This window comes from Chroicocephalus ridibundus, chromosome 3, assembly GCF_963924245.1.
Source record: "Chroicocephalus ridibundus chromosome 3, bChrRid1.1, whole genome shotgun sequence".
In the NCBI taxonomy this organism is placed as follows: Eukaryota; Metazoa; Chordata; class Aves; order Charadriiformes; family Laridae; genus Chroicocephalus; species Chroicocephalus ridibundus.
The window spans coordinates 29,854,345-29,998,523 of NC_086286.1; the positions used below are offsets into that span (position 1 = coordinate 29,854,345).

At 40.3% G+C, this 144,179-nt stretch overlaps 1 long non-coding RNA gene across 1 annotated transcript; it reads right to left on the reverse strand.

Annotated features, from left to right (window-relative positions):
• Positions 1 to 94,510: 94,510 nt before the first annotated feature.
• On the reverse strand, positions 94,511 to 97,725 carry LOC134512814 (uncharacterized). The gene is made up of 3 exons (XR_010070251.1): positions 97,661 to 97,725; positions 95,400 to 95,536; positions 94,511 to 94,683 (listed from the first exon to the last, which is right to left on the reverse strand). It is a non-coding gene; the product is annotated as an uncharacterized LOC134512814 (long non-coding RNA).
• Between the last annotated feature and the right edge of the window lie 46,454 nt (positions 97,726 to 144,179).

The following is a 144,179-nucleotide window of genomic DNA, read 5'->3' on the forward strand; positions in this document are numbered from 1 at the left end:
CCTGGTCGCAAGTTTCTCGTTCGAAATTGTATCCACGGCTGTGTTTATGGGACTTTACAGAAGGATTTGCCTGGGTTAGCGAGGAGAGGGAATACTCCCATGTGCAGAAATACAGAACCCATTAAAGCACGTGAGGCTCTGGTGGTTCCCCTCCCCAGCTGCTGCCGAGTTTATTTGCAGGCTGCAGCCTGGAAAAGGGGCTGTGGCCCATCTGCACCCCGTATGTGGGAATTCATTTCCAACACAGCCGCGGGAGTGTGGGTCCAGCAGACCCTCCCCTAACCTCCTCTCACATCCCCCTCCAAGCTGACCTAATTGGCGCCAGAGCAGATGCCACCGAGCTCTGCAGCGTCATGGGGAGGGGAGGCGGGGGCTCGGCTGTGCTGCTGATTCCCCGCGATCCCCCGCCGTTCCCTCCTTCCCCGGCATAACCGTGGGGTTAAGCAGCAGAGCAAACCTTGTGTGGGCCCCTCCGCGTGGGGCGAGTTTCACCCTTGGAGCAAACCAAGCGTCACACTGGGTGGTGGGGCAGGAGCAGGAGATCAAAGAGGGCATTGCTGCGTTGCTGCACCACGTCCTCTGGGTCTCAACCTTTTCCCCCCTCAGCCGCAAAGCTCAGGCTCACTGCGCGATGGCGTGAGCACTGGGGGGGATGTCACAAGTAAGCATCTCGGGAGGAAAAATCAAAGGGCAATATTCAAACGGAGGCAGGGAAAGGAGATGGTATTGCTTAAATTAGACCTCAGTCCTATATTGTCTTTTGCACAGAAGGAAAAAGTTAGTTTCTTTTTATATTTTGGGCCTGCCTGGAAGATGTTGGGAAGGACAGTCTTAGAGTGGTGAGGGCAAAGGCATCTTCTATTTTAAACCTTTGTTAAAGGGGAAAGTACAAGCGTAGGAGGGTAGGAAAAGGGGGAGATGAACATTAGCAAACTTAACTGCATGCGAAAACATTTGTGAAGATTTATTGAGTCTGAGAAGACAGGCACTAAGGGTTCGGGGGCTCTTTACTGTTACATAGATATGAGAAAAAGCATTAGAAAAGGAAGTAATTCTGTGGCTTAAGTGAATAATTCAGCTAACAAAGGACAACACTTTAAAACAAATGATTGTATAGGAAGTACATGCAGAGCAAATGTCAGCAGGCAACCTAACTCTACCTTCAAAAGTTTTTGGACATTTTAGCAGTTTTATAAATACCCACTTCCATGTGTATCTATCTGTTGCTCATCTCACCTGGCCACCAAGGCCATCTCTGCCCAAAAGGTGAAGTCACATTTAAAGTAAGCAGTGACCTCTGGATCAAAAATAACGAAGTCACATGCTCAAGAAGAGGAGAGAGTGTTGGTCACGCTTCATGCCTTTAAGCCTCAGGTTTGTTTTATTAACATTAACTTCCTTAAGGTCTCTTTTTTTTTTAAAATTAGGTTTCTTTGTTCTTTTTCATAGCAATTAATTTTTCTCTCGAGAAAAAGTTTTTGTCCAGTTATTTTTTGGGGGTAAAATTTATAGTATGTAGAAGCATGTTAAATTTGGCAAAAGTGTTTTGCTTTCCTTAAATAAACACAGAGGTACTGAGTTCCAATTCACGGCTGTGGAAACTGCTGCCATGGCACCACATTCCACATGTTCCCCATGGCATTTTCCTGGGAGGGGTAAGTCCCTCTCCCACTGCTGTCTTGGTGTTTCGGTATTCTGAAGAGAGCTCCACAGACATCCATTTAAAACTCCCAAATCTTGATATTTGGGTCTGGTAGCTGCCGGGGATGTTGGCCACTGTTGCAGGCTGCTACAGAAAGGCCGGTGTCTTTGCAGACGGAGCGGGGCTTTCTGACGTGCCAGTGGTGCTTGCTGTGAACGCACCTCGTTCCTCCTCAACTACCCGCAGCTCGTTGGCTTCCTTACCACCCTCAGCTCCTCGGTCCTGCCTCGCCAGTTTTCCTCACCGCCTTAAAGGAAAAATACTGAGTGTTTATCGAGGACTTGGACTTGACATGGTTACATGACTTGTGTTTCTCAAGAGTAGATGAAAAGGGAATGGTTTACTTCAGAGTCCAGGAGTTTTGCCTGTAAATAACCATCCATAATACCTGTTCCCTTTGCTTTAACAAACCAAGGACTAGCCCTCCTCTAGTCTTCAGAGGGAAAGCCCTTATTCACTCCGGTATTAGCCACTACCTAATTTATTTCTTTTCCATGGTTATTAGTATTGAATCAAACTTTGTTTCTGAGGTTGACAGAGAGGAAGGATGGTTTTATTATTGGCTCTAATTATGTATTTTGCCTCCAGCCACTAACACAAACATGTATTTGCTCAAGGATCACCAGCGAAGTGGTTGAAAGCACCTAAAGATTTTAATAGGAATTTGGTTCACATTCATGTTCAAGAATTCAGATGAACGCTGTATCAGAACAAGTAAAGCCTTAAAATGTTGAATTGAAAATGTTGTAGGAAAAATCTTTCTTGTGGTATTTAAAAAAATTTTGGTCAGGGCAAAAATTCCAGGGAAGCTGACTTCCTCTTTTGTAATTTTACCACTTCTGTGTTAAATTTAGGAACTAAAAGGAAAAGAAACAACTTAAACCTTTTGGCTTTTAATTCAAAATGGTCCAAAACTAAATAATTTGGCTTTCTATTCACTATAGAAAAAAGTGCTACAGAGGTCTGGCATTAAACCTCAACCAGCTAATGTGTGACAGCTACAAATTTGTGTTTCTAGGATTCCACCTCAAGTAAATACTTGTTAAGCGTATGCATTTTTTGTAGTGATGATGGAGTCAAAATGACTGCTTTGCTTCTGCTGTATGTATCTTGGAGCTGGATTTTTCTGTGAAGTCTGTGGAAGCTTTTTACCACATTAAATGCCCAGCTTTCATTAAATCCATACCTGAAGGGTAAGTAAATGAATCCTGAATTTCGCAGTTGAAGGTATGTGTGCTTTTCATGGATTTATGCCAACTGGATTCTAGATTTAAAGAGACATTGTGATAACCTTAACCACGCTGTGGCTAGACTAAACCTCAGAGATCTTGTTCCTAGGGGCACTGCTCTTTGAAGTGGCACCACTGACAGTTTTAGCTACTGTAGGTATTTATGAGGTACAAAATGATAAAGTAAATAGGCATAAAATGTGATTTTAACAGCATATAAGCGTCACCAAACTGGATTATATTCTTGTGTTCCAAGAATTTGTTTGCTCAATTTGAGTTCTGTTTTCTCTCAGCTCTTTTCTTTTTTCCTTTTCTTTTTTCCTTTTCTTTTTTCCTTTTCTTTTTTCCTTTTCTTTTTTCCTTTTCTTTTTTCCTTTTCTTTTTTCCTTTTCTTTTTTCCTTTTCTTTTCTCCTTTTCTTTTCTCCTTTTCTTTTCTCCTTTTCTTTTCTCCTTTTCTTTTCTCCTTTTCTTTTCTCCTTTTCTTTTTCTCCTTTTCTTTTCTCCTTTTCTTTTTCTCTATGAACCTGCCCTGAAGAAACACAGAAGCAGTGTTTGCCAACTACAATAGAAAATCTCTAAGAGCTCAGATGTATATATTTACTATGAACTGAACTTGCACCTCTTAACTAATGCTGTGTGTTTGGGCTGTTTACTCACCAAAGTGGGTGGAGAAATATCTGTGCATTTTCTACATTGCCTCCAGTGTGCTGCTTTGTTTGTTGGTGATTTATTAATGATATTTGTGATTTATTACTGTCACTTTATTAGATTATGTGCAAATCGGTGACAAAGCACTATGTGGATCATGCCTTGTTAGTCATAAAAGCATTCAAGAAGCCATGAAAATCAGTTAAGCTTGAACCTATTGAACGAAAGAGCATAGTGCTGTCTATTGATCAGTAGCCCCTAGATATGTAATGAATAGTAGTACTTTGGACACTGTCAGATAGCGTTTTCCCTTGGATCTGATAAATTACACTCCTTTGTATTAGTGGTTTGAGATTTGACATAAAACACTCTTGTATTGGTATTTCTTTCAGCTCAAGTACTGCGGTGAACTTACATGGCCAAGGCAGATAAATGCTGTTAGAAAACCTAGTATTTTCTCTTCCGACACAGTTTTAGCCATTGGGTTAACACTGACCTAACTTTCTTATATGGTAGAAGATTGAGAAGTCTTATATGGCAGAAGTCTGCAAATAGTTTGCAGTAAATATTTATAGCCTGTACGTATGGTATACACAATCTTTCTCCCATATATGAATAACATCTACAGATTTTGAGTGTAGCTAATTCCTTTATTAATACAGAAGTTATTCTGAATTTGTTATGAAAAAGGCAAACAGTATGTAAGATTAAACCCTCATTTGTTGTTGGCTTGGCGGGTACTTTGTTTCTATTTACAATATCAGGGCTTGATTTCTTCCCACTTTGTAGTTTGTACAGCCATTTACAGAAAGGTAGAGCTGGCTTGTAGGTTTAATTGGATAAAGTTGAAGGCAGAGCTTGTGATGCAGCAGCCCCCAAGTCCTGCGCCTGTGTCATTCTCTGAAGGATATCCCCATTAATACTAATAGTCAAATGCTTTGGAGGAACACGTTTGCTGGGACGTTCCTCTGGGTTGGAGGGTCCCTCTCTCCTCCGCTCTGCTCCTCTCCCTTGTGAGAAAAAGTAAATATTCATTAGAATGAGCTCAGTAGCCTCCCTTATTAACAGGATTAGGGGCAATAAACTTCCAGCAGCTTCTTTTTCTGGATGTTAGCTTTCTAGTGCTCCTTTCAGTGTTTGCTCAGGTTATCTATGTTTGAACTAGTTCCTCTCAAATGAGCCTGATTTAGGCAATAGTAGCCATAACCTCTGGGGACTGGCTTGGCAGCACAAAAGAACAGCGACAGGAGTTTGAACATCAGCAGTGCCCTGGCACGTCAAATAAGTAAAAGGTTCTGTTTAGCTCAAGTTTAAGACTTTTTGGCTGTGTTTGCAGTTAGAGGCAAAATCCAGTCACGCATCTAACACTGAGAGCAAGAGCGGTGTTTGGTAAAATCTTTGACCCAGTGTTTTCTGCCTTCCAAGCACACAAATATTCGCTCCCTTACTCCTCCTAAGTACAGCACTGTAATGAAGGCTGAGAGCTGAATTTAAAAAAATATTAATATAAGTAGAAATGACATATTAAGCAGACAGTTTTCTCAGACTGAAAAGGCTTGGGAAGAAGGCAAATGAAGCATTTATGAGCCTTTACTTGAAGCTACTATTTTTTCAGGCTCTCTGGAACATCTGTTTTGAGACTGACTCTGGAGACCCCAGTGGTAGCAGTTCTTTTCTTCCAGCAAAAAATCTCAGTGGGTTAACCAGTAGTGACAATTTCAGCTCAAAAACACAAACTGTTTGCTAAGGTGGATGAACTGTGCCTTGTCTGTTGGTTTAGCTACTGGTTTCAGGCCAGAAGGCCTGAAATTAATTAATATTTTGACCTTTTCAGTTACTTCTGTATGAATTAATATAATTAATTCCCATTTTAAGATGATTCAGAAGCTCTCTTGGCAACACTGTAACACAGTGACCACCTAAATAGTAAAGGAAAACATAGCTAAAAAGAGTCAAAGCTTAACAACATCTGCAGTACGTTAAGAAAGGTTTTGGAGCTCTAACACATGACCCAGCATCCTTGCAGAATGTCTTTTACTGCAGCCTGGTTTTGTTCTGGTCTTTCTCAGAGTTGGCTTAAAGGGCAAGTAGTCTCCGATGACCGCATTAATTGACCCAAAAGAATGGATATAGAAGGGAGAAGTGATTGCCATCTCAAATCACTATTTTCTATGTAAATTTTTACGTAAAATGAGTCTAAGCCAATGTCTAACTCATTTAATAAATATTTCTTATTTTACAAAGGCAACTATAATTAAGTTATAGAATTACAGAAGTCTGTCTGAAAAGAAAATTTTTAGCTACAAAATATTTTGAGGTTAAAGCAAGTAATTTCTTGTGACTGTGTAGCAATCCTGATAAAAAGCTTCCTCTGCCTGCTCTCTGCAAAAAAGCAAGCCAAAACAGACCCTGCACTTTGAATTTCATTCCATGATTTGAATCTAGATAATTTCATTTTCTGGTGGACAATAGTGAAATATTGTCAACACCTAGATAAGTCAAATAATGGCCCTCCCAATAATGCCTTGATGAAAAATGGGAGATTCATAGTATAACTTGGCATAGAAACTAGGTGAACGGGGCTGAGATAGTTTAATCGGAAAAGTCTTCCATTAATTTGCTTACAGTCTTCAAAGTACTGCCCAATTTTGTTTCTGCCTATATCTGTAATCATGTAATCATCTGTAATCAATCCTTACCTACCTGAAAGAATCTAATCTCAGTGGCAATTTCAGAGAAACTGTGTGTATGTGGGTCCCTCTCATTTATATGTGGCATATTGTTCCATCTATTCACATCCCATTTAAAGACTCAGTTCATCCGTGCTGCCCAGAGACAGTGAGGGGCAATAACAAGGGTTGGATATTATGCTGGTCCCTATTGAGTAAAATCCTACTCTGTGGCCTGTCCTGCAGGAAATAATACCCAAAGAAACCAAAAGGAAAAAAAAAAAAAAGGAAAAAAAGAAAAGAAAGAAAGAAAAAGAAAGAAAGAAAGGAAGAAAGGGTTTCCTTTCTCTTTTTCCCCATTAAATTGTATCTTTTCATACCCTCACTTGGCTTCCACACCCCAAGTTTAAAGGTATTTAGCTAGTGCTGTGTCTGTCATTACCTGCTCTGTGTGATTTAGAAGTCTTAGTAAAACTGAAACTCAAAAGGCTTCATAAATGTCGGATAGGGCTGCCACTGCTAGCGGTATTAGAAGACCTAGCACATTGCTGGTACTTGACTAATAATAAATAAAAGCAATAATGACAAGAGATCTGAACACAACTCTATGCCCCGTATAGCATGGACAGTAAAAACTTGTAATGTAGCCATTCGTGTAGTTGTTAGGAGATCAGTGACAGTCCAGTAAATTTACTGTTTCTCTCAGTGAAAAAGGATACGGTACAGACACCTAGCTTAAAAAGAAGATTTATTAGTCAGCACAACCTGATGTGGCACGAAAGCAGTATTTCCTATTAATGCACTAACTTAATTATGGAGATAGCAAACAATTGTGTTTGGTGTGTACTGAATGACTATTATTAAAGTAAAATACAACAGAAATTAGAATAGTACTTCCTGAGAACCAGATGGATGCGCTTCATGTTTTGTAGTACGTATCTTTTCTTAGTTCTTGATCTGGGGACTGATTAAAGCACCTGACAGTCCTACCCTGGGGTTAGCCAAAGCAAGACTCTCCTAAACTGCTCTGTCCTCTTGTCCTTTCTATTCCTTGTGCCGCATGCATACTGCTTTTTATTCAGGGGTCTTGCTTGAAGACCAGCTATAGAGAAGGTCTGAAGATGAATTCTGGGGAGGATTTTGGTGTAGCCCTCAATGCATGAACATTTGTCTAAAGAGTAACAATAATGTTAATAATGGCTTTGTTATTATTGTTTGATTGCAATAATATTGCAAAGTGAAAGTAGAATCTTGATCCTAACCTCCACCTCCCCGGGACTAGACTAAAGAGAAAACTTTTACCATTGTTGCAGTGAAAATCTCTCAGCACCAACTCGATTTGGTTAAGAAAAGAGGGTAAAACCATGAATAGGCTTGATTTCCTTAAGCAGTTTAGCACACTGCTGATCACAGAAGTTTAAAAAAAAAAAAAGCCAACCAATATTCAAGTAGGTAACAAACCCGCCTTTGTGAAATGAGATTTTCTTTGTATAGCACTGAGAAATAATTCCATCCATAAAACATTTGCAGGAGATATGAGACTGTAGAGAATCTCCTGAATCTTTGAATCCAGACCTCGCTATTATGTGACTACGTGAGTAAAAAATATGTTAGTAATGTAATTTGTATATATTCTGCATGAAATCATGAAGTTTCATCTTAAATTTAGCATTACTCTTCTGGTGCTCTGTTGCGGGATCCTGCTTAACTGAAGGTTAGATACAAGCATAGCATTAAATGTTTGTCACACTGAACATTTAAAATGTATTTTTATGTTTTTGAACACAGAAAAAACCCCAAACACAACGTAACCATGACACAAAGTAACTATTATATCCATTAGAAAAGACATTTGTATTGTTGACATTGGAAAGGAGGGTGCAATCTTCAGACATCGATGCCAGTATTTTGGGTAAAAACATTTTTATTGAAAAGTAAAACTGGGATTGAGCTTTGTTTGGTTGATTATTTTTTATTTTTTTTCCAAATAGAAAGTTCCAAAAAGGAGTCCAAATGAATGCTATAAACTATTTTATAAGACAACTGAGGTTGTATATTACAAAACAACTAAAAGAAACTAACCAAAAAGCCCTGGGACTAAGCAGATGAAAAGCCCATTCCAGGTGGAAAAGAACTCAAGAGTCAGAGCTGCCCAGAGTCCAGAATGCTCTGTCAAAATTAGGTTATATTAGTGCAGCCTTGAAAAGGAGGTTTGGAAAAGAGGCAGAGTTAAGACAGCAGTTAAACTGTGTTTGACAGGCTAAATGGAATACATTTCCTAGCTCCAAATGGCGCACAGTGCTCCTGTAATGGGTGTTTTGCTCAAAACGTAATGAGAAGAGAAGAGGGAAAATTATATAATTTGTCCAGACTATAATCAATCACTCGCAGGCAAAGAAGTCTTTCATGATTTTCCAGCAGCAATAGGAGCTGTTAAATATAATAGTTAGTTATACAAATTGCTTTATGAAAGAAAAAATGAAAAGTTATTAGACAAACAAGTAAGATGCACAAAATTAATCTGTAAATGTATAACCATTCCTAGTCATTCTTCTGTCTTCGTGGCTCAATACATGCCTTTTTTCTTTATTGTCTCTAAACTGCCAATAGCAGTAAAAGCATGAAAGCAATAGAAAGGATGGAAAAGTCTCAAAAGAAAAGGGATTTTTCATCTGGCAACATGTCCAGCCCAAAAGCCATAAAGGCCTTTCCTGAAGCTTTAGGATTGCAAAAGTTTACTGAGTTTTGCCAGATTACTTGCTTCTGATGGAAATTCCCTAATGGTACTGGTGGTTTCTGGACAGTGATATAAACGATTACACAAGGTGATGGTAGGCAAATGATTAAAAAGTACTCTGCACAGCTATAATAGTCAAGAATTTCTGAGTACCTAAATCTGTATTGTCGAATCTAGTCATGAGAATATTATCACTCCCAACTGTAAATAGCAGGAAAGCTGAATCACAGGAAAGGCAATCTTGTTCCCATTGAAGTCAGCACTGTAGTGCCTGGAGAGGGTCTTTGGTGTATAGGATGCAAGACTGAACCAGGGATAGTCAGGATTTGATTTTGCATGCCTACGTGCACTTAAAAGAAAGGGTAGAGACATTATCATTTATTTATATATGTGTGCTGCATGCGCTGAAAGCCACTTTACTCAGGGAGCACAAGAACAGATTCAGTGCTTCTAGCTTTCCTACACTTGGGCTTCGGCTTGGACAGAGGAAAAAAATAATAATAATGAGCACAAACTAATCCCCCCAAGTTTAAAAAAAAAAAAAAAAACCAAACCAAAGGTCCATGAACCAAGCAAAGGGAGGAAGTTAATGGGTGCACTAATTATTAGCTTCCAGGAGCCATTTGATATCCAGGAATTTCCTACAGGCAATATAGTGTCTAAATGCAAAACCTTGATATTTCGCAAAGACTCCCTGGAAGGACCCCTGCACAGATTAATATCAGGTAAATTTTTTATTGAAGCAGCAATGGATGGAGCCTCAGCTGTGGTCCTGAACATGCCTGTTGCAGTGCTCTCCTGCTTTGCAGACGTCAGGAATGTCATCTCTTGTTATATCGCTCTCCTTTCAATGCCACCTGTACCAGTCTGTTATATTGGAAAAGACTGGGTTCATTAAAATAAGTAGTCAGTTCAGAAGCAGATAGCTCTCGTGCGTAGGTTTAGGTATTATGTAGCTGCGTGTTAGTTCTATGGACGTAACCCTTCAATTTTAACGGGGCTTTTTAATTTCACCTAAAAAAGAAGCCAACTGAATTCTTCCAACCCCATTTAATTCCCATCTCTGTATGCAGCTTCACTTTATGCTTCTTATAACAAAAAGGCTTTTAAAGTTGATAAATGGCCACAAAGATTTTGCTTTTACTTTGTTGCTTTTCTGTTTATTTAACCAAGAGCTGTTCTTTTAGTCCTGACCTCAGCCTTGTCAAATAGACTGTGTTTGTCGAACTGCTCATGCTCCCATTAACTCCTAGCTGTTTCAATTGTCACGTTTGATGAATGGCTCAAATACTGCTAGCATCATTAAAAGCAAGGATACTGAGGGAAGTATTATGTTATGCTGAGTCCAAATACACACCATAAATAGGAAAATTCCAAGCAAAGAAAATCTTTTATTGCATAAAGGAAATTGCAAGTGGTTTAAAACTAATCTCTTTTAATGCCATCTTTCATATGTGCAGGAGACAAGAAAAAGCCCCTCAGGTTTCATGGTTGGTATTATCTCTTTATGGTTAAAGAACATTAGTAGCTTTATAACCTTACTTATACAGAGTTCATGTAAGTGTTTGAGTCTGCTTGGGGGAATGGGCCCGCTTCGTGCGAATAAAAGCCGCAGCACCCGTTCCCACAGTGCTCTGTAGGTCCAGAGGGTCTGTCCATCCCCAAGGAGAGCCTGCCAATTTTGGAAGCCGGGGCTTCCTCAAAACGAAATCGCGCAGCCTGCTTATTGCGCCTTATTTCCCCCTCCCTCCCCAGCCTGCGGGAGGCACCGCGGCTGCGGGGTGCCCTGGCCCCCATCCAGCCGTGCCCTGGGCTCTGCCCGCCTGAGCAGTAGCCGCAGCACAGCTTTTCTCTGGTCACCCCCCCGGTTAAAAGCTGCCGCGGGTTCAGGCTCGCCAAGGGCTGGCAGAACTCGGTTCTCCGGTTACGCTCGGGCTAGCGTTTCAGTTTACATTGTCTGGTGCTCTCGTCTGCCCTTTGTCGTACTTACAGCACGGCGCTCGCAAGAAACGCGGAGTTCAGGATTAGTGCTGGGAAGTTGGGTAATGGCTTCAGCAGAAAGAAGAAATGTTGTTGTTGTTGATGATGATGATGATGTTGTTTTGGATTCTGGGCTTTTTTTAACTGTTAAAGTCTACCTAAAGGCCAAAGAACTTCTGTTCGCAGGTTTTTTTTATATTCTTGAGGCAGATAAAATTATTCAGATGAATATTTGTACAGATACATTTAAATATGCAAAATTATACACTTCTAGACTCATGGCATTGCTACGCTTATGGGGCTCAAAACAGAGTTACTGGGGTTTCATATATGATTTTGTTTAAAAAAAAATTGTAATTCTGACTATATGTGTGTATATGTATAGGGTGTGTATATGTATAGGGTGGTTCTAATATTCCTGCGTGTTACGCATGTGGAATTTTCATCATGAGTAAGTACGCTGCTGCAGTATATTTTTCCTGGATGGTAATACAAACCATTACAATGAGGACAGCAGGCAAACCATTAAAGCAATTCTGAAATGGCAGGAGAAGTAGGTCCTCAAAGTTTACAATTTCCCGAGCTGCTAGCAGCACATCATGGGTTTTTTCTTTACTAGAAGACAGAAATGATTTCTTGATCTCAGTCTTTTATGAAACATGGAGAAAACAAAGAAACTTCTAGTTGTATCAGAAACTAAATCAGCCAGGGTTTGCCGTCAGTGAGGGTAACTCTGCCTGGTTGCTTGAGTGCAAGCAATGGCAGAAATTGCCTTGCTGCTATCACAGCTAACTCAAATTTTAGTTTTGAGATGATCTTTCTGAAACTTTAGTTTTAGAGAGATGATGCAGGATGTCAGTTACTGAGCTTGCGCCACCATTACCCTAAATTAATGATCTGCATCACAGCCAAAGCATAAATCTAAAGGTGTCGTGAGAAGCACTAATAGTTGATGGATTTGCTTAAGTCCTTTTTGCCTTTTTTAGATGCCGTAAGTGGCAGAGCGCAGAGGTGGGCTGTGGACTCCCAGCAAGTTCTCCTCCCAGTGCAAGGGAGGCTGCAAGGGTGGGCAGCTGTCTCTGCAGAAGCCGTGCTCCCGACGGCCGACTGCACCCGGCATATTCAAACCACCCCTCTCACCCCAGGCACCCACTGGGTGAGCGATAGCGTAGGTTATTTGCTCCCAGGTGGAAAGGTGCTTCCCGCTGCCTGGACTAGATTATCCAGGCTCGTATGTATTTAGATTGCAGCGATCTGGACATCAACTATACAAACTTATTTAACAGTTTTCATCCAGATAAACCACAAAATGGTATCACTGTATTTAATCATGAATGTGCGTTTCTGTCCTGGGGCACCTGAGGTTACTGATGGTTGTTGCCTAGGATCCTAAATATATATTTAGTTTCCTAAATAGTTGGGGTTAGAGGGGTGGGGTGTTAATCAATGGAGTTCATCACAGTTCTTTCGCTATTCACTGGGTGATAATACTGTTAATGAGCAAAATACTTTCATTAGAACAAATGCTTTTTTCAGCCTCAACTGTATTCTTGTTTCTGTCTGTATTAAATATTAATCAAAACAAAGTAGGAAAGCGGCAATCATTCCCTGATGGGGCTTCCTGCATTTTTAATCATGTTTTGTTGGTGTGACTAGATTTCTGTTACTCTCAGGAGTACTGAAACCTACAGAATATGAATTCAGTTCATTAACCACATTCGAACTGGGTCTATAGGAGCAGGCCCTGTACTTAATATTGCTTTCTATGGGACAGGATTATAACCATCAGGTAGCTGCATCTCAGAATTAAATATAAGTATGTACTATACACAGGTAGATACCAAGCCCCCAACCCACACTTGCTCTCCCACTGAAATCCGTGAGGCCAGCGTTTGTGAGAAAATAGAGTCGGAGGTCTGCAGGCTCTGTTGGTCTCTAATGAAACATGATCTTGACCTGGAAAAGTAGGATTGGGAATGCCAGTATCTACACACTTGTTAAATCAGTGAAATGGAGAATTCGGCTCATAGTTCACTGAAAAGACATCAGCCAGGTTAAAGAAAAACATAAGAAAAAGCTTGTTTGCTCTGCCCCCTTGTTCAGCATATAAATGATACTGTCAGGACTTTTGAAGCGAGTGCTGCAGTCTTTTCCTGGAAAGCATCATTGGCAGAAACGTAGTTTTCAGCAGAACTCTAGAACTGAGGGGAAAAAAATGGTATAAATCAGTTAACAAGTTGACCCACGGGCAGCCAAACTAAAGAGGCCTCATTTCCTAGGGATTTCTGTCTCTTCAGCCTCGTCGTCTGTTTTCCAGCTCTCCAGCAGCACCAGCCCTCCCTGTCCTTCGTGCCTCCAGCGCCTGGCAGGAAGGGCCATACGCGTGGCCAGGGCAGCGCTGCTGCGTACGTGGTCGTGGGCTGTCCCCCTTTTGCACAGGACTTGTAAGAACTCGACAGCCGCTGAGACCTCTGCCCTTCTGTAAAACTGAGTTTAAAAACTGGGGGGAAAGAGCAAGCAGATGACAGACAAACGTTCGTACAACACAATTATGTCGTAACCTCATTTCCCTAAGGAACTGTATATTTTTGTGAGTAGTCGGTATTTTTAGAGATTGGGTATTTTCCTTATTTTTAAAAGCAAGTAAAAAGATGCATAGAAAGAATCACAGAGTGGCAGCACCACGCTTTCTCTGAGTAAACAGCCACAAGGCCATTCCCGGTTGCCATATTCCACAAAACGCATATCCTAACCCTAGTGCCTGTACCCCTTGGATTAGGCTGCAGCCAAAACATTGAGCACCCAAAGTAAGTACAGAAGCCCTGTTGCAAACAAGCCTGCCGCCCTTGCATAGTCGTCTCCAGGTTTGCCACAGGTCTGCCATCTAGACATGTTAACATTGGAAAGAGAATTCAAAATTGAAGGAGCAAATCCTACTTGACAAAACAAAAGATGACACTAGTTTCTCCCTGGGAATGGTGCTGGTGGTGTCAGTAGAATTGCCACATGTTAATTTATTCCACCATTTCTGAGCTGGGGGGGCTCTAATAATATATGTCAGATTTTCTCTATAATGACCTATTAAAATTCTAGGACTAACTCAACGCAGCTATCATATCCTCAGTATCCTGCAGCATAGTTGGCAGAGCAAGGACACACTTTTCCTTTTCTTTACTCGGTTTTTCTTGCTTGCTTGTCACTGCAGTTTGCCCATGAGTGTTTGCCTTGTGCTGTTCCCACCCAGAAAGAATGCTAGGGCTGGGTGGTAAATAGGGACAAAGATAGTATCAACATAGGTAACAATGAGGTTTTGTGTGTGTGTGGCTTTTAAGATGGACATTTTTTGAAGAAATTTTGTGTCATTTGAAATTTTCTAGCTTTTATTAAACAAAACAAAAATTATATGTTTGCATTTTTATTCCAATCAATTAAACTAGAAGAAGGGGTTTTTTTGCTAGTTTTAAAATTCATAAGGGCGTGAATGAAAAGAATGATTTTCCCTGGCATTAAAATATTAAATCATCATCAGACCTTGCCTCCGGGCTCACAGGCAATAACGCGTGTATCTCCTGTTCTCTATTTTACTTTTGTCTCATATGCATAACCTAAAAGCCCTGTTTTTTTCAAAGAATGTGCATCTCTAGTACTGTGTAGTGTGGACTAATTTAGCTAATAAGTTACACGTGCAACTAGTCCTTGCTGGTTAGAGAGTTCTTGGTATTTCTTCTTTAATTTTTCCCTTTCCAACATCCTAAAAAACTCAAAAGCTTTGGAAAGGACTAGATGTAACTTAATCACTTATTAATATTTTAGAAATATCAAGTTGGACCTAAATTTTGTTCTTTCCTTTCTCTTCCTCTCTGTCATTTCTGGACAAGAAAACTATTTCTAGCAGTGAGAAAAATATTGTCATTGTCCCACAGTGCCCAGAAAACATAAGAAAGAGTAGCCAGTGGAAACGGTAAATGAAATTTTTAGTCATATTGTGCAAACTCTGACTTTCACGAAAGTCAGTGAGGCTGGAATTCCCTCCTGTTACATCTCTGTGCTCTACAAGATGATTGTGTCTGGTTGCAAAGAAAATTCTGATTTTATTATCCAACGCTACTTTCCCTTGTCTTTCTCCTCATCGCCCCTCCAGCCGTGTGAATTCGCAGCCCACCCAGCTTGACCGAGCATTTCTGTCTGGAAACATCTTGGAAGCAGCTTTCTTCCGAGCTACCTGTTGCGTGCTGCTTTTGCTTGAGCATCCTAGAAATTCAGGGAACTTCTTGACTTCAAAGGTATGAGAGCTACAACACTCAGGCAAACTGTACTTTTAGAGATGAATAATCAGCTGCCTGTAAGGCTATTTCAGTTAACTTCCCTGTGATTCTGTGTTGCTGTTGTTCTGTTTTACTATTTCTAAATACTCTGTTATGGATCAGCTCCTATAAACTATTTTGAGACGTCCTCCAGACTAGACCTTTGTCCAGCTTTAAAGACAGTTCTCATGGGTTTCATTAGGTCATCAGATCACTGCTTATTGTGAGTCTAAGTTGCTAAGACTTAAGTGATGCAGAGAACCTAGCTAACTCTCAAAAACTGAGGGTGTCCAGGTTGTTATGGTCTGGCCCATAACAGTCCTAAGAAGGAGTTAAATATTACAAAGAGCTGGAAATCCCCATGGCTGAGTTCTGCACCAGATTAGATTCCAAATCGTCACAAATGCTTGTTTTTCCCAAAACACAAACACCCTTCTGACCTCTCTAATTTTCTCATGTAAACTAAGAATCTTTTCATGATAATCAGAGTCAAGTATCAGTTCCAGAAAGCCATCACTATGCATTATAGGCACTTATGCACATTAGAAAACAAAACAAAACAAGCCATCTACCACTTTCCAGGATTAATGCTATGCAACATTTTATGGGTGGTCCATAAGTGGACAGAATGTTGCACTAATGTGTGACTGCATGGCAATTAAGCTTAATTAGGGAAGGTTTTGAAAAAGACAGATGAAAGTAAATTATGGGAATGAAAGCAACTGTGCTTTTGGGGACCACACTCTGCTACGCTAGTTCAGTGAAGTGTTGCTAAAAATGTCCCCCGTCTGTCACATTCTGACGCACATCCAACAGCTTGTCAAACCAAGCGTTTTTCTCTCGAAGGAGGAATCTCTAAGGAGCACATTGTTCACCCGGTCTCTGCTGAACTCACCGGTTCCTTCAGGAGACAGCTGTGCTCCCATAGTAAGAGCAGGAGATGACCCTTAATACGCAGCCATCCAGTTTAGTTTAGCGTTGCCTCTTTTCTACGTGGAGTAGCAGAGGTAGTGGTGAATGTGGGTTTTCATTTTCATGTGTGTGCTGGGGGAATTTTTTCACAATTTCAGACTTTTAATGCTTTCTCAGATTTACAGCTGAGCATCCCATATGGAACATCTGATTCTGGTTCCAGTGATTTTCCCTGGTGAGAAGACCCTGGTAAGCAGACCTGGAGCAGTTCCCAGCCTTCCACACTGAATGGTTCAAGGGCATTTGATCAAACGGGCTCTTTCAGAGCAGAAGACTTCAAGGTTTCTGGGCTCGGAGACAGGCTAGGTGCCTATTCCCTCTCCTAGAGAATTTTAAATGAAACAAAATTTAACAGACTGAAATACTCAATGAAACAGAATTGCTTTTTTCAGCTCTGGACGAGATGGTTGTTACTGGAGGCACCACTATGTGCTATGTTATATTGGATTTTATTAAATTATGGAAAATAATTAAGTAGAAAAGCAGGGAAAAAAGGCTACGCATTCAGCAGGCAGATCTTTTTTTAGCTTGGATAGCGTCTGCTATTGCCTTCCAACAGGACACTGGGATGCTTTTTTTCCCTAATGAACTTTTTACATCCGAGATGAAATACGGATTCTGTGGACAGTTTATTAAGAAAAACACCGGTTTCATGTGAGCAGTTTTCAGACCAACAGGGAATTTATATGGGGAAATCATATATGAGCATAGGGAAACACCTCATAAAAAGAATGACTACGTGGTCAGCAGCTGTAATTTATGTGCATTCTTTTTCAATAAAAAAATGTGTGTTCAGACCAATCTTTTCTTTTTTTATTGCAGCTCAGCAAGGTAGCCTCAACTGTAGTTGTTTAACCTTCTGACTTTCTTTGTTTTGTTTTTGAAAAAAGAAAGCTAAACCCAGCACTTTTTGTTTTCGGTTACAAAGCTTATTCATACGTGAAAGGTGCAGTAAGGACACCTTTCTCCACTGAAGGAAGCTGAAGTAAGTGTTGATAAAAATATCACACATAAAAGCACGTATTAAAAATGAAAACAGAGGGACAAGGAGATGCTAAATATAAAAAAGAACCTGGTTCTGGGATTTGATGGCTCAGAGTGAACAGCTGTGCACAGGTAATCCAGATACAATTCCTTATGCCTAAACTCCGCGGGTCAGATACAGGTTTACCTGCACGTACAGAGATGCAAAATTTGCAAATGATGTGTGTATCCTTAAATGACAATTTCCTACAGGTCAAATTTTGCAGAAATCGGTGGAATTAAAAATTACATTCCTAGAAAGGATTCTGTAACCAAACCTCTGCATGGGATCTCCTATTTAGCACAAAGTGCTAGTTCTAGAGAGAGATGCCCTTAGCTGGGGAACCTTACTCAGATCCCCTACTTGCTTCCACATCTGTAACTGGGAAGTGAAGGCTCAGCTGAAGAGTTGCTGGTACATGAGGTAATGAGAAACTCCAGGGTATGCCTGGATCCGTGGTAACATAACACTTGCGAGGAGAGCTGGCACAATCTCCTTGATGGAGTTGTTACAAGCCCTCCATAGACTCATTCTTTCATGGAGATGATTAGATGTTGGGGGAAGCCTGATGCAGTTACGCAGCAGTAGGTGAACAAGCCATTTCCACACCAAAAGCCTAAAACCAGTGTTTATTACTTCCTGTTAGGTCACAGAAACATCACTTATCTGTCATTTTGACGATAGCCACTCTCTTTTCATCTTCTTCGTCTTCCTGAAACGCTCTGCCCTACACTTCTTTTACACATGCTGTAAATGCTCCCCTCCAGCAGGTTTCCCAAGATCTGCAGTATTAGTGCTGGCACCTTCCCCAGCAGCCAGACCTCTGGGAGTCCCTGGGACCGGCTCTGAAGGGAATTCTCCGAGTCAAATAAATTAGGGCAAAAGCTGGCATTCGGCTTTTTCTTAATTAATGACAGGGAAAATTCGCTTGGATTGGTACTGGCTACTTAACAGGAGCCTACAGAGCATCAGGATTTAGCCTTCTATGATTTGGATACTTTCTAAATTATATTTTATGCTAGAATACTGCAATGTTGATTGTTGGAAGAGCCAGGGTAAAAGTGAATTTTTACAGCTCCCGGAAACCTGTGACAGCAGCTGGAGGCATTGTCTCTACTCTCTCCCCACATCACAAGCCTTTACAAGGCTTTAAAGCCAGAGAAATGGAGGTGTATGAAAGGGACCTGCTGAAAAAAATACACTAACGGAGCAAACAAGTCCATTATTCCCAGTTTTCTAGGAGACACGTTTCAGTCTGTATGTACTGTATTTCTGCAAGAGATGTTAAATATTTACAGGTGAAGGAACTCAGGCTTGCTGGTTTCCTTGGATTCCTTTCTGACCAGCCATCCTTTCTTTTTCCCCCACGTCCTTCCCTCTTTTGTGGCTTTCCGGCACAAGTGCCCACAGCAACCTCTTGTTGGGGATCCAGGAGTAATCCTTCGCCACAGGAACAAGACGAACCTCGGCGACAGCCGCCGAAACGCCGTGATCACACGTTCCCAGCACCCTGCCCTGCCAGCAGTGGGAGGAAACTGCAGTTTATGTTAATAAGGTGTGGAGGGTGGCCAAAGTATTTTGTGAGTTTTCCGGCTCAAAAGGGTAATGAAGCTACCTCTGTCTCAGTAGGCTGGCACGGGAGCAAGCAAAACAACTGGGAAACGTGTTTCAAAGAAGAAACACAGAGCACAAACTCCCCGGGTTTCACACTTCCACTGGGGGCTGAGCTTTGCCTCTTTCCACCTTTTTTCCAGGCTGGCTGTTCCCCTTCGCACAAAAGCAGGGAGGGATGGGGGAGGGCAAGGAGGCTGTTTCTACGGATTAGCTTCAGGCAGCTCTCACCAGACTGAAAGTTACACTGGAAAGCGTTTCGTAGTTTATACCAAAATAATGAATTGTTTAATATGTAAAGTAAACCCCGAAAGTTATTCCCATAAATTTGGTTTAAAATCTACCTATTTATTAGCTGTGAGCAAAAGAGACTTCCACGCTGCTGCGAGCACGGTCAGATTCTTTGGGCTCGCTTCAAAAAGCTCGCTCTTTTTGTCATTCCTCTCTGACCTCCTCCCTGCTAGTCCCGGGATGAAAAGCAAGCCAAAGATCTGCTGAGAAATGGGCCGAGCCACTGCTGACCTTTGCAAATCCAATTTCTTCAAAGCGAGAGCTAATCGACGTGTTCCCACGCTGTGTATTGCTGAAACGTACGATGCAATTCAAGGAATGAATTCACCATGGTGCAATCTCATTTTGAATCCAGTTTTCTTGCTATGTGTCAGAGGGTGAAGGAGACAGAGTGTGGTAGGAGTTATAAACAGCAGTCACACACAAGTTTCACGAATCACGTAAGTCTGCCTGTGAAAGATTTTGTACTTTGAAGGGGTTATTTCCCTTAACATTTAAAATGCATCAGCCCTACTCCCCTTTCTACTTTCCTCCCCCTCAAAAACAGAGAGACGTTTTGTAGTGATTTAAAAGAAAAATAAGCCAATGAGAGTTTCTACCGAATAATCTTCAAATAGAAAAAAAAAAAATAGCTGTGTTGGGGGTATTACCTGACATGTAACCAAGGAGATTTGTGCGCGCAGGAGTTATAGGTGAACGGGATGGTGATACAGGGAGAGCTTTAAAATTCATATTTAAAATTCAGATTCTCTCTCTCACTTTGCCTATCAGGTTGGGTATAAGTGCTATTCCTGTTTCATAGCAGTGAGAGCAGGTCATATCTGTGCGAAGCTTTGCTATCTCTGCTAGGTACCGCAGGTGTGCCTGCAGGATCCATGCAGGAACAGCATATTGGCATTCCTAACCTAAATCTTATAATCTTATTTCAACAGGTGTGTGGAGACTGGCCCCTTCCCTCTTTTTTCCAGAAGGAGCTGTTGTTTGTTTCCCATGCAGCTGGCCAAGCCCTGCCTGAGCCCAGCCCCAGGTAGCCTGATGCACCCGATGTGAGCGAGCAGCGATGCTCTGCAGCCGCGTACGTGCCCCAAGCGGTGCCCGTTTGTGTAATGCTGCCACTTTTGTCTGGGGCAAAAGGAATGGAAGAGGGCTCTCATTCCCCGTTTAACTACTATAGGGCATGTGCCACAGGTAGCACATCTCAGGCCCTTTCGTCAGCGCCGAAGAGAGGAGTCACAGCGTTCCCAGCGTGGGATTGGGGTTGGTGTGTGCCCCTCTCTCCAGCTGGGAAGCCGTGGTGTGGTAGATAGCAGCCAAGCTGCTCCACCTCTGGTGCCTTACCACAGACCTCCCGGAGTCCGATGAATCGCGCTGGCTTGGTCGTATAATAGAACCAGAAATATTACGGCCTATTTATTTATTTCTTTATCGTCTTCATTGCACAAGTGTAATTCCATTAGAGCTGATGTAATGGAGAATCAGGCCCTTGGGCTAATGGGCTAAACTATGCCCTGGCTGTGTTAGCTGAAGACTTTCAGAGGAAGCCTCAATGCTCTCATTTTCTAGTTGTCCTTAGCAAAGCAAATGAAAATATATCATTGTTCTCAAGATTGCTGAATGAAGCAAGTCCTTTTTTTAATTGTATTTCCATAACCATGAATAGTAAATTTCATCCATTCATGACTGGTTTATAAAAGAGTTTGCTAACTAACCAGATCTGGAGAACTTTCTTTCTCAGCAAGTATTGCAATAAGAGAATTGTTTGTGGTTTTTATTACTTTCTCAATATTTTTTTAATTCTTTTTCCCAAGACACGATTAGATTTTCCAGTTTTCTGGACATCAAAGATTTTGGAGAAGAGGTTGTATAAACTGGATAGGTAACAGCTGTTACCGGATGGATTTACTGGTGGAAAGGGGAGAGGGCTAATTTGTTTTATGTTCTTCCTCCCACTGCTGGCACCTTTCACTGTGGCACACTGTTCCTGTCCTGTGACAGGGAATATCTTTGCACAGAGGGAGGCCTTGTCCACAGGATTACACCCACCTTTGGGTTTCACTGTTGTTTATAAGTAGCTTTTCCAAATGTCTTCATCATAGCTCTTTTACTTGGTCTTCCAGTAGTTCACTAGAGAGAAAAGAATGGGAGGGCAGCTCTAACTGTGTTAGTTAGTAGCACTGACTGACAGATTTTAATTTCTGACCTTTTCAAGTCAGGTTTGTTTGCTCCACTTCTGGATATCTCAGGGCACTTTAAACTGGATTTATTTCTGTAAAAGAAAAAAATCATACAGTGAACTCCCCAAGAATGGTCATACCGGGACTGAAGCAGAGTTTCAGCTTGAATAAAAAATGCAGTATCTCTGCTGCACCCTCCAATTTAACATGGGAATAAACACTTGCGCGAATCCTCTTTATTTCCTCATCTCGTGCAAAATTCCTTGTGCTTCTTTTTTAAATTTCTCACTGTTCAGAAAAGATCTTGGAGGGGAAGCAGTCATTTGTAGTATTGCAAAGTATTAGCTGGTAAAACAGATTGTGTGCATGTATAACAACATGATTTTTGCGTATTACTATGCCAACAATATCTGATCCCATTCAGATAACAGTAAAGGGACCTACAACTTTGACCGGATTCAAAGAAAGTCACACTACTTCTCATTCTTATTTTAAGTTTGATCTACTCAGTTTCATATTTGCATGTTGTGTTTTTAAGTACTTATCCTCACATTCTTCAAGCTTCAGCAAAAGACAGCACTTGCAATATATATATAGTCTGCAAAAAGTATCCTGTGGTCTATGACCGTTGTAAGACATCTAGTCTGACTTAAAAATTTAAGAAGGACTGTCATCTTCTCAACCTAGTCTCCTTCTTCCCAAGGTAGCCTACGTTAATACCTTTGATCCTTCCGTGCTCTGAGCAACATCAGAACACATTGCCATTGCAGGAAAGGGGACTCTGGCTTCACCCATTCTGTGAGGATCCTCAGACCTTTGCAAAAATGCTCAGATTTTCACAGAGTTTGAGCCTTTTCTGAAAGCTGGCCTGGGGACACTGGGCACCTCATCTGGGAGAGCAGCACTGGAGCAGATAGTCCATGTCAATGGCCACTGAGCTGCTGTCGGAAGAATGAATCCTGTCAGGAGAAGGACAGAAGAGAAGCCAGGTCCAAAAACCCATCTCTAATGTGATTTTGTGGGGGTGTTTTTCATTACGCTCTAGGCCTTAATTAATTTTATAATTTTTTTCTTCTATCTATCTCCTTCATTTGCTCCCTGACTAGTGCTCCATATATTTAAAACAAATGACCCTGAAAAGAGGGGAGGTCCTTTTAAAAGAGCTACTGAGCTTTTGTGCTAAGCCCAGAATGTTTTGGATTTTTCTGCACAACCAGTGGAGAAATGAGAACAGCTCTGCCAGCTTCAAGGATGAAATTCTCCCTCTTTAGTAAGCATTTAGACTCCAATAAAGATGAAACTTGAAAGCCAAAGGCAAAAAGTACAGTGGAGGCTCCCAGGCTAGGTGGGCGGTTTGCTGCAGGAGCCAGGAAGTAAGCCTCATCCATCGCTCCCCCCGTAGTGGGAATCTGCCATTCAGCTGGCACTGTAAATCCAGCAAAGAGGGTTTATCACAAAGAAGAAGTCTGAAAAGGTGGCAGTTTGCAAAACTGAAGGACCTGGCAGGATTTAAATTCCAGAAACAAAACTGCTCTGATAATTGTTTTCCCTTTTGTTCATTTTGTCTGATTATAGTCCAGAGCCAAAAATATTTCAGTAGCTTGCAAAGCTGGCAGCTAACCAGGTTATCAAAATGGGCTCCAGCTCACCGAGGGATGGCAAGAAATATGCTTTTCTTCTTTAGGAAGTTGTTAATAGTTTTGTATTGCTTGCCATCTTATTAAAACTTTGATTTGATTTGAGAGGGGCTGGCTAATTGAGGAAGACCCTTGCTTTTTCTTTGAAGAAAACAAGTTTGCTGTGTACAATTCATGCAAATAGGGAGAGAAAGAGGTGTCTGACTAATAATGAAAGGTACGGTGAAATCTAGATTGCAGTCTGAGTTTTACACATAGCCCTTTCCATATGCTAAGTTAGGACCCGAGCAGGTGACCCTAACAGCCCACTTACTCACACTGAAAAATTACTCCTGTTGTCTCGGCTTCCCCAGGTTCTGTACTAGCACACACAGAATTAAGCGCAGTTAGCACTCGTACGTTGGCAAAGATCGGTGTAAATCACAACTTTTTAATGATACGTTAAACAGGACAATCTCTGGCATCCAGAAGAGGAGTTCTTGTCGGTAATCTGAAGAATCAGCAGGAGCTTGTGCAAGTGGTCGTACCAAACGATTGCCAAGCTACGAAAGCAATAGAAAATGCAGGTATAGTATCTCACAGACTACTTTAATTTTTAAAGTGAGATTTTTGATCTTGTGCTCAGGCTTGTACAGGTAATGGATGTCAAGTTAAAGCTACATGAAATATTTTTTTCACTCTGCAAACTGTTTGCACAGGAGTTACAGGCCTAAATTATCAGTGTGCTATCAATAGGCATTGCAATCATTATTTTTACAACTTCCTTATCATTTATTTGGAGCTATGCAGTGACAGTAATATAATTTTTAAAAAAATCATTAGCTTGACTAAGTACTTGCTACTAAGGAATGCTTATGCATGGTGACTTTAAAATGTCATAGCAATGCTCTGAAGCTGTACAGAAACTGTGAAGTTCAATGTATATAACCAACAGGGGATTAAAGCTCTGTTCCTCTGGAACTCCAGTATGAACACATAACAATATTTTTATTCTAACGTAGTTGCATCTTCATAAAATCTGTTAAACTGCAGCTTGCAGAGGAAGTCTAAAGTACAGGGCAAATTAAAGTACAGTAACTCTGAAAGGGCAAATTAATTTAACCAGAGCTGTATTACTTACAGGAAAAAGAATTGAGATTACTGATGGCTCACTGCACAGAAACAGCATTTACTATGATGGAAAAGTGTATACCATGGATTAACTCTGTGTCAGTTTTGCACTGGCCTGTTTCTCATTTTACATGGCCAACACTTTGATCCCCATTATAAAGTAGGTACATACAATCCTGGGAAACTTGCTGCCCTAAACTAAAGATGAAATAATTTAATCATAGGTACTTGGACAGGTGTTTCTCAGACCCATTTAATTATGTTTCATTGTTTACAGCCTGTCTTTCTATGAGTATTACATCCAGAGATAATTTAAGGGCACAACCTGCTTGTAGGCTTAGGTGTGTGGGAAACTTGAAAGAAAATGAAAAACTGGTTAGTTGTTACCGTCTATAACTCCAGAACATTCAAGCTTGTGTATCTTTGTGCTTTCTTTTTCTGTTAAGGAATTTATTCTTTTTATGAGTTTCTTCCTCTAATTTTGCCATTCCTGTGCCTGTAAATACACATATTCTCCTGTAGCTTAGTAATGAATAGTAGCATTACAGTGATTTTGGACTGATTTTGAGCTCTGCTATATTCCTGTAACATCTCGGAAGGGTTGTTCCAGATTTACAGCTGTATAACACCAGCAGAATTTTATCCCTTTACATTTGCATTCAGAGCTAATGCTTTAGTCATCCAGATCCTTAGACTGGTTATCCAGTCAAGTTCTTCAGTGCTGATTTAACTGTTGCATTCACTATGTCTATGAATTTCATATAACATTAGAAGATGGTAAATAGGTATAAACTGAGCTTTTAAGGATGGAAACTGATGATATTTTTTACTAATTTCTAGATCCATTATGTCACTGGTGCTCTTTGGGAAAGTTCTGATTTACAAAATATGATCTCATGGTGTGTTTTATCTTATTGGCTTCTTGCCATATTGCCAGAATGCAGTGTATTCAGGCAGAGGCCACCAAAACGCATGCTTCAGCAGCCTATGCATGCGGAGAAAGAGTGCAAAGCTGGTTTTCATTTTCTAGAAACAGATCCTAGTTACAGTATACCTCCAACTGAATGGCTTTTTAGTATTGGCTCGGTGGTTTTGATTTTGATTGAGTTCTTAGGTTTTATGTTTTTGAGGCATATGTATCATATGCTTGCAGGAAAAGTCCAAGTTTCAGAAGTTTTCTTAGAATTAATTTCATGCTTTTGAAAGCTTCACTGGAAACCGTCATTCTCTGCCTACTCACAAATACAGCACCTACAACTCTTTCTGCACTGTTCAGCAGAGATGCCTTAAAAAATACTACATATCTTTCCACGCCTGCTCAGAAGGCACTAATCTAGAAAAGAAAAGATGGCCCGTTTGGTCCTACAGTAAGTTTCTACAACTAGCAAAAAATAAAATAAATCTATTTAAGAAAGATCAGCTTGAGAAATAATATCTTGAAGAAGATGTTAACTTAAGAAATAATATTTTTTCACTAACCTCTATGAAGAGCTTTTGTTTTTGACACATCTATGTAGTTCAGCTGAACTGTCAATTCCCCTGCCCTTAGTAACTTAAAACCTGTATTTTCCATAGAACTATTCAGTAGTACACAAAATATTATTAGCAGGAGGGGAAAAAAGAGAAAAGTGATTCTAATCAGAAAACAGAACTGCGTCAGTAAAAGCCTGGTTCAAATATGTACTGAACGGGAGTTATGTTGCCAATTTCATTTGTGGGCAGTTCACATGAGATCCCTCACAACAGTCCAGGTCTTCAGGAAAAGCTGTGAAGATCAACCCCTCAGCAACGTCTGTTCTTATCTTGAGCACTAACATATTTTTCTCCTTGTCATCTTTTAGTCTTTTTTCATCTAGCTGTATCTATGAAATTATAAATCAGTCATAGATAGATGCATATATGGCCATTTTCCTTTTCTGCATTCCTTTATATTTTTGCTCTCTTTCCCTCCTTTGGGTTATTTGATTTATATATTATCTCTGTTGAAGGAATGCAAATACCATTATACTCACTTCTCAGATGATTTTTCAAACCAGTGATATTTGAATGGATAGAGATTTTTTTTAAAATTTGTTTTTGCTAAACCTCTGGTGGCATGTGCTCTTCTTGTTTATTTGCATTTAGGCTTCTGTGATAATATTTCCGGTAAGATCTGAGATAGGATTTTCATTTCCAAGAACTAGGCTAATTCGTGAAACTGGAGGTGGAATACGCAGTATGACTTCTTGGGTGATAAGATAGCACTTGGTGAAATAGCAAGGAGCATTTAACAGCTTTGCAGAAAGGATTGTTTTTCTGAGAGCGTTCAACCCCGATAGAACGAGGAAGTTTAGAAATTGTGTAGAAAGTCATGCCCTCCCAAGATCTGGTCACTGTCTAGGTCAAGAGTTAGACGGGGTTTAGACAAGTTTCACATCCTGACACTTTGCCATCCATAGGTAAAGAAGCTGATACGAATTCGAGTGTCTGATACGCAGCTGGTACGCAGGGCATTTGTTCGTAACCTTGTTAAGCACTGCATTTTAAAAATCTTCATCTTTTTCAGCCTGAATGGTACTTGTCTGGCAACGCTTTTTATGGGGTTTTAGAGCTGTGCCCAACAACTAGTTTTGTTCTTGCTTCTGTAGCATTTTTTACAATTTCTGCTAAGGTATTGACATATGTGAAGAACTCTACATTCGTTGATCTCTAGGCTTATTTCAATTTTGTAGACTTCAGTCAATAATCATCAATTATCTAGCCAAAGTACGAGAAGTGATATTCACTGGCAGAAGCACAGTGTTTTACAAGTGCATCTGAAGTTGAAAAGAAGGTACACAGAAATACTGTACTCTTGGGAAGTTCAGTAATGTCAGTTTTGGAGTTCCTTCATATGCTTGCATAGGAGGTGGATTACTCTATGGAACAGGTTCAATTCTCAGTCTTACCCAGGTAAATCCGGAGTGATTCTCCTGAGCACAGCTGACTCCACAGTCTGCCTCTCTGTTAACTTGACAGCGCTGGGGTTATTGTGCATACTAGACTGTGGCTTTTCATTGCAATTGCACCACATCAGCAAAGTGGTATCTGGACCTCCACGAAGCTTATCAGGAAGAGAATTAATTTGGCAACTTGATTTGTGTCCCTTCCTTTCACTTTAATTTAGAAAACCATTTGGAAATAACATATCATGTCAGTTCTTCTCAGTTTTGATAGTGCTGGTTAACCTCCTAAACAGCTTTCCTTGATTGATAATTTCTCAGTTAGAATGTAATTCACATTTAGTACTTATGAAATGTTCATTTCATGAACTGCCTTGCTGACAGAGTTGTTTTTTCAGAGTTGTTGCTTCAGTTGTTTTTTCTTTCAAAACAAACACATACCCTTACCTCCCCAGCTGGACAAAGCCAGTGATGAATAATCACTTTTATAATCTTTCTGAAATATCAAAGTTGTCTCCCCTCACGGCAGAGAATACCAAACTGTCCAACAAGGAAGCAGGCCGTGTGAATAGCCTTGCTGAATTCCTAATTGTTTGCTCTGGCAGTTCCCAGTGAAGCAGCTGGCTGTCTTTGGAAAGCTATGCTGCTTGTTTTGGGTTTTGCACATCATGTGTCTTTAATTTTCAGCACTAGCCACAGGGATAAGTATCACAAATATCTGCTTGAAGGCCTTTTGCCCTTGGGGACCCAATATATACTTGGCAGCCTCTCTGACAGTGGGACTGAGGGGAGAATCAAAGTTGACTCATTGCCTTATATCCCCTCAGGGAGCAGAAAGAATAAAAAGGGCAATTGCTGCGTCCTTCAGTTGCCTGAAGCAAGTCTTTGCTGTTTTGTAGAGAATAAGCTAATGCCATTTTATAAAACAACCTGCCCTCTATATGAAAAAATTACTCCATCCAGTACCATACAGCTAATTCTGGGGCTTGACTTTCTTGCATCCCAGTGCGGTCCCGGGTGGAGTTCAGAAATGCGTACCTCATCAGAAATGGATATTCGCATCTTCCATTCAACACTCACCTCCAACAGAATCTACTGTCATGTTCTTCATCTCAATGTACAGTAAACTTTAATGTGTGCTCTCAGGTGGAGAGAGCGTGGATTGTGCTTCATTTGCTGTGCCCAAGCTCTTAACATATTCTGATCTCCTATTGTACGATTAGGACCAACACAAATGAGCATCACCCTATGACTTTCAGTGAAGGTACGATCATTACTCTGCCTGTGAGTATAACTTCCCAAATATTCCCCACTTTATATGCCACACTGAAGTGAAACAATCACTATTGTGCTAGTAACTTCGTAATACATGGGGGAAGCCCAAGCCCCAATGAATGCATTAGCTAAAGATTAAGCAGGATGCCAGATGAGCTTTGATTCATTTTAGAAATGTTGCTAGGCAGAGCTCCAAGCTCACACCAAGTGATGCCAAGATATTTGCTCATGTCTCCATTGCCCCTTATCTCAAGTGGTGCAACTGCCAGAAATAATTTTCCGTACTAGAAAAACTTCACGCATTTTGCACATTGCTCTTTCCTATGTAAATCTTGTTAGTTTATGACTGCCATTTGAAAATGGAATTCAACTCTTGTATTTTAGATCTCAAAAGCATCTTTCTTTAGGACAACATTTCTATTTTTCTAGGAAACCCGTTCCTTTTATAATCAGCTCAACTCAGCACAAGAATCTTATAGAAGAAGGTGTCGGCGATTATCAACTGAGAAAGTCTATCTTTTTCTTTTTCGTTCTAAAACTTCAAGTTTTGCTGTTAGTCCTCAAATTCAGTCTTTTGCCAGGGAGAATGCTTTTGAGTTGATGAGGGATTTGTTACACTATTCGAATACAAGAGAGAGTTTTAGCTGGGGAAGAAGCTCTCAAAGATGAATGAATGTGTTAGCTTAGGATGAATCTGAACTTTGTCCTGCAAAACACTGCACAGGCTTTCAGTGGTACAGAGCCCATTGGAATCGTCTGTTGTCTTGCAGCTGAAAGTAATTGGGCTCAAAATGTTTCTCATTATTCCTGATTTGAAAGGTAAGTTGGTATGCCTCTTTAGATGCTTCATTTTAAATATGCCTGTATATTATATATTTATATTAATATATGTATTTAATCACTCTGTCCAACACAGAGAATATGGCCTTTATCTGTAAGCAAGATCCCCTCTTTACAGTTGCAGAAGTGTGTGCCTGGACCTAATTGTACAGTTAGCACTTTGTGACAGTTTTTGCTTTGTGACAAGTTACTTAAGTTTTAAGCGCTCTAGGTTTCGTTAGTATATGATTCCATTAGTGTCTTTTATGTCTACTTCCAGTAATTTATTGGCATGCAAGGATCAAAGCTCCTAAGTCGGTGTTGTGTATTTTATACAGAAGAGCCAGACAGAGCTGTGGCACAAGGTAAAGTCCATTTGTTTCTCCTTCCTTATTCCTTCTTTTAGCTCTACTTCACACGGAGGTATGGAAACTGTCCTGCACAGTATTACACAGACATAAGAAGGCACTCTGTACTTGAGCAGTGGCTGAAGCAAGAAAAACAAGTATGATGCTAAGAGCAAAGCACAGCAGAAAAGACTTTAGGAGGATCTATAAAAAGTTTAAATTGGTAAAACATGTATGTGGGTGGGTTAGAAAGAGAATAAAGCATAATTAAGTTACTGAAGCCTCAGCAGGACTCTGCACATTGTTCAGTGTACACGCAGTTTGCTTAAAAGAAAAGTCAGGGATACCCACATCCTTAGGAAGGGGACTTTTTTTGTAGTTTGGCATTAATTTTAACAAATGCTACCCTTTCTTGGACCTTGCGTCACTCTGCTGCAGGGTACTGAGTATATTACAGGAATGTATGAAGGCAAAAATCCACCTTCTGCAAGCTAGTCTCAGAGCTGGGCTGTGTGTATTAGGCACAGCTGAAAGCCGGGGGGATCTTTGCCATCCTGCACTAGAAAGGGCACTGGGGCACATCCTCTTCTCCAAACTGGTCTGGGAGCCGTGTCCCTGCCTCTCTGCCTTGGTGGGGATAGCCCTCTGGGGGGGTCCCTACCTGCTCACTAACACCAGGAGAGGGGTGGATGGGTGAGAGGGAAAAGCTTTGCCCTCTCTCCCTTTGAAGCAGAGCGTGGGCAGAGAAAAGAGTGCCAATCGCAGAAAAGTGTCCTTGCAGCTACTGCAACAGTGTTTGTAATTGCTCTATAGTGCGGACAGTTTAGGTCTGATGCCCCCATGCCGTGCGTGACCCAGACACTGCCCTCTTTTATCCCCCCCACAAGCCCTGCTTGCCCTTCTCTTTCCCTGGAGCTTCCTGGGGGTGACCCTGAGTGACCACCAAGGCGAATGACCGAGGCTGCTCCTTTACAAAACCCTGCATTGTGCCTGAGGCTGACAGAAGAAAACACGACTGTGGGCTTCATAAAACTCTGCAAAGTAACACTTTCTGTTGAATGATCCCGCTTCCACACTCATTGCAGCAGACCAGAGCTCCTGAGCCCGACCACACGAGTGGCACCGTGCACACAGGGCAATACAGGTGGCAAACCTGGAGCCAGACAAGGTTTTCAGTCCCAACTTAATAGTCTTTTGATTAACTCTCCTTCTCATGGTCCCCAAAGCCCAAGGCTGCTGGCCATCGGTTCTGCCCCTCGTCCAGGCTTATCTCTCCCTGAAACATCCTTACATGAATGCTCAGCGGGCTCCATCGTGATGGAGGACTCCTTCACTGGCAGATTAGTGTAATGTTGTGGCTGGGAAAGTCACGTAAGGCAGCTATAATGGTGAAATTATGAAGAGTAATGAGGACTTGAGCTGTTATCTATCTCATAAATACACATTCTAACGTGCAGAAAAACCACAGTGTTGACTGAAAATATTGCGAACTTCAGGGGAAAAAAAAAGATGTTAGCCAGAAGTGTTGTGTTTTTACATATGGTTCACCTAAAAAAAAAATCTGACCTTTTTTAAGATGGCTGACAGCCAACATTTCAGCAATATTTCCTTTGTGTTTCTGCTCACATAAAGTGATTTATGTCCAAGTACTCTCTAGCTGGTTCTCAAATTGCAATAATGATTTTGATTGTTTGTTTATAGTATTTTCTGAACATTTCGGCCTGCCATGTCGTATATCCTGAACCAGTATAAGTGTCGTTTATAGGTAACTGCTGTGCCCATGTAGAGTCAGTCCATTGTTTCTTCTTTCTTGTCTGTGACACTTCATGTGTATTACATATAAGTTTTTGGAGGGGAAGAAAGGGAGAAAGAGGACCACACCCTCACCTTGCTGATCAAGAAGATAATAGTTTTCAATGAAATTGTTCTGACAGATGTGTAGGGAAGTCAGAATTGGGTCAGGATACTTGGACCACGTGGCAATTTTTTCCATGGGAAGAGTTAACGTACTTTCCCATGAAAAAGGTGAGGCCAGAGCTGCATGCCATCAGCCCAGAAGGTGTGAGGCAATCTGACTGTGAGGGAAGCGCAGTTGGGCCAGCTGTAGCGAATAAGGTCATCTGCACGGGACACTTCATGAGGAAGGTGCTGACGGACTTCAGGATTTGCCTACACAATGTCACAGAGGAGATTTAGTTCAGACATTTGAGCTGAAAAGTCTGTCTACACAACAGGCAACTTCTTTTGCACAGTTGAGACCCACATGCATGTTAATGGCTTGTACATCCTTTAGGTGATTTGGCATGGAGTACAGAGAAAAGGGAAAACAGATTTTTTAAAAATGGTAGAAAAAAAAAGAGTAGACTAAAAAGAAACAGTAGATTTACCCTGGAATCAAAATTCAAGAACATAATGCAGTTTATGTCAATATAAATATCCATATCAATATGACAAATTAGGATGGCTGTTTCAGTGAAAGAACATTGTTTTTCATCTAAATAATAAGCTCCAACAATTATTTCATTGTTTTTGAGAGAAGGTGAAAGTGCCCACCATCATTATGATAAAACAAAATAGTGATGTATGGGGGTGGTTGCTTTACTTTCCACCTTTTGGAAACAAGAGACCAAGCGGTTAAGGGACAACAAGAGGAAACTTTATCATGCAAAGAAAAAACCCACAGTATGCAAAGGGTTTTTTTTGCAGAAAGTACCTTTTCTTTAAGCATAGGTATTTTTCAAAAGATATCGGAGAAATAGAACTTAAAAAGATCTTATTCTCTTATTTAGTTGGGACTCCTACAGATTCGTAGGCATTGAGGCCAACAGTCTGTTGTGATCACTGTCTCATCTGACTCATATAAATCAGCTTTTACAATTTCACTTAGTAATTCCTTTACCAAGCTTATAACAACTTACTGCTAATTAAAAGGTTGTGATCTGATAGCTAGTGTTTTCACTTATGCTAAGAGTCGCAATGACTTTAAAAGAACTAATCACACCCACATTAGGGATGAAAAATACCACATGAATTGTACAGTGTATTGATACTAAAAGCATGATAAAACCGCTGCTGTTGAGCAGTCTGGGTAAGGAATCGTCAATGATTTGGGGCTGGAGGGGGGGAAACTTAGAGGTGAAGGCAGGGTCCTTTCCTTCATCCCTTTCTGCAGCTCTCTCCCCATTCTGCAGGTGGTCGGACATCCCCAGCAGCCAGCGGCTCCCACCCAGCACAGACTTTCCTTCACACACTGGTGCAGTGGGAACAGCAGATCTTGTCTGGTGCTTGGCTGGCAGGGCCAGGAGGTCCACCAGGCACCAACGCTGCCTTGAAATGCCCCACCTGTGCTCTGCAGAAGGCAAAAACGCCCCAGTGTAGGCCCTCAGTCTGCCTATAGACAGCCCTCAGAGGACCTTCGCTGGCTGTTACACAGAGCGGTGCGACGTGGAGCCACATGGCTTGTGCTACAGGTGCCATCACAGCAGTGGTGCTCTATCACTTGGGTCTACACGGAGAATTCACACACCCCCATGGTGTAACGGTGGCATCCATCACAAATGCATGTATGCCAAGATGGTGAATCTGAATCATGTTTTGCAAGGGCCTGGTATTGGACAATTCTGTGTCTTGTACCTCTTGATAAAAGAGCTGGTGTTCACACTTCACTGTGCTCCATGCCATATTTCATATTTTATAGTTGTGGGCTAGGTGCACCTACAGGTTTGCCAGCAGTGGCTATGATTGCACAAACACGCAACAAGGAGTGTGTTAAGGACACGCTTTGCTCCAGAAAGTCAGTTAAAGTCCTGAGAGGAGAACATGGTAGCTACTGGATTCTCTGACTGATGATAATTCAGTGGAACTTCATTTAGCACTCCCAAAAGTTTGACAGGAAGAAAAAGTGATTCCCAAAGGACTCCTCAGGAACAGCCCACAGCTACAGGCCAGATTGTTTTAGAAGACTGTTGACTGAGCCCATCTATTGTTGCATCTGCTGCAGCTTTTCTTTTATTCTTGTCAACTCAGCATCCTCAGCTTTCTTGCAAATAATTTACCACACATTGGGGCCATATCATGGTGGGGAAAAGAACAGGGTTTTTTCTGAACTACTGTCATCCTTCAGATTCCAGAAAGCTATAAATATCTTCTCTTTTGCAAAATTGGTCCATATTAAAAAAAAATAAATATCCTAATAAAGGCAGGTATGCTTACTGGTAAAGTAAGTCCCCCAGTGAGACAGGGCTCTAGTCCAATTTGTTTCACAAACAGAGCTAGGGAACTAGCAGCATCAAGGAGCAAGCCAGCTAGGAGCAGTCAAACACTGCATCCCATGTACTAGCGTTAATTTTAACAACAGAGTCCATGAACTTTTTAGAAGGCACAGAGAATACTGGGAGTGGAAAGAACTGAAGTTTTCGATGGAGGGAGATAGCATTCACATTTCGATAAGCTCCAAAAATGCCTTTTCCAAACAGAGGTGCTTTGTATTACGCCATTCCTGTTGGCCATTTGGGTTTTTTCATTAGATGTATGAACTTCTTGCCATAGTAATAAAGGTCAGGCACTATTGTGCCTCTTTTATGATACTGACTAGCACAAGTCGTGTATACAAACCCAGGAAGTATTTATTTATGTGGAATACGTACTTAAATAGTGGACTACAAATCATTTAAAGATGCCTATGATATGAATCATACCACAATTTCACGGGTAAGTGGAAACATTATGCAACTTATTGAGTTTTTAAAGCACTAACGAATGTGAACTATACAGCAGACTCGAGTTGGACCTTTTCACCCCTTCTAATATATGCTGTGGCTATTTAATATTCCTCACTAGGGAGTAATGCTGGCATACAAGTCAGCAATATATTAGGCACTGGAGCCATGAACCTAGTGAGAACATAAACTAAACTGATTTTCAATTTTGGTACATTACAAAAAGGACTATTATTGTGAGGTTAGAGATGTCAAAGTTGGTGACCTGCTATAATGAAGTATTCCCTGCCACATAGTCAAGCATGAAAAGTAATTGGAGGCGGTATAAACTTTTCGAGGCTTAGAGTTTTTCCCCCTCCAAAATTAAATATTCTTTTCCACACACTTTTTTCTTTTTTAAATTAAAAATAGTAATTTTTGTGAAGCATCATAAAAGCAGAAATGGTGCTCCTGTGAAGTTTGCAGTTGATAAAGGAACATGTGTGTTTATAAATGAGGTCACATCTTAATGCTTGGGTTACTTACATAAGGCACTGATGAAAAGCAAGTTGCTACCTGCCAGCTAGGAATGACATTAAAATATTACAGCAGCATGTGACCAGCTTTAGAGCTTAAAATCTTGAAAGGACACAGACAATGTCCCCTTTGAAGAACATTCCTGAAGATCACTTTACAGCTTCTGCTAAGCTTTCAAACACAGAGTAAAATGCCCCATGTCTAAGCAGCAACGATAAAAGTTGTTACTTCTCAGCTGCAACACTTAGATCCGAAAAAGCGCCACTGAAGTATGCACAGGTCTTTCAGCTTGTTGGTCAGAGAAAAGGGGTTAGGATTTAGCCTAGGGAATGGCGTATTAGCACTGTGAATCCCATACTCCAGGTGTTCATTATGGCCCCATGTCCCGATCTGCTGCGCTGGCTTTGACCAAGTTATTCCTGATTTCCCCTGGCACAAGCACTGCGTGAGCTGGCACAGCATCGCTCCCCGGGAACTAGACTGCAGAGGGCACTCCTATATAAGAAGGAATTGCAGTCTCCGGGCTCATTTACTTTTAGCCTCGACGATTTGTTGTTATTTTTTCTTCTTTAATAATTAATGATACTATTATTCCACTAAAAGGAAAATCTTATTATTCTTGACAATTGGTTTTGTTACCATTATTTAATCCCCCCACCCCGGTTTATACAATTACGGTGTCTGTCAGTGCTCATATCATGTTCGGGTCAGCAGCCTCAAAAATTAAACGTACACAGAGGGGCAACCTATTAATATACCATCCCTAGGCATAACTTGAGCAAAGCAGCGCAGGGAATGCACGGATGAGGACAGGGGCAGCCTTTGCCATGTGCCTGAGAAGTCAGAGAAAGACTGTCTGAGGCAGGCCATCCATGGAGCAACATGAAAACGACTTTCCCCTTCCTCTCGTCCCCCCTCCGGAAAGGTTTCTGGATGCATTACTTTGGTCTGGATTTCAGCTGTGACAGCGAGGAAAGACACAGCGTCTCAACCAACAGGTCCTGAGCCTCACAGGGTGGATTTCTGCCCCCCTGAACTGCTCTTCAGGAGACAGGGATGGACAAACAGGCTGCAGCTACGTGTGGCCAGAGATCTGCAGGTTGCCCCGGGGCGGCGGAGGCAGGGGGTGCAAAGCAGTGCGATAGACTGGGGACTTTCCGAATAGACAGGAAGGGATAAGGCTTCATGAAAATGGGCAGCTGGGATAAGGCTGCCCATAATGTAAACTACTCTCTAGAGCTGTTACATTAGGCCAATAAAACCCTGAGGTGCCTCAAGATTAGGAAGAAGCAAGTGTAGTTTATGGCTACTTTAGCCTCAACCCCCTCTTCTCTTTTTATGAATTAGATGCCTGTAGCGGCATCATCCAGCGCCTCAACCTTAAGGCTGAATAGCTTAAAGCCAACAGAATTAATTCTGGAAGTTCAGCTGGAGCCTATGCAGCTCCTACACTGCAGTTTAAATGTGCTTCCAATATTTAGCTCTGTTTAATGAGAACAAGTCCGTACTAGCTTTGGCTTCTGCATGGGATACAGCTCATGTATCATCCAACTGACAACAGAAGGGTCATTTCGTTTCCTGTGGGTAGTGGAAAGTGATCTGCCTTTTCACACTTTACTTCTGGAAACTTGTCACAGGGAAAGTGTAAGATCAGGCTAACGCTGTGAAAAAGAGCTGACTGAGCAAGGAGAGTGGGACCTGGCTGTCAGAGCAACAAATACACTTCCACAGCTGAGCCCTGAATCATGTTTATTTTCAAACTGAAGACCTCACATTTCAAGTGAGATATTTGCTCAGTAAAATACATGCATTTCATGTTTCATTACTGCAAGCTGTATATCTCATACAGTGGTTAAGAAATGAAGGAGTGTGGAAAGGACAGTTATTTGGGGGAGCTGTAACCACAAAGATTCCACTGAATAGGATTTTCCCTTGTTCCAAACTGTTATCTCACTAGATAAAAACATTGTGCTTTATGATTAAGCTAATTGTGTTGGACAAGCCAGTCTGCAGCCCTAGAAGCCTGGATTTTCAAATGTGCTGAGCACTGGCAGCTGCAACCAAAGTCAGTGGGGGCATTTAAAGTGCAATTAAATGCAAAATTCTCTAAAAATTCAGGCCAGAGGCTGTCTGTAAAACAGGCATAGAGATGCTACCTTGCATCATAGGGATGCTCTGAACGTTTGTGGCCCCCTCCCTCCCAAAAGAGGTTAAAAATCTTAATAGATACACCACATGGACTGAATTAATATTGTGCAAGCATATCTATTTCTATCTAATCTATCTAATTCTAGCATTCCCTAGAGCATTCCCTCTATAGGGAGAGCGTGGTATTTTTTAAAATGTATGCAATATATTTATAAATGTAGGTAATATGCATAAACAATGTGTATTTGTGTAGAAAATCTTTATAGATAGTCCATTGAAGGGAGACAAAGATGATTAAGGGACTGGCGCATCTGACATGTGAGGAGAGGCTGGGAGAGGTGGAACTTTTGAGCCTGGAGAAGAGAAAAAAAGAAGGCTCGGGGTGGGAATCTCATCAATGTGTACAAATACCCAAAGGAAGGGTGTAAAGAAGACGGAGTCAAGCCTTTCTCAGTGGTATCCATTGAAAGGACAAGAGGTGATGGGCACAAATTGAAACACAGGAGATGCCATTACGAAAAATGTAAGAAAAAACATTTTTACTACAAGGGTGATCAGCACTGGAACAAGTTGCCCAGTGAGATGGTGGAGTCTCTGTCCCTGGAGATATTCAAAACTCAACTGGACAAGATCCTGAGCAACCTGCTCTTGTTGGCTTTGCTTTTAGCAGGAAGTTGTAGTAGATGATTTCCAGAGGTGCCTTCCAACCTCAACCATTTTGCGATAAGCAAGGCAATATTTTTTTCTAATTTTTCCTTTATTCACTTTCCTTGCAATATTGGCAGAATAGATCAACTTGTATCCCATTCTGGGTTGGGGTTCCTGCTTTTTTTCTCCTTTATCAACTCTATCTTTTCCTTTTATGGATGCTGCTCTCTAATTTGACAGGGTATTGTAGTGTTCTGCTGGGTCTCCCGAAGTTAAAACCTGTTTCTTCTTTTGTAAGTGAAGCTTCAGAGCAACATCACTGAATGCCCCACTGAGAAACAAAAATTACACAAAATATAGCCTAGAATGTAGCAGAAACTGAAATTAAAGTATTCTCCTCGATGTTACTACAGTAAAAACTGAATCTATTTCAGTGTACTTTTTCGCCCGAATAGGGAAAACTCTTGTAATGGTGAGGACTAATTTGCCCATAACTACCTATAACCTGAAGAAGTGACCAAGAATGAGAGGTGACATCCAAATAATAGCAGTAAGGTGAATTATTATATAAGAACATAAATTTGTAATTTGAATCATTTGGGGCAGTGGTTCTAAGGAAATAAAAATACCAAAGTTGAATACCCATAATAACAATAATTAGAATTAGCAATAAATATTGCCCTGCAGCCTGCTGTTACACCTGAGATGGTTTTGTAATCTTTTAGATGCTATGACACAGTGATTTATATACTTCTCTTCCTAAATTTTAGAGAAAAACTATATCTTATTGCCTTAACATATTTCCTGTAGTTCCGTGAATGATTCTGACTGACCTACTCACTTTACAGTCATGTTTTTATACATTTTCAAATTAGTATTTAACCATATAGTGACTGACATGACATAAACTCAGCAGTGTACCTTGCCAGGGTGATGGGAAGATTTTTAAATACAGCTGCATAAAGCATGCAAAGGTAGCAAACAATTTAAATGATTAACACAGTTACAATTAGCAGGCTAGAAGATAATTACAGAATGGTTCACAATGTTTTGTTATTGTAATAGCTACTCGGATTCAGATTGTGGTAACATTCAAAAATTGTTCCGCACAACTGCAAAAAACCTGTCTATAAATACTTCACAGGCAAGCAGAGACAACACTGTGTCACATTGGGCATGCTAATTATGGAAGATCCTCAAATCAGATATTGTTTTTCTTTCACACTTTCTGCTTTTTTTTCCCCCTCTTTAACATTAGTTTTTTAACTATTTGTTCTAGGTGGCCTTCAATGATATTTCTTGCCCGTTTTTTGTAGGACTCTGGAAAATACAAGTGACTGGTATATTTATATCATGTGAGTATGTAATGAGTGCTATTAGATCATCTTTTTGCTCATTCAAAATTCTAAGTAGAATGGATCTTCTGTACCCTATCTGCCCAGTTTCAGCAATGCCTCAAGCACTGCATTTTTTTTTTATAGTGTTATTCAGGCTGCTTTTCAGACTCATTTTCATGCATGTTTTGTTTTTACTCCTAAAGATACTGATGGGGGGTGCAAAATATCACTTAATTTCTTCTAAAATCTAGCCTCAGTGTCTGTACCCGGCTTTATTCTGCCTCTGCGTTTAGATATTTTTTATTCGGGAAGAGAGAGCAGAAGTAGATGTGATTATAATATTCTAACATCCGTTAAGAGTGCTGGGTAGTTTGCTCGCCTTGTTCTTTACTTCTTCCCAGTCTGAGGAGCCTGGGAAAAGTGTAAGTTCTCTTAGTTATTATGCGTTTACTGGGATTTGCTTCCCTCCTGCAATATGAATAACTTTGCTTAACAATAATGAATCTACTAACTCGAAAGCTTCGTGACATTATTGTGCCACTTCTTACATCTGTTGACCAGATTAGTATCTGTCGAATGAGATAAGAAGAGAAGGTATGATAAGAGCCTGAGAGGTGGGAGACAAAATGGGACACTGGCAGTGGAACGGAAAGACGAAGAGATCCTTTAAGCCCCAGTGAAAAGACTGAGAAGCTTGAACTAGTATTTTCTTCCTTTGAAGAAATCTATTAATGACAGGTTTTCAAGATCTCACTTTTCCTAATAGCCTGAGCTGTGGTAAAGGTTGTTGGTTTTGGTTAAAGACTGTTTCACAAATGAACACTTGTAGGAATAGCTAAGGTGGTTTGCTAACTCCTTTCTGTGCCATACATGACAACAGAAAACAGGACCAAAATAGCCAATTTAGAAACAGCAGTTAAAGGACCCAAAAGACAGTTTCCATCAAACATGCTATTTTTATGCTAAATTTGGGGTGTTCGAGCTATTTATGAAATCCAGATAGAGAGATTAACATTTCTGAATAATCCTAGAACAAATGATGAGGACTGGGATCATGCTGGGTTGTTTAACATTTTCTTCTATGAAAATATTTTCCATTATATCTTGTGGGACATTTGTAACCCAAAGGATTCATGCAAAAGTCCAGAGCATTATTGCAACAATATAGAAGGAAATGACACATAGCAATGTGATAATTTCTTACCATGAAGTCTGGATTAAAATGTAGTCAATGCCTTTGCTTGCTTCTGTCTTTGAATGAAGACATGGTAACACCACAGAGTTCATTCAGTGCAGGCAAAACTGCATGCAACATTTCTGTCTCTTCTCCTAGTGCTTTTTGAATTCAAATGAGTTATATTCGGCATGTTAAACCAAAGAGATAGCACATGAAGACTATATCAAAAATATTTATCCATCTAGGTGACACTGGGGGACACGGAGAGAAAAATATTTTCATCAACATCATTTGTACTGCAAACACATTGGACGCAATGACTGAAAGAAGGACCTCAGGCGCTGTGTAATCACATAATAAAAGGTAGTTCTTGTTCTAAATTTTGTGTTTAAAGTACACACATCAGACAGCAAGGAGAGGGAGGAGGAACACCAGACTGTGACTGGGAGGTGAGGCAAGAGAGGCTGAGTGCCCGGCTCAGCACAGCTCAGGAATCTGTATCAGCAGCAGGAACTGCTCTCCCCAAAATCTCAGCCAGCACTTCAGTAGCATTCTCTTAAGTAAAAAAAGAGAACGGTAAGACAAATAAATTGGCTAACTTTTTATCTCCCTTCAATGAGAGGTTTAATTCAGTTTCAATTTGAAGTTCAGATGAGGGTTGAGTCTTGTCTTATTTTGTCAGAATTATTTCATCTGTCTCATACCATGGCTTTACTTCGTTATGTGTTTTACCCTTCTGGTCTTTTTCATGTGAGGTAGTAAATTCTGGCTCTTTTCAACAGTTGAAATGTCAGGACATGATCATTTTGAATGTGCTAGATGAAGTCTGTGAAATGTTGCATTTCTTTTTCAATGATCTCTGGAATGAAGTCACAGTTCATTGGGCTAGAGGACTGGAAGTGACGTCTGGGGTCACCGAGTCCAGTGCAGTGAGTTCAGCCAAGTGCACAGGCACTACATCTCTTTCACATGCCCACAGACTGTTGGGTTTTTTGGTTTTGGGGTTTCTTTTACAAAGTTTGAACACTTCACTGCAAGCAGACACTAGATTAGGAAACAAGATTTTGCTCTTTGGTGGAGATTGAAGCCTAAGAGTCTGCAAACAGAAAAAAAGCTTGCAGGATCAGTCATACTTTGTGCAGGCGACCTAGGGTGCGGATAATGTTGCTGGATCCTGTCCCTCACGTCAGTGGGTGCGACGAGGTCCTGATTCCACCACTACCACCCATCTCAGGGATGCTGCCCACCTCAGCTTTCTGCATCTCAGTCTCTTGGGGTTTTTTTACAATCAGCAGTTTAAATTGAAAAGGTTATTCCTTCCTCTGGTAGCTCAAGTTCTTTGTTTTTAAGTAGTTTCAGGATATATCATGTCATAGGATGTTAGATACTACATTCCTTGACGCTTTTTAAATCATTGCTTCTTTCTCTTAGAAAGTAAAATTTTGTTAGAAACCTATTCAGGTTTGCTTTCCTTTCAAAAAAAATTAGGCCTTTATTTTACAAAACATTTCCTTATCCATAGCTTATTGACATCTGCCATATCAAGTTTTAGACAAACAAGGGATTTTTAGTAGGGATTTATCACTCATGAAATTTAATCTACAGATTCTCTTTTTTGTAACTAAGAAATATTTTTCAACATCAGGCCTTTTTTGAAGACAATCAGGCTTTTTTGAACATAATGGAATAACGACTTAACCTTCATTATCACATCTCCAATGCTACAATATAATACATTTGCTTAAGTCTGGGAGAAGGAAACCAAACCAATTTATTATAGCCTGTTGATTCACACTCACATGCTGTGCAGTTCGTGCGAAGGTCCCGTTTACTTTTTCACATGAACTGCCACAGCATGATTTAAATAGAGATTTCTCTAGCAGTAGTGTTAAGGGTCCTCATTAACATCACTTCTGGAGTCACTGGGCCAAATATATCCCTAGTGCAATTCCACTGATCTCAGTGGGGTTATCCTTAAGATATATTTGGTCCATTGTTTCTACAGAATCTCTTTGTTCTTTTTTGATCTCTTTAAGAATTTTGTTACTTTGAACATTTCTCACATAGCAAGTCACTGTGCTGAACAGTTAGCAACATTTACAAGCAATTTCTCAGGTATTTCTACCTATTTGTACACTGAAATAAGCCATTATATCTTATAACGTTTTTATATTTCTTGTTTTTATTTAATAATCTAAGAATATATCCTGTTTTCCAGGAAAATCAACAAACATAGTAAGTTTCTCTTATTGTTTATTCTCTTCTTGTATATTGTTTTATTTTTTATTTGTAAAAAATTCCAAAACTTGATACAACTACCAAAAATAATCTCAGACAGACTGCAGGTGCATTGGGCATTATTTTCTGCCCAGCTCTATTGGTTGCAATTTTTGGAAACAAATAATAATTGAGTAGTGATACTCTCGGGCCAATATATTCTCACATTGAAAACTCTGAGCTTCTCTGATGTTCTATATCAATAGTGAATATTTGTCTTCATTAGCTGGGTGGGGTGTTTTTATTTTTTTCGATTAGGAAAAAATGTATGCAATATTAAAAAAAAAAAATTAAAATCAACTGATACACAAAATTTGGCACAAGCTAGATTTGCAGTTGATGACCATTCTGGACATTATGCATATGCATGTGATTTACATGACTTAGATTTTTGTTCAGGAGAATGAAAGGTCTGGGTAGGGAAGACAGCATACTAAAATGAAATCATCCCTATGACAAATGGTTGGGTAAATGGAAAACACATCTCATTCTCAAAACACCATGCCTTATTCCTTGCTTTATATTACTGCAGTTTTACACAGGCATTTGGTGGCCTTGTTAATTTATATTAATTTTCCCAGCAAACTTCTAACTCAGCACATAGACCTCTTTATTTGTTTTTGCATTAGAAGATTCTGTCAGATATTAACAAAGATAATACAGATAATACATAGGAACCATAATCGGCAGAGGAAAGTGACTTGGACTGGGACCCCTGGTTCCCTGAGCTCATACTTATCTTGCTGTCAAGATCTTTTTGTTCTCCAAACTCTTAAAATAATTAATTCCTAACGCGAGATTGCATTCTGCAGGGAACAGCCTACAGGCTCCAGAGGAATTAAACCACTGCTGCTTGAAGAAGTGACATTTGTGTCTGATGATAACAAATGGGTCTGGAAATGCTAGCATGGAAAGCTCTGCTGCCAGCGTGGCCTTTGCTTTACACACAGACGCACGCATTCAGGGAAGTGCTGCAAAAGAAGCGCACCTGTGAGTTGCATTACTTATTCAGATACAGGGCTGTAATTTTTTGCAAAACTTCCAGTCCCTTTGAGTATGCTATTAACACCGAAGGCAGAAATGATACTGCATCTAAATAAGGATGTGAAAACCTCTCATTTAAAACTACTCAGAGGCAAAGCTTGTGTTTAAACTTCACACGCAGGATTGGTTTATGTTTATAGAGATTTATATGTGAGACAGAATGGAAAAATGTAATTCAGTTTTATTTAACATCTCTCTCAAAATCCTAAAGAACTGCTTTCAGATGAATTAGGTGCTGGTAAGTGCAGTGACTAGGTAGGCAAACATTAACAGCCAAGCTTCAGTCAGTAACAGCCCTGCATGTTATATTATGTGTTAAGAAATAGAACGTTAGTTAGAAACCTGGGGTTGTCCCTGTGCTCTTTTCAAAAGTGCAGTGTGATCATTTATCTACAAAACACTAGAGCTCAGATAAAGTGCTGAAGGTCTCTTCTGAAAGCTGGTGCCTTCAGGCAACACCTGGTACATCACTGAAGTGTTTGTATTATTATACCGCTCCAATCTCAGTGTGTTATTCCTGTCTTCCTGGTCCACAGATCACTGAGACCGAATGGCAACCTGTTGAACCATATTTTAACTCTGATCTTTGCACGCAGAGTGGTCCATGAACAGAATACAGTCATAAAATGAGGCATTAATCTATAGTCTCAATTTCTTGATCAGCTCCTTGGATTTCCTTGTATCAGCATCACAGAGAGTGTGTGAAGTTATGATTTTGTGTCACATAGCATCTGGTCTTGTGCAACACAGTGGAACCTCCTGAAGCAAGAATACAAGAAACAGGACAGACAGTGTGTGGTCTGCGGATGGACGTGCTTTGTTGAGCGCACTATCCTCGGGATGCACATATTGCAAAGCGCAGGAGGGACCCAGAGAGTAGGGGTGCCGTTCTGACGTGCTCAGAGTGCTCTGGGGGGCTGGCAGCAGCTCTTCTCCCCAGTGAGCCTCAGGGCAACTGGATACTGATTGGAAATTAACAGCATATGGGACCTTTCACAGATAAAACCTTGCATGTGTGGCTGGGGGGGGCATTTCCACCTGACAGCCCCTCTTGGAGCATTATGGCTGGGTCTATGCTGTGCTCCTAAACCACTCCTAAAGGCCCTCCTCCTGGGAGCTCTTCATCTGCACCATCACTGCAGGCTTTCAGAGAGCTCCTGAGCACCACAGGGCCTTCACATCCTCACCGTCCTGTGGCACAAGCCAGGAAGAGTGACCTGAAAGGCTTTGCACAATGTGAGGTGCTGATTTTTGTTCGTGCCTAAGATCTTCATTGCAAGCAAAATCCAAATTTTGGCTAGAGGAGAGCTGAAACGCAAACAGCTTTCTCATAGTCATATTTAGAGTATAAGAAAAATCTATAACATTTTATCGACTCATTCTTAGCTCAGGGGCCGGCCCTCAGAGTACAAAACCTCAGTTACGCCAGCTTTATGAAGAGAGAAAAGAACAAGGACTTAGGGTCTCAAAGTGCATAGATCTGGACTGTGTTGTAATAAGCCCATTCAGGGCACTGGTAAAATCTGCTTTCCAGCAAAATGAAATGAAATGAAATGAAATGAAATGAAATGAAATGAAATGAAAAACACCTCATCGCTTTTGTGTTTAATTTAATTTAAAAAAAAACCCTCTAAGTGCAGAATCATGCGTGGCCATTTTAATAACTCTGGACCCACTGTTAGTTGAAGGACACAGTTTCTTGGATGAAGTACTGGAAATTATTTTAGTATTTTCAGTAAAAATAACTAACAGTGATGAGTAACTTCCTGGCTAATAAGTGCATCGGGCAATGCACATTGTTCCTCAACCTGATAAACTCTTAGCAGGGAACTTCCCTTCTCTGGGGCTGCTGCTCTGCCCCGGGTTTTTGCCTCTTCAGAACAGGCAGATCTGTATAATCTAGAGTCAAACATTGAGCAACCAGTACCACCAGGGCAGTGTTTTTAATGAGAAAAGCAGTTAAATAAATGGAATGTCATTAAGACATACGACTGTTTTGGAGATGATGCCACCAGTATAACAGAAAGTTACTTTAACATATTACTTGCTATACATTTATTTTTAATGCATATGAAATTGTAGAAACAAACCACTTTAACTAGCTAAAGAAATGGAGACTCTTTGCACACGCTATTTAAAATCCCGGTAGTATTTCAGCCTCTTGGAGTTGTCTCTTGAACTATCAAAGAAAGATCTGGACAGTCTCTAAGTGTCTCTGACTGTTAAATCCTTAAGTGACATGTATATATATATATGCTTAAGGAATGGGTCAACTTGCAGACAGAAATGTCCTGATCTTAAAAAAAGAGAAAAAAAGAAAAGATGAAACAGATTGGTGATTGGAATACTGCTGTGAAACTCCTTGCTCTCAGTTGACTGGGTTTGTTCCAAGATTCAGTGTTCACTTAAACATGGTATGAAAAAAAGCGATGTGGCCAAATATTCCTGTCATATGCTTCAGCAATTTTTTAGACAATGCTTTGTTCTGTAACTACTTAGTTCAATGCATTCAACATACACTTCCAAACCTGCTGGACCATTTCTCCTGCAGCAGTCAAAAATCTAAAGACACTTTAACCTAATAAGTGGCTGTGTTTTTCTTGGTTTCTGTCTATAGTGAACTTTTCCCATTCAGAAAGGATAATTTTTTAATGCAGTTGGGCATATGTTAAGGTCTAGTTGGCTTTAGCTCGATAGCAATGACACACATAGTAATCCTATTCTGGGTCTTGCAACCATCCTCCTCATCTACCACCTCTTTATTCTTTGTTGTGAATCTTCCAATTAATTAGTGGCTCATGTGAGAGTCACAATGTTATTAATAAACTAGACGAATTTTAAAATTTTAGCCATTACTACATTCTTCCCCAGGTGAAATGAAGACCATCCCTTTCTCTGGAAATCAGTCTTTAACTGCTAGCAATGCACAGGTCTAAGATCTAAGATCAGACTTATGCAAAGTACTGGTTAACCAGTACCGGACAGTGGGAGCTGGAAGAATCACTGAGGAAATGGTAAAGAAGGAAAAGGAGGGTTTGAATATTAGAGTCCTTAGACCTGCTTCTTTGGATTTATTTTTTTTCTCAGTTCTGAAGATGAAAAGTAATTTGGCTCCTTGGTTTTCACAGTATGAGCACCACTAAAACATTATTTGGTTTGCTTTCTTAGCAAATTTTGAAAAATGTTTGTAAACAGGGTAACACAGACAACGCGGCATAATCTGTTGCGAGTCATCACTTTCATTCTCAGTCAAAGTTCTTTATTTCTCAGCTTTGTGGCATCCTAGATATATCCCCCATGGGGACCACAATGATGATATAATTATTGTTGTTTTGACCCAAGAAATTCAGCGCCTTTCTTTGAGGGGGAACTGAAACTCTTGGTAAACAGAAACTTCCCAGATATCCAAGGACAAGAGTCAAATTGCTCAAGCTATTTGGCTTTACACAGCTGCAAGGAAGACCAGCTTCAGGGAAGGACAATTAAAATTATTGTATGACAGGTAATTTATTATTGCATTGTAATTAAATGCAACATCATAACCTGGAAGCAACACTATAAACTAGATAGTACTGGATGAAAGAGACTGGATTATTGTTTTCAGCCTGGATAACGAATATTCCCCAGGTATCAGATTCCCATGAGATGCCAAACGAAGTAACAAGTTAATTCATACTCATATCCTCTCCTTTTTTCCAGGAAGTTCAAAATAGCTCTACAGGGACATTTCAGTCAGATGAGTATACAATTTCAACATTTTGCTAACACCTAAGGTCCTTTTGCCTTGTCCATATCAACAACTGTTAAAGGAAGACTTTATTTAGACTTGTTTAGATTTCTTGCAGCCCACATATGTTTTAGATACTTTGGATATCTATTACTGAATGATTTTGCATATCATGACATCTTTATCTAAAACAACAGTAGTTAATATCATCAGGGTCAGCCACTGCAATGTAATCGAATATATATACATTATTTCAAAAAAGCCAAAAGGATGAAGGATGGAGCCACCATTTTACAAGACCTGTGGGGATAAAAAAAAAGCATGAAAACAATCTTCAGTATTTTTTTTTATTGTTTTTTTATTGTGCACCCATTGAGGATAGAGTTGGTTCCCTGCCTTTGTGGAAAACAAGAAGAAAAAACAATTTTTAGTTTTACTAGAAAAAGTCAATCTGAATTCCATGCCTCTGGAAAAATTCTTGCAGAAGATGGTAGTGTGGAGACTATTTCAGCAATCGGGGAAACCCCATGAAAGAACGTACAAAGAATGCTAATGCATTTTTTTACATACTGAATTTGAATCACCTCAAACAATGTGACTGACATGCATTGACAGGACAAAGAATTATATGCAGCTAAACTTCAACTTTTGTTCCTAACTTTAGACCAAATGAGGTCCCGCAGAAGGTATCTCACAGCTTCCAATCCATATACATACTTTGCTAGAGCAAAATGCTTTCCATGTCCTGCTACGATTGGCAGAGAGATTTGGTTTTAGTTGAATATGAATTTCATAAAGAATAAGAAAATAATCAATTAGATGTGAAATCCACAGAAGGAACTTATAAATAGCCTGATTCACCAAACTCCGGTTAGGCACCAAGGCTGTGTGGGGAGAGCTGGGCACATAAGAATAGGCTTTGCAAAGTCTGACATAGTGCTTGGAGAGGCACTGAAGCCAGGCAACAGGAAAAGTTCAGCACAAAATTCCAGCTTTCCCTAGAGTTATACTGCATTCATACCCGTCACCTAGGTTGGGGTGGCACATATAGGAGAAAACCAAGGAAAGAAATGTGCAAATGGGGCTTTAAAGTAAGGCTTACTTGGAAGGAGAATGCTAGAGGTCTATTCCCTGCTCAGTTTAACATAAAATACTGAACTATTAATCAGACTAGTCTGAAATATTCATCTCTCCCCTTCCAGGCAAGTTCCCTAACCTCAAAGCCAACAGCTTAACAAGTATTTAATTATTTCATTCAAAATGGAACAGTTTCCACAGAAATATTCAGAGGCTCCTCTCAACGCAGATTTCCCCAAGGCACCCTCCAGAAATTTTTGGAGAGACAATTTTAGCCAGAATTCTGTTGGACAAAGGGAAGGAAAAAAAACAGGTTTTTCCAGTCCCAAAGGGATGATCTAACTACTGAGGTGCTGGGTAAAAGCATGAAAGCAAGAACAAAAGCCAGTGTGCTAAGAACAGTCAAGAACTCCATGGATCTTCAGATCTAAATTTTTCATTAAACACGTGGCTGACTGAAATATAGGGACCACAGTCCTAAAGGCTCCACTGAGACTTGTTGTGGAACAGATTTTGAATAGAGATTGTTTTAGCTCTACTTCCTTTTTTGGGGTTCGTTTTTTTTTTTTTTCATTGGTTGTTACTGTTGTTAAACCATTTTTTTTGTAGCTGTTGTTAAACTATCTCTCAGCCATCACTTTGTTTTCTTCTCAGAACTTTATTTATTACTGCAGATGATTAGTATCAGATTCATGAGTGAGGTCATCATTTCCAGAATTTCTTTTTGCCTTCTGTAATTACGGTGTCTAGTTTTTGAGTTGTTATCTACAAAATTTTCATGCTTTGCAGACATTCTGCAAAATTTGGAAAACAGTAAAGAAATTGAGGATGAGATTTCTGAGGAAGTTCTTGCAATCTTCTTACAAAAAAGCCTTGCTCTGGAAACCGCTAATGCAATTGATTATATCCAGGACATTCACAAGTATTTCTCTTAACTGTGTTTTAAAAACTTCTCCTGAAAGAAACTCCACAACCTGTCCAGGAGCTTGCCAGAGTGACAGAGAGACTGGAAAATATGAATTCTTAAAGGAGTCTGATTTCCAGAAGGCACATGCTCAGGCTTCCATAAAAATCACAGGCTTTTTTTTACATCCTCCTCAGGTAGCCAAGTGTTTTAGAGAATCATTGGTTTCCAAAATCACATCTGTAAATGAGGTCCCTGTATCAAAGAAGTTGCTATTGAGTTAGATTGCATAGGCTACAGATGAACAAAATACTCATATGAGCCACAGGTTGCAAGCAGGTGAATTGAGGGTTCGGACTTAGCAATCAGTCCATTCATTCCTCTGATTTCTCTCCACAGTTTCTGGCTTTTGACAGGGCCTGATGCAGGGGTGGGGCAAGTTCCTTCTCTCTGGCCCTTCTTGACCGTTCTTTTGTGGTTTTATGGGAGTGTCACAGAAGTATATTTTGAGGAAGAGGCCAAAGAAAAATAGTCAGCAAAATGACAATGGATGAAAATATTGAGACCTGAGTGGCAGAGAGTGGACCTTAGCTGTAATTTCCATATGGCCTCTAACATCACAGTAATTGTGTCATCATTGCTAACCACTATTTAACCTTACTACCAGCTATTCTCCAGCAGTAGAGCGGGTGCTCAACATACCAGGAGAGGAGAAGGTTAGAAGCAGAAGTGCACAGACAATTCCCCTTTGCCCAGTGGGGAGGCATGCCTGGGTCTCACCATCCTGGCCAGAGAAGAAATGGAACTACTCCTAGAATGGGTGCCCTGCTGGTTTTAGGTGAAAACCAGAGAATTTCTGGGAGCAGGATGAGCCTTCCTGGAGACTGGAAAGCAGCAGCTGCTCCAGATTTATGAAGAGAGAAGGATTGAGAATTGGCTGCTTTGTAAATGTAAAGACTATAAAATCAGTAACTTACACAGAGTAAGTAACTGGGCACAAAAGAAGCATGTAAAAAAGATGGAAAGGGACTATGAGGTCTCACAAACCACAGGAGGCTGAAAAAGATGAAGCAGTATTGTAGGCTTCAGTGTGTTGTACCAGGCCTTATATAAAATAAGAGACCTGTGTCTAAGGCAGAAGTTGAAAAGATGCATTTCTGGAGCAGCTGATTTGGATAATGAGGAAGGCAAGGATCACTGGGTATCAGTTTAGGTGGTCTGGTGTGAGTCCGTTGTTACACACGGGGCGATCAGCAAACACACTCCTGTGTCACAAAGCACAGGTCTAGTGTTTTTGCATGAGCCATTTTCATCCTGGAGTATTTCTCATTCCCATCTCAAAAATACCAGGGGAGTTACCTCATGTATTCTTGTTTCTCTCCACAGATTACAACAGACAACAAAACAAGCTACTGTAAGTTGGTAAGTTGTGGGTACCAAGCCAAAGTATCAGTAGCTTCTTTTTTTTTTTGTTACGTGGCATCTTCCAGTATATGTAAAGTGCTACAGACTTTTGTCCAGCTGGAAAGTCACTCTTCTCAGCCAAAATAAAACAGTTCTGTTACTTGGTGGTAGCAGGAATGAGTGTCTGTGAATTTCATGGCCTGGTGACTGGGGCATCTTGCCAGGCACAAACAGCTTGTGAGGGAAGAACATTATCTGTAGGAAGTATAATGTAAATTCTTTATTATTGCTTATGACCTTGTTTTTTGAGGGGAAGAATTTGCTACTGTTGAATTTGGTTACTAGTCTGCAGTTCAGAGCAGCACCTATTGTCTCTTTCATGGTATTGGAAGATAGGTAGGTAAATAAAATATAATGCTTTTGTGTAATGTTTATTTCAGTGGCAGATACTAAAGTTGGAGAAGGTGAGTCAACTGGAGTTTATTTATAATAGTGCAAAAGCTTGCTTTTTCAAAGTCTGAACTACCTGAAAAAGATTGAAGAAGTTTAAATTACTAACACTGTTAAATAGCATCAAGTTCCTAATATTCAAAACCAGACTTTCCAGATAAAGAGGAATGTTGGACAAAAGAAAACAACAAATTTCCTGACTACTCTGTAAAATTGAAGCAGAAAAAACCATTTTGAGTTACCTAAACAATTGGATGAACCAAATAGTCTGGAAAATTTTGTTTCATGTCTGACAAAGTTAGACAAAAAGTTCCCGTGATTCAAAGTGCTAAATCTTCAAGTACTGCTTTTTTATATGTCAGAATTACAAAGGAAGAAGATTTCTAAATGAAAAATTGTTTCCTCCACACACTCTCTCCTTCTCTCCCTCCCCTCCTGCCCCAAAAAAATGAAGAAAAAGACACAACATTTTTATCTGGTTAATATTTGGGTTTTTTCATTAACAATAAGGTAAAAGCAGAAATGAGTTCTGTTCTCTAGGCTTTACATTTATTCTCAGGGAAAAAAAAAATCAGCTAAAAACGTTTTTCTGGATCTACTGAAGAGTACAGCCTGTCAGATCCAGCAGGTCACTTGATCATATATTTAATTTGAAACACGTGGGAAGGCCTGCTAATTTCATTTGCCTTTGCAATTGATCAGGGGTGATTCTTAAAGCTACCACTTCACACAAAACTAAACTTGCCTAGTGAATATGTATTTCAGACACATTAATTCCTAAAATCTAACTTCTTTGCTATACTTGTAAGGAACTCTTTTCTTCAGAAAAAAAATCTGTGATTTTAAAATGGAACCTTGTTTAAAAAAAAAAAAGAGGAAAAAAAAACCTTTTGCTAAAGAAATATCTCGAACTTGTAATTCAAGAATGTGGCATTGTAAATAACTTTAAAGTAATTTTTCTTGGGTGAGCTCAAATGAACGATTCCCAGTGGGTTCTCTGAGGATGACTTGTTTTATTTGAAGCGTTTTCAAGTTTAGAATTTCTTGTCCCTAGTAAACTGTGTAAATGACACTTTCTTGAAGCGTGTTTTTTGGAAATAGCACGGTTAAACACACAGCAGCAAGTTCCCTTCTCAGTCCTTCACATCCTTCTTGCTAGCTACAAGCAGTAGTTTTTTGGGTGTACAAAACACAAACAAAGTCTGTTGCAATCTTTCTTGAGCAACACGAGCCTTACTTAAACGGGCACTAAATACACTGACAGCACTAAAATTAAAAAAAAAAAAAAAAAGAAGAAATAGAAAGAAACCAATCATTCAACAGTAGCTTAAATCTTAATCCAGCTGCCCAGAGGGTAGAAAAATAATTGTTTTTATGGTAAAATTAGTAGCTTCAAATATTTTATGGCTCAAAAAGGAACAAGAAGAAATGTATGTATAAAGGCACTCTCTTTTGTCATTGTTTAGCTTCATCTGCTTCTGACCCCCATGGCATAATATTATATTCCAGGAAAACGGCTGTTTTCACTCTTTCCACTTGCTCCAATATTCTCATACTTCTGATATTTTTTTTCCACTGATGCAAGAAAGAAAGAAAAAAAAAAAAGAAAGCAAAGGAGGAAAAAAACAATTACTCACATCTAAAATTATACAGGCAAGGAGCTAACAATTGAACGAGAAATGCACAGCCTCAGTTGTCCAGCATCAAACCCTTACCTTCAGGCTGCATGGCTGTTTATAAGAAGGAAAAGGAAAGCCTCTTGCACCCCTCTTGGAAAACTGAGAGAAAAACAGTTGGCTTGACACATGCACTGCAAGTTCCTCCGATCCACCAAACACTACCCAGAGTGTCCGTCAGGCTGTGTCTCCTTCTCCTCTGAGGGTCTCACCCCAGCCTTTTCTTTAGGACTGCCATGAGCACTACCAGGAAGGAGTTGCTTTGGATCTTTCTTTGGTTCAGACAGACCATGGCACACTGACCTTAACTCGCATTTGGGAAGGCGTTGGTAACTGCTGCTGTTTGGAGACTAGTTGCTCTTTATTTCAGTTATAATGAGATCAGCATAACCCTGATGTCACTTATAGTCAGAAAGTTAGCAAAAGCTCATTGTCAGCCTCAAAGAATAAAAAAATAGGTAAGGAAAAGCCTGAGTTAATTCCTGTACCTCCACATTCTCTATGGGGGAAAAAAAAAGCAATACTAAGGAAAGAAACTGGCTAAAAAACTTAAGAATCTGAAACATAAAGAGGAGGAAAGTATTGTATTTGATTTCTGGATTCTGCAGTTTAGAGAAGCATTCCATATTTTCAAAATTGTTCTTGCAGTCACAGAAGCTAGAAATTTGCTTTGTCATTTTAAGGAAAATTGTGTTCTTATCTTCTAAAAACACCGTCATGAGACTCAGGTGAAGTAGAGCCAGTCACATGCATGACAAATAACACTTCCTCAGACAAATGGAAATTCCCAAGATCCCCACTAGAGGAGAGACACAGAAGTCTGTGGGAGCTGTGGTCTGACTGGGGAATTTGGACACAAGTCGTGTGTCCTGTACTTACACAGGGGTTAATCAGAAGGCTGTTTGGGTATTTGTAGCTTAAAAAACTAATTCATATAACATTCATCTTAAAAAGGGAATGAATTTATGAGAGAAGGAACAGAAAGAGAAAGCTATACATCTGCTCTCAGGGAACATCACATTCCTGGGCTGATTGCTAAAACACGCTAAACTAGGATGTTTGCTTTTAGTTTAGCTTAGTGTTGTACTTGAGGAACGGAAAGATCAAAGTACTCTCTCTGAAGATATTTGGCTTTCTAAAGCCTGTGCTGACATGTGGCACACCTGGAACAAGGCTGCAGCTACATGTTCAAGTCGCCTCCTTGGATGTAGAGGTATTTCAGTACGTAATCCAGTGCTCAGGGAATTTTCCTCTGTGGACAGGGGACTGGGACGTGTGTGTCCTTGTGTAACCACAAGTTGCGGTGCAAACATTTATCCTTCCCAAATGGGTCTGATTGTTCTTGAAATAAGGCAACACTATACCTTCATGGCTGTATGAGTGTAGTTATTTCATCTGAAAAAGAAAATTAAATCAATCCCCTATGTTAGAGTTACACAGACAAAGCCATTTTTCATAGGTTGGCCTTACTCAAGGGAAGCAGGGCTGACAGCATTTTACAAACCAGAAATCTTTTATTTGGAATTTTTTTCTTGGATTGATTTTTGTTTTGGAACTTCTCTAAACACTATTTAACTTCAAAAATATTCTGACCAAGCTGTACCATATGACATGCTATAAACACAGAATCTACAAGAGCTGCTTTCATTCTCTTCTAAAAGTCAGGCGCTTTTATTTAGCGGGGCAGGCTTACAGATGTTTCAGTGGATCTAATGCTAGGAAAAAAAGATCTGACAACGCAAGTCATGGTAAATCTAAATAGGCTTTCTGTATGCACCACTAATACATAAAGCCTTGAGTTCTCACACAGCATTGAGGTATTGCAGTGCTAACAGAAAGTAAATTCTGGTTTATAAACTGCACACAATTGTGAGGTAAATTAGTGGGTGTCCCCTGAGGGTGTAAAAAAAAAAAGTATGAAGCAGTAACTAATCATAGAACAGAATTAAAACAAGGATCTATTTTCCATAAAGCCCCCGAGGAATTTTTACAGTCTCATCAGTTTGTGTGGTGTCAAACAGGGCAGCTCTGTTGTGGTTAGCAAACATTAGCGTGTCCTCTTCATAATCCCATCCATGCCTAGAGTAAAAGGGGCCCCACGTCAAAAATGTTCCAGATAATGCCTCTGCTGACTCTGCAGATGTGGGTTTGCTCACTTCTGAGGTGCTGGCACCCTCTTAACCTGCTTGTAGTGCAGCAGGACCAAAACCCAAACTGTCTTTTTCCAAACTGCGTCCCAAGGTACAATCTCAACTCCAGAAGCCGAGGAGTGAGTGGGAAAGTCACCGAGCCCCCTTTTCCCCTTGGAAGCCTTTTCTCACATGAGGACTTGTGCTGTGTACCTGGAGTCTTTTGTTTTTTTCCTGTGAGGCATATGTGGGAGCACTGTCAGCCCAGTCAGCGGCCTCCCCAGGTTACATATGGCACAGGGATAAAGAGCCGCAGAGCATCCTCTACATTTACTTGAACCAGAGCTATTTACAGAGCCAAGCTAGTTCCTGAAAACAATAAGCCCCATGGAAAAACCTTACCTTACTTTTCTGCCCCTTGTGAAATATTTCCATAGTTAGTATCTATCATGCATACATCAGTTCTATCCAGAGGTTAAAAAGGGCATCCAAGTAGGCGGTCTTAGGTTGTTTGGGTTTGTGGTATTATAAAGTTTTTGCAATGACTATGCTGATATTTTTAGAGAGGTGTAAAAATCGTGTCAGATTACTGTTTTCTTCAACTCTTTATTCCTGTCAGCTAGGAATCTTCTAAGGGAAAACCATTTCCATTTTGATTCTAATCCTTCTTCCAGATCATTCGGGCTACCATCGTCATACTTTACTGTTCTACACCCTTCCCTTTTTCGGGAAATGTAGGGTTATCAGACACACATAAGAGATTCCAATGGCCAGTTCCTTAGGAACAGCCATAGTCTCAGCTCTATGATTAGAAGTAGAATAAGTTTTCAGGAGTATTTCTGAGTGCTGCTGAATTCTCAAAAATCAATCGTGTATTAGGATGTTTCGCAGAACACTGTTAGATATAAAGCTCCTTCCAAATTCTAAACGACCAACTCCGATCATGAAAAAACAACTCCTGCCATGTTTGCCACACCATATAGATAACAATAGTTGTTGCTGCCTTTTTGAAGTCCTGAAATACTGAAAATGAAGTCCCTGGATACTTTAGCCAGTAGAAATTTGGCTATTTCCACTGCAACTGCTACAGCACCAAATTTAACACCAAAAGAATTTTTAAAAAAGAGTTATTATTTTGTCATAGCAGTTGTATTAAGAAGCAGTGACAAATTTTCCCTGCTTCTGGTTTCACTCTCCCATGTGAATTAATGTGTTTCCCACTCCATGACAGATTATCCAGTTACCAAGCTTTAAGCATAAACCAAACCTTTCTGAAACTGGGACATCTCAGGACTAAAGTAACTTACTTAACTGACTGATAATGAATTCTTCCTTTTAATACAGTAAAATGGGTCTTGTGTAAGGAAAAACTCCATTCAACGGTGCTCAGAAAAAAAACCCAAAACAACATGTTTTCTTATCCACAGCTAGTTAGGTAAGTTGTATACTTGCACAATATCTGGATTGCACAGAGTGAGTTTTCTAAACAGCTCTATTAAAAAACTAGGTTTGGGCATAACCAATATCACCTATCGCTCTTTAAGAGCAAAGATTGTTTACAGGGAAATCTTGAAGTCTTTTTTGTTTGCTTTAGTGCAAAGTTCATGATGAAAAATTTGTCATCCTAAAAAGAGTCTCCTGGGGAGGAAAACCTGATGGAACATAGAATTAATGTAACTGTCCTGTTCAGATTAACACTTAATCAGGTCCCATACAAACTAATATAAAATATTTAGGGACTTGATATAGAATATATGCTTTGCATGGTTTCTTTTTAAAGGTTTCTGCATGCGATACACCAACCATAGCTTTATGTATTAAATTCCGCAGGGTGGTTCAAAACCTCTGTAGAGTATTTTCTATTGAGTGCTATAGGATCTTTATCTGCAACATTATTGATTTACATAATAAATGCCTAGTTCTATATAACTCTTTTTTTTAAAGTGAATTCTTCCACTTTCAAAGGCTGTAGGTTTAGGCCCTTATTAAACACCATTGGTAGTGATGAGTACTTGCAATTCCATCTGAACCAACTGGATAAGTAGTTAGGATTGGCTCCAACAAGAGTTCCACATACAATGCCATGTGAGGCACAGACGCAAAATTCACCATTTATATAGATTTGGTACGATTAAGTTTGTGGCATAGCATGTTAACATATGCTATTGCTGCTTTTGCCTTTATAACTAGCTGTATTTCTGGTGTTACATAAAAATGTTGCTGGCACTCATTGGGAATGATCATTTTACTTGTGTCTTAAAGATTCAAGTAACAAAAAAATAAATTAATACAAAATAGAACCATACTTCCAACCATCACTTAGTTGCTAGTACAATGTTTCTCAGGAATGCAGGGGAAATAATTTTAAAACTTTTTAGCATAGTTTGAACAGTTTGCTTGGTAGTGCTGTTTTTTCTCTCTGCAACTGGATAACCAGTCTACCTCAAGTGGAAAATGCCAGACAAGTGGAAGAAAATAAAAATCTGCTTAATGAAAAAAATCTTAAATTTTTGCTATTGAGTCTCTACAGGAGTTTAAACTCTTCTGTTGCATGTACATACATTTATCCTCTGTAAGATCATGCTATAGGCAGATGTAAAACCATAATATGTCAACCACTGTTCTGAACATTGTGTCACAGGGCATGGCTGAGTTGTACAGGGTACCATGATACAGAAGCATTTGAACTAGCTACTTCCACACAGTTTGGCAGTGACAGCAGAGAGCTGTACTAAAGCTAACTGTACCATTTTAAAGGCTGAATGAGCTTTCTCCCTCTGCAAAGGAGGGAGAAGCTAGGGAGAAGCAGCATTCAATAGGTATGAATCTTTCTGCTTTGAGAAGGAAGTCCATGTTCACACAACCTGCTTATACGTCATACCTATGGATGATCTTATTTTACTCCCAGATGACTCCCAAAGATATAATCCTGGCTGTATTAAAAATTGTGGAAATTATGTGGGTGGAAATTTGGAGCAAATGGATCCAATGGAATGTCTTGTCCCTTCCTCACTCAAACAGTACCCTGTCATCACTTTTCCTCACATATAAATTTAATTTAAATTCCACGGACTGCAGTGTCACAATAAAGATAGAATGTCACACCACAGAATTTTCATAAGCATATAAACAAAAATCTCGCGGGTGGGGAAAAGTAAAAAGTAGATTTTATCTACCCTTTTTGCATGTTTGAGTGTAATGTTTCACTCTTTTTCCTTTTTCTTTCTTTTTTTTTTTTTTTCCAGGCAGAAATTATTCCCATATTTCTTTAGAATCTGGAGTCCCACATGATGAGTGTGAATAATCTTTTATCATCTGGGGTTAGGATGGTTTATCAGCTACTGGATCTGCCACTTCTTCAGTCACCTTTTCAAGGACCAGTTACTGATCCCCCATCACATCAGAGGAATTTATGAGAGGAGGAGCAAAGAAAAGAATAATGCCACATCTTTAGGGAAAGAAGACAACATTTGTCTGAAAGACTGGCTTTATGTGTGAAATGGCAGCTGTTTGGAACTGTTGACAGATTGGGAGTGTTGGAAATTGTCCCAGACCAGGTGGATTAGTGATCTGAGTTCGGGTGAAGTGGTCAAAGGTGCTTTATAAACGCCATTTCCCACATAGCTACCACCATAGCTAGTATAGGTAACAGTTATAGGTAACAGTTATTTTTATAACATGTAATTGAGTTATTTTGGAAAAGTCCCACATAGGTCAGGGGTATGTACTTTTATATCATCTTCCTCTCCTTTTGCTGCAGCAATTGCAGTAATTTGAGACATTCCTACTACTATTCCTAATTGAATTAGGAAGGGCTGAAGGCAAGATATCTGGGGAGAGGTGGTAGAGAAATAGCTCTTTTAGTCAAGAAATCACTTTCAGTCTTTTTCTCTCTGCTATTTCCTGTGACCTGAATACATTGATCAGATTCATGGGCATGTTGTATGGAAAACATTTCTTTTCCAAGAAAAAGAAATGAATCAACCAAACAAGAACGGGGGAGGGGGAAACAAGGAGTTTCATCTATTCATGAGAATTTGATACTTTCACTTCTCACGCTCTATTCTGCTGCATTTTATTTATATTATCATGCATGTTTCCAGAGAACAAGTAAATTTTAATTTAATTTTAAATGGAAATAACGGAAAATACAAAAATCTTTCTGTCTCCATGCATACATAACATGAAATATATGATTTAAGCAACTGAATATAGTACAGAAATAAAGATAATTGAAGACGCATGTTTTTTTTCACAGTCTGCTTGGATTGAACCAATACCCTCAACTATCTTCTGCGATAACTGCAAAGTCGTGTTTTTTCCTACAGCGTCCCTCCGCTCCCCAATGGTCTGAAGTACACCTCCGAAATACAGGTCAGAACCTCATCTGGCTCATTAGCCTCCGCTTGTGACAAAATCCTTGGGAATGCTGGACAAAAAGCTCTGTCAGGTATTGTCCTTCCCTACACAGGTAACAGAGCTTCTTTTGTGAATAGTTGCCCATGTAAATTTAAATTTGTTAATGACAGGTTTCTACCAATAAAACTTATTCATTAAGATCCATGGGAAAAGTGCACTAGATGACCTTTAAAGGTCCCTTCCAACCCAACGCATTCTGTGATTCTGTGATTCTAAGACAAAAGGTAAGGAAGCTTCTGACAAGAGTCCAGTACTGTATGTTAAGGTATGATCTAGATCCCGCTCTGGTTCGATACTGAACGCAGCAGTTAATTTATTCACAAACGATTAGTGAAGATTGCCCTCTCTGGTCCTGAGCTATCAGTCGGCAAAACACAGTAGTTTTCCCAGTAAGCTCTACCTAAGTCCGGTGTGCTAGAAAGAACAACTACACCAGTGAAAGGTGTGTGGCACAACACAGAGCAAATCAAAAGGTTGCTATACATTTTGTTTGCATCAGGCCACTTCAAAGTCATCCATCTATAATGTAGCAATGTTCTAGGAAAAGCTCATACAGCTGCTGTTGAACTGAGAAGAACCGTATTTTCACACAGCTGTAACGAACAGCTTGGAAAACTTAATTATATGCATTTGATTCTTTCTTTCCATATGATTTTTTTTTTTCTCAGCTAAGTTTAAAAATAGTTTGAAAATCTTCTGTCTGTCATTCCAGAATTCAGTTTCAAACCATGTGTCAGCAGGAAAGCTGTAGTTCTCATGTTTTCAGGAATATGCCCTCCCCCACCTTTACTACACAGGTGACAAAAATGCTTAAAACTTCAACCATTTTTGTTCTGAATCATTAGAGTATGCCAAATAATCTATGATGTAGCAATTGCTATAGCAACTGTTCCTTTGGCTCAAACACTGAAATAAACAGTTGACACATCATATTTCACATGCTAGGCAAGGTTGTTCCGGCATAATGTAGTAATATTAATACATTCTATGGAAAGTGAGCAATATCCAAACTGGTACATATTACAGACTACTTTAGGCTGAGAATAATTTTGATAACAGGATATTTAAAGTATATTAGTTTGCCTCTGTTTAACTGTAATTAAATACTATACATAATTAAGCTGAATTAATCTAATTAGACTTCCAACTGACAAGGGTTTCCAGTTGGCTGAAGTTTTGCAGGGCCCATTTTGTACATGCCAGTAAACATTAACCTTTTCTTTGAGCAGCTGACCCTTAAAAAGATGCCCCACTAAGAGACCATATCATATACAGTATAGTCTAACCATAATCCTGACCGCTGAAAGGTCAAGAATTTCCATCATCTTTCAATATTACTAATACCTTAGGGAGAATTTTCTCTGTGTTTCTTGAGCAAAACCATGTTTGGTGAGCTTCCTCACTGGTTTCTGAACTTCCTCAGAATTGGTTTCTGAATCTTCAATTATTAATTGCATATATGGTAAAGCTGAAGGGGGTCCAAGAAGATATTCTGCACTTCAGACAGGGTTTAGCTGCTATACAGAATGGTATTCTCAAACTGAGACAAATTCTATGCTATTCAGTGGGAATATTGTTCAGTTATGAACAGCAGAATTTGCCCATGTATTATACAGATATATATAATATATATACACAGCTATATGTATACATGCAGCTATATGTATGTATGTATATGTATATAGTCTATATTCTAAAAATCTCTGTGAAAGACCATTCTAAAGAACTGTTTAGAAATTGAAATCACCAGTTATTTTGTTTATCATCAGGCCACTCAGAATTCTGCCACGAACAGGGATTTTTATCTTTTTTTTATGGTTAAACTCTCAAACCTCTTTTTAGGTCAAATAATGCTTGTGTTTCCCATTAGAAAAGGCACATCAGTGGGACCAGGGGCCCTATGAAGCATGGTTCTCAAGGCACAACATTAATAGCTTTCCTAATTGCATGAAAGGGTAGACTGTCTAAGCAGAGGTTTCAGGAATTTATGTATCTCAAACACGAAAACATCCAGGTAAGGAAAAATGATATGTATGGCATGCTGGGCACGGAGCTGTGTGCCAGAAACATGGAATTGTCTTGCTGGCTCTATTTCTGTTTTTTTTTTAATCTGAGGCAGGTCATCTTGGTCTTCTGTACCTTGATTCCCTAATTCGTTTTTAATCTTCCTTGTTTACTTAGGATGTCTTTCTTTCAGAGTAAAGATTGTATTTAATTATTTGTTTGAACAGTATGCAGCACTTATATCCCAGTGAATATCTGTGAGCACTCTGATAACTATACTCCAAAATTCTTACACAATTGTTTCTTCTACTTCTCATTTTAACCTTTGGTGTTGCATCATATTTAGTGTTCACAGAATAAAACATGAGTGTTCTTGCATTTACTTAACAAATAGCCCAAGAAAATTGCCTTCCGAATACGCAATAGCTACAAGGTGATGATCTGCTTGGCAACCAGGCACATGGGAACACGTTCAAAAGTCCTTAACAGGAATTAAGTGCTAATTAAAAGAAAAAGAGGAAAGCAACGATTTTACCCATAGACTTGAGAAAGCACAGATGAAGATTCATTGAAACTGAGTTTCTCAGGGCTACTACAAGCAGGAAAAGCAGTACATATTTAGCCATCTTCTCAGGTAGGTGCTTAATAATAATAGACTTTTTGTCTCTTAACTCTGCTCCCAAGACTCTTTTAACAGTTATATAGTATGCATACATATTAGGGAGGAGTGTCTGGCATCCCTGTATTTTTTTCCCTTTCTAACCAAATGTTGGAACTTTAAGCTAGAGTCAGGTTTCGTCTTGGCTGTACTCCTTCTGGCCCACAACGCCAGTATTTCTGGATGAACTTCAAGAGAAAGGGTGGGGAACAAGTTAATCAGAATACCTCATGGCCTGAGCACTTACTAGCACGTGAAAGATATGGGTTCAAGCATTCCTCGCTTGAAGAAAGCACTAAACTCTTAATTGCTGGATGAGTTAGTGGAGTATTATTAAAAAGGAAGGATAATGAAGTATCTGAGTGCTTGTATGTTATCACATCTAACTTCATAGAAGATTAAGGTGGAATTTTTATGGCACTCCACCTAAACCTGGACTACAAACCTGCTCTAGGTGACCCTGCTCTGGCAGGGGGGTTGGACTAGATGATCTCCAGAGGTCCCTTCCAACCCCTACCATTCTGTGATACAGTACAGGGTTGACTCTCCAAGAGCAGGCACTATCAATCATGCAGGGAGCTTCCGGGCTGAGTACAAAGATAATATATGTATCAGACTGTGTTAATCTTGTCCATGTGTAAAAAAATGTTAATCGTGGAAGACAATAAAACAATGGTGGTCTGTGATTGGTTATGGTTATTTCAGAGAATATAATAGCATGGGACTTTTTGTTGTTATTAATCTAACATTTTCGAAGTAATGGAACAACAATACTTCTGAAAGAGCAGGGATTTGGATAAAAGTTACATATTAAAGGAATATGACTTTCTGATGATTGATTGTCTTTACAGCTCATCTTCAATTATTTCAGAAGTATTTTGCCTCTACAAAATCTACTAAGTGTATCACTGTATGACCTTACACAGACAAATAAAACCAAGTGAAGTATTTGTACAAATACAGTCCATTTCCCTTGAATTATTTCCAATCTACAGTCATGCTCAGTATAGGATTAAACTTCTCTCATAGATACAATACCAAGGACCCAGTTCTACTACCTTTACATAGAGCAAGGGTTTAGTCTGGGAGCAGTGTACCAAAGTGTCACTATATTTAAGTAAAGCACGTGTTCAACTGAATCAGGCCCCTTAGATGTGAAGGTGAGAGGTGCCACAGATACTTTTGCATTTGCAACATCTAATTTAGCTATGTTCCTGTGGTCTTAATGTCCTGAAGCCATAACAGAAATAAAAGACTGCTGGCAGGCTCCACTGGAAATATGAGGAGAGTGTCCAAAGGCTTACTATTTATTTACACACCTAAACATAAATAATCCCCTCATGTGCCACTTTTACCCATAGGCTAAACCACATAGTTTTACAGTAAGGTCATTCTTGTCCTCGTGTTTTGGAAATGTAATCTGTCTTTTAAGGTTTGCAATTCATTTTGTTCCAGCTGTGGTTTTATAAATCCCTCCACTTTCGAAGAATTCAAAAGCTTCTTAAGACTTAAGATAGTTTTCATTTGGATGGAACAAGTATTAAGTCTGATCTAAAAGAAAGTCCACTACAGTATACGTATGTATAGACACACACACACTCACACATTTCTCATGAATATTTCAGAAGGTATAACTTGGTATTGTAAAGGCCAAGATAATAGAAAACCTGGCAAACAAAACCTTCTTTTTCTGAACATAGGTGAAAGGTATATCACATTTACCTGCACCATTGGGAAGAGTTGTGAACTAATATTAAGAGCTATGATGAAATCCAGTATCAGAACTCATTAACATTTGAAATTCATTAAAATATTCAGTTTAAATCTCTTCCTTTTTCATATTCCTCCTCAAGTCCAACACCAGAATGCTGCAGGAAGTGTAAGTTTGCCTAAATAAGGTCGGGAAGCTGAGGTACTGTGGACAAGATCTGGGTAAGCATTCAAACTGCTGGACATTTAATTTATATAGGAATCTGATCCTAGCCTATGGTATATATCTTCTGCCTTTCTTTAGGCTGCAAGGGTCATAAGGCTGATTTCAAGAGAAAACTTTGGGGCTTTTCTTTGCATGGAGAAGTAACCAAACATAGTGGCGTTGGCTCAGCACAACACCCTCCTGCAGCAGTGGTGTTACGGTTTAGAGAAGTGAGTCTTGTGGAGGTGGTGTCTGCTCTATTAATTTCCGGCTGATCTAAAAAGCTACATGGATCAAAGCAACTGAGACACCTGACCAGTCTAATTCTACTGTCATATCAGCCCAAAAGCAATAAACTCTTGTTCCGTCAAGGGCCCCAAAAGCCCTAATGAAGAGAATCAGGCTATTTGTTACTAAATACATGTCACGTTTGAAAAATCAATCTTGTTTTAGAATGTCTTCCTAAACTTCTTCAAGCTGTTATTTGCTTGGCAGAATCACCACTGGGCAGAGTTGAACCATTTTGACGCACTTTTGTTGTGGTGTCCTTCCAAACAGAAGAGTGCCACAGTGTTTGACTCTTTCATGTTGCTGAAACCAAGAAACTAAACCCCAGACTCAAGCAGTATCACTTTTGGTCAAGGGGTGCAGTGAAGTCTCAAGGGCTGTCACTGTTTCACTCCCTCTGTGACCTACCACACCTCCCTGGTACCACAGAAGGGGAAGCTGAGACATTTCCACAGGGAGCTCCTCTGTGTGAGAGCTGCAATAAAGCTTGCAGTGCAACGTGGCCTAGAGAAGGCTATGTAAGTCCGTATACATACTTGTCTAAAATCTTGCTGAACAATCTAAAAAAGGGTAAAGAATAGTGCTTAATTTGAAAAAAGCTAATCCCATAAAAATATTATCTTTACTAGATAGTCGTCAGCCTGACAAGAAACTACTATCTAGAGGAAAGATTCAACTCAGCGCAAAAATCCTTTGATTTCTCAAGTTATTTTAGTAAAGGGATTGCTATAGTCTAGAATACTCTGGTCTGAAGTTAGGCATTTATAAACCTCAGATGATCCTGACATTCAGGAAGTCTAGCCCATTGCTTTACTTTCTGTTGGTTCATGACCTAAGTACAGAATTGAACTTTTCCAAATTTATCCTGTGTGAAAGCAGAACTGAGCCCAGAGATTATTTGTTCCGTATTCTTCCACAGACTTCCTGTATGAATTTGGTAAGTTGTTTAAAGTTTATTTCTGTGTTTGAGGCCCTCACTGGATCAAATGTGTACATTTTCCAGTGCCATGTCTGGTTTAGACTACAGACCCTCTGGATTGTGGACTGCAGACTGCTTTTTCTGACAAATCGCTATACAGCATCTAGCACAATGGAGTGTGATTACTTGTCTGGAGATCTTAATATAAAAGGATCAAATCTAATACAAACATTAGGAGGCATAATACCATGTCATATCATATCAGTGACTGGAGATAAACAGAGTCACCCTCCAGCACTCTGCATGGAGAGCCTCCAGAGACCCTGCAATAAGAGGTAATATAGAAATGCAAAGTAGTCCCAGGTTTTCCAGGGCTACAGGTTTATTCCTTCTCTTTAAACAGCCAGTAAGCAGGATGAATAGGATGAAGGCCATAAAACAGGAATGCTCTTTTTAATTGGAAAACATGCAGTAAACTACCTACCCCTTTAGGATCAAAGACGCTATTAAAAATGAAAGATATTATTACCGTTATTGTAAGTTTTTATTGGTAGCATTTACCAATAGCCCTTCTCACAGGGGAAATTGCTGTAAATACCCAGCTGACTTACAAGCAACTGTATTGTTCATAACATCACGCCGCTGACCAAGCATTACCTTCTGCTACTCTTTTCATCTATTCTATTTTGTACCATTGAACCTAGGCTGTAGAATTTTTTTCAAACAAGGATGTAGTATGTCCCCGATATATGGCTGAGGTAATATTAGGGAACGTTTACCTCTGTAAAAATTTGAGATTCCACTTACTCATTCCTCTCTCTGTTTACTTTCAAGGGCTAAATAAATCTGAAACTCTGCCTCCAGAAAGTCTGAGATATAGAAACACGCTGCATATCTTCTCCCATCCCATCAGTAGGCTATATTTGGTAGAATTATGCCAGATGCCTCTGGGTTCATGTTAGTCATTCTGTAAAATTGAGAGACAAATTAAGGGAAAACTGTTAGACAGTATAGTCCCAGGGATAGCCTAAAATCAAAACAAAACAGTATGTTAAAAATAAATTGCTTTTTGGAACCTTTGGTGTTATCAAGGTGCTAATACGCAAATGTCTAAGGAAGAAATACTTTCCTAATGACGATTTGCAGCTTCCTGGGGTAAAAGCTCTAGCTGGCTTTTACTTCTACCCATTTCCATTTTGCTAGTGTAGGGATTGTGGCCGAGCTTCCCTGTGCTCCTGGGACCTCCTTAGTACTGCGATGGTTGGCAGCTATTTCACAAGGAGATTGTCTTGTGTGCTTATCTAGCTGGGCAAGTCACTTCTGCACTTTTTCTTTTAGGGTGCAGAGGTTAGGAGGCAGTATCATGAAATGAGGGGGCATTTCTTCTGGATCTGAACCCTCTTCTTTCTCTTTCCAAGCCTTGTCTTTCTGTCCCTCCTAAGCATAGGACCAGAAGATAATTCAAGTTGGAAGGGACATCAGGTCTCTAGTTCAACCTCCTTCTCAAAGTAGGCTCAGCTGTGAGGTCAGATAAGGTTATTCAGGGCTTTATTTGGACAGGTATTCAACACCTCCTAGGACAGAGACTGCTTCTTTTCCATATTGGGGGGCCCAAAACTGCACTTGGTATTTAGATATGGTCCCACGAGTGCCAAGTAAAGGCCTTCTTTCACTTCCCTTGATCTGCTGTCTGTGTTCCTAGTGATACAGCCCAGAATGTTATTGGTCTCCTTTGCTGCCAGGGCACACTACTAGCTCATGTCCCCCTTGCTACCGAGACCTGCAAGTCCTCTCCTGCAGAGATGCTCCTCAGCTAGTCAGTCCCTAGAATGTATTGCTGCAGGATTTCATTTGTTTCCAGATTAAGGACTTGGCATTTGTCCTTGCTGAGTTTCTGAAGGTTCCTGTCAGCCCATTCCTCCATTTGTCTAGGTCTCTTCAGAGGGCAGCTCTGCCTTAGACTTTATTGACCGGTCCTCTCAATTGTGTGTCATTTGCAAACTCAGTAAGCTTGTACTCCATCACCTGTAGTAAATCTTTGCTAAAGACATGAAACAAGTCAGATCCAGAACAGAACAGACCCCTGCTGTACTCGTCATCATCCTTCAGGCAGGGTAGGTCTATTATCCACTTCCTTCAAAGCCTGATTAATTTTTTACCCATCTCGTCATCCACTTACCATGACCACATTTTCCCTGTTCAGTCTTTTACTACTAATGTAGTGGTAAAGGCTACTCTTGTTTCCCTTTGGCATCCCTTTGACATCTCCATTTGAGCTTTGGCTCCTTTTTTGCACTGGAGCTCTTTCATGAGTTTTCTACTTAGACAGGCTCGTCTCCTGATATATCAGCGTGCCTTCCTGTGTATTGGGACGGACCATTCCTCTACTTGGAGGATACTGTCATTAAGGATCTGCAATCTTTTCTGAGTTCTTTGCTCTTTGAAGCTCCTTCCCATGGGATCACATCTAGCAGTTTCCAAAATAAGCTTAAATCTTATCTCCTGAAGTTCAGCGTTTGTAATCTGCTACTCTCCTTCCTCTGGATCGTGGATTTCATGGTCACTACAGCCAAGGCTATCACTGATTATTACACAGCATGCAGTTCTGCCTTGTTAGTGAAGAGCAGATGCAGCTGTGTGTCATTGCTCATTGGCTCACCTAGTACTTGCACCTGCTTACATTCTGCCTTGTTGCCCTTTCTGCAGAAAACAGGGAAAGCAAAGGGTCCTATAAGAACCAGAGACTTGCTGAGTTTTTTAAACAAGGCTTCATCTACTACCTCATCCTAAGGAGGTAGTTTGTAACACAATTCCACCACAGCATCACCTTTGTGGCCTCTCCTTTAACCCAGGCCTATAAGCCCTCGACCAGATTGTCATCCGCCTCACAGAGGAGCTCCATACATCCAAGTTCCTACTTCACTTAAAGGGTGACACCCTCATTATCTTCCCTGTCTCCGTGTACTGAATATTGTGTATCCATCCATGACAACTTTTCAGCTGTGTCAGCTGTCCCACCAGTCATCCCAGTGATGGTGTTATTTGGTGACTACAAGCAGAGCTCTTGTTCCTCCTGCCTTTTTCCCTGTCTGTGGGCATTTGTGTACACACCCTGGAGATCGACCTCCTTTTGTCCTATTTCATCATTCCTAAGGTCTGTCTTGTACACATCACCCTGATATCACCCTAATGAGCCAGCTTATCAGCAAAACTAAGTAAGGTGGCTAAAGGAAAGCTAAGATAGACAGGTCAGATCATACAGATACAGATAGATAGATGGGGATGTTATAGCTTTAGATAGTTGTGTGTAGTGCAAATGAACACCTTCTGAAGACAAACTCAGTTGTATGTCAAAGGCTAACATGGCTGAGTACCCTCTGAATGTACAGGTACTGTGGAACACGCTGAGGACAGAAAATGGAAAACTGCACTGCAAAACACGTAAGAGGAGGCTGATACCTTTGTGTACCATTTTCCAATTAGCAGATGTTTTTTGAATAATACTAATCTCTACGATCCCTAAAATAAATTCACATTAGACAGTTTGCTTGATGCGACACAGAGTAATCACTTTTAAATTATAAATATAAAGGAGACCTCTTAATGATATTTTGGTTTTCCACTGCAGATGTTTTTTACTTTCTTCTTTCCTACCGTGCAAACTCTGCAAAGGCCACTGACAGCTTTTTCTTTGCTAATTAAAAAGCTAAGTAATCCAATGCCATTAGCTATGACATTTTTTTCTGTTTTAAAATATTACTAAGATCAGTATTGTAAAAAATGCATAGTCCCTAATGCATTGTAATAATCATAGTTTTCTAAAAATAATCTACTAAAATAAATCTCTAAAATGTTGTTATCATATACTATACCTTGTTAGTCAATATCCTTAGCTTTACATTTAATGATGCATTTAAATGTTATGCATGTACTTCTTTCACAGGTGCCTGTAGTTGGTTTCAGCTGGTTAATGTGTGCAAGATTGGGCATAGTAAGTATAATTTGCTCTATTAACAGTTTTACTTTACTACTTACTTTATTATTAACAGTTTTATTTTAAAGGATGTGCTTATCTCAGCAGAGAAGAAGGGAAAGCAGCTCCTGACACGTAGATCAAAAGTGTCATTAACAAAAGTTAAACCAGCTGAATTTAGTTATTCTGCACTTGGGACAGAGGATTAGAATTGAAATGGCAGAAAATGGGGTACTAATAGGTGATATTTTGAGGTCCTATAAAGTGCGAATATTGGGCACTCAGCAGAATTAATTATATAATGGCAACTCTTTTAAGTTTGAGAGTATAACCTGTCTTTTCTGCAGTAAAATCACAAGACAATATCTAACATGAAAACTTTGCAGGCAGCACTATGGCTTGTGATCTTCTATTTGCATCGCTGGATTTGCTAGCTTTCCTTGCTTTAAATTTTACGATGACCTTCAAGACTAAGCAAACTGAAATTATTCTGTCTTTTGTCTATCTGTCCTTACTGTTCTCACAATGAAGTCACTCACCATGAAATTAAGTCTACAAGTAAAGTTCCCAAGCAGAGGGCGTGAGCAATATGAATAACGTATTGCTCATAACTTAAACTGAGTCAAATGCACTGTCTAGAGATATCGTTGCAGAAAAAGTGCTGTAAGAATAAGAAACTCTCACAGTGGCCAAGTTTGCTATTAATGGAATTAAAACTGTCATCAGACACGGTAGATTCATAATTGTATTTCTGAGTTATTCCCATTTCAGAATAATGACTGCAAACTGAACATTAAGCGTTATTGAAGCAGTTATCTCATGAGAATGAACAGCATTCAGTATTACTGCAGACTGCTATGAATGCCAAATGCTTTTAATGTTTTCTACATAATTTGTAACTAATTCTCCACCAAACTGATAGCTATCCCTGTTCAGTTCCATCGTCTCAGCTACTGCAGGAAGAGCACAAGAATTCCTCAGCCTACCCAGGAAATGGGTGCCAATGACAAGGGCATTGCTTCTGATTTTCTACTGCTTCTGTGGGCATTTGGACTACTGAAATGTTTATATTCCACCTCAGCGGTGTTATCAGATACATAGGAACCTCACTCTGAACAAGTTTATATTGGTATGTGAGAGTAATTAGCTAGTATTTATCCATGAAACATTCATGGATATATTTCAGTTTGGTAAAAACATTATTATTTTCTCTAATTGTCAATCAATTGCTTTTGGTCTTACAAAAAGAGTATTCGGAAATTCTGGAATCTGAAGTATTTCTTGTACATCTTAAATATAAATTTAAGCTATTTCACACAATTTATCCTGTGCTTAAGCCAGGCTACTGATTAAGGTGGTTCAGATAGATCAGGTGACCATAGACATTCAGATCCACCTCTTCTCCTTGTGGACGTGCACTGTCTGCTGGCCATAAGCGCAGCCCAATCTGACCCTGCAGACAAAACTGACTTCAGCTCAGAGTGTAACTCCTCCAAGAGTTCATCCTCCCTTTGCATAAGCTAGCAGTATAACATTCCCTCATCCCTTTCACATTTTTTATTTCACATGAGAAATGGAAGACTTCAGACATGAAGCCCTGGAGCTCTCTTCAATGACAAAGGAAAACCCAATCATGATCAAGAAAAGGGACTGAAAGTGGTTTTATATATTTAAAAATAGTAATAATACTGAGTCGCAAAAGAAAGAAGGTTACAAGAAAATACTGCAGCTGATTACATTTATCGGTAATAAGGGACATAAGAAAAATTTGAGAGAACAGAGAATTGGTGGCAGGTCAGGCATCAGCTTGGATATTAAATCAAGGACAGGAAATTGTTTAGACATAGCTCAGGTGAAGCAAGGTAAATAATACCAAAAGGAAAAAAGATATGCTCAAGTATATATGAATATTATGGTTCTTTCCTATAACGCAAAACACAAAGGAATTTACTTAGAATCAAAAAGCTTTCTCAAAATTATCAAGATAGGGTGGTTACTGAAACTTTTCAGTGCCAACTCCAACCACAGAACAACAGGGTTCTTGGAACAAAAAGTGTGTCATCTCACATATCGTATAACTGTCAGCACAGTCAGGTACCATTCCCAACCATTGTGCGTGATTACAGTACAAATAGATAAGCATAAAAATGGTAACAGTAATAGTTAGAAGCCAATTCTGGAATTTTTTCCAATTTTATTTTGTAAACTAGGACCTCTGGACATGCAATGTAGAAGTGGGAAACAGAAAAAAAATATTGATATCTTGCCATTAATAGCTCCTCTATTTGTCGTGAGTGAATTACATAGAAATCCTTCCTGATTGCAGACCACACGTATTGTATTCTGATCTTGCTATCGTTCATTTTTTTATTCCAAATAAGGAAGATTGCTTTGGATGTTCAGTTGCTGGAATCCATTATAAAATGTCCGTATACAATACTCATGATGCCTAGCTGAGTTTCTTTTCTTACTAATAGGTAGAATGCTATCTTTCATATCTTTAAGTATCTCATCTTAAATGATCTCAGCATTTTTGGAAATGCCAGTAAAAGATGAATAGAAATGGAGTCTGTTTCAAAACTCATACCTTTGTTATAATACTGAGCTGATACTGGTGTGGTCTCCCTGGTGCTTTTTCATCTCCTAGTGTCTTTTCAACTTGAAAAGGATGTTAGTATTATACCGCTAATATGATTGTCATTCTCCATTTGCCACATATCTTTGATTTTATGTTGTCATTCATAAGGTCTTTGTCTTAGGGACCATCCTGGGAGTAATTCCAAGTGGCAATAGAAATCCACAAAGTGGCAAAGCATACGCTCTGATTGAAGGCCAAAGCCTTAAGTCAGAAAACGGTATATTGCTGTTTGTCTACTAGTAACTCCAGTAACATTTTTTTTGATGACTTTTTAGTTTTTGTTAACTTTAACGCTGAGTTTTTATGCCAGAAGGTAGAAGACCCCACCACAAAACTGGTGCCAAAAAAACTCAGGTTCTTCAATAAAATACTGTAAATGATACAGAAAAAGAAAATATTGGGAAAGATAAAATAGCCCTTTTCCCCCAAATACTGTCTGTATTTCCAATGACAGTGCTTCACCTTGTTCTAACCCTTTTTGTAACACAAAATTAAACACTTTTCAGGCAGCCTCTGCCTGACCCCAAGATGGATGCTTTTTAGCACTGATGTGGTGCCTTTTCCATATGAAGCTTGAAAAGCTTTTAACAAACATTGTAATTACAAAGCTATGTAAATGTGAACTGGGATTACTAGTAATAATACAGTAAGGTCTTAATTCATCTTTTTTTAATAGTCTTTTCAGGGAAAAAGGAACTTGATAGGCTGCCTTATACAAAAACAAATGGGAAGCAACGAAGAGATCAACTGCTGTTCCTTATCTGAAGATTGAGTTTCAAGTGCTAAATAGATTGAAGCTTAGAAGAAAGGCTTGAGAATAAAGCAGAATTTAAATTTTCCTTCTGTCTTCCAATTTGATCCCAAATTTCTGGTCTTTTAGAGGATTTGAAATAAGAAAATCAAAGCCTAATACTATGGTATTTGCCTGGATAACAAAAAAATCCAAATATAATAGGGTGAAGAAAAGCAAGGCATCCAGGGAAACATAGCTTATCTTAGCACATGCTTTACAAGTTTCTTTCTCCTACTGAAACTTGATGCATAAAAAGGGGGAGTATTGAGCTTGAAGATGATTCCTTTCCTTTTGGAAAAACAAAACCAAAAAAACAACAAAACAAACGCAGTTAATATGGTCTGGGCTGAAAGAATAGAAACTTTAATGCTGGGATTTTAGTATTTTTACATTCTAATTAGTAGGACATAAAGTAAGTAGATTATAGTAACCCATAATAATATGTATTCCCAGACTTTTTAATGTTTTTTATATTGTCTTAGTAAAACAAGTTAGTTAATTATTTCTGGCATTAAACCTGTCTCACATACGTTCTGCCTCTCAAGCGTTTTAAAAAACAAGCTGATGAGACATCGGTGGATCTGCGGTGTTGATAAGTTCATGCCATTTAAGCACAAGAAAGTACATGTCCTTCGAACTACTCCATGTTGTATGTGTGCATGACCATGTAGATGCAAAGCCAGTAGCCAGTCTCTGCGTAATATAATATTACAGGGACATCTAACAGATACATAGTGTTCCCAGACCATGTTTTGAACTTCGTGAAAAACAACCTTGAAAAACTGCTTCTTCCATTTCTGCCTCCCGGGAATTTTGCCATTAGCAGCTTTATGAATCTTTGACAAGCAAAAGCTGGTCCCTTAGCAATCTGGTTTAAATGTTAAAAAATAAAAAAAAAAGAGAGAGAGATAGAAAGTATATATACGTATTTATATGTATATATTATCTCTCTAGCATTAAACAGAAATGCATGTGGATGATGTGGAATAGGTGTAGTAAGTTGGGAATGAGGCATGAAATGAAAATGCATGTCCAGTGCACAGAAAAGCGGGCCTTTCACTGCTCTGTGTGTGTAGAAATCAAATTGCCATTAAGTATCTTGCCTGAAAAAAAAACCATTCTCCAGCAGAATAACTGTTTAAATGGGGCTTAGCATTATTAATATTTCTCATTGCCCACCAGTGATTCAGTAAATGCCTTTCTACTATTAAAAATCAGTCCATAATTTTAATGAGACAGAAGAGTTGGTTCAGTGAATTCCAGCTGTGTTTTTTCTTGAGTCTGCGTAGTGTTGCTGAATAGAAGAGAAACTATAGTTTCTCTGCAGGTGAGCTGTCTTTTTTTTTCCAATGAATTGCTCCCTCTCCTCCTTCTCCTTCCCTTATGACAGAAGACGGCATGCCTATCAACGCCTGCCAAAGCAGCAGAGAAAATGTTGCTGGCAATGGCAGATGCAAAGAGAACTACAAATCCACAGCGCTCTGGATATGCGCGCCGTGGTGTTAGTATCACGACTCCAATCAATGGTTCCTTCCTATCACACCCCCTCCACCTTCCCTTTTTTTTTTCCCCCTGTGCTGTTCTCAGGCCAGCGGCTACGTGTAAACAGGATGTGGGAGCTGTACTGAAATGTATTCAAGTCCCGTACACCTCCGTCCTCACCTCTGGCTGCAGTGTGCATCCTGCCTGGAACATCTGCTTCAGATAAATATAGGGAGAGTTCAAGCTGTGCAGAGAAGGGCACAGCCTGGAGTTCTTCATCCAGTTTTCACTTGTCATCTTTTTTTTTTTTTAGCATTTAAAAAATATGGAAAAAGCATTTTACTTCTAACTGGAGGGCAGGTTTCCTAAAAAATCATTGTTGAATATTTGTAAATAACATGCTAACATATATTTAATAATTGAAACATATTCTAAGCCTGCTAAGAATAAAATAACTTTGTTTACTTATTATTTCTAATGATGCTAACCTAAAGGTGCACATTCATACGCTGTTGATATCCTTGATGTAACTTGAGATGGATTTTCACAGTCGGCAGTGCAGTTTTTAAAAAAACTGCCTCTGGTAATCCAGCTAAAATAGATCACAGGGCTTTACAGCGCATTCATACAAAGAGGATTTCATTACAGCTTGGAAACTGAAAGCCAGACTCATGGAAATGTTTGCTGCTTTTCAGTAGACTCCACTTCAGGCAGTCTGCATGGCTGTCTCAGCTCTCCGCACTGTATCTGCCCAAACTGTTCTGCTCTCTGGTGAACAGAGCAGCTCTGGCAGGAGAGGTGGGGGAGTATTTACATGACTGCCAGCTCAGAATGGGACAGCTCTGAACATGAGAGCAAATCTATGTTTAGACATCCTGGGAACTCTGTCGTCTAAAATGGCAACTTAGGAGTTTCTATGACCAGGTATTAATGAGTAACATGCAGCCAGTGCATCTTGCCTCGGCAGAATTTAGACATGTCGGTCTATGGCCGTCATCAGAGGCACCTAAGTAGGCAGTCTGATTTTTAATGCTAAATATTTTAATGTTAAATCTAAAAATTAGTGTTAAAATCATTCAGTGTTAAGAAAGGTATAATATCCTTCCTGATTCCAAGATTAACAGAGAGGGCAATATGTTAGGTCTCGCAGAAATACCTGTGTGGCTATACTCTCATTTCATTTAATAATACCATTGTAAACCCAAATGTGACTCAAGTACACTTATTCACCTGAACTTCCTGAGAAAGTATGGGTGATAGACTGTGATACAGACCATAATCACTTCTGCAACAGCATGACACCTGACAGCTGAAGAAATACTAACCCTATACATTGGACTTGTATTATAGGAATATTTCTTCCCTGCAGAGAAAGTAAGTATGGAAACGCAGAACAATTTCCACTTTTGTACACCTTTCAAAATGTTATTTAAATGGACTATGTCTTTGTTTCCCTAACTCATCCTGTTCCAACTCGCCACGCCTCTATCCACACAGTATAGCTATACTATATACATACTTAGGTATTTCCCCTGTGAGCCCCTCCACAGAAATTCTTGCTTTCCCCCATGCCAGCTCTCTGCCACTGCTTTACTAATACCTTGGCTGTGCTGATCCCACTACCTGTGGCTTCAAGCGGTAAATGTATATGCTACTGCATCATAGTTTTATGGTGGGTGTGACTGACCTAAGGCTTTTCTCTCAGCAGAACCCGAGAATGACTGATGTGCTGCTAGAATACTTCAAGTAAAACGGGCACATGCTTCAGTAAGGCACTGTGGTCTGCTAAAATGGAGGGGCCTGGGAAAGGGTTAATAATCTGCTTAAAACTATTCTTACCGTTTTTAATGTACCAGCACCTAACAACCCAAATGAAATCAGTACTCATTTCACAGGGCGCTATAGAAAGGCTTCCAGCATATTGCAATTTAAACAAATAAACAAAACAAAGGGAAAACAGAACTGCAGCAATGCAAAGTGAGTTGCTCCAGGTCACTCAACAGGTTAGTAGCAGGGCTGGAAGTTAAGCACTTGAGGCCCCCCCCCCAGCATGCTCTATCTGCAAACCACCCTCAATTCCTACTATCATACAAGCCTTTTAAATCAGGGTTTCACGCTCATCATCCCCAAGGTGATAAAGTGATAAGTCTTCTTTTAAAAACAAGAAGTACTTGATCCTTGCATGGAGAGCAGCAAGGCTCTTGAGAGTGTAATATTTCAATGCGAATAGGCTGTAGCTATAAGAATGTAAAAGACAGACTCCTCACAGTAAGCAACAATAGGTCAGCACACTGTGCAATAGGAGTCAGGATTATAATTTCCTGTGTACACATGAAAAAACTAATACAGATGTGATTCTTTTAACGTGATCAGGCCTGGGCCTAGGCTATAACAGATCCTGTTTTTCTGCTTTTGCTTAGGCTCAGCACAAGGAGGAACTTTGTTACTGGGTCTAGGATGATCTAGAATTTCTTAGTCTTCAAATTTTTAAGGGCAATTTCAGCCTTTCCTGGCTGAAATTGCATATTGAATGAAAACGTATATTTAAAAGGAGTTGAAATTTAGTAGGCCCACAATGAAAATTTAATGAAATGACAACATCTACGGAAATGACTCCCAGTGCTTTATCATATTTTCCCTCATCACTCTTCATTCTCAAGTAGCAGCAATTGTAAATGCTAGTGCCTTTCTCGCCAGCTTCTCTGCAACCACCCCAGCAGCACTAACTCAGAGCCCGCTTTCTGTTAAGCCCACACGCAGCTCTCCAGAAAGTATGTATAGCTTCATAACCAGGATTACTCCTCCTTCCAGTACAGAATCCTCATTAGTCTCATAAACCACACATCTTCCAGGCAGAAGGTAAGGCAACCTGTAGTGGCCACTGCTGGCCAAACTAATAGGAAAAAGACAATGTTGTTTTCTTTACATTTCTGCCATGACACATCACAAAGAAATGCCAGATCAGGGTCAAGTTACACTAAGCTGCACTGTGCTTTTTGGTCTTGTGATGTGACGTAACCTCTTACAAAGCAATGAAAGAATTGTAATGTAAAGAAAGGCTTTTGAAAAATCTACTAGAAGGAAATAATTGTTGAGTATGGCGAGAAACTAAGTGGCTGGTGTCACCCAAGCATTAAGTGCCGGCTCCAAGCAGTGCTCCAGGGTTGTACCCTGCTGGAAGGAACAGACCAACCCTCATGTCCCATGTCAGCATCAGAGGGCACCCAATGCCACTGGAGAGTGTTAGGTGGCTGGAGGGGACCCTGTTCCCCAGCTGTCTGGGGAAAGCTGCAGTATAGAGCTCATTCTCTGTTCTCTGCCCCCCCGACTGTGGAGATGCCATCTCACTCCTCCTTTGGGTGACGACATAGCCCTATTCCGTGCTTTTTGTTTGCCAACAGATTATAGCTAGTCACTCAGCTGGGGTCAGCCAAGGCACAGACAAACAGGAGAGAGGCAGCAAACCTGGAATGCTCCCTGCATAGGATGATAATAAGGAATGAAATGGGGACCCTGCATCCTACATTCCCACCCTTATATAGTTTTCCCATCTTTACTTTCAAAGCCACTGTCTCGGACCCTCTGGCTCCTGAACACTATCACAGCTGCAGTGGCTCAGGAGAACTATGAGACAAGGAAACACGTAAAAAATGTCAGAGAAAAGGCAGACGAAAGTGAAGAGGCAGAGCGGCTGGGAAAGTGCAGGAAACACAAAAAAAAACCCCAAATGAAGGTAAGGAGAAAAATCAGAGGAAAAAGTAGGGACAGGATATATCACCCACAGTAAAGGCTTAAAAAGTTGTAGGAAGTTTACACTAATGTCATGCAAACTAGAGGGGTAAGGTAAGACCCTAATGTGAGATTGGTAACTTCGAGCAAGCATAACTGTTATTGTGCAGTCCTGGATTTAGAAGGGCCATTCTTGATCCTCAAAGAATATCTTACATCATGTGCAATATACAAGATATTTTCCTTTATTTTTGAAAGCACTCTATAAACTTCAGTACTTACGGGAAACACTTTTTTAAAGCAGGGATCAACACACTAGTGGTTGTAGCGCAGTCCTACAAGAGAACTATGTACCCAGTTCCGGAGATGATGATGGCTATAGCAGCATTACTAGGACTTGAGGTATGGAGGCACAAGTTGAGAGAGAGAAGTGCTTGGACAAGCATGAGAAAGTCAGCCTGGACAGAAATAGATGCAAAATATAATTGCAAGACCTTTCTGACTAGATTTGTTAATACAGAGTCAGTCATGAATAATAGTTATGAAACTCGTTTCTTCTATTCATCAGTGTCTACTACAGTACACTTATTCCTCTAGGATTTCAAGAAGGAATTAATCCAAATGCTCACCATGCACACTGGGACGGTGACAGAGATTATGACTGGAAGAATATACAAGAAAAAGGTTTCTTCTTCTATTTTCACCTGCCATAATCCTTGGAGTGGCAAATTCATATTTGGAAGCCTGTCGGGTAAGCTTTTTTTAGAGTTGCTTCACCTTTTGCAAACACTGCTCTCTTTCACAGAAAAAAAAAATACCATAGTTCCTTCTTGTATTTTTAATTTAGTTTGTTTTCCTCTTTGCATTTTAAAACAGAAGTGTTTATTCGCAACTGAGCATTCAAGAGGCCCTTAGAAATGTATCATGTGATATCATACTGCAACTCCACAGTACAACGATTAACTAACAGTAACACTTCTGTTCGCTAAAGTTGCCACTTTATAGATCCTTTCACTTTTCCATTAAATCAAGTCTTGGCTTCCAAACTTGCTGATATGAAATGTTGCTTTGCCATCATATTCACAGGTTCATATTGTTTCTTTTGAATAACTACAAGATTTCATTAAAATTACTATAAAAATGATAAAATGATTGAAAGCTAAACAGCAAAAAACTATGTGCACACAGTAGTTTTACTGTTCAAACTTCTTCCCTAACTAGTTAAGACACCCGAGATATTTGTTGAGCGACTTGTTTTTGAAGTTAGCTGACTGTGTCGGAATAAAGCTTTGCTGCACGTTCACAGGATGCGACCCACAGGATTTTGGATGTCATTAGGTGCTAGGCACTAGAAAAATCGCATTTTTGCAGTAGTACTTGAAGAATATTTGTTGTTCTCTGTTTCTCAGAACCAAACAATGACATGACAATTGCAGGTTATAACCTGTGACAGGAGCTATTATTCCACTGTGCTTGAGGAATAGCTCACAAATCGTAGACCAAATGAAATATGGAATAGAAAGAGAGCATCGCCTCTTCTGAGTAATATGTCTCTTATGAGTTCTGATTTATCCATATCTTTTATGGACTGCCTTCTGTGTTTTTTTGAGACTAATTCACAGCAACGGTCTGAAAAGGTCCTTTTTCTATTAAGAGAAGTCTTCGGTTTTCCTGACAAATGTTTGGAGGGGCAGCTTCCGAAGAAAGCATCGCAATACATTTCCTGAGAAGCCACAGGGCTGCCGCCTCCTGCTCCCCTTTATAGGCCAGGCCCCATTCTGCCCACTGCCTTGGATGGCAAGCAGCACTTGCTTACAGCTGGTCCTGCCAAGCCAGCAGGATGGCAGGCAGGCAAAGGAAGGCCAGTTTCCCAGGGATAGCCCCAAGCTGCCGGACTGGTCGGCCATCAAGGTGGAGGTGGGCATGATGGCCAACGGGTGCTTCCCAGCCACTCTCTGCTGTGCCCCATTCCTGCAAGCCTCAGCCATGTTATAGGCTCTGCTGGCTGATTTCTCGAACCCCCGCTGCTCCCCGCTTTGCAGGCAGAGAGGAGGCTCGGAGCTGCCTTCCCCTGAGCCGGTGCTGAGGGCCCACAGCCCGCCCGCCATCTTGTCCCTGCCTGCCTGTCCTGCTCGTGAGGAGACAGGCAAAACGCAGCGCTCCGATACGTCCCGCATCCCGACAGACCGGTTCATTCCCGCCCACACAGCCAGATCAAACAGTGTTCAGGAAACAATCTGGGATCCATATTAGCGCTCGGTGCCGTCGCCGCCAGGGCAGTTTAGCGGGGTGGAGGGGGCACTGTTTCTAGCACATTCCAATTGACAACAGCTGGGATGGCTCCGCTCTGAGCAGCTGCTTTCACTGCGGCCCCACTGCACCGCCTTTCTGTGTGGAAGGCTTTGTTTTGGCTAGGGACGGGTTTGTTGAGCTTTCTTGCGCTGAAGTGTCACACAGAGACTTTCCCTTTGCCCATGGCATGTGACCCTGCCAACTTATGGGCCTGCATCCCCAATAAGAAAAACACCGTTAAAGAAAAAAAAAAAAGAGAGGGAAAAAAAACCCCTAAAGGTTAATTAACCTCAGGTCTGTTCTCAGCAAAGCAAGGCTGCCATGGATAAGCAATAAAAATAGCTTCTCAATGGTCCTTGTGTCTGTCAGAGACTTGCTCTGTGATCTTTCAGTCAAAACCATGGAAGCGGGAGGGGGAGGAGAGGCTGATTCGCTACTGTCCTTTTCTTGTGCATGTGTTCCCAAGGCTGCCCAGCTCTGTCCTTCAAATCATCTCCACCAGTAAATCATTTAGCTCAACCTGTCACTCTCGGCCATTGTGAGGAGACAAAAGCTACCCATTTAACCCCAACCATGGCTGATTCACGCGGCAGGGAAGGCAGGCTCACAAAAGGAGGCTAGCAGGGAAGGTGGCGGTTGGGTTGGATTTCATGCAGTCTGGTGCTGGTTTTCCCTCTCTTCCCCCCCCCGCCCTTTTTATTTTCCCTCCCCCTCTGTTATTTTAAATTAGCAGCACCTCTCATACTGGGATTGTTTTTTGAAGACCACATGTTTGTCAACAGAGCTGTTCTGCTTCAGTAATTTGACCCCAGCCTGGCTTTAAAAGTTTGAAAGGGCAAGAAGCACACACACCCATATCAGCATATATCTATTGCCCCTTTCACCTGGACAGCTTTTTGGACCATTTTCGTTGCTTAAAAAAAAAAAAAAAAAAAAAAAGTGGAAACAAAACATCCAATTAGTCACAAGGAAACAGAGCTATTCCAGTCAACCTGCTATTTGGAGAAATCTGCACCACAATTATCGGGTTCATTTCACCTGAAGTATTGCTCTAAACCATCAGTTAAAACTCTGCTACCTTGAACCATAACCACTGCCCCGAGTCTGCCCCTCAAATGGGGCATCTCCTGAGTTACAACAGGTTGTTCTCTCTGACAAGAAATCACGCTGCCCTGGTATTTTAAAATTAAAAGTTAGTCCTTTGACAACATAGAAATCAGCTGTTAAGTTTAAGACTTCTTTTCCATAATTACCCTGGCCAAAATTTAATCTTCATGTAACACCTCCTACCCCTAAACAACCAAAATACTGGAAAACTGAACAGGCCATTGGAGAGCAACAAATTCACATGGTGCTGACAGTAAAATGAAATGCATAGAGAAACCAAGCAATACTGCAGATAGTTTCACGATTTATTCCTTTCCCCCACCAAATTCCAGAATACCCCTAGTGAGCACAGAATCGGCCAGAAAGAAAACTGTAATTTATACATAAAATATACCTGCAAATATCCACAATTTAATTTCTAATGATACTGTCATTGATCCACAGGAGAATTCTTCAGTAATTACCAACCAAGTGTAGTGCCCTGTTTTAAGAACCAAGCACTGAAGTTGACAGACTCACAAGACCAAAATACACTACATCTGTGCTTCTCCAGGGACATCCCCGATTTTTGTTATGCATGTGAGATCCAAGAAATGATTATGTATTATACATTTTTTGGAATCTTTTTAATGTGCCTTCTAACAACAAGCAGTTCAGGATGTGGTTATTGCTTAGTGTGTTAGACATGTTTACTCTCCTGTTGGGCATTTAAAATGCCTTAAGTTCTCTTTTCACTATGAATTGTGTGTCAAAATGTTGGTTTGGATATCAAATTCTCTCGTAACCCTGTCATTAGGAAGAGACTTTGTCTGCCTGAGTCACTCTTTTGAGTCTTTTGTTTTGTTTTTTGTGTTCCCCTGACAGGTCTATCCTACACCTTTCTATAGCTAGCAGAGTAAAGCAGAGTTGGGAAAACATGTTTTGCATTACTGAGTTCGCAGTCTCACTGTAAGCTTTCTCACAGATTCATCTTCAGTGAAGGGCGGAGGGGTGGGGGAGAAAACATGCTTTTCCCTGAGACTGCAGAGTATGTGAATTGCCTTCTCTTTCAACCTATGGGGCAGCCTTCACAGATTTCAGCACAAATGGAAAAAATATCTGATTTCCCATTCCATCTGGATTCAGTTTCTTTCTTCCTCTTTGTATAGTTTCTTAGAGACATTATGGAGCTCACTGGAGGGGCTGCTTACACATGACTATGGCGGCACTGGGCACACTGCCAGAATTTCACTCCAGGAGGCTGCAACAGGAATCTTTAATTAACTTGAACCAAAACACTGAATGGCAAAGAACAAAAGAGTGGGGGTGGAGAAGGAGAGGAGGAAGGGAGGGAGCAGAAAATAATGTTTCCCATGCTAGACTCTCCAATTTTGGTCATGGTTTGACATGATCATAATGTCGTCCCTTAAATGTATTTACTAGAGCATAGGTAATAATTCCTAACTCCTGCCTTATTCAGCAAATTTTGCCTTTCTGCTCATGGAATGAGTATCTGTGATTGCCCTTTCTACAACGTAGTGATCAGTATTCTCTGGACTCTTATATTAACATACAGTTTGATTACATATATCCTCTACAATTTACAAGTTTCTAAATATGAGATGACTGAGGATTCAGCAGCTTCAACATTGCATAACTACACTCTAACATTGTGACAGTGCCTAGGAGTTCCAGACATTGAACACGATCCTACTCTGCCAGGCATAGTACCAATATGGTATGTCCCTGTTCTCAAAAGTTTACATTCTAAGCATAAGCAAAAATTAGATACAGACAGATGAATAAAGTAAGTACTTACTGAAACAACATTATTCATTGTTGTGAGATGTTTTCAAAACAGAATGGATAATGTTTCACAGTCATTTTGCAGAAACATACAAGATGCAAAGCAGTAAAAAAATCAGGCCTGAAATACTTTTCTCACTTGAGCTCAAGGGAACGTGTGGCATGGCTTCTTTGCTGTCCATTTCCTGGTTAAATATGTATGCAGAATAGTTACTCTAAATGCAAAACTAATGGTGATTTCATGCATATTCATTCAAGTGACTTTGTGATCGAGGCTCTGATACTGTTCTAGCTAATGAGGCTCAGTTGCTCAAATATTTGTGAAAACAAACATAGCAAGGACTTGTACATGCTCAACATGAACTTATTTACACATTCAAAGGAATATTCAAGTGTGAATTGATTTGCCAGTTGGTGGTTGGGAGTGTATTATGTTTGCATCTTTTGGCTTAATGACTTCCTAAAAGAATCCAGTTTGCGCTCTCTCTGGTCAGAACCAACCCATGGTGGCTGGGGACAAGCAAGAGATTCACTTTAAAAACACAGGCCTGACCCACACTGAAATATTAATGCGGACGTACCCAAATTCCAAAGAAATATTTCATCCTCAGAAGCATATATACTTTTTCCTATCCTAAATTTCCAAAACAAATTAAATCAAAAAAGTATTCTTAATTTCCTGTTTTAAGCTGAAGTTTGGTATTGCTGCCTAAACATTTATGGCAAAGAAATCATATTTCACTGCTCTGTAAAGCAATCGTGTACTTGCTGAGTACAGTGTGAAAACCTGACATAGAGACAAGTTCCAGAATCCCCTCAAAACAAGACGTTTTCCACAGAGGCCCAAGGTTGTGTCTTCCTCAAGTTACGTTGGGAGTAGCTGCAAAAGAATTTAAGAATCTTTAAACCAAATGTATTATTTTTGATAAGGCCCTGCTCACGTTTACAGATATCAGGGGGCCTGGGGTAAAAGAATCAGTGAATGTGCCTTAGAGAGGTCTCTGGAATTTTTTTGCAGCTTCATTGGAAGCCATAATACACATCAGAGAGCAGACTTGGAGATGTATCTATAATATATATCTCCAAATTTTTTTTTTATATATATATATATGTATGTATGTTATATATGTATATAAAATTATATTTTTATATATAACCTTTTTCTGAGCCAATTTGATTCACCTAACTTAAAAAGAATTATGCATGAGCTGTACGAGGAGTGCATTCTGAGTTTACATAACGTTTCTATCTGCTAAAATACAAACTCTGCTGTGAGTCTAGTGTAACTACAGAATAACTTTATTTAATTCAAAGGCATTAAATTAGATTTAATAGCATGAGAAGACTTTCTCTTCCAAGTATTTTTCTCTCTCTCTAATTAAATGTATATATATTTGTGTGTGTGCGTGCATGCCCACACATAGATAGATACGTAGATGGATAGATACCTGCTACTTTACCAAAACACACTCCACGAGGAATTCAGCATGGTTATTGGAACCTGTGAAGAATAAGCATGATACAATAGTTGTTCTCCACCTAATTATTAGTATGCTGGCTCATTCTGCACTAGAATCTCTTTTAAACATTTAAAGATGTTACTTACATACACCTACACTGAGGGCAGCATTAGTTGCTTCTGGCCTTACTTGGGCAGATGGATTAATCTTCGCAGTATAAACCAATCTCTCACGCAATATAGTCCAACTTAGAGGCTTCTCTGAAATCTTCTGTTGTTGTTATTTAGTTTCCTAAAAAATATCAAAATGAGAAAATGGTTTCAAATTCAAAGTGACAGCAGAATAAAACCTCTTGAAAGCCCTAATCAGCATTCATTCCTCATGTAATTCATTCCACTGAGGACAGTAGAGATAGGGCTGAGGCAAAGTTAACTCACATTATTTTCATGTGACAAATAACCCGGATTTTTTTGTACTGGCTGATTTTTAACTGTGTCAAGTGTTCACCATTAGAAGTGAAATTATTGATGTGTATATTAACAGCCTTTCACTACAAAGGCAAATATGGGCTATCCTGTTCCATTTTCTTTCACGTCAACTTTCTGCCGGAGTTTAGCAATTCCCTTTTCTAGTGAAAATGAGTCCGTTCTGAGTGACAAATGGCTGTTAGAAATTCTGAATACATGTAGTCCCAATAAAAATAAAGTTGCCATCATCAGAAATTTAAAAGTTGTAAAATCGCTCGAGTCAAAACAGATCATTTCACAGAAAGGCTCACAGACCTTTTTTCACTAGCTGACGTACCCCCAAACTCAGCGGGCTTTCATTCTATGGGAGCTGCTCACTGGTGTGCCAGTACTGCTTTCTAGTTTGCTTCATGATTACAATTCCCACTAGTTTCCAGGCATTCCTAAATAAGGCCCAACACTTCTCTGCATTAAGATTCTGCCTTACATCAGACTTCAGCAATTTTCACTTAAAAAAAAAAAAATAAATGAGGAGGATATCTGAGAATTCTCTTAGAGCAGAATTTAAATTAAATCTCCTTATTAATGATGTATGGATTTCTTTCATTGTTTAGGAGGCCTGTGAGCAGTTGAAAGAAACAAGAAGGCTTTTAGTAATGGGCACTAACAGCACCATTGTGCTTGCATGGAAGCTCTTGGCCATTCAGTGTCACAGGGTCAAAAACAATCCAAGCTCCCACACCAAAGCAGTCTGTAGAAGGCCACACAGACCTCACAACAGTCAGTCTTTAGAGCTTGGGTGGGTTTCGGTGAGTGATGTGTTAAGTTCAGCATTGGGAGGTAGGGAGGAAATTAATTTTTTATTAAAGTTCACACTCATTCAAACTTCCCAGGTCCATTTTTGATTTTCTGAGTTAGGTTGAAAAATCTGATGGCAACAAGCTAAAGCACGAATTAGAATTATTATGAAACAGCCTTCATTTCGAATTCTTTTACTTCCGGTTGTCTGGCAGATCTCTCTGTCAAGCACTGGGCATAGTGTTGCTGCCTTGCAAATAATAGGAATAGAAATCATAGAGGTATACAGAGCAGGGGATGGGGGAGAGGAAACAGGACTAGGAAAGGAATTTATTTGACTTAGTGAACCTTATGAACCATTGTATTTAATTGCTAAGAAAATATTTGAGTCCCTTTTTATCTGCTCCTCCTCTCCTCTTCCAGCTTTTGCAATGTGTGACCTGGATGGTGCTTTAAGTTGCAGATGGCAGTCAAAGAAGTCTCACATACTTCAGAGGGAAGTTAACTGCACATCCCTGCATAAATAAACAGTAAATCCTGCATTTTGCTGCATAATACCAGGCACAGGTTACAGATGTATATTGATTATCCATATACAACTCCACAGTATGTACACATTCTAAAGCATGAAAATGTGTTGCTGCAAGGCACATAATTTATAGTGATTTGCTGTGTCACTGAAAAGAATTTGATAACCTGAAAACCCCAAATGTTGCCAAAATAACAATATATTGTAAAAAAACTTCTTTTCTTTTCAAAAAAGTATGCTATTCTATTCTCACTAGTGTCAGGAAAACGTAATAGGATGGGAGAAATAAAAAGCTTTTCATGCACACAATATGCATCAATGTTCCTATTCCAAACGCATGCAGAGCACGGTGCTTTTTTTCTGATATTTACCTTCTCACTCATGAAGAAGTTCTACTTCTCTCCTGGCTTCACAACTCTGGCAAGGCTTTCTTTTCAGTCTTTACTATTACCCCATTGCAATCTTTACCACACGAGTTTGAGAGAGTATTTTTGTTTCCCAGGGGTTCAGAGGTATTACTCTAAAACCAATTTTGTTTCAGTCTCACGTCAGAACCGTGCAGGAGGCATTCAGAACCACAAGGAGCAAAGTTGGTAACTGAGGACTTCTATTTTTGACTGGTGTTTTAAAGTAAAGAAAGAATGTTTACCTTGTGTTTTGAGTGAAACTAATGGTAAACCACAGCAGATCTGTTGGTGTTTTGTGCAGTGATGTTCTTAGATTAGAAGCAAAATTTCTTTGTGAGGGGGCTAACAATACTGCAGGGGGCCATCTTGCTTCACTGAACTGGAACATCCAGTCTTTTGAGAGCACTCACACATTAGGTCGTAAGATTACTCTCACTATAGCAACCCTCTCCGCTACAATCCTTTTTTTTTTTCTGTTTTTTTTTTCCTGTTTGATTTTTGTTTATTTTTTAAAAGAAGTCGCTTTATAAGTTAGCATTGCCACTACCTATTATCTTTCCCAACATCTTCTACCCTTTCTCTTCCTAAATTTTCTCCACTACCCAGCCAGTTTCAGTTCATTTTTTTTTCAATGTTCGGCTTCCGCACTTCAGTTTGTATATAGGGTTGGGTTTTTTTTACAGAACTAAGCAAGGACAAGAACGTGGTGCTCTTTATCCGGCAGGATCAGTAGAATGTTGAATTAGAAAATTCAGGGCTCCTCTTGATCACTTTGATAGTTTCTCTGAAAACTAGGCTTTGTCTCTATGACCCTCTAGTTGAGTGATGGGGTAGTCGTGAATGAAAAGTAGATACTCTATGAAATGGTCTGAATCTCATCTATCTGATGAAACTGCTGTATTATTGAAGGTGTTGGAGTAAAATTAATCAGCTAGTTGGTATCAGAGAAGAGAAAACATGAACATCAATGAACAGCTGTCTCTGCAAATAAGAACACCTTAAACAGTAGCATGACTGAAGTCTAGGGACGAAAAAAGGTAGATCTTCAAGAAGTCTCTGAAAAACCAAAGCAAGCTGTTTAAGCCTGACCAGACTCAGGGAAACTTCAAGGCTCCTGGATCCAGTACTTGTATCCAAATACAGCTGCCTGCTGAGTAGGGAAGTGGAGCCTGATCTGGGATCTTGAATGAAGACTTATTTGCAGTTTATTGGCGACCAGATCCGTAGGGGTAATGATCGGTACCTGTCTTGAATATATCTGTTCCTGAATATTACTGATCCTTTGGTCTATAGAGATTCTTCAAAGGCAGGGAACAGGACAGAGGACACAATTTAGATGCCTGTTTCTATTTTTGACACAGACTGAGACACGCAAGAAAAGCTATAAGGACAAATTTATAGCAAAACACAGGAGATATAGTGTGAGAAAAACATAAACTGGTTATTACAAAAGGTGAGCTCCACTATAAGTATCTAACACAGCACAGCTTATCCGAATAAAGATTTATCTTTTCTCCAACCTTTTGACAGCTAACTGGCAAGTAAAATCCTGTTCAAGAAACTGTGTCAAAAGAGCAAGCCAGACATGTTGGGAGCAGCGTTTGTTTTAACTGAAATATATACTGCATGCCTAACCCCAGTATGGAAAGCAAAAAACCTAGATTATGCGACGCACCTAAGAAGAGGGTTTCTAGACCTCACTCACTGCTGGAAGGGAGGGTCATTATCTTAGTGATGAAGTCTGCTTTTGTCCCTGGAGAAATAAAAAAAACGAGCTAGCCAGCTACATATGAGCCGGGTTTAGGTTGCCGACCCTTGATCGGGTGTTGACAGAAGCTGGGAAAAGGAGGAGGAGGTTTTGTTGGCTTGAATCTCATGCTCTGCCAAAGCTGTTTTGAAACTAAGTTGGAAATTTCCTTGCAACACCACATGTGATAACAAAAGTGACCTTATAGACAAAATATTTAACTTGCTGCTTCAGGATCCCAGACGGCTGTTCATATAGCTCAGCATAAAAAGCGAAAGAAAGAAGACAGTGTATCACACTCTGCTGAGCTGCACAATGCTATGAAGACTCAAAAATATTTAGTCATCCATCACCATCCATCACCAATATACAGTATTACAGGCACCTTGGATAAAATTTCTAGTGTTATTCTTCATTTCATTCCTCTTTTATGTGGTCTTTTTATGTGATCTTCCATCAAAGGACTGAAGCAATGGAATTGGCCCTTTTAGCAAGAGCAACACAGTCTAATATAGGGCCAGCACTGTTAGCTAAAAAGTGTCCTTTACAGCAATAAGTTTTAAGTTGTTCTGTATATGCAGGGACTATTTTCTGCACTACAGCTTTATCTTGCTTCACATATTGATGTGGCTGATCAGGACATCACTGTTTCTTTTCCATAAGAACAGCGCACTGAAACTAGATGGCTGGTGCAGCTGGCTCAGTAACTGGGCTGCCCTCAGCCAGCCCAGTGCAGTGTAGCAGGAGTGGGATCAGTAGGAGTACTTGTCACTTGGCAGAGGAGCTGCCATGGAATAGTCCAGCTCTCCCCCTTTCCCATCCATACGGGAGCTCCATCAGTCCCTGACACAGGACACGGATTTCAAATTATAGTAGAGGTGGCACTGGCAAAGGCTTGTTGTGTCCATGTGAAGAACAGTTTGGTGATCTCAAACCATTTCCTAAAATAGAAGCCACACAGCACAGAGTGATACCTAATTGGGCAGTCTACGGGCAGAGTCTAGGATGTTTATGACTGTACAGTGATTTATCTATTAACCCTAGGGATAGTACACGGTAGATGACAGTACAACTGTTGGAAAAGCAGCGTGAGAAAGCCTGCTGCCCTGCACCAGGGCCTGTTTGGTACTGATCCTGTGGCTGAACAGAAGCGCCAGTGTCAATGTTACATTCAGAGAAAGAAATGTTAAAGCTCCAGTTAATAAAGGCTGCTTATGCCGGAGTCAGCTAACTTTGGTCAAGCAATAAACTTGGAAGTCTTTTCCCCCAAGGGCTTCCTTTTTTGTCTCTAAAACAAAGGAAAGTGAAATGAAAACAAGAAGTCCAGACTATATAGCAGAGCATTATGTGACTAAGCCAGCTGCTGCTCTGATACTGTTATTTTTGTAGTCCAGCCTATTCTGACAGAAGGAAAAGCCTAAGTCTGCCCACAGACCTGGTGCTTTTGATAGCTAGACAGGGCAGTGTACACTAGTATGATATTCTTTAGCCCTGTGAACCTACACCCGTATGATAGGGAGTCTGAGCTGACAACAATATATAGCGGTTGAAAAAACATTTACTATTTATTTACTTCTACTAGCAAAAAAGAATCGTGGGAGTAGTTTGACTAACTCTATTGTTCAGGTACTCGTTCATTAGGTGCTTAGTTACTTTTAACACTTCCAAAAGTGCAGCAAGTTATTTACCAAAGATTCCAGCTTCAGCAAAGATGCCCTCCAGCCCTGTGAACTTCCAGCTTTTCATGCACTAGTGTTTTAATGAAAGCCAGGCAAATATCTAACAGGGCTGGGTTGAGGTAGTTGTGAAGGGGGTGGGGGGGAGGTTTATATTAAAATGCAATACAGCACCAAAGACAGTGATAAAGACTAAACAAGAGGAAAGCCTTCCCTCCCTGCACTCGTTTAGCAAGCACATGGAAATAATTGTTGGCCCAGAGACACATATCCATAATTCCCATTGTGCTTCGAGAGCCGGCATACCAGCCCTGTGCACCCTTACAGAGCGCTCCGAGTATTGGAATGCAAATCTGCACACCAAGTGTCAGGACTTGCGTAGCCAATATTCTCACAATAAGCAACACTATCAATGAGAACAAGGCTCCCCAGAGCAGGTCCGCAGCCATGGAGCTTTCAGGAGTTCATCAGCATGGGAAAGACTTGTACGTGAAGCGGCTCTCCTGTGTTCAAAATAATTGATTTACTATTTGTGTTTGATCAAGCCTGAGTTTAATCCAGTGTGTTAAAATAAGGAGACGCTCATTGAAACAAATAAGGGCAACTCAAATAATTCAAAAACATGTTGTTGATATTTTGATAGCAATGAGTTTTTAAAAATTCAGGGATATTTCAAAGAAAATTATGTGTTTCTTTTGACTAGGTCATAAACGACCAAAGCCAAGAAGTTTCTTCTATGAGCTGCATCACAGAACTGAAGAAGGGTCAAAACTGTGTGTCATGCAGACATGTCAAGTTGCTTCTCTCCCAGTGTGCCAGACCGCTTGAGGTGACAAAAGCAAGCGGGTAGGTGACAGGACCTGGGCAGGGAGGCAGTGATGCTGGGCTCCTGCCAGGGAGCATGCTGTCCAGCCTGGCTTTTTCTCCACACATGGATCACACTCCATCCCCAATGGCATTGCCTCCCCACCGTTTTCTGACCCCGCATGCTATATGTCATGACTGCATCGGCAGCTCACAGATCAGGCTGCCACACTGCCTGGGATTGTGGAAGGGGAGAAAACCATCATGTCATAAGAGAAATGAGATGCAGAGTTAGCTGCCAGGGACTCAGTTGCATGAAGCAAAGCATAAAATGCCACAGGTCTCAATTCAAGCCTCTTTCCCCAAGGCAAGCAAGACAGACTGTTTTATCATTTAGATAAAAATCAAATGTTTAGTAGACTGAGGTTAAATTTTGCTTTGGGGGCATGGAAGATTACTGTTTGGATTTGAATTGGCACTATGGAAAATACTCTACATCCTGAGCACCAAAATGCTTGCTGCAGACAACACTCGCTCAACTTCATTAAGTGAAGAGGACTGTGTGAAAATCAGCACTTTCACGTTCAACAGGGTCTCTCGAAGTGGGACACTTTACTCACACTGGCAAGACAGTTGACACTTGGGACAACGTAGTAACAATAACTAATGGAACCAGAAGATTCATACTCTGACCCAGACTCCTATGTGCTTATTTAAGGAAGAAAAAGAGATGTAATTACTGGGAATGTAGGCCTTTAGCTCTGTAGCTATTTTCTTGCTTTGGGATAAAGACAGAACGATCATCAACAAAACAGCTTTGCTAAATTCAAGTTAATGACTGAAGCCAGTGCACAAGCTACACAGACTTACAGTGGGTGCATTTGAAAGATGTCAGTGGAGGACTGAAAAACTGTTTTTCACAGAAACACAGAAAATAATTTCCCGATTGATAGGGAAATAATAATTTTGAGAACTAAAATTCTACTTTCACTGCTACTTTTCATATCACACCCTTTCAAAAGAGAAATTCAAAACTGGAACAAATCAGTTAACGCCATATTTATAGAGAGAGAGATTTATAATGAAATAGAATTTTAAAATGACCATACTGAACTAGGTGCATGTGGAAATATAAAAATACAAACAGTGATGCTTGTTATCAGAAAACAAGACAGGAAATTAATAATGTAAGGTTTTAGCATCCTATCTGACAAAAGAAGAAACAGATGTCACAATGAACTCTTCTCGTAACTTCATAGCATGGAGACTCTTTTCATCAGCTAATAAGATGCAACCACTTAAAGCAAAAGCAGGGTGTAACTGCTTGATTTCTCCCACATAAACCCCGCTTTGTTGTTACTGCTCTTGCCTCACTATCTTGATCATAAATTGTTGTTCATAACTTAGAGCTGGGAGGCACCATCAGTGATGTAAGTTTTCTTGACATAGGGCTCTAAGGGATGGCTTTGCCACATCCTTCACAGCCCTGTCTTATAGATGTGGCACTATGATTTGAAAACAATAAAATAAAAAATTACTGCAGTAGAAATATTGTTGCATGTCATCAGGATCTACAAAGTGAGTCAGAACTAGGCTGGGAACATTTTAGGGCTTCACGGTCACATATGATTCCAGGACCAAGAAGTTCATGCTCTGAGCCTAAAGTTGCAGTCTTAGAAGAGTATGATTGCATTTGAGAACAGACAGTCGGGCTGTTTGCTCAGAAGCACCGAAACTCCAGCCTCTTTAATGCACTAGTGCTCTTACAAATGATCTATTGTACTTTCTGCTGTTTACAGAGCCAGGTTTACGCCTGTGTGGAGAAACAGACTGGTAAACAATATTGATAAGACTGCGCTCCAGCATTTGTGGGAGAAGCTGAATGAAGAGTTAACAATTAAAGTCCTACTAATGATAATGCAGCTTGGTTACCTGCCATCAGAAAAGAGTTACAGCTCGATTTTTGATTACTTCTTCATTTCCTAGAGAAAATATACTGCACTAGACCAATGAGCAGAGACTGCAGGTCTACTCTCAAAGCCCACTAGTACGACAAAGGGAACACCAGTCCTGGAACTAAGAGTTGTCCCCTCTGTCTCCCATATGCAGGCAGCACAGCTCTGCTGCAGAGAGCATTAAGGGCACCAGCACTGCCCTCTCATTCTTCTTCTCTGGCTCATGGACATGCTCAAACTGAGCACAGTAATGCTACACCCAGCAGCAAGGATGTGGAACACCTCCCCTAGAAAGCACCGAGGTGTAAGGAATTGCTGCATTCCTTCCTCACCACAGTTTCCTTCCGTAATTTTTTTTGTGCCAAAGGTGTGAATGCTAACCAGCAGTTTCAGCTATATGTTTTTATAACTTTCTAGGCCTCCTTTACCACCATGTTCATTCAGAGACGACTGTTGGAATCCCTGCTGTCACTACACTTCCAAGGTGGGTTCCACTTCTCTAGGCTCAGTCTTGACGCCTGTGTAGACTGCAAGTCATGCCTAAGGTATTTTGAGTCATTGTTTATTTTACCAGCTATCACAATCTTTTAAGGAGCAAGATGGGTTAAATAAATAATGTAACGAGCTACTAGCAAGTCTTTTCCTCTCCCCCACTCCCAGCCTGCAGAATAGTGATCATTGAACCACACTGTAAATTAGCTGTAATGAAAAAAAAAAGGAGAGGGGAAAAAAAGAAGAGAAGCAAAACAGGAAAAAGCACATTTGAGCTTCAGAAGGTTGCATCTCAACTAAAGAGTATTGTCATTGGTGAGGAAAGAAAACACAGAAATGTTTTTTAAGGGGTTAAATAAATATTTTCGAGATGAATATTAGGTATCCATTAATGTCTGTCTGTTTAGTCCACCCTAATATCCATCCTTCAGTTATCCTGTTACCAAAATGAGAGAGAGAGAAAGCGAGAGAGGCTTTCCCTTTAATTTGCTTTGCAGTCTGATGGTTGAAGATAAGAAAAAAACCCAAAACCTTTCTGGCTGTTTTGAATGAATGGTCAAAGGTACCTTTGCGGCTCCTTCACAGGGTGAACTAATCTGTGACAACTGTAGCTAATCTGATAAGAAGGCCCGCATGTGTGCTAATGTGCTAATATGAGGGGATTCAGAGCAGTCAGCGGTCGGGAAAAACCACCGCTTCCTAAATGGACCCTCATATGCGACAGCCCTGGCCAACATATGCGCATTTTAACACTCGCTTAACAGGGAGACAATGCGGTGGCCTTTGTTGTGCAACACAGAGGCCCGATTCTCATGGTGGGAATTTCTGCCTCACAGGCGACATTCTTTCAGATGCGATGCAAGGAGCTGGTGGCCTGGCCGCGGCCCGGAGCTGGGGCTGCAAGGACTGCAGGGCTCGGCAGAAAGGCTACGTGTACACGTGCAAAAGGAAAGGCCCTCCGCTTATTCCTTCCCTGAGAGGCTGAAAACCTGGCTAATCCCCGCGTGTGGGTGCACGAGGGAGGGCAGGAAGGAGAGAAAAAGGCAGAGAAAGGGAGGAAAGAGGGAAGAATCAGCTTAAACATGTTGGACCAGGTCTCTAGCTGTGATAAAACCAGCTTGTAGGCTATGGTGCTTTATCTAGAGCTATAATCAGGTTGACACAGGCTGCTCAGAGAGGTTGTGGAGTCTCCTTCACTGGAGATACTCAAAACCCGCCTGGATGCGTTCCTGTCCAGCCTGCTCCAGGTGAACCTGCTTTGGCAGGGGGGTTGGACTAGATGATCTCTGAAGGTGCCTTCCAACCCCTACAATTCTGTGATTCTGTGACACCAATCTGTAATGTTTTGCTGTGTTTTATTTTCTATATTGTCCTTGGAGGAGAGTTCTTAAGTGCTCCACTGGAAAGATTAAGTAACATTTCCTTGCCCCCTGGACTGTTTTACCTCACCCTTAGGATAAGTTATCTGAGAGGGGATAGGCACCTTACTTTTAGTATAGACCATGCAATAGGGAAGAAGACTTCATGACACTGAAACTTGAAACTTCAAGAGACAGAGAGTTCAATATTGGCCATGGTTGTGATGCCTCTTCTGGACACAAATGTGCCCTGCAGACTGGGTGGACCCTAGTCAGTTCCCCACCGTCCTTTGTTTTCAGGTGTCCTACAGCAAAATGAAAATAAAAGTGTGAGCCAATACATACCTGGAGACAAAGTCTACTCACCTAAGAGAGAAAAGTTTACTAACTGCCTCTTGTGAGTGGGGAACAAAAAATTTTCAGTTGTGCCTTTGTCTGGTTGGTGCCCAGCACCTTTCCAGCATGGCTGGTGCCAGACAGCACAGTTACCATGAGCCTGACAAAAGCACACGGACAATGGGCACAAGTGGAAATACAGAAAATTCCATTTAAACGTAAGAAAAATACTTTTTTACTGTGAGGGTGACCAAACACTGGAGCAGGTTGCCCAGAGAGGTTGTAGAGTCTCCACGCTTCAGAGACACTCATCGAACTAGACACTGTCCTGGGCAAGCAGCTCTAGCTGACCCTGCCTGAGCAAGAGGTTGGATGAGACGAGGTGATCTGCAGAGGCTTCTTCCAACCTCAGTCATTCTGTCATTCTGTCACTCTAAGAGTTCAGTGTATTCCCCATCCACAAGTCTCATCCATAGTTATTTCATTTGACTGACAGCACAATGACAAGAGCAAAGGGAGAGCAACACTAATATTAGCTCTTTTATCTCAAACAACATTCCTGTTTCACTGTGAGGGAAAAATAAAACTCAGGGAACATCTAAGCTGCAAACATGGCCTCAGAAAAGTGCTCTTCAGAGCACTTCAGATCCACAGCACTTTGGTCCAAAACACGGACCAGACTTACCCAAGAATTCCCGTAAGAGCATGACCCTGGTTTTACAGCTGCGGGCTTTTTAGCCTTCTTCCATTCAAAACACATTCCCATAGCAGAGCTGACAAAAGTGGTGGGATTCACCAAATGCTGAGTAGTGTCTGGGGTACCTGTAAAACAATATTATTTTAGCTACTCAAGACCTGTTTGATTTTTCTCAGCATTCTGAAAGTATTAGTGAGTAAGAATAACTGTTGTGTTTCTAAATATGTAAATGGAGAAATCTTATTGATTCCTTTCCACTTTGTTGCATTCAGGGATAGTATTTTATGCTTGAGTTTTGAACGCATAACAATTGACCCCTACTGAATAGTGACGACATTTCCTCTCAGAGGAAGTCCTGAGGGAAGGAAGGTCCCGCATAAACAAACTTCCACTCAGCACAATAGAGTAGGCCATAAATGCGACCATTTTTTCAGGGCATGGGTGAGGCTGACACTCTCTTCCTGCTCATGCAGGCCAGGGCTTATCGCAGTCCCGTTTCCCTGTAATTTAAATGTTTGCCTAGCTTCTAGTTCATTTGTATTTTTCCCCACACAGTGCAGATGTATCCCATTTTCCTGTTGCTGTGGAACACAGCCACAGTTTCCAACAGTGTTACATAAATGACCATCTGTGGTAAAAAAAAAAATGCTGATGCACAAGATTGCAGTGTGAGAATTTTAGCTAGCTAGCAAAACTTATGCTATTAATACTTTTGACGCTTCCTGACAATAAAGGCAAAATGCAGTGTTCCCTCTGTTTTAGCACACTTTAGATACATGACAGACAGCCACTGTTGCTGCGTGCAGGGAAGAAGCTCCAGGGAAAAGTTAAATAAAAGCTATGCCTAGCTTTCCTTAAGCTTTTCAGCAGAGTAAAGGCAGACTAAACTAATGAAAAGTTATTATACTTATCATGAGAGCGGTACCCAATGGAAATAAAGAAGAATACTAAGGTTTCATCAGCATATTTTTGGCATCTTTGCATTTGCTGACTTCCAGAATCAGCAGAGCTGGGAACACTGAAACCAATGCACAGATCTCTGCGACTGGTGCAACCGTTGTCATAGTAGATGATGGCAGTAGTACATTGACAGTACTTGTGTGGATGGGGATGAGAGGAAATGAAGATCTTGTCAGTGACTTTCACAGACACTTGGTGCCATTCCACGTGCTAGAGGGGCACAAGGGCTGTGGGGTTTTTTTGATCACCCCAAGACTGACACTTGCTGCCTCGTTCTCTTCAAAATACTGCTGTAGCAAACCTTCCTTTTCCCTGCCTTTGACTCCTCATCCTCTGGTCACTCATGTCTCACAATAAATCTCTCTTCCTTTCTTATGCATCACCTTGCCCAGATAGTCCTGGCTACCTGCCGGCTCCATATCAGATTTCACTTTCCCCCACCTTCCTGACTTCTTTAAGTTCTAGTTCAGTTCAAAGTTCCCCTCAATCCAATTCGCTATTCTGAAACCCAAAAGCCACAGTGACACAAATTAAACCTTTCCAGGATGTCTGATTAAGAGTGAAACAGTATGTGTTTTCTTAGTTGTTTTTTTTTTTGCCTTCCTTTTTTTAGCAAATGTTGAACTATTATGTTTGAAATTTGCAGTAAAAAAAAAAAGTGCGGGCAGACATACATTACGTAAAATTTTATTCCAAATGGGTGAAGTTTGTGAAGCCTATACACCAGGATCAGATAGGTTTGGGCAACCTTAATAACTTGTGCCGATAGGCATGCATAGTTATATATACGCGCATGCTCTTCTGATAACCGTGCCCGAAGTGCACTCACAAAATAAGCGCATTCATGCACCAACAAGCAAATATGTGTACAAAACAGAACTATGAATATTGCAAGTATCTGCATGTGCCACAGCGTCGGCTTTCTCAAACTTGCACTTTGCACGTATGATTATTTTTCAGCTCTTACAAAACACTTTGAAAGTATTCATGCTCATTCAAATTTAACTTCTGAGTCCTTTTAGCAGTAGCTCTTGAGCACCTATCAGTTTTCAATCCTCTGATAGAAAATTATTCTATTATTACTTTCTACAGATGATTTCTATGAATGGCGGAATGTGATTTTGTTCATTCATAAATAGCAGCAACAGGCAGACATGTCCATTAATAATACACTAACAATAATAATTAACCATAACAATAATAACAGACAAACAGTACAAGGAGGAGAGCAATTTGCTGTAACATCCAGATCTAGAGAAAATTGATAAAAACAATGAGGTTTTCTTTACCTGTGAGATTCAAATGTCATTTCATTTGAATTTCTTCCTCTTTTCTCTCTTCTCTCACATTTTTCCTGTAGACAAGAAACTTTTGTTTTGTGGTGCAAGGAAAAGAATGCGAATGAAAAGTAATTCACACAAACACATATGCTCACACACAATCCCCAAGAATTCTGAGTTCCTGAAAATTTTAGGCACATCTCCTCTTTGCCAAGTTAGGCCAGATTTCCTTCTAATTTTACAGAAATGGATACGCAAGTCTCTAGTTTTCTCAGCTGCCACTGTGAACTGCTTGTCATAACCTTAAGAGACCCTGAGAAATCAAAGCATCTACAAAACCTCTGCTTTGGGATCTTTTTGAGTAAAATCAAACATCCTCAGTATGCAGTTCTGTAAAAACAATGAATATAAATGTCACATTCAGCCATTCACTTTTAGTTCAGACTACATGTTTTTCTGACAAAGGACCATACATGGTATATAATCCTTAGCTCCTTCAGGATTTTAATCTGCCGTGAAGCATATGGTAAAAAAGGTAAGTGTTCTGTAGAATCATTAACTTGCCTAAAGCAATGTGGATGTTCTTTATTTCTTTCTTGAAAGACAAAGAGCATCTGAAAGTAGTTAACAGCCCAAACCCTATAGTTTGCTGAGGCAGCAAAAAATGAACCTGGAAATGTCCCTGCAGGGCTGAGTTTTATGTTAATTAGTCAATTCCCAGGGCAGTGCTTGTATTGACAAGAGTATGTTATTGTTCTGCTTCCTCAGTTAGTACCAAGAATGTAAGAGCACAACATATAAATACATTTATTTATCAGCACCAAAAACATCAGGGGGATTGTGTTATATCAAAGCTATAGTTGACAGAAAAATTGCAGAAACCTCAATTCTGATCTCGCTCCAGTAAGAGAACAGAATTGTCCTTTTAATGTAATGCCGCTCATTGTAAAAGGGATTCCTTTCAGAATATCAAAAGCCTTAGGTCAAACTTTACCTTGTAAAAAGCCCATTCAGTGGTATTCACAAAGAGTGGGGCTCTCAGAAGCACTGGGCTCAACCAGCTCCTGGTGCTGAGGAAGGGCAAGACAAAACCACCAGAAAGCAGTCCAGAAGAAAAGTAGCTGAGGATTTGCTTTCTTCTAAGGGAGTTGTGGAGCAGCTCAGCCTGGAGGACACGGCACTGCTGCTCGTCCCCTCCCTCCCTCCCAGCCCAGACGGTAGGCCGCAAAGCAATGTCCAACTGAGGTCAGCCAGGCTCCGGAGAAGCAAACAGCTGGTATGGCACCAGCCCCTTTGTGTTTCCTCCTAAAGGCTCAGTGTGGCTGGCTCCTGGAAACATACTCATGTATGGGATTTTATACCCACAGAAGAGGATCTGCAGAAGACAGCACGTTGAGGGTTGGACTAGACGACCTTTAAAGGTCCATTCCAACCCAACACATTCTATGATTCTATGATTCTCTTTATAACCCAGTCTGTTGCAGTCTTCTTTAACTCTCTCCATACTTGTTTGCTGCTGCGATCAGCTCACATGCTGAGCAAGGTTAGGGGAAATGAGAGGGGAAATGAGAAACTACAAGAATAGTGTTCCGGAGTAAACCCAGCTGAAAACAGAGAGACTTCATTGAAAAAAGTGGGTTTTGGATAAGAGTTGACAGAGGCCTCCCTTCTGATAAGCCTGTGGCCTGTTAACGTGTCCAGAACCACTCTCTGGCTCTGAGGATGAATGGCATTAGCATGGTCTGGACTCACACAACCAGCCCACCTCTTTCTACCTAACTCCAGTTACCACGTCCATGCGACCTCTTGGGAAGCACCTTAAATCCGCAATAGTCACCCAAATGATGTTTGGCCCTTAAATGGGAGAAGCTGGTCAGCCCAGGCCAAAACCGGGCCAAACAAAGTGTAAAGCAGGAAACGGACTGTGTGACGGTGCTCAAACCTGTCAGTGTGCCATGATAAACAGAGCCTTTGGAGCAGCATAATGAGATATGTTTCATCCCGTCCCATGTGTTATGTTCAGGGACTGTTCCAGAAAGGGCCTGATTCAAAGCACATCAAAATTGTTTGCAGTTTTCCCAGCAGTTTCAATGGGCTTTGCGATCTAGTCTTCAACATTTGACAGTAATCAGCATTTTCCCTAGAACATACCACTTAAATGCACAGAAATCTAAATAAAAAAGTGTTCTCATAATTTTGAAATCCTCATCTGGATCTGTTTCTCATTTAAGAAAAAAAAAATTAGATTCATTCTTATTTTGCTCAAACGAGTACATACGTCTCTGGTTTAAATAATAGAAAGCAGAAAAAGATTTTTGAGGTGATATTTCCAGTGATGAGTTCCAAATTTTTTGGAGGGAGGAGCATGAAAGAATGGAGTGGGAGTTTTTTTAAGCTACAATGACAGTTAATCTAGTTTGAATGCTAATTGTGCTAATTGATTTCTTTTCAGTCTGAGACTTTCCAATATACGTACTTTCAGCTTGGGTGCAATATTTAAAGGTTTGTTATAAAACTCCTTTATTTGGAGCTTATTACACAGCACAAACCCCAGCTGTGTAGCCTGACTTGTTAGCATTTCTTTTTCTTATACTAAACAATGAAAAGCCACTTCCCATAGAACTGTGACGTACAATATTTCTATAATCTTAATATAATTTTCTTTCAACCACAGACTTTGTGTGTCCTCATGCTTTTCTGGGATAAAATTTTCAGAGGAACAAAATCCCTAAAAAAGTAATTAATCATCTGGTTCTGGTTACGCAAATGGCCCGATTCTGTGACCTTCAAACCTCTCTCCCCCTCAAAGAAAGCAATAAGAATGTAAAGTACAGAGAGACAGATTTTTTAGAGGTATTGAGGCTCTGACTCCCGCTGACTGTTAAAACAATCTCATCCTCAACACTTCACAGAATATGTGCTATGCCATACACCAGTGGGCCCTTAGTTTCATCCTGCATTTTGATTTCCCCTTATTGATAGATGCAAGTCCTTCATAATTTTTTTTTTACATTCTTTACTTGTAATTCAAGTAAGCTTTCAAGTATAGCTTGAAAATTCCCATTTATCTGATTAAAATTTGCAAATCAATGTTTACCAAAGACTTCTTGAGAGTTGCACACATTGCTTGTGTATTGAAATTCAGTAGCAATGTATTACATGGCACATCTTAGGTAACTTTCCCCACTTGACTAAAGCTCATGATCACACAACCGTCATCTGCTACACAAATCCTCACTTCAGCAGGTTGCTGATGGACATCACTAATGCACTAGTATAGTGGAGTGGCTAACTTTCTGTTAGATGACCCACAGGAAAATACAACCAGACAATGTTGTTCTCCAGGAAGGAGTGGAGGACAAGTTCTGACAGTGATGACAATGATTCCACGAGGCCCATCTTTGGTCCCAGCAGGGTGAAGCTTTCAGCCCAACTCCACAGGGAGGATTCAGGCAGTCCCAAGGCAGCCTGTAGCCATCACCAACCATGGCCTTGACATGGGAGCCAGGCTTAATTGCTGGTGAGCCAAATCTGCCTGCTTTCCAGGGGTGGTAAAAAGAAAATACATTTCCTTCCCCCACAAAAAATGCCGCTCCCATCCAAACACTAAACATTTTGTATGAGAAGAGAAATTTTAAAGTAGTCCTGCTCCCTGGGTATCCTGGTTCCAGACAACCCTGGGCAGCAACTGCCAAAGGAGACACGGGACTCAATTCCATAGGTTCTTAGGAAACTTTAAAGTTTTGTGAATTTGTATTTTCCAGTGGGAGAATGAGGAATCACCATGAGTGCAGTGCTACATTGAAAAGTGCAGGGTTGTGATTATTTCTGTTGGAATTAGACACCAAAGTATCGTGAAAAAAATTGAGTTGATGTGCCTGTTTGCATTTTTAGGGAATCAAGTACTTTTTAAGAATCTGGTTCTATAAATTCCAATCAAAATCAAGGCCTTAAAGCAAATTAACAGTTCCTGACCCAAAAAGTTTTAAAAGAGTAAAAATTTGTACACTAGAAGACCAATCTAAACTTTTTAGACTAGTCTAAACCAGACTCAAATGAGAATTTTGGGACGCTATTTCCTCAGCAGGGAATTGAAATACAGGTAGTGTAAGTCACTTGCCCAAGGATCACATGAGAATTGGCTGACAGGAGCAAGAGTCAAACTTAGATCTTCTGTGTCTCAAAGTAGTCCCTTAGCTACAAGACCATGTTACAAATTCCATCCAAGCGCTATGAACTAACTGATCTTTTAGTGCAGTTCTACATATCCTCTCAATAACTGTTCAATCTGCAGTAACAGGTTTTAAAGATTCACGAATGGTTATTGTATAAAGCAGTGCCCTTAAATCCCATTACCACTGCGTAAATCCTATGCTGCTCTCACGTGTACTTGGTCCTGAACCAAGGGGGTTCTGTGCATGAGAGACACAGGATGCACGAGAGCAGGATGAGTCCAATAGTTCTATAATTGTGTATTGTGCAACACATTCCTTTTCCTCCTCTTTTTTTTTCCTTGTATATTCCCTGAGCGAATTCATACAGAGCTAAATTACCCCTTCGGGAAAATGTATGAAAAAAAAAAATCTCCTCTTGAAGCCTCTTGTATCTTCCTTCCAGATGTCCGTATCATTCTCCAGTCGATCTGTAGGCTCTTCTTTGGCAGTGCTAGGCCTGTGCTTTCTCAGAAGTTGTAACATGCTTGAGTGTTGGTGGCTGCCTTATTGTTTATATGATTAGTCACTCTTGGACTATTTTAAGGAGGTGATGTATAATTTTTGTAAATTTTAGATAAACTTCATTTATTTTCTGATGACTGATGCTGACCAGTTATCTGGCTAATTGCATTTTCTAGTTATTTTCTCCAGAATTTGAAAAGTGTTCAAAATGAACAAAAGCTTTTCTTGCTTGCTTGCTTGCTTGCATTTTCTTTTTCTTTTTTTTCTTCTTTTTTTTTTTTTTTTTTTTGAGGAGGGGGAGCTGTTGTAATAAAGCTAACAAAACTCTAGCTGAACTACAGCTTTATAATAAAGCTTGTGACAAGTTCTGGGATCTAAGCCAAAGTCAAACCAAATGTACAGTTTACGAGGGTGAAAGGTTTTACTGGCCAGTCTGGTTCTCTTCCAAAATGCCTTCATTTCACATGTAAACGCTAATAGAAACAAACAGTGGTAGTACCATTAACTTCTATTTTTGCCTCACCACCTCCATGTCATGCAATAAGCCAAAGAAAGAAATCACAAGTAGAAAATCGGAGGAGGGGGAAAAAGCAGGAGAAAGAAGAATGAAAAGAAACTCCTTTAGATCCCGCTCTCCGAATTCCATCTGGCCCACTGAGACTTCCTCAAAATTATTGGCAAAATGTGTTATTATTTTGGGAGGAGAAGCGGAAGGTAAAGGAAGGAAAGGGGAGGGCTCAGGCTAGCTCAAAAAGATCCGTAATTATAAAAAGCTGCTTTTTTGTTCCTCCCAAGCTTTGTTTTTCTCTGCAACACCAAGCCAGCATAGTGGGAAGCACATAGATTCATTTGTACATGCCTGATCGTCATTTTGTGACGAGCCCCAGATTCTCCTCCTTGGTTCTGTTTAAGACAAAACTCCTTCTGAAGTCTATGGGAGTTGAGCCTAAATAAGCCGCAACATGAAGCAAGAGACTCCCAGGGCCCCCTTGCTCACTGTGATACTACGCACACAGCATGTCTATGAAAAACGTGCTTGCATTATTCTTCCCACATCCTTCTCTGTTTCAGCTCCTATCCATTTGTTTGTTGCCTTCTCTGATTGCATCTCGTAATAAACCCAAGACTGATAGCTCCTTAAGGCAGTGGCTTTCCATTTACTCTGTGTTTACAGTATACTTCTGCCAAAAGTACAACCTTATGCCAAGGTTATATATCAGTGCCTGAACGTGATATATTTTTAATTTTTAATTTCCGAGCTATATTAAGTAAGTAATCGCATGATTACTGGCAATTAGATTTTCCCTATATTTAAACTGCTTGCACTCCCGCTGACTTCCCTGTATGCAAAGCTGGTGCTGAGACTGCAACACGTCTCATTTCTTGGGCCACACCAACACTACTTGTGCTCAGCACAGTCATTTTCCCCCGAGGAGTGGTTAGCATGAAGAACTATGCATTCTGCTCCTTTTGAGGAGCCGTGGCTAAAATATTTGTAAGCACTACGCACAGGCTAGCATGACAGGGGCGTTTCCATTTGTCCCTGTGCTGTAACTGCAGATTATAGGAACTCGTGAATTAGCATTTGCTTTGTTTTTTCATGAATAAACCGATTGATTCAGCTCATCTCTCTGGAGTCCTGCATCTGCAGAAACCTGAGTGTAGAGACATAAAAGATGTCAACACATGTTGGATCCTGATCTCTTAGCTCTGGGAATTACTATAATGCAGCACTCACGAATGTACAATGACACACAATAAATACAATGACAATGATAAATTCACAGGAGAGTTGTGCTGTTTCATCTTTGCTCTAACCGTTTTTATTTCTCTCTCTCTGGATGAATTTAACAGCATATCTTAGAGCATCTTTTCCTGGGAATTGAGGGGAATCTGACAAAAATAGTGCTTTCAGCAGAGTACCAGAATGCACTTTGTGACAGGAATCAACTTCAAATCAAAACAAAATGGGAAGCTCTTCTTTACTGACATCCCTCAGCTTGCCTGCCTTAGTGTTAAACTATTAAGTACGCGGCACTTAGTTTGCAGAATGGTTATGTCATCTTAAAAAAACTTTATTAAATCATTCAGCAGCCTGTCATAGAACTTAACGTAAGCTGTAAAAATATTGGTGGGGTCTTCTGATGGAAGACACTTCACAACACGTCTCTGGGCGCAGACATGCATTAAGGCATGATTGTGCTTACTACCCTGATGTGCATACTGATCTGAAGCCTTGTGTAGTTTCCTAATACACGCCGGATGTCTCATGACTGACTCACACCATGTCCACGCTGCGATCAGGATGTGCAATTCCTAAAGACATTTCTTTGGAGGCTTCAACAGACCTAGCCCAAATAGTTACCGAATGTGGCTAGTCTGAAACTGGGTGGTATCTTTTTCAGAGGAGTTTGTGCCTCTGAGTTTTAGGACACTTGCACCTATAGAAGAGGCTTTTGCCTGTCCTATGCATGGATTTGCATAATCTAGTTAGGAACTTTTAAACGTGTAGGCTATGACGTGTACAAGGGAGAGAGCAAGCAAGGGCAAATGTGAACAAAGGGACCTTCCAAAATCACTGTTGCATGCACCATTTCTTTTTGTTGTTGTTTTCAGAAGTTATCCTCTAACAAAAAATATCTACAAAAATACAAGAGCGTGCCAGACTTTGCTGAACGTGACCATTTCAGGTTGGACACATGCAACTGACAGACTCCTCATAAACTAACTTCCTTTAATTTAATGACCTGTACCTGATGCGGACTTAATCATGATCACTTTCCATATAGCTCACAGACATACTATGTTACAAGGATGAACTTAATTTTCACAATGTCCTCTGCTGCTCTTATGACATAAAAAAATGCTGGGAATCAGCAGCAGGCATACCTTCGGTGCCAGGCTCACTTGCCACTCCGCTAGAGTGGATTAACTGAATAATAGTAAACAACCCAGGGCGGGACGAAAGCAACGCTTGGGAAATAAAAGCAAAAAAATTTACATACGGTGGAGGGCCCATCAGAAGCAGAAATCCACTTGATGATTGACTCTCAGATTGCACGGCAGCAACCTGGAAAAGAACCTGGAAAAGAATGCTGTAGAGAAACCTTATAGCTCAGTGCAGAGGCGAGCAAGAGAAAGTGTACCCATTGCTGAAAAAGTTACTTCTTAATAAATGTAATTTAACACTGCCACAGATGTACAACTAAATTTTCATGTCAACCCCCAATTAAACAGTGGCAAGACAACAAGAGTTCAAGTTCATGGTGGTTTGTTTTGGTTTTGGGTTTTTTTCCCCGCTTCTTTGTTTAGTCATTGTTTGAAAATGGCCAAGAAGCTGAGATGATTTTGAATCTGGATAGGGTGAATGGGTAAAGCCAGCCTCACGTCTACTTCTGACTTGCCAAAGGTGGAACTTAACATACCCATTTACATCCAGCTTCCCTTGGAGGAAAACAGGACTGGCCATAACAGATCAGACCCAAAACACACAGAGTTTAGCACCAGGCTTCTGGGGACTATCAATACCAGACCACTCAGGGCAGTTTAAGAGCTCAAGAGTAGGCAGAGAGGGAACTAACTCCCTTCCCTTCTAGCCCGCCACAGCACTGATTTCAGCAAAATGTGCTCAGATCTTGGGATGAGCTTGATGCTGCTGCAGTTACAGTGTTGCTGATACTGGAGTTCATTTGGCTCACAGCCAGTTGACACCTTGTTTGCTGTAATGACAGTGTAGACTCCCTCCTTAATAACTGAGGAGCGGTCCAAGCCCCAAAACAGAATTCTTAATCTAGCCAATGGTATTATAACTGTGGATATGCTCGTTACTGATTTAAACAGCTCTTCAGGCTTCCCTTGCTCCAAGGGGGTATGTTTCTTGCAGGTCTGAGTTGTCATTATCCCTCTGCTTATACTCTCTTGGGAGTTCATGAATCTTGTATTCTCTTTCTATTCAACAAATTCAGTTTTAAGAGAATGATTCACTTTCTGCCTGTGAAGGTAAGAAATATCTTTTTGAACTCTTACTCTGTGCTGATACCTGCTATACAAAAGATAGATGTACCGCAACTTACTGGAGAAACACCTGGCTTAGCGGAGACACACTTCGCAAAGTGGCAAGTTTTCAGAAGCAGCCCTCTCTTCTGCATATTTTCTGGCTGACCTGTGATTCTCAAGAGCCTCTAGTAAGAGTTAAGTGACTCTCTACCAAATAGCGCTCATAAGTAAGTGTTTAATTTTGGTGTGAGCCAAATGCTTAAATTCCTTAGTGTATAATGGACCCAACAGCTCTTGCCTGTCTGCTCAGAAGAGATCTAATTTGCTTTAATTAAAAAATATGTGTCTCCATTAGCTCTCCTGGGACCTGCCTATGCTTACTAAACTAGGCTTTCTGTATAGACTTATCTATATAGATTCCTTGCTCATTATGACCCACATGATCTTTTTTTTTTTTTTTTTTAAAAAAAGAAGTTCACTTTCAGTGTTACAGTGGCAAGAGGATACTATTGCGGCAATTTTCCCTGCTTAGAAGACAGCTCAAGCCCTACTCTTAAAGTCACTGAGAATCCATAGCTCTGTTTGAATTCAGTGGGAATGACAGAAAACCCAAAGAGTGTTCTTCTAATTCTGTAAGACATTCAGAAAAAAAAAAATAAATTGGAATATGGGCCCCTTGACAAGGTGTCAAAATATTAGTGTCCTATTCATTCAGTTTGTTCTTGTTACCTTTTGTCTTGGGCAGCTCAACTCTTCCAGCCTACTGGAACGCTTTAGCAACAGTGCTGAATTCCAGAAACTATTGCTATTTCTGAATTCTGATTGCCCCATGAGCACGTGATGCCAACAGTACCCTGAGGGAGCAACAAAAAGTGTTTGAACAGCAAGGTATTCCGCAGTCTTGTCTCATCAAGGAACCTGGGCTAAGATATTAAAAGCAAACTGATGCCAGAACTCAGTTCTGTGCGCAAAGAACAGGCTTAAGGTAAACCAGAAAGGTTGAAGAGAGAGATAGAAAGTAATAAGGAACTAACAGGACAAGCGACGAATACTCAGTCTGAAGCGCTCAGCTCAGTGAATATAGAATTTTCTTTTTTCAAGGTTTTGTTTAAAAAATTCAGAGAGAGAAATTTCTTCAGGCTGGGGGTTGGGGGGGAGTGGATATCCTGTTTATCAACATCCATCTTTCTTCTTTTCTACCTCAAGGAGACACTCTTTATCTCCCCTGAGCATCAGTCCAACTGGCTGGTTATTTCAGTTCTGTGGATATTCTGCTGATAGATATAATGTAGATTCCCATGCCAGATACTTGAGTTAATTAGCTTGTGGGCTGCTGGTGTCAGACTTGTTTAGTGCAGGAAAAATAGCTGACAACAAATCATCACTGTGTGAGATCTTGATTATTGTTTGGATCCAAACAGCAACACGCTGGCACCGAATTACAAGTGTTTTCAATCACAGAAGGATGTTCTAATGCTAACACAATGATGCTGGCTTCTTTTAGGAGAAAGGAGCTGAATCATGGATGGCCTCTGGTCTTGTACGCTTACTTGCTATTTGTTCAAACTTCATTTAGGTAATGCTCTCTTCTGTGGCGTCATAGGGTTGAGGGCCGAGATCTTCAGTTTTTAAAGGACTCTGATAACCAGTTGTCAGAACCCAGGGATGACCAGTTGAGCATACTAGACATGCTATACAGTGAGTCCGCACTCACACAAATGTTACATACATGCATTTCATTACTTAGGGAGATTAACTTGAACACAGGCTGAACAAGAGATCTCCTCCTTTCCGTGTGTCTCTCCAACTCTCCAACCTCTTTCCATGCTGCTTAGTTTCCACCAAAAGTGCCACTGGTCTTTTGAAGAAAATATTTATTGCTCACTGCAACTACCCTTGCTTTAGATGTGCCCTCTACCCCACAGCGGTAAGCGTTATATCAGAGTTTCATTCCCCATGAGCCAAAGTGTAGATCAGAGATGCTCAAAGTTTTCAAGGTACAAGACTGCAATGACAGTACAAAGCAAGAATTTCCTGCAGTTCATCCCTTTGCAGTGTTTCCAACTTTGGGGTGAATTTTGGAAAGGTGTGGTGTTTGTAGATAATATTAAGGTGTTTAGGTTCTGTGGTGTTGAGATCAAGGAGGTATGCACAAAGATATACATTTGGTTTTGCACATAGATCTGGACGTTTCTGCTGTTGTTTGTTGTCTCACTTTAAGTGTTGTGATATTCAGATTCCAGACAGCAACCTGGCTAAGTGCTGGTTGGAAAATAAAATGGACAATTATCACCTGATATGTTGTGTAAATTATTATTTTTTTCAGCTTCATCAAGATATCCTGTTGAAAATACTGACTTTCATCATTGCTCCCCTCATCTCACTCCATTATTTTAGTAACAGAAATTATCCAAACTTCTAATGAAATGCACTAGTACCAAGGCAATCTCAGTGACTGCAATAAAATGATATGGAAAATGTGGTTCTCCCATGTATACTTTCCACCAGCATTTTGCAACTTCCGTGGTCTAATCAGAATAACAAAGGGAGGTCGCAAGTCTGAACCTAGAATCAGAAACCTAGCTGAGTCAGGATACAGAAAAGCCACAACTTTAATCTCTGAGGATACTCCAATGACCTGTTTTGAACCTCGGAAAAGTTGCTTCTGAATCATCAAACCTCAGTAGGTTGACAGCTGTAGAATCATGGTAGAGATAAAGGAGGTTCTGCGCTTTGAGAACTTGCACAAGCAGCAACAGGCAACTCTAGCCATGTAATTAGCCTCTTTATATGTAATTAGTACAATACGTAATTTGGAACTCTTGGAGTTAATTATACAACGTACATGCCTGAATTCATTCTATGGGTAGCAATTTGTGCATTCTGTGTTATACCTTGAATCTGTAAACAGAAAAGAATTTTTGGTGATGAAGTCTATCCCACTAAGTATGAAAACAGACTGGAAAGGAGACATGGGATTCTTCTGCATATCTTTTAGGGGAAGCAGACAATGGCAGATTTTAGGAGATGTGGAAATGCAATACAAAATGAAATGCAACTGTCAACCTATTCTAATTACACTCAGAGACATGGAAAAGCTATAACAGAAGAGCAACGAACATGATAATAATTTTAGCTGTGACTTGTTTGACAAGATCCTGACACAGACCCTTTAGAAACTGCAATATTAAACAGACTCTCAACTTTCTCTGTTAATTTTTAAGCCTCATACGTAACTCGAAATAGAGTCCCGAATTCAATCTCTTCATCCTGAATGAAATGGGGATGCTCTTATAAGATTAATCATGTACTTTCAACAGCTACGTTCCTCCTAAAACACAAGCATCTCAGCTCGGGATGGCTGAATATAGATTACTAAATAGTACCACGGGGTAAATCTATTTCTTCAAATCACTTGGAAATTTGTGGGGAAAGTAAAGAGCTGGGGAATTCAGAGGGGTATGAATTATTCATTGCAAACATTCAATCTATCAGTTTCATTAGATTACAAGGATGGAGCCAAACAGATATGACCAGGCAGTTGGACAGGGGAAACGGAGAACTTCTAAAAATACCAGTTTGTCAAACGCACCTTCTGGACTGATTTTGTGCCGCACGGTGTTATTGCTTGTGCCAGCTCATCTCTGGGACCACTCAAAAATGTCTGAAAAGAAGCTGGTGGTTCCAAACTAGTTTCCAAGACCCATATTGCAGAAAGGGCCTAACAAGCTGTGACAGCAAAATAGCCAGGGACTCTAAGCCTTGCAAATGATCCTTGCAAGTCAGGACAGTGTCAGGTGCTACACTGATGGTGTTAAATCCAGTGACGGAAAATTTTGTGGAAATATTGGTTCAGGACAGCAGAAAACCAAACCGGCTAAGAAAGCGTCATATATCAAGTGCTCAGAGCACAAAAGGGAGATGGGGACCAGTGTCCGTTACTAGTTACAGAATATAAAGTAGCGTAAATCACCATGATAATTCCTATGAGACTACAAAAATTTGATTATGTCAAAGTTTTAAAGTAGTAATAAATATAATGGTACAAAATGTAACCACTGCCTAATCATTCCTTAAAAATAGAAATCTCCTACACTGAAATAAGAACACAATACAAATCAATACATACTTAAAATAGCCATTAGGCAGAAATTCTTGTGTGATAGCTACAGCTCTATCAGCCAGAAAAATTGCAATTTAGCTACATAATTTCCTTTACTTAAACAAAGAAACCTATCAAATTCACAAAATTTGCATGCTTCTCTTTTAAGATGCCAGATCTGCTGCTTTAGGACAAGCACTTTATGGGCGGGACACACGTTGCGCGTTTTCAGTTATGTTTCTTCCAAGTAACACATCCGCAGCCTAGCCTGCGTTTTTATAAGTAAACTGGACAGGTATCTGCTTTTTAAGCTCAGGCCACAAAAAAGGGCAAACTATTTTTATCATTCGACGCTGTAACGCTTCAGACTGCGTAGAAGTCCAGAGTTTACTCTGAAGAACTCTGTTTAACTTCTTCCTCTTATCCTTTTGGGAGGAAGGGTATATAAACAGGAAATTTATATCTAAGGTTACCCAGGAAAGGAATGGAGAGCTGTTACTGTTTGAAATTTATTGATGAGGGTAAGATAACCATGTTCAGTCTGGTTCTAAATTAATGTTAGTCCTTAATTTAGGCATAGTACTCGGGTTCCCTTGCACAGAAGGCTGTTGAGATTTAGTTGCAGTAGTGTTAATTATGGATCCCACTCAAAACTGAGGCTTTCCAGTGCTGAAATACAGGGAAACATAAACGCTGCTCTGAAAGGAGAATGTGGAAATAAGTGATAGCCTGTGATATTTCTGAGGCAGGGTTTGTACAGTAAAAGAGAAAGTTTTTAGGCCAGCTGGTATAATCAGAAGAAAACTTTCAGGCCCACAAATGCGTTTTCAAGGTGGAGCAGAGATTTCTGGCATTTTCTCATCTATATTGAAAAACCTATTTATTCCTATACTAATGGTAACTGATGCATCCAAGTCCAGAGAGAATTGCCCAAACGCTTTGGATATTCAGCCTTAATCCCTCTCTGCTAAGTTTGCAGTGTGCATATCTATTTTTCGGTACATTACAGAATCGAGGGCCTGAGCAGTCAGCAAGTTAAGAATTATGCTTTGTTCTGATGAACGTAGGAACCTTACACGAATTCATACCATAGACGCTTCCCCAAGCCAGGAATTTCCTCCTCGCCTCGTTAAGTTCACAAGTCAGGTAGAGAGTCATGTAGCATATTGAATGATTCACGCATGTGATCAGAGGGGTTTGAAATAAAATGCTGGTATTATACACTCATAATTAGGGATAACCTCCCACTCACCTCATGAAACTGTCTCTTCTCCCCATGATTGCTGACAGAAGCTTTCTGCATACACGGGGCTGGGGGCGGGGAGCGGGAACGGGACACGACAACAGGCTGCTAAACGCAGAATTCCTGTAACTCAGGAGAGTGTTAAAGATGACTTCTGACTAAATAGCTGAGAGTGGGCAGCCATCACGCCTTTCATTCTGAAACAGCCTCCCTCCTCAGGTTTCTTTTCCTTTATGGTCTAAATTGCAATGGCCATGACTGGAAACTGAATGACTGTTCCTGAACTTTTCGACGCAATCCTGAACTTTTTGACGCAATTAAGTCACAATGATTCAAAGACCATTTGAAAAAGACTCTCCAAAAGACACGATAAAGTCTGTGTAAGCAGAAATAAGGAATCAATTTTTTAAGTTTTGCCTACATCAAAGATTCGGCAACCTATAACAGCAGTCATGATAACTAAATGGTTTTCCTTCTCAGTGAAATGCTCCTAAGGGGATGGCTGAGAGAGGGAGAAAAAAAGAAAAAAAAAAAAAAACAAACCAGAGAACACCTACTTTCTGTCACTCTCTACTTTTTTATTAATCTTTAACTGTTGCTGTGCCTGGCCTGGTTTTATGACTGGTGTCTGCAAATGTTCACAGGGTTGGGTTTTACCGGCAAACATATCAGCAGAAAGCAAGGTTTGGGGGAGGGAGTGAGCAGCAGACGTGGCTTTCCAGAACCGAAGGTTTGGTTTGCCTCCGCCAGCCTGCGTGCCAGAGCTGCCTGTGCGCACACGTAGGCAGAGAGCAGCTCGGCAGCACAGCTTTTATTTCCAGGACTTGGTAGTTGCTCATCAGTGTAAAATATTACTTCCCCCCCCATCAATTTTTCTTGCAAACACCCTGAACCTAACCAAAAATGTATCAGATAAATTATTCGCTGTTTCATTATTCACTCAGCTCTACTTATGTGGGTGTGCTACCATCAGCATTTTGAAAGTCAGCCCAAAGAATGGAGCCTACCTATGAGCACAATGTGAGCTAATGATTCACAAAACAGAGTTTGAATTCAGTAACAAGTATGTTTTTAACAACTGCTTTCTAGACTCACTCTGAGGCAGATTAACATGCAATGCCCCTATCTACCTACCTAACAAAGAATGTTTTGACGCTAGCTTGGGCCGACTTTTTAAAATCAGCTTTACTGTTGGCCACAATCCAAGGCAGCGGGACTGCACAACTGGTACAGTTTCTCTCTAGGTCAAAATTTCAGCTTCACAGGCACAGCCGTAATGAATTTCTTTAGTATGAAGTTCTCACTGGTTTCAGTCCGGAAAAGGTAAAACTACATATCCTTGACAGCATAATTATGGTTTCTAAGCAATTTAAGCTAAGATGCTATTCCTTTGATTTCTACTACCAGGTGTTACTAAGGACCAAGCACTATTAGGGTATCTGCTGGCCCTAAGAATGAATTTAGCCCATGACAAATGCCTTGGACTATTCTGAGTACTTTCAATATGTCCTCAGACCAGCCAGCTTTTAATTCGACATTCTTCATGGCGTGCATCTCACCTGTGGGCTGAAGTGAAAGAACCAAAAGCAAACCCCAGTAAGGCAACAGTATCACAAGGCTGGAAGCACTATAAATGTTGCAGGAAAGCTTCACCTGAGAGGATTACTCCTCAATTTTCAGAGCAAAAGAACATGCTGGTAAACTTGCCAAACCGAAACTAGCTGATACATTTCTTTGCATAAATACCTCTTTATCCCTACTTTGGTAGACCTTATTGACCTAGGTCAAATATGAATAGATGAAATGCAGATGGCAGATGATTTAGCCTCTCCAGCTACTCACACTGAATCACAGAAAGTCAGATACTTCATTAAAAATCCCAAAGCTAGTATTTGTCTGCAGGGCACAATATGGTCCGCGCAACCTACAAAAAGGAGAATGTGCTCTCTCCCCCTTATTTCTAAGTCATTTGATTCCCAAGGAGCTCACTGGATAGCGTATAATAAATAGTACAAAAAGGGCGTTTATTATGAAAACATTTGATGAGAGGAAATAAGATGATATCTATATGCAACTTAAGGATCTTAGACATATAATGTTACAACCGAGAAGTCTGGATGGCAGTCAGAACTCTACTCATCCTTCTCAAGAATATTAAAATCCAACTTCTACTCTGATAGCATCAATGATCAAAAGGCATAAACAATCAGGCTTTCTATGCTAATGATTGCACTGGAATACTTCCTTAAGTAGTTTAACCAATTAGAAGGAGCACCAGCCATTAGAAGGAATCTTAATAATGGATTAGTTATTCGGAATCCTTTAAAAGAACTACGCAGTTTTTGATCTCATGTATTGCTCGTTTTTTCTTGAGACTGCAGCTGTTTTTCTGTTCTTTTTTTTTTTTTAATAAAAAAAACCTTCCCAAAGTCTTAGAAAGAATGAAGCTACCAGCCTTCCGCCTTTACTTTTATTAGCTTAATTTGTGAATCATTGAAAGTTAATATAGTTGTGGTTCACACATGAAAAATACGACTTGAAAGTTTAAGTAATATGAGTCTTTCTTCCATGTGAGCTCTAAGGCAAAGGATTTCTAATTGCTGTGAACTGGCAAGGACAGAGAAAAACCTTTTAAAATGAAATCGCATTTCTGTAATTAGATTTCATTAAGAACCAGTGTCAGGCTTAGTCTGTTCAAAGTAACACAAAAATCTTTCAATAGAAAGTTACTGTGGAGTGGAGAAATAGGCATAGTTTACGGTTCAGGAATATGTTGCCTGCAACATGTTTAGTATAAAAAGCATTCTTAACTAAACATGTCCTCCAGTGCTGATTAGATTAATACTTGGCAAAATTTGGTCATTATACCTTACGTTAACAGAAAGTCACACTCAGCTGTGAACTCTACTTAGGCCACATGTTGAGCACTCAGCGCTGCAGTGCAGGAGGGTATGTTGAGTAACTCCACGGTCAATTCAGAATTAGTAGGAGCATCACATATGGCATTGTCACCAGAAGCAATGCAGACTGTTTAGAGGGTGTGCAATTCCTCTGTCGGCCTTTTTAGCTCTAGAGCTATGCAAAAAAACAAAACAAAACCAACAAAAGTCACCAAAAAACTAACTTCATCTTTGTTTCTCATTTATATGGTGTGATTTTCTTTTTTATGTAAAAAAAATAAAAATATGCAGAAACACATGACAGCTTTGGTCAGGGTTTTTGCCTGGAGGGCTTCCTGACCCTTTTCTGCTGTGTCCAAATTCACATGCCATCAGGGACTGGCCCCATCTGTGGCACAACAGGTAGCTCTGCCTCCCAGCCGGGCTTGCGGCCGACCGCCTGGACACACCTCCTCTGCTTCACTGCAAAGGCCAGCTTCAGCCACGTGCACACACTCCATTAGGCCAGGTGGAACACGTTAGTCAGGCCTAGCTTGGAAAAATACCCCTGAAGTCCTGCATGACAGCTACAGGACCAGTGACTAGCGAGTCACAAGTCTCCTAAAGCAACATTGCTTTCCACAGGGAATTTAATTCTTGCTCAGCCAGGCTGCAAAGTATGTTTTGAAGGTAATCGAGCTAAGTACTTGTGAGGCCATGCTCTGTGCTGGTTCCTACTGGTTTCAGCCTTCTGATGGCCTTCATATTTACCTGCAGAGCTCTCAGCTGAAAGGCAGTGCCCTGCTGGCAAGCCTGCTCAAGCTCTGGGTAGAGAATGAAGTCATAAAAACATTCACTTTTTTTTTTTTTGGCAACTTTTGCTTTTCTTTGGTCAAGGAAAAAAAAAAAAAAAAAGAAGGAGGCATTTTGAAGTTGAAACTTCCAGGGGGTTACTTACCACTCCCATCATGCGAACACCCATACGTAAACATAAGCACACATACTCCTGCCTTAAAGGGGGCTGGTTTTATCACAGAGCAGAACAGGAATGTTTAGGAAAACACAAATGTTTTGCAGGTTAGAAAAGCATTTCCCACACAGCTCTAGCCTTAGTAATGAGAGGCCTCCAATGGTATTTAATATTTCAAACAATTTTGGTTTCAATTAAATTAATAGAAGGGAAAATAAAAAAGACAGAGCTGGGAGGGGGGTAATTTTTTCCTATCCTGAGGGAAAATTCAATTACTTAAATTGTTCTTTTGCAGAGGAATGAAACAATTGCTGCGGAGGGAACATTGGAAAATGTCATCCAATCTGCTTCTGAAATGCAGTTTATGCAACGAAGCACCGTTTGTGTGGATTACACTAATTTACTCCCATTTAAAATACCAGCCAAACTCCAGCTTTGGTGTTACTTGAAAACTATCAGCATTATTAACAGTCAGAGCTAGTTGGTGTTGTGTCCTTTCCCCCACCCCCCTTCCCAGAAGCACCTAAATGTTTTAAGGACACAAAACAGCAAAGTTTTAAGTGTGCCTATTCACAAGGCAACATAAGCGTTTAGGTCCACTCCTTAGTTTAGGCACATGGGTTCCCTGGGCATGTCAGGAGCATGCAGGAGCTGCCTTGGAAGGCTAAGCCCCAGTGACTGAGCTTAGACCTACAGTCTTTCAGAATAAAGGTGTACAGAAGGATTCAATGCAGCTTTCCAGAGATGGATACTTAAGATCATGTCCATGAAACCAGCTATTGGGTCTCACGGTATAACGGCATTTAACACCAAAGCACTGAACAATGATTCTCCAAGGCTGTTAGGCGCTACCAATCCATACAGTCAATCAAGATCATTAGTTACTACTGAAGGACATGGTCTAAATATGATCCCTGACTTCCCACAGGCTCTGGCAGGTCTCACCTCAGTATTCTGTGGGTAGTTTTGCAAGTGTTACTCAAGATCTAGACCACGGTCTTCTGGAAAACTTAGACACAATAAAAGTATTTTCAGAAAGATGATTCACTTTCTCTCCCTGTGCTTTTAGCAACAGTATTGTTTATAGCTTGTAGGAAAAGTAAATGCTAGGAACAGATATCCAGCAGTCAGGATTGTTACTCCAGAAAATGTAAGGGAATACTGTTTCAAAGAGACAGCAAATGAAACAAGAGCCAAGAAAATAAATGCTGTAGCCAACATAGAATGGTTTAGATTGGAAGGGACCTTAAAGACCATCTAGTTCCAACCCCCCTGCTATGGGCAGAGACACCTCCCACTAGACCAGGTTGCTCAAAGCCCCATCCAGCCTGGCCTTGAACATTTCCAGGGATGGGACATCCACAGCTTCTCTGGGCAACCTGTTCCAGTGCCTCACCACCCTTAGAGTGAAAAATTTCTTCCTGGTATCTGATCTAAACCTACCCTCTTCCAGTTTGAGGCCATTACCCCTCATCCTATCACTACATGCCCTTGTAAAAACTCCCTCTCCAGCTTTCTTGTAGGCCCCCTTCAGATACTGAAGGCCACTGTAAGGTCTCCCCGGAGCCTTCTCTTCTCCAGGCTGAACAACCCCAACTCTCTCAGCCTGTCCTCACAGGAGAGGTGCTCCAGCCCTCGGATCATCTTCATGGCCCTCCTCTGGACCTGCTCCACCAGGTCCATGTCTTGTGCTGAAGGCTCCAGAGCTGGATACAGTATTCTAGGTGGGATGTCACAAGAGCAGAGTAGAGGTGCAGAATCACCTCCCTCAACCTGCCCACCACGCTTCTTTTGATGCGGCCCAGGATGCAGTTGGCCTTCTGGGCTTCAACCGCACATTGCCAGCTCGTGTTGAGCTTCTCACCAACCAACACCCCCAAGTCCTTCTCTTCAGGGCTGCTCATCTTCCAAAATATTACAACTTTCAGCTTGTTCTTGTCCTATACATGCTTGCTCTATCTCAGGTACTGCTTTCCGGAAGCTATAATTGATAAGATAAACTCCAGAGAGAAAAATCTTGAACTGGTCTCAAAGAACTCTGAAAAGTTGAGATGACTGGGAGCATACAGATTTCGGAAAAATAATGTAGTTTTCACTAGAACAATATCCACCTTTTTCACTCCATAGGTGAGCAAATGCATCTCATCGGTTTCTTCACTGAATTCAACTATAAATACAGCCATTAATTTCATCAGTTTTGCTAGGCTTTGTCCTCTGCGCATCTGAAGCGGTACGTTTGTGATGACAACCCTGTGCTACTAAGTGAATCTCACTTTTACACTGAGAGTGCCAGAGTGCTTTTAAAATCTTGACTCTGTTTTTTCTATTTCTATCATAAGTCTGCCTGGCAAAAAAGGAAAAAAAAAAAAAGATGCAGCTGAGAGGGACACGTTCACTTTTAGAAGTCAATGAAAGAGAGGGGGTGTGGAAGAGAAACTCTTTAACGTTGCTCAAGAAAATACTTTTCAGTCAAACTCCAGCAGCGAACTGCCTAATTCCTGTCTGCAGCAGCCCAGTTAAAGCTGCCTGCGCTTAGGGGCGATTGGCAGTCTGCTCTGGGTTCCTTCACAGCACTGCTAATCTCCACTAATACTCTCCCATGCTTCATTTAATTTCACTCTCAGGGCTCTTTTTCAAATTCTTCCTCAAATCTTAAACCAATGCCCTCATTGTTTAGGATTCCTTTACCCTGACAAGGCTGACCTCAGATATCCTCTCCTCTTTCCTGCTCTCTAACACAGGCAGTCCACTTACTCATTCATATGGTAACCGCACATAATGGCCTCCACATTAATTAAGTAATTTTGGTTCTTTAAGGTACTACAGAGAGGTTTTCAATCTCCCAGTGCCTTTCAGGCCAATTGAACTCATTTTTTTTTGTTGAGCAGGCCAGAGAGTACATGGAAGAAGAGCCAAGGAGAACATGCTCGCTCTCTCTCTGGGCCATTCCTTTCATGCTGCTTCAGGGTTAGGCCAAAACAACATCAGCAAGTCTAATTTGCCCCAGCAGCGGATGGGAAATGACTAAAAACCCTGCAGATTAATTTGTGTCAGATGTAGGCTTTAAAGCAAGTGAGAGCAAGAGAGCATTTACAGAAAAACATGCTCTTGCTGTGGGACTTAGAAGGGCCCTCTTGTTTCAGACCTCTTGGAAGCTGAGTGGCCCTGAGAGAAAGAAAGAAGTCCTACCTTTTTGCTTTATGTTCTCCTTTTGTCTTTGATGCTTTTCAGTAATCAGACAATTCAGCAAAAAATCAGAGGGATAAAAAGAAGCAAAACTGTACAATGCGTGATGGGGTTGGCAACAACTGCTGGCCCTTCTAGCAAAGGGGGTCTTGCACTGTACAGATGAGATGGGCAGAAAAAGAAGGGGGTTGGGGATTTCTTGGGGGGTGGGTGTCCCACATCATCCAGAAAAAGTGAAAGGTGGTAGAAACTTCATGGCACTCTGAAAAAAGCAATGAATAATGGTACATAATCAATACTCTAATAGGACAGAGACTGCAGATCAATACATGATACAGACTGGCTGACACTGCGACTGCAACAGTCACAGGGAAGCTCGGGTCCAAACCAGTTTTCCTATTGAATCAGTAGACCCAAAGTTGCTCCCTGACAGTCGGATGTGAACACCTAGCTGTGGTGTTCTGATGGGAAGAGTCCTGGAGCGGCCTATGGAAATCCGGCAGCTGTAATACTTAGTTAGGTATGTTCAATACTCAGTGTGACTTAGTAGGGAACAACAGAATTTTGTTTGGGTTTTTTTTTTTTTTTTTTATTTTGTTTTCCGTATATGACTAACACGTGAACTGAGAAACAGCACGGCTGGAAGTGGTTAGACATCTTACTGGTATTCTCAGCAAGGCCAAGAACAGTCGTCTCTGTGTCCAATCTCTCTGGTTAATGGTGTTGCAACATTGGGGACAAGTCACGTGTGGTGCTACCACTGTGCAGTAACTGTTCTGTTGCTAAATAAAGCTGACTTAATTTTGTACATTCTTAGAACTCATACCCAATCTGATCTGCCCACCACATCTAAAAGCATTTGTTTACTTTTTAGGCAGCTATGATGCTTAGTTTTCAGATGACTGCCTCAAAAATTCTAAGAAAGCTCAAAATAAACCCCATAAAAGTAGGGCAATATTAGCATGGACTCATCTCTGGTGAGTGCTAGTTCTGCTCCAAAAGCTTCAAGCCTCACCCTTCATTCACACTGTTCCTAATACTTGTCATATCATTATTATGAGACAGAAATAATAATACTCAAAGTTCTACCCAAAGACTGAATCCTGATCTGATTTGGCAGCATAAACCTAATGTAAAACTTTCAAGAGAGCCAAACAGAAAAAAAGCCCCAATCTAAAAAGAGGGCGAGAATTTTTGCGGAATTAAATCTTGGTTTCAAAACAGACTAGCACTTAAGAGCCTATGTCACAACTTTCAACACGATGTCAGGTATAGTTAATACGGCATTTAATATTGATGCAGTTACGCTGGTACTCTTAGCAGTATCACCTATTTCAATCTAGAAAGGAAATAGCAGTATAGGAAAGCAACAACGTAAGATGTCTTTATATCTATAAATGTGGTCATACTGGGATGTTTTTCAATAAAATCACATACCAGTAACTTAAATGGTTGTACTAGTGCCAAGTCTTCTATTGGAGACCAAGAGTCTTAGAAGTCTTAAATATCTGTATCACACCAGTTTCACTACAATTTTGGCAGGTAATAGCATTTCCAGACCCACATGTAAGCACCAGATCACATCTGAGAGAGAGAGAGAGAAGGTCTTAAGTTACTTGAGCATTTTGAAAATATTATTTTCAAGGCTGATGAAATGTATAAGAATTGGCAAGTTAAAAAAATAAAGCAATCCTCCTCAAAGGAACGGAATCAAACAAAGCCATTCTGAAGATACAATAACGAAAGGAAATTGTAATCTGTAATAATGCTGATTTATATTGGCAAGTCTTTTCTCTCCATAACCCATACTTGTGGAAAATGGTAACAGCAGCTATAGCAATACATATAATGCTGTCTGAGCATTTTTATCCAAGGCAAAACTATGCTATTATCTTCGCGTATAAAACAACAAAACGAGTCCTGGAGAAGATAAACTCAATAATATCTACATTCTTAATTCCCTGATTTAGGTCCCACTAGAAGTTTAGAAACTTTCAGTGGCGGGAGAAAGAGGAATTCCTTATTTTATCAGATCCACAGGAAAACCTCAGGTTCATCGATACAGTCTATCAGTTTTAGGGTGTCTAGTGCTGGGAAGGAAAGAGGCAGTCTCATCCTTCAGATAAATAACCCATTTGACTGATCTCTCTCTGCAGCTCTAAATTTGTTCACCACACATTCACATCACTGCTAGCTCCAGCTCAGGAGAGCAGCTCAAATGCATGGCCAGGGGCTCACAGGACAGCAAGGCTGCTCAGCTTGGAGCGGCTTTAAGAGCCAGGGAACCACACCTTTGCTCTTCATGCCACAGCAGAGCAAGTCACAAAACCTACCTTCTGGCTACATTGTCAGAAATGTGGTGTGTGCCCATGCCAGTAGGCACCCAGTCCAGTACTAGTCTTTCTGGCACCAGATCCTCAATCTTCTACCCCAGGCCAAACAGTGTACTATAAGAATTCCCCACGCTCACATTTCTCCTGGAGAGTCACACAACATTGGAGAAAATGCCATCAGCATTTCACTCTCCTTATCTGAGCTGCTCTCCTGTCCAGATAAAGATCACTCTTATCGCTTATCTTAGGCTGAGGGAGCAGTTTCAGTGAGGACTCTGGAGTATTTGATCCTTCAAGACTAGCAGGATTACATGAGGTCTGAAGCTCATGCCAGATACTGGCTCAGTGAGTCTTTCCTGATCTGTGCCCAGTCTAAGCCCAGACTTTCATTTCTGGATGGTACCAAAAGTACAATTGCAACAGTCTTTTCTGAGAGCAGAGCTCATGGCTCTGGTATGAAGAGCCATGAAAACTGGTAGGGTCTTCTTGCATGGTAAGAAGACTGTAGACAAGGAAGGTGATCTGAATGATGGTTGCAACTCTCTCTCGGCATTGCTCCTGCTGTGAAGTCCTTCAGCCCCCTTAAAAGTCTGTATCTGTTGCCAATGACTAACCACTATAAAACAGACTTCTAGTATTTAATGACTTAAGTATCTGAACGGTAGTAAAATCTCAACTAATTACTGATCATTACTATCATTATAATGTCTGCATTTTAATAACAGAGGAATAACACTGAAGCAATTATCAAGGTTACGGATAGCTTAAAATCTGATATCCTTGAACAGCTGCTTGTACATATTTTCTCATTTTATTCTACATTTATTTATCCTTTGAATTAATGAAGCACTTAAATACTGTTGTTTGCATACATTCCAATACAGATTTCTGCCATGAATAAACACAAAGCGAAAACTAACAAATTGCTTATCAGCAAGGTACATTTGTTCTGCATTTTCAATAGTGTCTGTAGAAGTCCGAAGGGCAGAAATCAGATCCCTGGAAAACACGGCTAATTCTCTGAAAATGAAAAAAACCCTCATATGTATTTAAAAAGGCTAGGAGACAGTTATAATTTTTGCTGTAAGCCTCAAAGATTTAGTTTTAAAATAATTCAGCTAAGGATTGTGCATTCTTAACAATTCTGAATAATCAGGTCCTGATTGTCTGAAATCAATGATTAAGAAAAATTAGACCCTAAAATTTATCCATGAGCTTCACATGAATGCCTGATATTTCTCTCTCCTTGTTTTTTTTTTTAGACCCAGTCCACTGTTCACATTTCTAGGCATTTGCAGACGTTTGATTTTACTTCCCCTTATGTTCAGATTTTTAGGTCCTGGTCCAACCTGTGGCCTCAGCTGTGCTAATGTAAACCCAGCAACTCTATTCACTTGAGTGAGTTTTCCATTAGCAAAGGCATAAGCAAGACTTGGCTCTCAAACCTGGTGTGCCTTAGCATTGTAATAATCTCATGCTGGGATCTCAGAAACAGAAAAACTCGAGTGTTCGTAACACTGTGCTAAATATGTGCCTAAGTCTACTCCTGCTCAGGCTTTCACTGAAGCACCATTTAAGAGTTGTTTGGCAAAAAGAGATAGATACTTTGACCTAAGTTTCTAAATTTACCATTTGACTACATATTTTTCTTTAAATGTGCTGTGGCTCAGACATGCATTCACTTGCAATCTGTGTACACAGTGAATAGCTGTGCGCTTTTCATACGACCAGCCCTGTTTGCTTTCTGTGTGAAACAGAAGAGGTCACTGTATCTGAAACAAACCCGAACTTGAAGCTAAAGTAATAATAAGTAATCTGAATGCAAACAAATCAAGCAATCTCACCCTGAAGTCAGCTTGAACTGGTTGATTTTCCTTACTGAACCCCTGCAAATGAGTTAAGTGGGAAAAGGAAAGCATCTACTTTTGGGAAGGCAAAGTGGAGCTTTTAGTCTGATAAATTCAAGCCTGCACGGGACCCGCTTTGCCTTACCAGGTGGCCCCATTTCTCCTTCCCCAACCCCAGCAGCTCCAGCAATCTCTGAGTCCCTTCTCCCAGCTCTTGGGAAGGAGGGGAGAAGTTTGATACAGGGAGAAAGAGTTTATAGCTTACCAGCTGTGTGAACAAACTCAGACTTATTGGGCTTCTGTGAACTGGGCTAAATCAATGAAACATCAGAGCTCAAACTTGACGCTTTATTTCCTTCGGTCTGAGGCTCTGCTCGCTATAAACGTGATCTGGAACAGCACGTGTGAGACTGTGAAGCAAAAAAGAAATGAAAACAGAATGTGATTGTACGTGAGATCAGTTCCATGCTGATGTGATAATACGTTCAAAATTCTCATTTCTGTAGAAAGCTGACCACAGGCACTTCATCAATCAGTATTTCGATTTGTAATGTGTTCCGTATGGTTCTCTGTCATTACTTAATGGGGAACATCCCCTCTGAAAACATCTGACTCGGAGCTCTGCATCGAGAGAGCTGCTCATGTTTCAACCACGTTTCCCAGAAACTGAACACTCAGCAACATATTCATTTTAGTGACAGCCACCACTAATGAGAAACAGCCATGTGTTCATTGAATCTTTTACAACCCAAAGAATTTTATATTAACAGCAACAAAAAAAATCTCAGGTTCATTTACATGACAACTGAATCTCTAGAATCTCTGTTTTAACATCCCAAAGTTTATACTTGAATCGGTGTTTGTACTCCTTTCTTTCATCTTATAGTTTCTCTCACTAGTTTTCGTCTCTAGTTAGGCCGGTTGTTCTGACATGTGTTCTGCATATCAGAAACAGGAAGCTGGGGCATGAATTGGAGGGTTTATCAGAAGCTGAGAGCTAGTGGAAAAAAAAATAAAAAAAATCAGTAAGCCCATCAGAAGTAAAAGGCTCACACAACAGTCAGTGATTTCGTTAGATGAGAAAGGCCTAAAGAAAGCAATTAGAAAAGCTGAGGCATTTTATTGGAGAGAGAATTTATTTTCCTGCATCAGTTTTCTTTGCTCAGAACATCAGAGGATTACTAATCTCAAACCTTCTTGTTGGATTTTTTTTTGGTGTTTGGTTGGTTTTGTAATAAAGAGGAGCAGCTATCCAAGATTTTGAATTGCCAATAGAAGAAACAAAAAAATTTACCAGGCCCACAAGGCATACGAGTTCTGGAGAAACTAAAATTTTAGTTTGCATGAAAACAACTGTTCCAGAAAACTGGAGGTAGCAAGCACTGTACCTTTATTTAGAAGAATCTCTACTGGTTATTCAGGGCATTACTTGGAAATGGTCATTAAAACCAAAATAATAAAACAGCTGGATGTTCAGTATGCCACAGAGTCTAATCAGCAGGATTTCTTCAGAGAAAACCTGTGTCTCGCTAATCTGCTAAGAATTATTTAAATCTACCAACAACACACTGACAAAGGATAATTTATTTTCATAATGAACCTGACAGAGACAAAGCAGGATACCGGGCAAGACAGAGCTATGGTAAGAATGAGAGTCGCAACTCTCCCAGCTCACAGGCCAGATGGTTTACTCCCTTACTCCCAGGGTTGGTTCCAGGAGTAAATGCTTAGAAATGGAAGGAAGAGTTTTACAACTACTTCAACTTCTGTTATGATCTCCATCAAGGCAACATATAGAGAATTTCTAAAAAAATTTTAAGAGAGTATTTTATTTAATAGCATTTTGCCAGCTAATTAAGTCAAGGTTAGAGTTGAAAAGTCAACTCATATACTAAGTTCAAAGCATGATTAATTAGCACTTTTCGTTTTTTAAAACACCCTTCATAGGAGTGTATTAGGTTTCATCACATTAAGAAAGTTTACGTTTTCCTCCTAAATTCACTGCTTTTAGGGCTATGGTCCCTCCAGAAGCTCAGTTTAGCTTGAATAACTTTTACTTTTCACCTTCACTATAGAAACCAATGATGTTCTTGGCTGTTGGTAAAAGCAGAAAAAGATTTGACTCCTAAACTCACAAGTGACAAAAATGCCCCTTAACTTTTGTTAGATTACTTACCAGATTCAAGTGGAGGAGACAGAAACTCCATCCGTTGGGATAGTAATCACTGAAAATACATGGCATGAGAAGCTGAGTCTCTGAAAAAGGATGTCTAAGGCAGTAAGTGGGATAAGTGAGATGAGAAAGTTTCGAGCAATTTAGGGTACAAGAGAGAACAAAGTTAGAAATTAAAATCCTAGTATCTGAAGTAAAGCATTTGAGATAGAAGATGAGGAAAATACTGTAACTAGAAATTAAGAGAAAATAACTAATTCAGAGAATGGGATTAAACAAAGCTCAAAGAATTTTGAGCACGATTTGCAGGTTTACATAAAGGACAGTTACTGAGCTTCAAGACACGACAAGTATCATTTTACAGAAGAAAAAATGGCAGATGATGTTAAAAAAAAAAAAGATTAAGAGGTTTGTTGATAGACTTCTGGAAGGAAAGCCAAGGAAATAGGAACGTGAATGTTGCAATGCATAAAAAAATCACGCAGCTCCCTGAGCCCAAGTTCAAAGCAGCAAGGCCAGGCATCAGCACAGGCAGGAAAGAGAGGGAAGCAACAGGGCACGTGTCAAGTATGAGGCTGATCCAGGTAACAAGCTTGCAGGTGTAAAAAATAAGGTTGAAATGATGTTTTCTCAAAACAAGAAGCTGATTGGAAGCACAGCTGAAAATGACATTTAGCGTGTGCCTCACTACATAGTTTATCACTCAGATTATTCTCCTGACCTTTTAGTTGACTTCATCCAGAAAGTGCGTATCTGTGCTTTGTTGAACTCAGTCTTTTTTTTTCATCTCCTCCTTAGCTGTTACCAGGCTTTTCCACCTGGTAAAGTGCTCGTAGGCTTTATGCATGCCTTGTTCCTATGGGTTATTTCGGTGTGTTTCCCAAAGATGTCGTCAGAGGTAAACTTCAACTACAGGTGTTCAGGATTATTTCCTTCTAAGCACTCAATTATCTCTGAAAAACAAATTATGCCAGATCTGATGCTGGCTAAATTTTTAACTGAAACTTTCAGAGGTGTTCCGTTTTTCCCAATACGCTAAAGTTGCCAGGGATGCATCTACCACTTTTCAGCTGTTTGAAACCCAAAAAGTGTTGCAGTGGCAGCAAAAGGGCTGCTGCAACCAATATCCTACCTGACCTGGGGCAAACGTGAAGATTATTCCAATCCTCCTGCAGCGATAGGGAGCAAGGTAGAAGTGTTGGGCCATGCATATGAGTAGTGCTTGTCTGCCTGAGAGAAATGAATCAAACTTTAGTATATGAAAAGGTTGTAAAAGTGGGATGAATCATGAATTATTGTACTTACATTAATAAATGTTTAGTTAGCTTGGTCAGACTTAATCCAGATCCCATTTCTTTTGAGAGAATTAAAAAGGCTACATATCTGTATGTATGTATTTCTAAGTAACAACAGCAGTAAATGGTAATCCCTTGGTACCAGAAAATGCACAAAACATGTCATTTTGCTTTTCTTTGGATTATTGCATTGATGGTAAATGTAATTATACTGCCATTCTCATAGGCAGTGAACAGATTGAGAGGGCCAAACTCTGGCTAGTTGCTAATGGGCACAATTTCAGAAAACTAAACTTTGGATACTCCACCTGTCCAAAATTATGTTCCTGATGTTAGTAGAAAGTACAGTCCAGGATTTTAATTCTTTCAGGGAAAGCTGAAAACCTGGATGTTGGTGTAGGTAGACCTGTTGATTCAGCCAACACAGCATCAGGCTTCAATTTAGAAGAACGTTTTTCAATTTGTTGTTTTTTGGCTTTCTTTAAAGGGATCTAAGGATTCTTAAGACAGGTGGAGAAAAGGTGCTCGGAAGCACTGCATTTTCAGTTTTACACTTAACTGAATGGGAGCTCGCCCTGCTCCTTCTGGATTAAACCATGTCCCAGAGAGAAATTGGGACCTTACCGACAGACCAAGGATAAATAAGTAGAAAGGAGGCTTTATAAGGCCATGAATAAGCGGTTGCCTCTGTTCCATTTCAGTAGTTTACACCTCACGCTCAGCCTGCCGAGGGGAGGAGACACGGTGGTGTTCCCACCGAGCTCCATCTGCCATGTACCTGCGGGGCAACCAGCCCTGGGCTCCCACTGGGCTATCACGGGCTTCCCATTGCTGATAACTAATTATTTATAACTAACAAGTGCTGTCACTGTGTTCCCATTGCTAATAACTACTTATTAGGATTATTGTTGTTACTACTATGCTAGCAGTAGGCTAAATCCCAAGCTCCCAACTTGGTTTTTATTCACGCAGAATTATTCTCAGTAGGTAAAACCTGACTTTGGCGTGATTATTTGGTCAGTGTCACTCTCCCGTTTCCAGAGCTATGTGGCTACACCATTTTACCATTTACCACCAGTAATAAACTTATCTAGTTATTTTGCAAGAACAGATGAGCTGCCACTCTCTTCCTCCACTCTGAGGGCAGGGAAAGTAATTTCTAATCGTATTATTGTTTTGTTTTGTTTTGTTTTATTTAAGAGTCAGAGAGAGGGTGACTCATGTTTCTGTTTGCAATTCAGCAGCTGCCTCCTACTGTCCTCCTGAATCATCAGTTTGGATGAAGCATTACTGCCATGGTCTTCATCATTTGTAGAAAGGGAGTAATTAACCGACCCTTCGTTTCATAGCCTTATAAAACATTCTTGCACAATTGGGCTAGACGGCTTTTGTTTGGAAGGGATGCAGTGAAATCTGAGAATTGGATTGTGAGAGGAATTTGCAGCGTCAAAAGAAATTTAATCACAATTATTCTTTTCACTTCTTTTGGCACTGATTTAAGAACTTGTTTTGATATGAGGTTAGTATAGGAAAGAAGAATGGTCATTTTAAAGGGAGCTTTCTGCAGCCATAGCTGAACATTTTAAATAACTGGAATCTTTGACATGTCAGCCTCTTGAGTTTTCTTAACTGTCACTTAATGTAGAATTTGCTCTTAATTCTGGCAGATCAGTATATATCTGCTGTACAGAAGATTAATAGTGACATAAAAAGTACCAATACTAACTATGAAAATCTGAAAACTGAAATAAACTTTCGAAATGGAAATGGAAAACTTTGACGATGATTTCATCCAAAAAGTCAAGTCACAGGTGGCTCTTGTCACAGTCTTATTTTCCATGGTATCACCAATGAGGAATCCCTGTAAACGGTTGCTGGTGACACAGATGAACCAAAACATCTGAAGTGCAGCTTTGGGTCCCACGTGCGAGACTAAAGAATGTCATTTCGATCCCCTTTTCATTAAGTGTACTGAGAACAACCTCCTAAACACTCTTAGGTCCTATCATAAGCTAAACTTTTTGGATGCAGTTTTGAGTGCATAAAGTGGTTTAGGGACTTAGTAAAGGCACCCTGATTTCCAATATGTTAAATGTTCACTGTGGGGATCTAAGACTTATGCCCCATTATTAAGCCCGACCTTTAGCATGCCCTGATGTTCAGCATCCTTCAGTAACTTTGAGAGGGAATTTATGCCACGCTGCTTGTCATGTGTGACTAACATAGCAATGTGGTCAATCTTCAGCTCTCGTTATGTGCCCTCTGCATAACCAGGGCTCTACAACAACAGTTAGTAGTGACAAAAATAATAATCACCACCCTAATTTATGTTATTAGTTGCACAGAATTACAGGACATTATTTAACATCACATCTGCCTGTAAAAATTATGTGTTCCCCCACAAAATACAAATTAATTTTAATGCTTAAGGAAGGCTGCTAAGCAACAATAAAAAAATGCCATGTTTATTAGGACAAGCACACTTAAAAGGAATATGCAAAACTTCATCGATCTTGCATTGCTTATGCAATATGCAAACACTCATTTTATAAAGAAATATTAATCTTTTTACTGTGCCAAAGCAGATGTCACTATCGAAGAACAGTTATTGAATATATTCCTTGAAATAGGAAAAAAAGAAAATTTTAAATTGGTAAAATACAGGTAAATGTCTTCTTGTCTATCACTGTTCTACTGATTAGGCACTAATTCCAGAGTACTCAAAAATTTATGCTTGCTGTAATTTCATGGTGTTATAGAAATATCAGTTACATAAGTACCAACAGCTATTTCTTCTTTCATGATATCCTTACATAGGTACTGAAAGCAGAAGAATGCACAGCTCACTCTATTGCTGCTTATAGAGGTCAGCATAAGATAACCAAGTTGTGATGAAAAGCGCTATTGTACTTGACCAACATAACATCTTTCAATATATAGGCAGCACAGTACCTCTGATGTCTTTCAATCGTTCTGTTCTCTGTTTCTAAAATACTCAGGTAGTTTAAAAAATGTGGTATTAGGTGCTTTAGTTAGACTGGTGTCACCTAATAAGCTTTATTAGATTTCAAAACACCGCTTTTCATATCTCTTTAGTCGTTCCCTGAGTACAACATATATATGAATAATTCATTACAGACAAATAAAGTAAAACATTTCCTGAGATGTTGCATATTTATTCAGGACTCAGAATCCCTTCCTTTCATAACAGTAAGTTTATTTCGCTGAATTTGAGTTAGGGAAGTTAATGCACAAAAATCGGCATTTTCCGCAGCAGCCCGTGGATGGTGTTTAGCTGAAGGCACAGCTGTTTGAACAGCTCTTTGTGTGGGTTACCAGGGAATGCCCACAGAAAGCCTGTTTGTGTGCTTTACTGGGGAAACTGGGGGGGGCAGGGCTTCTTTACATACGCTGAAATGTATTTTCTACTCGTGCTGTACAATCTCCTTCCAAGTTTTGAATCTCCTGGCACATTTTTATGCTCCCTGTTGACCTCGTCATCATCATATAAAACATGACTTGAAGAAAGAGAAAACAGGTGGAGGCTCAATTTCCATGCTTCCCATTCTGCTCTCACTGCTTCTTCCCACCCGGCTGCCCTCCTTCTTCTCTTCCCTCCCCCACTTCAGTTACCCAACAAAAAGCAACAAATTAAAAACTAACCAAGGAAATGTTTCACAAAAAAAATTCCATGGCACCCTCTCCCCAACACACACACACAAAAGGCAGCCTTAGTAATAACCACAATCATCCAGCAAATCCAAAAAAGCCTACATAATGAACGTACGAAAGTGTGAACTGCAAAACTGTGTTATTCAGTTAGCTCTTGGCAGAGCAGTTTTAACATAAATAGGTTTGACATTTGATTAGAAATAGTCACTTTTTCTTTCTTCTTCGTCCTCTTCTTTTTCTTTCTCTTTTTCTCTTTTTTTTTTTCTCTTTCTTCTTTTTCTCAGTGGAAATAAATTATAGTCAGAGCACACTGGAGCACAGATAAACAAGAGCCAACATATTTTTAACTTGATTACATTCTGAAGTGATGTATAGAGGCGCATAGCTACAGTAAGTGATTCCGTGGAGAGAGAGAGGGGGAGGGAAGGGAAAGCCCTCCACGGATATGATAAGGAAAGCTGGGATGAATTGTGGGCTCTGTTCTCTGTTATCCAAGGGTGGCTAGCTGCTGCTGCACTAAAGGCCTTTATTCCCTGCCTGTGGGAAAGTGGTGGGCGAAGGCTGCGTTCTCAGTTACACTGCACATGCAGATTTTAATTAGCTGGATTAAAAACAAGACCGTATCATGTCCTTTAGCAGTATTCTATCTAGAAACAAAAGATTTTCTTTCCTGGCTTCTGCAAGCAGCACAGTACAGCATTAATAAAAAAAAGGTCATGGCAGTTCAAGATGAAAGGTCACACATGATAGAAACTCTATGTGAGGGGGACATCATGTTTATCTCTGTGATAAAGGAGCTCTGTCCGGGCAGGTCAGCACAACGTGCCTCAGCAATAGGAAAATATAAACATATGGGGTGGATAGACGGTGGAGTGGGGAGTTTGGCAAAGCACATTCAGCTGTGGAAGTAGAGAGTGGAAAAAAAAAAAAAAAAAAGAAAAAAAAAGTGAGAGAGTTGTTGGGTTGTTAGGGAGAGAATATAAGCTGAAAGGATATAGCTTTAAAAAAGCTAAACAGGGTCAAAAAGATCCTGAGATGAAGCCTGGGGTGATGGCTGCATCACACAGCTCGGAGCCTGTGCAGTGTGAATAAGGATCAAGCCTGTGGCGATACCCTCCGCCAGCAGGCAGGCCGTGCCAGCTTGGGCCGCTGGTCTACGTCCTCGCACACCACACATGGGCAGAGCCTGCACCCTTCTGCCCACGGAGTTAGTCCTCCCCGGGTCAAGCTTCAAGCCTCTGTCTAATTCCAGAGGATCCCCAAACTGAATGCCTGGGCTGAGCTTGGGTATTTTATGTTTTAGTTGGGCCACTACAACTATTGTGTTGGGGTTTGTGTGTTGGCTTTTTTTGTGTTGTTTTATTTGTGTTTGTTTGTTTGTTTTAATGGAGAGCCAGCCTTTTCCCCAGTGAAGACCAAAGGAATCTGCATGTACTTCCAGAGGAGCGTTAGCAGCTCTCTAACCCACAGACTTCAAGGCTTTGCCTTGGAATGCTCTGAGGACTTTCACCACCACCGTTATCAGTGGCAGGGAGATGCAAGCCCTCCTCGGCTTCTCTCAAGATCAGACTGCAAAATAAACACATTATGGCCTTGCAAACCTTAACTGATGCAATGGTCTCAATTGGTCTGAGTAGAGCCACTGCCATCTGCAAGCATCCATAGGAGAGTGCTTCAGGCTTGAGGGACAACATGGAAAGGGAAGGGAAAGGGAACTAAAGGTAGGTTAGGCCAAATGTTCCTCCTCTGCTTTGACATACTTCTTACTTTTCAAAGTCCAGCTTAGGAAAAAAAAAAAAGAAAGATCTATTTCTATGTAAATCGTTCTGGGCAACAACTCTTCTTTTCTTCATAACGTTTTCATTAAACAAGATTCACACAGTGCGGGCCAGGTATGACTGCGTACATGTCGGGCTCCATAGCCTCCTTTATGAGACTGATCCATGAATAGGTCAATTAAGAAACAAAGAGGCTTTTTAACCTAAAAGGAACATTGAGCAAAAGCACACAATCAGGTTCTCATAGTTCAGCAAGGTGCTGCACATCAAATGACTGCATTAATTAACAGCACACTCTTAGCCTGTAGCAAACCCGAGGCAAAAAATGCGTTAGCTTAAATGTCATGGAAATCAGTACTTGTCAGCTTCAGTAATTCAATCATATGTTGGAGCTCTAAGAAAAGTAAAGGCTAGTGCTAGAAACCAGAAACCTCCTGGATAAAACAATACACTTTTTCATTTCGAGCAGCAATTCAGTATAGTAGTTACCTACCAAACTGATAACGCAATGATTAAAACATCCCAATTTTGCTGCTGCTGCTGAGATCATTGGAAGATCATGGTTTAATTCAATACATGTAGGTCATTTTCTGTAATCTCAGCAATACAGCATGGCCTAATATAATCATTTCGTATTATGAGCTTTTTAAACCTACTTGGCCTTCACTGCCGTTTATCTTTAGAATAGAGAAAAAGATTATAGCATGAATTGCCCGATTCTTATTTATATTGCTGCAGGCAGAAGTATAACCTAGTACTGTGAAGGACAGTGTTACATGGGTTAACTGGGGCACCAGATGCACAGTTAGCCCTAGAAACACAGAGCACCAGCTCCCCAGACTATCTCAGCCATCCCTGTAGGACACTCCAGGCTCATCCAAACCCACCCCCAGTGCTCTGATTGTGACAACTCTTGCTCTAGGGGTGAACGCACTTGTGTCCATTTTGCAGGGCTTAAAATAAATTCCCTTCCCAGACACGTGAACAAAGTTGCTCCAGAAATCAAAGGGAGTTTTATGTTCACACCAGTTTAGCATGCTTATGTGACCTCGAGCACCTGGTGTGTTTGTATCTCAGCACCTCGCAGCTTTTTACCCGTTTATCCAAATGGGATGCTGAGTCATAGAAGATCTTAGTTACTTGCTCAAAGCCGTCGGAGATCTTCCATCATAGAAGAGAGCCGAAGCTGGCTTTTCCAGAACCTCAGTTTGTGTGATAAACCTCTCAGTAGTTCAAAACTAACAAGTTTTGTGCAGGTGAAATCTCTATGAGGTTTAAGAAATACTCATTTCAGTACTCATTTGGTAAAAACAGAACGAGAGAAAAAAGAATCCAAATGTGAAGGAGGTGAACAAACTAATTATTATTTTTCTCAGTGGCTTCTGGTCACTGAGGCCAATAGGGGTTTTCTGCTGACTCCTGGCAGTGTTACTGAGGTTTCGCTCTGACACTAAATAAACTAAATGGGACCAAGAAGGCACGGGCCTGAAACTGTCCACACTACTAAATTGGTCCCTGGCATAGTCTTGGCCCAAGCCCACTTGTGCTGTTCTAGACAATGCCAAAGCACAGCTTGGGTGTTAACCTGGGTCAGGGACCATCTCCAACAGGTATTTTAGATGCGGCCACTGTGATTTGAAGGGTGAGAGGGTTTAGCTGTGTGAATGCAAGCTCTTTCGTGCCAGTTGGCCTCCAGGAAAAGTCTCTGACTAATTTTACTTAATAGTTTAGATGTAGTCAGTGTGTCCAGGTCTTCCTTTCCTTTCCAGTCTTGCTGAAGCCAGCAATCAGTGCTCAGTCCAAACATTGGCAGTGTGACATGGCATTCAGAAGGGTGACAGGAGTAACATGATTTGACCATGCAGCTCTCATAAATGCCACACAGTCCATTATATTTTAAAGAAATGCACTCTTTGGGGAGCCGACTGAAGCAGACCTAGAAGTAATAAACAAACCACAACATAAAACGATACAAACAATTGAAGAATGAATAGGCCAATTTGTTTCAATTAATTAGGGGCCAGTTCTCTGTTAATGTAAAGCTGTCCACACAATACATAAATATATATATGGATAGTCTTTTTAAAAATACCAACTGTGATATTATGTAAATTCCAGGTACACTGTTAACAACATTACAACTAGAAACTCTAAGTGTTGCATAAAACCCAGTAGGTTCTAGATGGAAGAAAACACTTTAAACAAAGACCTTCTCATTTAAAGCAATAATCATCAACATGTGGCTTATATGTAGTATGTGGCAGCTGCAACAACATTCATATCTCAGTGTGCCTGGTCTTAGGCAGAGCAAGGGAAGTGCTGAAAACAGTAGCATTCCTCATGGATCTGCTCCAGATCCCACAGAAGTCAGGGAGAATCTACCCTCCACGCTTGCTTTCACACGCGGGCAGCACAGCTAATGTTGAGCAAACAGACCACAGCTATGCGGCTCTCTCCCAGCAAGCCAGGCACATAAGAAAAAATTTATATCCCCTCCCTAGAATCAGGATTTTGGTGAGGGGGAAGGGGAGAGAAGGAAGAGAAGTATAGAGGTGGCACTACAGCCACCTGGTTCCTTCAGCAAAGTCTGTCTTGAACTAACCCTGACATCTATGGGCTTTGAAGCCCCCAGGATCTATTGGATAAATAACCGTGATGGGGGTTGTTTTTTGGGGAGATAGGAGGGCATGGGGTTTTTTATTATTACCCTTAACACGATGTTGCAAAACACTGTCCCTGCTAGAAATACTCATAACACAGTACCAAATCATTACAATGTGAACATGAGTCTTGGGCTCAGCTGGCCTACATGTTCTGGAAAAATCATTAGTTTAAAGTTTCTGCTGCTGGGAACTGAGAAACAGTGACATCTCTCAGGAAACAAATCCATTTCACTGCTGCACTGCACTTCTGATGCTTCTGCCCCGCTTCAGGCTATTTTATGGGGAAAGAGAAGGGAGAGAGCTGGCTGATCTCTTCTCCAAAGAACATAGCCATTGCACTGGATTAGAAGATAAGGGCTGGCTCACAAAGAAGATAAGATCCTTCTACAGCTGCCCAGTGACAGACCAGCTGCTAAGGACTGTGAAAGGTGAGCTCTGGCAATTTAAAAGAGACATCAGAGAGACATCAAAAGCACATGTGCTTTCCCACATCCTCAGCGCCCATGAGCTGAAGTTCCTAAAGGAGAACTGCAGCAGGCGTAGTTGTATCTACCTAGCAGTGAAGCGGATTGCAAGTTTATCATGTTCAGTTTGCTTAGCTTTCCCACAGTAAAAATATTTTGTGTCAACACGAGTCAAGCTGAGAACACAGATCCTCTTTCCTTGCTCAGATATATTCACTCAGATGTCTTGCCCTCTCTGCTAGGAAGTCACTATGAGGTAAGAATCAGCACAGATGACCTCCTATGGTGATACACATCAGCTCTGAAGAAATAGTAGTGTCTTGTGTGCAAACCTAAAATCACGAGTGAGAGAAGTGACAGGAGGTAAACTAATTTCCAAGTGGTTTCTAAAATAACTAATTCTATCCGTTATGTTGTTGGATTTTTGTTTCTAAATTTGACAGCATTTTTGAGATTTAATTTCAAGTTGAGGGTGTCTGTTCCAACGAAAAATACACACAAATATGGACTCTGTAATCCTCTAACCTATATATTTGATTTGAAAACCCAGGATTACGTTGGCAAATGACAGATCAGTGGAAAAAAAAACCCATAACTGATATTAAATCATAAAAGTAAGGCAACAAATGATAAAACTAAATAATTTCTTGAAAATCTGTTCTCTGTAGATCAAAAAATAATAAGCATTTTCTTTAGGGCCTCAGAACTGATAGCACTGTGGCATGCAAAATGCAAACACTCTTTAATCCCAAAGACCTGGTACCAGCGCTGCTATTGTATAACACAGCTTTAAACCCGCTCTGAAGCAATGCTGTAAATCAGGACTCATTCCACCAAAGTCAATGGAGCTAAATGACCGTAAAACTGGTACGAGAGAGAAATCAGGTTGTTAACCTCTGAGTAGAGCTTGCACTTGTCTCACAACCTCTGTTTGGTCAGGCTATATTTTATTCATTCAGAGTGTGAAATGAGAACCTCAAGCTAGGAAATGAGTATTTGATTGTAGTTGAGCTATACCTGATATAACTTAATGATACTAAACTTTGAGCATAAACTTCTTGGCCCGTAACAAATAACATCGCCTGAATTGGAATGGAGGGGTCTGATTCTAACCTTAACAGCAACTTGGACTATCTTCTGCCCAGACAGTTTAATGATACAAGAACCCAAAAGCAACTACAGGCTTCCTTCTTTGACCTGGAAGTTCCCACGACATTTCCCCAGAAACACTTAAGTATCCACCAGGGAAACAAGAGAGGTGACTACCTGTCAGCTAGTGGTGGTAGATAGCTACGGGTTTCTGGTCCCTGCTATTGGGATAACTTTCTGTTTTATGTTACACTATTACTGAAAACAGGAAACTGAGGCCAGGAACCAAAACCTCAGAACATCTACCATTCCCTCTGCTTTTAAAAAATGGGCTTTACTTGATGTTTTATTCCTCAGAAGATAATTTTTACCTGAATTCTCAGTGGGCTGAGGTGCATAATATTGATTGTTGGCTGGCTGGAAGGGACTTCTCCCTCAGGAGCACTGAGAGTCCTTCATGTACTGTAGGATCAAAACGCATTGCTATGCAATTCAGGTTGTCTAAACCTCTCTACAGAGTACATTAAATTCTCTGCATTCAGGTAATGCGGACCTGTGTATCCATGGGCCAGGAGAATAACTCCTCTTCGCAATGGACCTCTAAACTCCATGAAAACAACATGCTAATGCTCGGTAGTAGTCAGACAGCTCAGGGGATGTCAGGAGATGAAGGGAGAACAACACAGAGGATGTCATTCTGCCATTTATACATTCATGGTGAATACTGAGTACACCTCTGATCCCCTCACCTCCACAAGGGCACAGCAGAAGGAGGAGAGCTACAGTGGAATACAACAAGGATTATCTGACCTGTAGAAAAGGTTCTCTACGTGGAGAGTTTATGATGATTCCGTGGTTTGAAAAAAAGATGACTGATGAGTAGTTGACATAAAATTATGAAAAAAATGAAGAAAGTATACAGGAAAGAATTATTCGGCATTTCTCATAACATAGAAGCTAGAAAGACATACTAGGAAGACTAAGGGACACAGTTTTGTTTTATACAGCCACACAATCTTGTAAAGGCCAAAACTATTTAAAAACCCAAAGAAAATAAAATTAGAAATATTCTTAAAGAAAGACCCATAGAGGGCTACTGATCACGGAGATATGGACTCCTTTGCTTCTTCTTTCTTTGCATGCATTTTGAAGATCTGCCCATTTCATTCCACTCAGAAAAGATTCGAAAGTCCGTATCATTTCATTGAGGTTGTAAAAAAATGCCTTAAGATTCACCACTATCCAAGGTTATATATTAAGATAGCAGTTTTACATACATACTCAAATGAAAAAATATTAACTAGATGGTAAGAAACTGCAACATCCAGATCCGGATTTTAAGTTCTTCACTATTGAGAGGCATCTGGAACATATTTAATGATTAGTGTTATTAGCTATATATTATGTAGTAATTTAATACAAATTAGGGAGTGTGTGCAAAAATTGTTCAGACTGCAGCTTCTGATTTCCAGCTACATTGCAATTTTAAGGCATTTATTTATGCTGTTTGGTTTTGGCCCTTTTTTGGGTCGTGGAAAATCACGATAAAAGAGCCATCAAAAAATGTGAATTTTTGCAACTCCAGCCAGTAAGCCTCTGTCGCCTCGCGGAGGGGAGGAAGGCGGTGGAAAGTGAAGGGAAGAAGCCCTGGTCTGGGTCAAGTGGGTGCATTTCAAGGGTTTCACTGAGCTTGCACCCTGTCCGCCAGGCCACCCTGGCACTAAGTGCTCCTTCCACCACCCTGCAGTTTCTCTTTTCTCCAGGTGGTAAGGAGCTTTCTGGCTTTCTGTTTTATCACTGAGTAAATCTGGGATTGGCAGACACACACACAAAAAAAGTGCATTTCACTTTCTCTGGGAAATGTAAACAGCATCGCACCCAGCCAGCACTACCAGTTAGTGTAACAGCAGAAAAAGCTCCGGTTTGTATCTGGATTTCACCTCCTGAGCAGCACATCTAGATGAAAAGTAAAATAATTAGTTTGAAAATGTTCATCCATTTATCCTGCTGGCACAAAGACCTTCTTTGTTTTATTTTATGGGGTCTTAAGGATCTCGTTTCCCATTTTTGATTGTGTAAAAAAAAAAAAAAAAAAGAAAAGAAAGATGCTGCTGTGTAAAAAAAAGCAGCAAACTCTAAAAGCATTCAGAGAGGGTGCAGTAGTTTTAGCCTTCTGTTTGTGCGATTCCAATAGGTGTATTTAAATGTAAATGCTACCCTTTCACCCTTGAGCCACCTATTCTTGCAGCCAGCAGAAAGAGAGCATTCATGGTATAATGTCTTTATGAGGACAGATCTTATACTTAATTTCTCATGTGAATCAAACTCTTTTATAACACATTTTTGTGAGATTAAAAGAACAATATTAGTCTAGTGGCTCAGCAGCCAGATCACTGCTCTGTCACATGGGAGACGTGGGTTCAAAGGGACGCCAGGCAACTTAGCTGGGAAGTGCGTGATTGAAACTGCAGCCACGGAAAGATTCAGTCCTCCACTCTCACAGAATTGTTTAACTTTGCATTATCTGCTCCCTCGGGCCAGCCGGAGCCACCCTCCCTCCAGCTCCTTACTGGAAACTGTGTCCAGCTGCTGCTCCCTTACAGGGAGAAGGTCTTGAAACCCCAACTCTTTAAACAATCTACGTTTGCACAGTATTTGCACAGAGGATTTTCAAGAAAGAGAAGGGAGAATTTTTGAACAGGTATTTCCAGACAAAGTCCCTTTGACCTCCCAGTTTCACTCAGTGTCCGTGCACTGAATCACAGCGTGTTCAGGTTACCCATGCTTGGGGCGTGCGATGTCTGAACTGCACAGCTTGCAAGCAGGCGTCATCCAAGACTCTTAGCAGAGGTACAATGTGACAATGAGATTGACAGAGGAGTTCAGATCCTGTTATGTGAGGGCAGAGTCTCACAGAAGCCTAGGGAGCCCTAAGAGCTCTCTATATTAAGAGATTTATTTCTCGAGCGGGGAAAAGTCACAGTTCATTTTAGCTAAACCAGTTGAAAAATAAATTAGTTAAGCATAAGCCAAGGAAATGGTTGTACCTTACTTTGCCCCCACTGAATCAAAACAAGGTGTCACGTTTTCTTTCAGAATAAGTTTTCAGAATAAGTTTTTTTCTCAGCCTGAAGCATGGTTGCATGTGACAGACGTCAGACTTCGGCTCCACGCCACCTCCATGCAATGATGAGTATAGTTTGGAGCATGGGTTTAAGACGGCTGTAATGTGGACTGGTGTACGTTCAGCACTGCTGATTACTAGAATTATTATTCTTTTTGTGATGCTGCACAGAGGATGCAGTGATTCGGGGCCTTCGTGCAGAGTGACATTCAAATGCTTAACAATATGATTATTTTTTTTTCCTTGGATCTTACAGTCCAAGTACAAGCCACGTTATTTTCTCATTCTTTACAGGCTGAGTGACGCAAGACAGAGAGGTCTGTGTATGCCGCAAGTGCAAGCACCAATGTCAGGCAGTCCCACTTACTTCCCTCACTTCCCTTTCCCTTGATATAGAGCATATGTCTCATTGTGGCACCAAGCACATGAAAACTGAGGGGAAATAGCCTATTATTTTAGGAGGTGCAGGACCAAGCACCTGGAACAGTGAAATACTTGGAAAGCACTTCTGTAAATGTTTTAGGCTGTAATGTATTAAACAATTAAGAGGTGTTGGTATTTCTGTGCTCGAGGGCATTTAAAACAGGGAAGTCCCCTTTAAAGGCACCAGAGCGGAATGTGTATGGTCATGCTCTTTAAAAGAAAAACTACCTCTTTTTTTTTTTTCCCCCTCTCTTTCAGCAAAAAGTCCAAGTTTCAGCTGAATTGCGCTTTCAGCAGAGGAAATGAAGCCAGATTATTTTAATGCTGTTTTAAACAGTTAACTCCTCAAAAAAACAAAAAGAAAAAAAAAAGAAAAAAAAGTCAAAGAATAGAATTAGTTACCTTGAAAGCTCTAAAGGTAATTTAGAAAATAGTTTTGCTAATAACCTTAATACATTGCTTATATACCCAGGACTGTCAGCACTACAGGTTACTACAGGTTAATCAGTAAATTGCTGATACCAGCTACAACCAACCCTTAAGAAATCCAGCATCTCTTACGTCTTTGCTTCTATTTTCTTGACAACAATAAATCAGTGTCTGTGCAACATCAAATTAGCGTGAAAGAATAAGAACTTCATACTGACAATTCTTAGCTGAGCACACAGTCCAAATTAAGTGTAGTTAATGAATGCTTAGTTAATTCTTAGAAAGCTTTTCTTAGTGCACTCTAAAGTACATGAAAGTGAAATGCAAGTTCTTTTAGACAGGTAGATAGAAGGACATGCTCTCACACACACACGCAAGCCCCACACATATGTAGTCTACATTTACATATATGCATATAAATAAATTCCAAACAGACAAGCTCTAGGAAACTTTGTAAGAGAAACAAGAAAAAAAATTACCTACTGGTCTCTATAACGCCAACAAGTGCACAAATTCTCTGGAAAAACTTTAGAATTGTCTTTTCTAATATTTTGACAGAATATATCATTTTCACTAAACTATTTTTTCTGATAAAAAAAGACTTAATAGAATCTAAAAATTAATAATAGTGGAAAATGCCTGCTTCAAGTTGCTTGTAAGAAAACAAATAAAGGAATTGGCAACTTCTGTGCAGTTTTATCTCCGAAGTAATTATGGCAGGCTTTTGCTTTAATCACTTATCTTAGGGCAGCCCATCAGATTAACAAGAAAAAGAAAAAAAGGAAAAAAAGTATTAAAACTTCGTGAGTTACTGGAATCTTCTGGAACTGAAAACTATACAGATGGTCTGCAACATATTTGTATAGAAGATGGCCAATTGTTGATGGGTTTCCAACTATTATAGTAGCATAGTAAGAAGGCAGATACTGGGCAGTGAGCACTGAGCAACTGTTGTCATCGAGCCTTCCCCTCTTGGCTGCATCCCCACTCGCCCAACGAGCAGTTTTGGTCTCCCAGAGCGGAGACAAAGGTTGCTTTGGAGAAGCCGGGAAGCCTAAGAACACCATGTAGATTTAGGACTGGATAGGAGGTATTGTGCGGAGGCCATGCCCATTACTCATCCGCTGGCAACGGGCTCTCTTCCTTTTGTCTGGAAAGACGGTAAACTTTCAATGCCATCTGAAAACAGAAGGCCTTTCACGGAGTGCAAGAACTCTGCCATCTCAATCATGTGAAAATATTGTAAACACTTTCCCAGCCCCCATTCAGCTGTCCAAAAAGCAGAGCTAGAAAACACCAAACAGAATTGGAAGGAAAGAAAAGGGTGCGCGTTGCGCACTTTGTTTTAATTTATATTTTTTACTCTGAATAGGAATTTTGCTTGGAATTTTCTTTTTTTCCTTAACGTTAGTGAACAGGGTTAAGTAGCTGTTATGGAGAAAAGGCAGTTAAAAGCCTATTCTATGCCTTATTTAGAGGGGGGAAAAAAGTCCAGTGCCCAGCAGTTTCTCACTAGCAGAGCTTCTCTCGTATTTCCTTACAGCCTCTGCAAGAGCAGATTTCAAATATGCTACAGGACTAGGATTTCTCTTTCAGTACTTAGGTTGACCCACCCCTATGAACTTTTCCCAGGAAGGTCTTCTCTCCAAGCGTTTAAACAACGCGAGTGTTATGTTACTGACATATCTTAACATCTACAGTAACGTGTACAGAGTGGAAAGTGATTCACAAAGAAGAATATATTCCGAGAATACCTACACGTGTGTGTACGTATATGTTTACATGTCTATCAAACATACAACATATGCAGAAGTATACATGTTGTTTCTATACTTCACATTCTTAAACTACTCGTTTTGCCTGGTGACACCTTCTGTATAGGTTGTCCTGGTGCACTATACCATCAACTCTGGACAGTTGTTTTTACAGGCAATTTCAGTGCATCATATGGTTATGCAAAAGTGATGTAGTTCCTTGCTGAAAAAGATGTGCTCATCCTCCTAAAGTCAGGGACTACTTGAAATTTCATAGTAACTTTGAAGCACAGAAACAGATTAGCATTATTTGAAGTATGAGGTTTTCATTTAAGCTGGTCAGCTTAATGCTGGAGAAGGGCAAATTAGAATAACTATGTTGTCAGGAAATATACTTTGTTCCTTCCTGTAGAAATCTTGCTCTAGAACAAGATTTCTGGACCACTTCGGTCCCTGATTCAATTCTGAACAGAGCAGGAGGAGGTAAACCTGGAAGTATTTCAGTTGCCTCAGAGGCAAACACTCTGCTCCAGGCCTAGGAAAGGGTCAGCTGCCTCCAGTGACTTCCAGAGGGATGTACCACTGCTATCTTGGAGGGTATTTCTTATGAGTATTCAACAAATGGTGTGTCCTGATGGAAGCCAGTCCCTGAAAGGCCAGTGAGAACTGACTACTATAGGAGCACACCATATAGAGGGGAGGCTTTTCTACCTGATTTCCCCTCGCTTTACTGTGGATGAAGACAGTTTGCTGACTGAAAAGGAGACTTTATTGTTTAAGCAGAGGGATATAAGTTAGTGAACCAGTTTTGCTATCCAAGTAAAGAGCAAATGCAAATCAAGTGATGCATAAGCCCATCTACAGTCAAGCACACTGGTTGCTCTGTTCCCCATCAGGCACATCCAGCTAGGCTGTCCCCTGACATCCCTTTGAATGCAGGAGTCCATGTGCACAGGAAGCAGGTAAATCTGGCAGTTCACTCTGCTCTTAGATGTTCCTCAGAACTCTCTTGACGTTGATTTTGGTACGCTTATTTGGCTTCTTAGGACTTTCTTCTCTGGTTTCTGCTGTACAAGAGAAAAGACTAAGCCTTTCCCTATGCTAGAGGTGCCCTCCTTTATGCTGATGAAACCAGTTACTCAATAAGTTGGCATTCCTATTCCTGATTTAAGCAGAATTCAATGATCATCACACACAAAAACACATGAGAAGTTATTACCAAGTAGTGCCAGATGTGGCACATTGAGAGGGCAGGTTCTCCTCACCATTTCTCAGTGTACACATTACGCATCAGTATGGCAAATTTAAGAGTTTTAAAGTTCAGCACTTGAATTCCATACCCCAAAAAAATAAGCGTATACTAGTACGCTTAGATATTCAATTAGTCTTTCTATACACACAGGGAGAACACCCGATCATAGGTTAGAGAGTGAGGAAAAGTAGTTGCCAATAACTCAAGCAAGGGCTGATAAACCAGCGGACGTTTTAAATTCACAAATGCATTCCTTGGGACTGCCTTGCATATGCTATCTCAGTACTTCCCTCCCCCCCCTCAATTTTATAAAAAGAAGCTGCAATAAATTAGAATTTTAAGAGACTCCAAATAAAAACCTTCACTAAAATTGAAAACAAGACATGGATGTAGACGCATATGGAAGGTTTATGAGAGCAGAGGGGGTAAAAAAAAAAAAAAAAGATCCCAAGGCAATAAAAAAACCTGTCCCACTTTTTCTTGGTCTTTCCAAACCAATAGTTACAAGAGACAGATGAAGAAGTTTGCTGTACAAAGCAGTACTGGTACATCTCCCAGCAAAGAGACGTTATAGTTTTCTTACTCATTCCCCTGATGCAGGGCAGCCAAGTAAGAACTACTCTTAAGATCAATTCTCTGGCTTTCTTTATAAAATACTTCAAAGTTATACATGGAAATGAGATACCTTTCTGCTTTGATCCTTCATGTAAGGGTAACCAAGCAGAAGTGCCTTCCTGGCCTTTCATACGGTTTTCTTTGGAACTAAACACTGGACCCTCTGAATTCTGTAACTAGCATTTTAAGTGTTTTATGGGATAAAGGCAGTTTTGTTTAATTTATATTTTCATCTTTGTTCCAAACCTCAAAGCGATTAATTCTGGTCACTGTATACACAGTTTGACTTCAATTTTTTTTCCACCGTTTCTCCCATCCTCACCACTCCCCCCTTACAGAATGGTGTGGGTAGGGATTTTGTTTAGCTAAATGATAGAGTGGCTATTCAGGATTGTTTTGCTTTGTTTTTAAATACAATACTCCAAATTCCAGACATTTCTACCAGACACAGTGGTTTGGAACTGAAGAACACCACAAGCGATGAAATTTGGGTCTGGCTCTAAATTATTGCAAAATACTTGAAGAACTGTTAGATTTTCTCCCCTCTAAGATGATCCAAACTTGG